At 42.0% G+C, this 144179-nt stretch overlaps 5 protein-coding genes, 1 long non-coding RNA gene and 1 pseudogene across 16 annotated transcripts in view; 3 read left to right on the top strand and 4 right to left on the bottom strand.

Annotated features, from left to right (window-relative positions):
* Positions 1–1564, bottom strand: part of LOC118566074 — a 1980-nt gene extending 416 nt beyond the window's left edge. The window contains exons 1-2 of the long non-coding RNA XR_004932773.1: positions 1045–1564; positions 1–316 (exon numbers count right to left, since the gene is read on the bottom strand). The exon at positions 1–316 is cut by the window's left edge and continues 416 nt beyond it. This is a non-coding gene — a long non-coding RNA (uncharacterized LOC118566074). The remainder of the gene's footprint in view (positions 317–1044) is intronic.
* A 5645-nt stretch (positions 1565–7209) lies between these two features.
* On the bottom strand, positions 7210–16459 carry snx1a (sorting nexin 1a). The gene is made up of 16 exons (XM_036147113.1): positions 16338–16459; positions 16108–16256; positions 12714–13527; positions 12481–12617; positions 12217–12292; positions 12060–12103; positions 11219–11360; positions 10783–10861; positions 10593–10668; positions 10280–10393; positions 9642–9735; positions 8709–8914; positions 8472–8615; positions 8292–8372; positions 8124–8195; positions 7210–7418 (listed from the first exon to the last, which is right to left on the bottom strand). The coding sequence occupies exons 2-16, from the start codon at positions 16234–16236 to the stop codon at positions 7368–7370; spliced, it is 2259 nt and encodes a 752-aa protein (XP_036003006.1). The 5' UTR covers positions 16237–16256; positions 16338–16459; the 3' UTR covers positions 7210–7367.
* Positions 16460–16524: 65 nt separating this feature from the next.
* Positions 16525–26030, top strand: sv2 (synaptic vesicle glycoprotein 2). Its single transcript, XM_012862464.3, is given in 14 exon segments — positions 16525–16755; positions 18044–18111; positions 18113–18143; positions 18499–18660; positions 20459–20621; positions 20938–21059; positions 21279–21442; positions 21531–21611; positions 21691–21789; positions 22381–22469; positions 24241–24371; positions 24672–24767; positions 25508–25667; positions 25827–26030. Coding segments are annotated over 14 exon segments (1644 nt in total). The 5' UTR covers positions 16525–16661; the 3' UTR covers positions 26011–26030.
* A 3556-nt stretch (positions 26031–29586) lies between these two features.
* On the bottom strand, positions 29587–86889 carry LOC105926229 (adaptor related protein complex 3 subunit beta 2). Of its 10 annotated transcripts, none has more exons than XM_036147097.1 (28): positions 86630–86889; positions 65222–65297; positions 62616–62690; positions 62275–62370; positions 60870–61030; positions 60617–60683; positions 60114–60296; positions 57770–57973; positions 56689–56786; positions 52648–52702; positions 52485–52556; positions 52336–52398; positions 52100–52232; positions 51135–51244; positions 50870–51046; positions 50242–50428; positions 48452–48582; positions 42133–42171; positions 41291–41405; positions 40009–40177; positions 39669–39834; positions 38192–38279; positions 37864–37973; positions 37558–37786; positions 37366–37450; positions 34567–34664; positions 33834–33972; positions 29587–32178 (listed from the first exon to the last, which is right to left on the bottom strand). In XM_036147097.1, the coding sequence occupies exons 1-28, from the start codon at positions 86740–86742 to the stop codon at positions 31992–31994; spliced, it is 3426 nt and encodes a 1141-aa protein (XP_036002990.1). In that variant the 5' UTR covers positions 86743–86889; the 3' UTR covers positions 29587–31991. The 10 variants fall into 10 exon arrangements, with proteins under 10 accessions (XP_036002990.1, XP_036002971.1, XP_021172048.2 ...); XM_036147078.1 differs by lacking the exon at positions 86630–86889 and adding an exon at positions 76727–77303; XM_021316373.2 differs by lacking the exon at positions 86630–86889 and adding an exon at positions 76727–77303 and having other exon boundaries at positions 48464–48582.
* A 2150-nt stretch (positions 86890–89039) lies between these two features.
* LOC105926224 (WD repeat-containing protein 78) lies at positions 89040–111144 on the bottom strand. Of its 2 annotated transcripts, none has more exons than XM_012862450.3 (17): positions 110863–111144; positions 110532–110679; positions 107973–108136; positions 106443–106564; positions 106163–106307; positions 105932–106071; positions 105593–105739; positions 103169–103354; positions 102605–102762; positions 102308–102394; positions 102059–102213; positions 101780–101940; positions 99123–99241; positions 98074–98172; positions 89752–89978; positions 89515–89668; positions 89040–89421 (listed from the first exon to the last, which is right to left on the bottom strand). In XM_012862450.3, the coding sequence occupies exons 1-17, from the start codon at positions 110898–110900 to the stop codon at positions 89368–89370; spliced, it is 2304 nt and encodes a 767-aa protein (XP_012717904.2). In that variant the 5' UTR covers positions 110901–111144; the 3' UTR covers positions 89040–89367. The 2 variants fall into 2 exon arrangements, with proteins under 2 accessions (XP_012717904.2, XP_012717905.2); XM_012862451.3 differs by having other exon boundaries at positions 106163–106304.
* A 12771-nt stretch (positions 111145–123915) lies between these two features.
* On the top strand, positions 123916–126649 carry LOC110368541 (annotated as a pseudogene).
* Positions 126650–127316: 667 nt separating this feature from the next.
* On the top strand, positions 127317–133766 carry LOC105924162 (stonustoxin subunit beta-like). Its single transcript, XM_036144908.1, has 4 exons — positions 127317–127369; positions 129231–129404; positions 132174–132220; positions 132370–133766. Exons 1-4 carry the CDS (start codon positions 127317–127319, stop codon positions 132939–132941), a joined length of 846 nt encoding a protein of 281 aa, XP_036000801.1. The 3' UTR covers positions 132942–133766.
* The last annotated feature ends 10413 nt before the right edge of the window (positions 133767–144179 follow it).

Raw genomic sequence — 144179 nt, 5'->3', positions numbered from 1 at the left:
TATGTGGACATTTGCAATCCTCCTTGCTGCAGTTACATCCTCATCCGACAACTGCCCTCCTTTTATGGGTGAATGCTGGTAGAACAAGGTTAAATCTCCTCTCAAACAGCAGATCTCAGATGGTAAAGCCTCTGTCTGCCGTCACTTCATCACCAGGACAAAGGCACTCGAGAAGTCAGTGTTTTCCCTGCCACATGCACTGTTCTTCTCTTCTCCTTGGTGTGATCCTTCGGTGCCTGTAGTATTAGCATCTTTCTGCATAGGTGACTCTGATTATGAGCGGTCGAGTCACCCTCTGCATCACAGCGGCAGTCATCTGTCAAAAACAAGACCGCACAAGACCACAATCAGTTTAGCAAACAGCATAAAACATATCAAGACTACTTAAAACTATGTTAACACCAAGCTAATAGAGCACCACCTGCATCATAACTCATACTCATTCAAATATTCATATCACACATTCCTTCTAGTTTTAACAAACAGTCTATGCGGGGATACCATTGGTAAGGTTACACAGTCAAGATATGACAGCAATAGTTTGGGTTCTATAAGAGGAAAAAATGGGTTTTATACATTTTATAAATGTCACCGTTTCAAACTAAATATTTAATTACACAGCTAAATGTTTAAATTGTAAACTATATATTAAGATGCAAACCAAGCATTTAGTTTTCAAATGAAATATTGAACTCCAAATTAAATGTATAGCTTACAAACTAGACGTTTATTTTGGAGCTAAATATTAAGCTTGCTATTTAAATATTAAACTGGGAACTGTGACTTATTTATAGATTTATGAATAACAAAAATATGAATAATGAACCCTGCCTTTTATGTCATATGACAGGCTAAATATTTTACTGTAAATCTCTCATTGTATAACTTTACAAACGGAACCCCAAAAACCTCGAGCAGAGATGAAAAATATTCAGATAATAATTGACAGACAGAACAAAGCTAAAACACGGCTGTCTTAATGTGAAAGCATATGTTTTATCAAGAGTGACACAAACGTAAACACTGTACACTTCCCAAGCTTACCTGTCTGCTGCCCTCTTGACGTCTCCACAGAGATTTTAATGGAACTTCGTAGCCCGGCCACTTTTCTGGCATCGTGTGGTCTTCTATCGATATTTTGTCCAGGAAATTAAAAGAACAAACATATCATTGTTTCGGTGGTTTCTTCAAATTTACAACTTTTAGCCACAGGCGGAGGGATATCTCATTCTTCGGCTGGGGGTGAAGAAAGTAGGGCGCCTGGTATCTACAGCTCTTGTACGCGGTCGATGATTAAAACACTCCTGCTCCACATAAACCTTTCGTTTACACCCGTTATCATGACAGCCTCTAACCGGACAAACGATCCCGGCCTTCCATGAAATCATAAAGACGAGTAATTTGGTACGAATTAACTGCGCGAGTCGCTGTCCAGCTGACTCGCCAGTAACAGGAAGTGACGTTTCGGACGTCTCGCACGGAAATCCGCCACTCACTGTCTCCGTATTTCCGTTGAAAATAAGGTGATACCAGCGAGCATAAAGTAAAACTTGATCCATTTCCATAAATTTGCCATTGTAGTTCTCGAGTAGATGACGCACATGCTTCTTCTTCGTCTTAAATGAGTCAGACTAAAAGCATACTAGCGCCACCATCAGGATAAGTTATCACGTTTTTACAAGATAATTTTCACGTTTATACAAGATAATTATCACGTTTATACAAGATAATTTTCACGTTTATACAAGATAATTATCACGTTTATACAAGATATTTATCACGTTTATACAAGATAATTATCACGTTTTTACAAGATAATTATCACGTTTATACAAGATAATTATCATGTTTATACAAGATAAGATCACGTTTATACAAGATAATTATCATGTTTATACAAGATAAGCAACAAAAAAATATTTTGTCCAGTGGCAGCAATACGCTTCCGTACCGTTGGCTTTATTTTAATACCGTAAATGAAATCAAGCTGTATGTTTTGTAAAAAGCCGGTTCATTTCAGTGGAAACACAACAAATTTATCTAAGCACGTGAAAAAACATGAAAACGTCGAGCCACAGAAACGGAGAGAGGAGACGAAACTTCTCTCACTGCCCCGACAGACCCACAGACTGATGTCTCTGACTGAGGCGTTTCAGTCCTCCAGGGAACATCCAGGTAGATCAGTGGATGGATGGATGGATGGATGGATGGATGGATGGATGGATGGATGTTACTGGAGCCCACACATAACATGTAATTAAGACCTTGAAAGAACCCAGTACATATATTAAAAAGTGTTATTTAAGATAAGATGACATTAGCTAATCCTTTTTTTATCCCACGACGGGGAAATTAATAGGATTAAAGCAACAGGCAGGTGCACACAACACAGACAAAATTACATAAGGATTGAAATATATAAGAGGTGGATTAGCGAAAAAAACACTGAACATAACATTATTATTATTATTATTATTATTATTATTATTATTATTATTAAATTGTAATAATAAAATAAAAACCACAAAACCCAAAAGGTCAACAGTTTCATGATACATCAAGCTTAGGGACTGGCTAATATACAGCAGGTCAAAAAAGGCCATATTTTGGCTGCAGTGCTTGTTCTCTTATGAAGAAAAGATCAACTAGTGCACTAAATTCAATAGATGGGTTGAAAATATCCAGTATAAAATAAGTGCTACAAATGTTACAACACTTTTGTTCATATGGCAGCAGAACATTAAAATAAAAGTGCTCTTTACACTACTTTTGAATTCATTCTTGGAGTTTGTAAATACAATGCGATTAATCGCGATTAATCAGGGCGATTAATCGCGATTAAATATTTTAATCGTTGCCCAGCCCTAATATATATATATATATATATATATATATATATATATATATATATATATATATATATATATATATATATATATATATACTTGAAGTAATGTTAAGAAATTGTAATAGTTAAAAAACATTTATGTGGCTCTTGTGGCCTTTATGTCAGTTGCCAGGCAGGAAATGGATGAAGAGAGAAAGGAAATGCAGCAAAGCTCTCCATGTCGGGACACATGCCCCTGACAGCCAATCCTCTGTGCATGGGTCGCATTTTTCTGACCCTACGCCACAGCAGCTCCCTAACAAAATGCAAATAAAGCATTTTTTTTTATATTTAGTTATTTGAGTTGACCAGAGTTTAGGAACTCCAGGTAGTAAACCATGGCTTCCTGTTTCTCTGGGATATAAATACGTTGGGACACACAGGCGAGTTTCTCCCAGCTACTACTGAAAATGGGGAAGACAAGAAAACATGACATCCAAAACACGCAGATATGGGCTGATGTTTGTAGGTCGGGGAAAGGTCACAAGAAAATAGCCACACAAATGCCACATCTACAGTCAGAGGAATGATTAAAAAAGTTTCAAATAAATGGAAGAATGGCAAAACTGCTGAATAAGGACCCAACTTTGTCAAGTGAGGATGGTACATGACGCTGGTCTGCAACAAATGTTCTTTTAGTGAGAGAGTGCACAAACTGCAATAAGATAACAGATATTGTATTCCAGAGTTTTTAACCCAAGGTTGTGTATTAGATTGTGTTCTTAGAGATAACCACCATCTTCATGCATTTTATCGTAATGGCTGACGCTTCAGCACAGTAAAGGATTTATCAGCAATGTCAGGCTTGGGACGTCCCTTCATGGGTAGCAACAACTCAGAGCAGTAAAAGCCTTTTCTTTTATTAGTTTCAGCTGATTGTCATAAAATAATAAATGTAGCAGTATTTCAGTAACTTAACACTAAAGTTATGTAAAATCATAATGCTTCACATCGACTGCTGACCTTTTTCTATTCCAGGTGCTTTAACTGAACATTTACAGAATATAACTAGCAGTCCCATGCACGAGGATCTCGTGTTACGCGAACGTTCTCATGGTATTAGGTCAGCAAATAAAATGAAAAGCCTTAAAAAAAAATGTTAAACACCTTCACATTGGGGCTGTGTGCTTGGCTCCCTAACCTTTTTCCTCACGTCTGTTTCTTTCAAATGTTAGCAACGTTAACTTACCTCATGTTGTATAATTTCTGTTTAAATTTTTTTACCCTGTAATTGTGAAAAAACAAGACAGAGATATTCCAAAGTGATGATCCTCTTACTCAGATCTGGCCCCTGTTGTGTTGAGTCAGTTCAGTAATGATTAAACATCCCCCCCCTCATCATAAACACCAGCCAGAAGCTCAGGCACGTTTAAAAGGCGTTTTCAGGACTGAGGTAGTTGCTGTGTTGCCATTTCCAGCTGCTGTTCTGTTTTTTTTCTAAGATGTAGGTGATTAAATAAGTTTACGAAGAAGCGACAGACCAACAGAAAGTAGCTCAATACTTTGGGATTTCTGGTTGCTATGTTACAAAACGTGTTGTTGAAGGGGTGTGAATACTTCGTGACATCCATCCATTGTCTACGCCTGCTTAGCCTTGCGAGAAGCGGGAGACGCTGGAATGTAAGACCCTCAATTGCCAAACGCTTTGGGTCACTTGACTTTTTACATGTAAACTTTAATGACGTCCCATTATTAATGCAAAGGCTTTAAAACAGGCTTAGCACAACCGCTTCCTGGGAAGACTTTCCACAAGGATTGGGAGTCTGTTTATTGACCATTTTCTTCAAGAAGTGCATTCCTGAGGTCAGACACTGATGTTGGATGAGCTGGCATGGCCTGCAGCTTCAGATCTGATTCATCTCAAAGGTGAGATCAGGACTCTAGTCTGACACCGTCTAAACCAGGAGTCACCAGCCTTTGTGAAACAGAGAGCTACTTCACTGGTGTGTGATAGGAAGGGCTGCTAGTACTGACCATTAAACTAGAGGAGTCAGAGTTCACCTTAAACTTATGTAAAATAAACAGGTTTTTCATGCTCTGTTAAACTCATTTTTAAATCTATATAAATGTGAATGTGAATAAACAGTAACGGAATAAAATAAAATTTTAGATGCAGCTCACTGGTGCATTGTGCTTTTTTTTTTTTTTTTTTTTTTTTTTTTTAAGAACAGGTCTGCATCTGCTGACCCTGTTTGGGATTATAGATGACTCACCGCTCTGGTTTAGAATACCACCAACTACTAAATATTTAGTAGGGTGGTAATTTCACAATTTGCATCCCTTCACAGGCCAGGTCTCCCTTGCAAAAGAGATTTTTAATCTCAATGGGTATAACCTGGTTAAATAAAAGGATAAAATAAACAGGTCTACCTCCAAATTCACAAAAAGCCTGAGGGCAACCCGCTCTTTCACAAATGTTTTTAGAAGCAGTCTAGATGCCAAAGTACCAAAAGTTAAACCAATGTGGCGAGGGAAGGTACTTGAACACCTGAATTCAGTGGTTTTGATGGGTGACCCAATACGTTTAGAAATATCATTTATTTAGCGATATTGTGCATCATCCACATCTTTATGAGCATGACATTTAGCTCCAAAGCATCCACCGATTTTTTGCGCTTCTTTAGGACACAGAAGAAATCTCCACGTCTTATCAAGAAGTTTCTGCGGGAAACTGAGCAAAAAACTTGAGTCACTAACAAATGTCCAAGAGTAAACAGTGCAACTTTTATTGATTTGTTTTTAGACGACTCTATGACACAGTGTATGTCCTGACATGACATTAGTGGCAGATTAGGAGGCCGTACGGACCATTTTAGTAATGTGGTGAAAAACACGTACAAAAATATCATGGGTCGGAAGAGAGAAAAAACAAAAACAAATCAAAAGAAATCTCAGAACATGAGAAAACGGTAGCAAAGTCACTTCCAAGGTTAGCCGTTCCTGCCAAGAAACGTGGCAATAAAGCAGGAATCAGGAGGATTGGCCTCGGCACGGCGGCCAGTTAATGCTGCGAACGACTCGTCTGAACATCCTCGTGTGTGAGCTGTTCAGCTGTACCACCGGTTTCACACTTTCTCCATTCTCGTTGGCCAATTTCCTCAAAAACGATTGCCTATTCTTTGTTACGGTGAGCCAAGTGGAAGCGAAATTAATGCCAAGTTGTTCCAAGAAAATTATTTTAACCTTTGGTTCAAGTCCTGCTTCTGTCTACGGAAATCACCCCCTAAAAAAAAAAAAAAAAAGCTACTTATGTGAATTTAGCCATTTTACTAAAAACGTAGCCCTGGAAAACATGCAGAACTCCACCGACGTTGGGACGACGCAAACAGTGATAGAAAAAAAACAAACAAAAAAACACGACCCTCCGTAGCTTCATCTGTAAAAGATGGTGAAACTTTTGGGGATTTTTTTTCTCCACCGGTGAGACGGAACTTGTGAGGAAACACCTACAGGTGAGAGCAGCCCATGAGAGACGGGAAGGACCGCAAACAGGAACGGACCGAGCCGAGATATTTCACCATTGGCAGAGATAAACAAGCTCCCTAAGAAACAGAACCTCCCGCAGAGGCAGAACATCTGGGCGGCTTTCATTTGACACGCTTTCCTGCTTCAAGTCAAAACTTGCCAAGACTCCCCTAACCAACCAACCACTGGCTGTTTGGTGAAGAATCGTGAACTGTGACGTGACACAGTGGAGTGTCAAAACTTTTTTTTCTTCTTTACTAGACGGTGGAAGTGCAACAAAGCCTCCGCCCGACTCATCGGCTTACAAAAATCCTCTAAGACCGGCATCGTCTCCGGGTAAAAAAGGCACAGACACATGGTTTTGCATGACTTAAATCCCACCGTAAACAAGGAACCCAGATAAATGACGCGTGTCCCGTTTCATCCCCCTGCTTTCATCTGCAGAGGGGGAGAAAAAAAACAAAACAAAAAACGAACCGGCTAGAACTCCAGGAAGATAATGCGGCGGCTAGAAGTGCTCAGAAACGTCATCTAATCCCTTTTGAGTCATTGTTACAAGCGAGGCCACCTTCCTGCCGCAGCGTCCCCCGCTGCCTGCTGGAAGGAGCTCCTCGTCACCCGCAGAGGGCGCTAGTGAGAGCGCCCCGCTCCGGGCGAGTCGGCGCCCGGAGCGGTCCCCGACTCTATTCATCTTTACAGGTCACTGTAAAGATGAATAGAACCATTCGGATAAACTTTTCCTCTCGTATCTTTTCATAGGATTTGCTCTAGTAAGAAAATATTGTGAAAGGATAAATGAAAATATACAGTTATTCATACAATACAGGGCTATATGATAAAGATGATTGTGTATTTAAAAAAAAAAAACAAAAGAAACAAAACAAGTTCATTGGATCTCCCTTTTCAATGCACACATTTGTTTTCTTGCTTTAAAGGCAAAAGAGGTAAAGTGTATAAAGAAGGCAGCCTGTTTGTCGTTCAGGGGGTCGGAGGGTGGGGGGGGGGGGGGGGTCCACTAGGCGATGGCTTTTGCTTCAGGCAGGAACGCCTCCCAGTACTTGATCAGCTGCAAAGAAACAGACACAGCAGCGGCAGAACGCGTTACATCACCATTTTATTGTCTGACTTTCTAACAGCGGCAATTTCAACCTGCAGCCTCTGCTGGGTGTTAACCGTTCATCGGGTGCAGCTCCAATCAGAGGTTTGATTAGGGCTGGACGATAATTCAATAACAATATATATATCAATAGAAAAAAAAAAATTGGGACAGTAAAAAGTTCAATAGATGGAACAGTTTTCCTTCCTTTTGCATTCTAGCCTATCATGTAGGTTAATACTAGTCATGACATCCTCCCAGCCAATCACAAGCACAGACCCAGGAACGCTGCGCCCCCTTCAGAGTTCAGAGAGTTCACCTGTTCTCTTTCCCTTTTTTTAAGACTTACAGTTTTGATGAAAATGTTGGTTGAATAAAGGTTGAGTTTGAATTCAGTGTTCTTTATTTAAGAATAGGTCATTAAAATGGCCAGGGCTGCACTTCAAATATATGCTTTTAATGTGTTGATAATTATCGATATCGATCAATATGATTTCCATTTTATCAATATGCTTTTTTTCTATGCCGTCCAGCCCTAGGTTTAATTATTGGCCTTTTCATGATGCCCTTTACCCGGTTTTTTCAGGGCGGGATGTTGATATGATGCGCATATGCGCATATTCAAAATGTGTTCTGATAACCCGACCGGGGGGGGGGGTGTAACCTGAGACTCACCTGCTGCTGAGACTGGAGCAGAGACTCCAGGTATGTGATTATCTGCCTCTTGAAGTTCTTGGTCTTTTCTTTCTGTTAGAAGGATTTTATAAAGAGGGATTATACATCATCCTGGGCATGTTTAACCTACCGAGGCACAGAGCTGAGACGAGACAGAAAGAGACAGACCTCAAAGCGGACGACCTCCTTGCGCACGGTTGCAGAAACTCTGTCGAAGTCTCTCTCGTACTGAGTCACTTTGGCCTCCCACTGTTCACAGGAAGGAAAATAAGAGAGAGAGAGATCAGACGTGGTGGGCGTGTTGTTTCCATAAACCACGTTTTTAAAAAAATAATACCCATGCTGCACCTCGGTGATCTCCTCCTTGGCCAGCTGCAGCTTGTCCGGCTTGTTGGCCCACAGCAGCTTGGCCTCCACCTCTCTCTTCTTCTGCAGCATGGCCTGAGCGTCCTGCCAGCGCTGCCACGCCTTCATCCGCTGATCGAACGTCCCCTGCAGGCGGCAGACACACACACACAAACGTTTCACCTCTGGCAACCCGTTCTTTCCGCACAAGCTGTCGCTGCGAGGATTCGCTGGCCGTACCCGGACCGCTCCCAGCAGGCGGGTGAAATCGGCGATCAGCTCGGCAAAGCCGAAGGTGTCGTTCGCCGCTTGGTCCTGGTGCAGCTGCTCCATCTTGTCCTCCACCTCCGCCAGCTGAGAGAGGGCTCTGGACAGGGCCGTGTTGTCCTCCGCGCTGCCCAGCATGGCCGCGCTCTTGGCAAAACTCGCCGTGTTCAGCGACAACTCTGGAGGGGAGGGGGGGGGGACGCAGCGTGAGGTTAGGGTTCAGTGAGCAGACACACACACACACGGTAGACGATAAAAAAACCCCCAAAAAAACGTCCAAACAAGCAGGAATGGACTTTAAGGATTTATGGTCCGGTAGGGCTGGGCGATATGGATTAAAAAATAAACCTCAGATTTTATCATACCAAATCTGATTAATCCAATTTTTCCTCCTTTTTGTTTCATAAAAAGAAATTAAAGAAATTATTTTAAAACCTTGCTCTTTATGTCAAGCATTTCGTCAGGGAGTTGACCTGATCAAAGTGCAACTAAAAACAAGCTGTGAAACATGCTTGTAAAACAAGATGGCAGCCGTGCCATTATAAACAATGAAAATATAACAAAACATTTGCTGCTAGTTGTATTACACATTGAGCTAAGAACAGGCTTCACTGCACTTGTGAACTTCAAACTAAGTAAAAAAAAAAAAGTAAATACGTAAATGTAAAATTATAGTAAAAAAAAAAAAAAAGTTACCACCTAACAATATTTTGACAATAATTTTGCCTAAACATATATTCAGCATCACATGCTGTTCTCTTCATGGAAACCCAATGAGTGTATTGGCAAAATAAAATCCAGATTTTCCAAAAATGAAATCTTAAAGAATTGTAAATTCGAATTAATCGATTAAATCGATTTATCGCCCAGCCCTATGGTCCGGATGGTGAAAATGCATCGCCGCACCTTTTCTGTGCACGACCAGCGACTCGACCAGAGCGTGGAGCTTCCTGAACTGCTGGTCTGCAGATTCCACCTCCTGCAGTTTCTCCTCAAACCACTGCAAGCAAAAAAAAATAAATAAAAAAATCAGTCAGCATTGCTTCCAGACGGCTGTAAGTCTGTATAGTTCATAGTTTTTTTAATTTTAATCTTAGATGTGGTGTTTTTATTAGCTGCGAGCAGAAATCCCTGTAACAGAAAGTAGGAAGAGAAGACAACATCGGTAAACTGAGTTACTGAAATAAATGAACTTTGCAATAATCGTCTCATATTATTGAGATGCACGTGTAAATCTTCTCTTAGCAGGATGGGAGCATCGCTGCTAAACCCTGTTTTTGGACACTTGTAGGTCACCTGCGTCCGGTGGTAAATGTTTTCTTCAAAGCAACCAGACAGCGGCCCGTTCTTTCTGGTTGGTTAATGTTGCATGACCATATGATGTAAAATCACCTATACTTACAAAGAACCTTTAGATTCAGATACTTTCCCAGTTTCTTTTTTTTCCCTGTACTAGCTGACAAGCACAGCGTGTAGCCAACCAGGACCCGGCTTTAGAGTTCATCGCGTGTTTAGATCTCAACCTCTTCATGAACCAAACTCACCACGTCCGACTCGTTCATCTTGATGGTCATTTTGCTGACGGCGTCCGTCGCTTTGGTGATCATTTTGAGGAATCCGGCCCCGCTCAGCGCCTGGGTGCTGTGAGCTCTGGGCAGCTGGAAACACAGGTTACAATATCGTCAAAGGTCAGGAAGAAAAAAAAAAAAAAAAAAACAACATTCTCAGCTAAACGGGAGGGGAACAATGCACCGTCCTCCGTCTGGTCTTTCAGTTTAAATACGAAGACCAGATGGAAACCGAGACCAGCGATGGAAACTGCAATGGAAACTGCAGAGACCAAACGATGTGGCTCACCTCCTCTTTCTCCAGGAACTCTCTGACATCAGGATCCTGCAGCAGCATTGGGTGATTCACCACCCTCTGGAGGTACCTGTGAAAAGGAGAGGCTCAGTTTCCTGCATGGCAAAGTCGTACTAACAGCAACAACAAAAATCTAATTGAAATGACTACGTCATGTTGCATTAACCCCATCTGTCTCTCATACCTCTCCAGAGCGCCTCTTCTCCTTTCCACAAAGTCTGCTGAAGAGGAATCTTCCTTCCCGACCTTTACCTTTGTCATCCCTGCACCAGAAAACAAGCATTCAAACCTCTTCAATCGTCCCGCTAAAAACCACAAATTGTCCATGTGCTTTATTGGAATTGTATGTGCCACATCGTCAGGCCCCTTTACTTTAAAACCCCCAAACCAAATCAGCTGCATCCTACAGGCAGCAGTCCAGCTGCCACTAACAAGAGACCAGGGTTGAAGAAAAGCCTTTCTAATCGTCACTTTTGTGTCGATTCGCCTCCACTTCAGTTATGAGCTCGGTTAGTCACATACAATCCCAATAAAAATGTAATTGTACAGCAAAGACTGTTAAATGTGTCGTAATACGTGCTCCGAAGCTCAGATTTACGAGACCGGAGGGTCCACCCCACCTAGGAGGCTTTTTTCTGGAGGCGGCGGCACGATCAACCCGTTGGGTCCGTGTTTCTCCGACAGCTTCTCGTAGAGGCCGAGGAAGTCGCTGAAGCGTCGCCTCACCGTGAAGGTTTGGTTGCGGAACATGGACAGGGTGGTCTGAAAAAGGGGAGGGCGTTACTTTTCACAACAGAAACACGTCAACGCAGCCGTCTCTTCCAGTGATGAGACCTAACTAGGGCTGGACGATGTAGAGAAAAAAATTAAAATCGTAGAAATCATATTGGATCGATGTCGATAATTATCAACAAATTGAAAACATATTTTAAGTGCAGACCTGGCCATTTTATGCTGTTGCTTAGCAACCTATTTTTATATACAGAACACCTCTGTATATAAAAATACCTTATGCACTGAATTCAAACTCAACACTTTATTCAACCAACTTTTTACCAAAACTGCAAGTTTTTAAAAAAGAAAAAAAGAACGGATGCTCTCTGAACTCTTTGAAGGGGGCGGAGCTTTGTTCCTGGGTCTGCCTTTGCTATTGGTTAGGAGGATGTAATGATATAATAATAACCTACAGAACTAAAATGCATCAGGAAGGAAAACATTTATTCTATTGAACTTTTTATTCCGCCCAATCAACGATATACATCTATAGATCGATATATATCGTTGTTGAATTATCGTCCAGCCCTAGACCTAACCAACATTTGCCTTTTGCAGATATTTGCGTTTTTACAGCCACTGATTTTCCTTTCTCGTCACACTGTGAGCAGCATTTCCTCAGGTTCAGAGAGGAAACTCCGCTTCAGCCCCTGTAACTGAGCGCTTTTTTCACTTCTCCTTTCATACCTGTGTCGATACTTTATAAGCCATGTAGGCGTTCATCCCGTCCCCTGGAAAACAAGGAGATCACAAACAGCCGCCGTTAAACCAAATACAGCCGGCCCAGCTATTTCTGAGCCCCGATTCCTTTCGCCTGTCGAGAGGAAACGAAAACACGCCTCACCTATTTTTTCAGGGTCCTTGACGGAGACAAAAATGTCGAATTTATCTTTCTGTTCCTCTTCCTCGTCTTCCTCCACCTGAAAGAAATATTAGAAGTAGAGAAGTGTGACGCCGGCTGATTCTGCCTCCAACAGGAAACTCAGCTAACCGACCAGCCACGGCCCCGGTGTGCCGTCGGCTTTAGAGACAGACGGTATGTGGTGGGAAGACAGACGGTGTGCGGTGGGAAGACAGATGAAGACAGACGGGTAAATGCTGAGCGTACCTCTTCCAGAGCAGCCGGCTGGGGCTTGGCCAGGCTGGCGGCTGCTGCTGCTGAGACGGAGGTGGAGGCGGACGCTTTGGTGGCATCTTTCCTTCTCTCGCTCCTCGGACTGTCCAGAGAAAGCTCCACCGTGGCTTCTGATGGACAGCAAGAAAAAAAAAAAACAGCTTTGAAAGTTTGATCTTTACACGTCATCAGGAAACTGAAAATAAAAATAAAAACGGTCAGCCCACCAGCAAATATATCAGGGTCCTCTTCGGAGTGGACCCCGTTGGTTTTGGGGTTGACCGCTCTGGCGTTTCTGGCGTTTGGCACCGCGCCGACTGCCTCCTCGGTGAAGAGGTCTGCGGGGTTTCCACCCGACAGGAGCCCCCCCGCCGGGGCGGACTCCTCCTTCTGCTCCTTCCCGCTGGCTTTCTTTGAGACGGCGCCCAGGGGCTCGCCGAACAGGTCCTCGTCGGCCTCGCCGAAGAGGCTTTTCTGCGGCTGCTTGGCAGATTTGCTGGGCTGGGAGCCGGTGAAAATGTCGCTTCCCTCGTCGTCGAAGAGGTCGACCACGGCCCCGCCGGGCTTCGGGGCGTCGGACGCGGCGCCGGCGGCTGGAGAATCCCCCAGGAGGTCGGCCAGAGGGTCGATGACAGCCGGCCGCCGCGATGAATCCCCGCCGAGGTCCATAACGGGAGCGGAGGAAGCCGCTTCCTGTTCTGCAGCACTTCTCCTTTTTTCACCTCCCAGCAGATCGGTTGCACCACCGCCGCGCGCTTCACCCTCGCCCGCTGCCTCAACGCCAACTTCCTCTCTTTGCGCCGCAGCTTCACTTCCCAGAATGTCAACGAAATCATCCGAGGCCTCGTCCACGGGCTTCCCTGCCGCTCTGGCGCCTTCTGCTGGGGCTTTTATGTCATTGGTTAGGTCCTCAAACAGCTCGGCGGGGGATCTGGAGCCCGTCTGGCTGCCGAGGGGCTCGATCAGAGGATCGCTCATGAGGTCGACGGACTGACTGGCAGCTGAGGGCGTGTTCTCCTGTTTGGCCATGGGAGTATTGGTCTGGAGACAAGGGAGAGGGCATAATTACCATCGCCGTCCAACTTGGCAGCGTAAACCAAACCCTACTGAACCCCGCAGCGCGTTCCACACCATCGACTATTCACTACAGAAACAACCTAAAGCTGTATTCTTGTCACTATTATTTTGAGGCAGACCAACACAAAGCAGCTGAGAAATGGAAGTATGGCTGAACCCCCCCTACAAATAAAAACCCCAAAAAGTGCGACAGGCAATTGTCTTCAGTCCTCTTCACTCGAAGGCCACCGGGCGCCGTTAGAGGTGACCTAATCGGCAAATCTTCTACGTGTAATCAGGAAGAGCAAGGAAGCCAGCAGACGGGTCAGGGAGAACGTCTGACGTCGGCTTGGTGAACAACATCCCAAACTGTGAAGGAGCTCTGAGAGCTGTTCACAGAAGCAGCCAGGAGGCTTGTAGTAACTCTGGAGGAGCTGTAGCCGATCAACTGCTCATGTGGGAGAATATAAATGAGTATCGAGAAAAATAAATGCTGCTGAACGGAAGCCAAAAGTCACGTGTTGCTGTAGTTAACTCCAACTCAACAATCAGATGGAGCTGAGCGTTTGAGACTCTGCTTGTAGTTTTTAAACGTCTCCCTGGTCTGTCTCTTTACCTCGTGGGCTGTTTCCACCAGACCGACACATCTTAGCTGTTCTCAGGACTCAGGAAGAGCCTCCGTCTGTCTGTGAGCTCCGCTGGGACATTCAATCATTTAAAATATCTTCTTTATAAACTGGCTCTAAATTCCAGGGTCCTTGTTCCTTCAGGGCCTTTTATTGCTTATGTTGTCAAACTTGCATTAGTTTTTTTTTTTTATTATACGGTTTTTGTTTTCCCACCTCTACAGCACGTTGGATGCATTTTTGTTTAGCGATTCATAAAGAAATCAGCTAACGAATGAACTAATTAGATTTGTGAAACTTAAAAAAAAAGAAAAAAAAAAAGCACAAAGTAGTTGTACTGCACCGTACGCCATAAATTGTATTTTATATATTTATGTTTGTCTTTAAAATACCAGAGTTTGCACAGATCTTCACATTTTTGTCTTTTATATTATTTAAAAAAATAATGTAATCAATCAGATGTTACGTTCAGCTACCAGAGTAACTGTTTTACCAAATCCTTTTTAACCATTCCTACGGTCATTTCTTGGATGGCTACGTTTTACTCTTATGTAAAATAAAATTAAGCGTTTTGGACCCCGGTACCAATTTGGGGGCTTCCATCTTTCAATCAACCAGTTGCTTCTGTTGCTACCGTTTTCTTTTTATTTTGTTTTTTTTAAATATGGCAGATCTGATTCTAGTTTTGGAGTCGTGCTCGCTCCGCAAACAGTGACCACCCCTTTGCCAGTGAGAGACACTTTGGAGGTGCCGTCTCGGTGCGCTTGGAACCACATGGAAGCGGGGACTAAAAACAGTTTTGGTTCCACGTAGCCGTTACTGGTGGAAAGGCCCAAAAAAATGCAGCACAGACCTAAGCAAAATTTTGGTGCCTTTCAAAAGACATGCGGTTGTGCTGTATTTCGTCGAGGGGTATCAGAGCGTCAGGGGTCCAGACACAAAAGCACGCCACACTTTTCAGTGAAGCCGCAGACGTAAGTGTCTTTAAGAATCTGCGTTAAATAAATGTGGCTTTTTGAGACAAGCTGAGCAATCAGGTGTGAAACCAGATCTGGTTTCTTCGCTCACTTTGATGCTCAGGTTAGTTGAGGAGAGGCCATAAAACTCCAGAGGAACCCCAGTGAGGGCCCCTGGGAACCTGACAGACCCTGACGCATGCTGTGCGTGTGGAGTCACAAACTCTCCTCTTGAGCAACAGCGACTAAATCCTGACTGTAGCCATCTACCCACACAAACAGGATTTCAAGCAGAGCTTCTGCTGAGACATCCACAGAAATGCTGACGGACGTCCTCCCTGCCGCCATGAGTCAAACTCTGTGGAAGGAATAATAATAAAAAAATAAACACATGCAGCAACTTTCCAGTTTCTCCTCTGAACTTTGACGGTGAGAAAACATCCGGGTTCGCGCCATGTGACCGCGGCGTCCTCCTCCTCCTCCTCCTCACTCACATGACAGGAGGAAGAGGGAGCCAGCTCTCTGCCAGATAGATCCCTTCTAATCTGCAGACAGACGCCGAAGAACCGGAGCACCAGCAGCCCACCGGCGGCCCTGCAGCCTGCCGGGCCCGGAGCTCCGGCTAGCCGGGCCCGGGGGCCCCCCTGAGGCCAGCCCCGCTGCTGGTCCCCTGTGCATAACTCTAATTAATAATAATAATAATAATAAAATAAAAACACGCATAGCAGTTACCATAACGTGAACTTTCCTTCATGGCCCGCTGGTGAAATCAGGGACGAAATGAAAGTTTGGTGCAGAAGCTGCAGCTTCTCGCACCGAGTAAACTTCCTAAAGAAGCCGTGAGGAGTTTTTCTTCTTCCTCAGCAGCGGCTCTGATCCCTGAAGCACCGAGCAGCAGCTCAAACTTAACCCACCACCCCCCGCTAGCCTGACGGCAGCTAGCCTCCGCCCCGCGGCCGCCGGCGGCTCCCCGGCGAACCCACCGCGCTGACGAACAGCTCCTCCCCGTCGTCCTCGTCGCTGTCTCGGCCTCGGACCTCCTCGGTGTCCAGGGCGTCTTGGTCCTCGGAGTCCGGGAACGGCGGCGGACTGCGCTCTGAGCTGGTCGCCATCTTCGCGCTTTCTTTCTCTCCTGTTTATTTAAATATAATTTTTTAAACAAAAAAAGGGGGGGAGAAGCGGAGGCAGCGTCACCTCCTCTCGGTCCACAAACCGCTCGCTCTTCGCCGTCAGTTCGCCGCTAGAAAGGCCGCCGCTGGAGCTCCGTCAGCCCGCTGTCTGCCGTCCGACCACACCGAGCAGGAGGAGCAGAGACGCGGCGCTGGGGACGAGTAGACTGCGCTGGCTTTTTACTTCCTGGTCCTCCTACTCCTCCTCCTCCTCCTTCTTCTTCTTCTTCTGTTTGCCAGGCAGGTTAGCTAAGCTAGCTCCGGGGTTAGCCAGTCGCTCGGATCAGCTGTCATGAGACCCACGCAGCGCTGCAGCTAAACCCCGATCCGGCCACGGAGACCGCGGGCTGGCAGGATCCGGACGCAGGATGTCCCGGAGCATCGACGGCCGGGACAAGGAGGCGCGGAGGCCGCTTCTCGGCCGGGACCGCCTGGATCCGACCGAGCTGGACTCGGATGACGGTAAGAGCCGAGGCTCCATCGCTTCTTCACCCTTCGTCAAGGGGAGGATGGGAGGACGATCCGCGGCTTTATGGGGATGTGGATGTGGTGAAGAGAGGAAAGTTTACAGCGGCGGAACTTGTGCTTGAAAAGTTTCTGAGGAGTTCAGATCCGGAGAGAGATGAGGATCTGCGTCTCTGTTATTTACGTTTCAGCGAAGGTTTGCGTACTGGATGGCTGCAGGGGTGCATCCAGAGGGTTTGGTAAAGGGGGGGGGGGGAAGCTAAACAAAAAGTTTTTACAGATCCTAAGCAGTGTTGCTATAACAGAACATGGGCCGAAAACACAGAGATCCTGAAATTCATGTTTCCAGGCACATGATCATGAAAAATTAGCACGATTCTATGTTATTAGTGCAGTTCTCCTGTGTTTTCCATGCGTAAAACCTAAGCACACTGAAATCAGGCAAAGGGGGGATGGCGTTACACCCTTTAGTGAGATACACCGTATCTCACTAAAAGGGACCCGGGTGATGGAAGAAGGAACCAAGCTTTAGGAAACCAAGGTCATCCTGCAAGTATTCAGCTCCTGGCTGAAATACATGCTTCAAAATCTGTTTCCAGAAGATGTCTCCGATGATCAAATAATCAAAATCAGTCACTTATTTTAGAGCCAGCAGTTGATCATTGTAATGCAAAGATTGGTTATAGACACAAAAAAAGTGCAGCGAGTTTAGGATTGTTGCTGTAGCTCTTCTGGGCACAATTGTATTATGTTAGTCCATTTTTGTTATTATTATATAAAGAATTTATTTAATTAAGTTTCTTGTATTTCAACCCGTTACTAATTAACACCAACGAGAGCCGACCACTAGTATCCCTACCAGTCGCACTATTTCAGTGTGTTACTCCACAACCTTTAACCTCGGTTAACTTAAAAGGATTTTTGTGCAGCGGACCCAAACCAAGCCGAACTGTGGAGCGCTTTCACAAAACTTTGTAGAATCTCCCTTTTTGCTGCAGGTGCAGCTGCGAGTGTTTAAGCATTTCTTGGTCTGGACTTTATTCTAACCTCATGATGAAGGTTTGACCATATTTATTTATTCACTATTTTGCTCTCGGGCGTTAGATAAAATCCAAACAACCAAATGTGAAACAGCTCCAAGGCTCGTTAAGAAGGCACCTTGTTTTTTCGCTCCTGATGGTTTCCGCGCTGAGGCGGATCGGTCATCTGAATGGGATGATTTGCAGGTTCCGTCCGCCACAAACCGCCGTCAAAGTAGAAAAGTGCTGCTTTTGCTGCTTCACAGGTGAGGTCATCTTCGACAGGAGGCCGTCCGGCGTCAGTGAGGAGGCCGGAGGGAGCGCCGGGAGGAAGACTCACGTACGAGGAGGCGGTGGAAGAAGCAGGTAATCTGAGATGTTCTTCCATCACAGCCGCCTCTGCTTTGCCCTGTGATCGTGTTTCATATTCACGCTTGTGGAAAATAACAGGTCAGCCTGCTTGTGTTTTGTCAAACGGCACGCTGAGGTTAACAGGAAACCCAGCAGTGAATGTGACAGTGGAGCGTCTGAGGTGTTATTGGAGACGGGAGGTGTTTGGATATCTGAGTCCACGGCCCTCACGTGTAATAAAGACATGTTTGCTGACTCTGTTTCTTTATTTGGACCGGTCTAAAAGTAAAGAAAAGCCTTTTTTACGGCCTCCGGCTGGGCCTTTATTGGCTAACGTCTCTCTTTGCTTGTTCCCTGTTTGCCCTCTCAGGCTTTGGTTTGTTCCACTGGCTCCTGCTGGTGGCGTGCGGCTGGGCCAACGCCAGCGACGCCGTGGAGATCCTCTGCGTGTCCTTCCTGCTGCCCACGGCGCGCTGCGACCTGCTGCTGAGCTCCTCGGACATGGGCCTGCTCACCGCCAGCATCTTCCTCGGTGAAGCACGGAACGAGTCCGGCCGCGTGTTCAGCGGCCCGAGCGCCCGTTTCTCGCTGAGCAAACACACCGAGCTCCGTCTGAAACTGGGCAGGGGCTTTTTCACCGTTCATTTATTGATTTATCACTTGAATTGTGCAACAGATGTTGCAAAACACACAATGCTCTCCCCCAACCTCTGCTCTTGTTTGAGGATTGTTCTTCATTAACTCCAGCAGCTGCTCAGAGTGAGACTGTTTGGACGTCTGGTTTTATTTTTGTACCAAATCCTTTTTTTTTCTTGAGAAACTAAACCAAGTTAGATTATTTTTTCATTGATTAAAAAAAATAAGTCCTTAATGAACGATGCATAGATAAATTATTGTATGATCTGATTTCGCTGTTAAGTTCAGGAAAGTTTTAGTCCTTAATCGAGTGCTAAAACATAATATTAGATGAGAAATGGAGGAAGAAAAGAATAACTTTCTGCTGAGTGCGACGGTCTGAGACTGGATTATAGATGCATTGCACAATACATTCAATTATTGTACAAGATACGTATTGCCACATGCAAGATTTGACGACTGTTTTCAATCAACAAAACTTCCGTTCTGGAAAAATCCTTAGCTTGATTGTTTTAAGTGGTTCAGATCACATCCAGAGGAAAGTCTCAAATCTCAGTTGGAGAAAATGAAAGCAGACAAAATCTAAATTTTCTCCCCCAGCATGCAAACGACAGAGCCTAATCTTCTGCTAACTCAAAAGGCTTCTCTGACCAGCAGACATTAGTTTATATTCCCGTTCCTGATACACAGGAGAGCTTTGCCCGACACGAAGGGCTGGGCAACATATCGAGATTTTAAAGGTATCAAGATTTCTTTAAAGGAGATATAAGATGAGAGTATATCGTTTATATCGAGAGGGTGTAAGTTACGTCATAATTATACTTTTATGTATTCCAGTAGGTCATTTTTCAGCTTCAGTTTGTTCGAAAATGTACCTGTGAGACATTTGGAAAAAAGCTTTGATTCAGAAATAATAATGATGATAATAATAATAATAATGCATTTTATTTATAGGCACCTTTCTCAGCACTCAATGTCACCTTACAGAATCAACAATAAAACACTCAGTCCAATAAACATTGAATCAACAAAGAGCAGGAATAAAATAAAAAAGAACAGGAGAAAGGATGGGATCCTTATAATCAAATTAAATTAAAAAAATTATAAAGAGTATGCCTGTCTAAAAAGATACGTTTTTAAGTGAGATTTAAAAGCAGTTATGGACGTGGAGTGTTGAATGTAGCGGGGCAGAGAGTTCCGAAGATATGCCTTATAATAATGACTTTATAAAAAGAAAAACACATGGAGACAAATATCGTATATCAGCTTTCAGCCTAAAGATATAAAGATGTTATTTTTGCTCCATATCGCCCAGCCCTAGGTGCTCATCAAGTGTGTCACAGGCGCCCATTTGACCCATTCTGCTTCAGACTGCTTCATGGTTGATAGCTTGACCCCTGGTCAACCTCTGTTTATGTTGCAGAGATTATGTAATTATATGATTTAAGCAGGTTATATCTATGAGTTTTAGCAACTACGTTTCAGAAGTTGAACTCCGGCATCTTATCAAAGTGGATCCTGAAAGCCTCTGAGGATGATTCCAGATGCCGAATTAGTTTTAATCCTTTTTAGACTAGACAAAAAGGTTCAAACTTTGGACTCCAGTTTGACTTGGCTTCAAAAAACGGAAATAAAGTCAACAGACCCGTGGTTAGGTTTTTAACTGTACCATCGTAATGTCTTTACGTGTGTAGGAATGATGGTTGGCGGCTACATGTGGGGATACCTCGCTGACCAGAGGGGGCGCCGTAAGGTGCTGGTGGTGTCGCTGAGCGTAAATGGGCTGTTTGGAGGCCTGGCCAGCCTGGCCCCCTGGTTCTGGCTCTTCCTGCTGCTGCGGTTCGTCAGCGGCATCGGGTGAGCGCAGGATTCATGTTGCACACAGATAAAGACTCGTTGATCTTTGTACTCCTGCAGGGTTATTCTTAGAAACACAGAGATCTGCGTCCGCTCGCTGCTCTATGTGTCCTCAAAGAGATTTCCCTTTAACCAACTCGCTCATAGCAAAAATAGCTAACTTCTTCTCTCAGTAACGACAGCCACACCGAAGAGCGCCGGTGTCGCTGAGACCTGTGGCGCGTTCACTGATTTAAAAAACTATTGGATTTTTGTGTTTCTGCCACCCTTAGACTGATTCTGTTTGACGTGATCTCTCGTTTGTTCTGCTCTGCAGGGTCGGCGGGTCCATCCCTGTCATCTTCTCCTACTTCTCAGAGTTCATGCCCCGGCTGAGGAGAGGGGCAATGATCAGCGCTCTGGCCACCTTCTGGATGGCGGGGAACATCTTGGCAGCAGGTGGGAACGACAAGCCGGGTCAGGTTTTCTTCTGTTTTTGTTCTGATGCCTGAAAAAAAAAGGGACTTGTCTGGAGAAATATCGGAATGAGAGCGGTACATTTTCTGGTGTTATCAGTAAAAAAAAAAAAAATCGACAAAAATGTTCAGAAAAATAAAAGGAAATCTGTTTTCTTCCTTTTTCGTCGGTATTTACTATGTATTTTTTTTTTCTCTGCAGGTCTGGCCTGGTTAGTGATTCCAAGAACCTGGGCCCATTTCTCTCTGGGAACCTTAGACTTCCAGAGCTGGAGGCTGTTTGTGGTGCTGTGTTCAGTCCCCAGCATCTCCTCAGCCGTCCTCTTCAAGCTCCTCATGCCCGAGAGCCCCAAGTTCCTCATGGAGGTACCGCAAAGGGCAGAGCGACTTCTGCGTTTCTCCGACGCTGTTCCTCCAGAGAGGTCTCTGACGCTTGCTCCCGTTTCGTTTCCAGGCGGGTCGGGAGGGTGAGGCGATCCGTGTTTTCAGGCTGATGTTTGAGCTGAACACGAGGGGAACGGACAAAGCTTTTCCGGTACGCAGCATTCGGCTTTGTACGGTTCATGACGTCTTTCTGCAAAACTAAAGTTCTGTCTCGGTGCAATCGCTCTAAGGAATTTGCTTTGCACACAAACTCCAAGCAAAGAGGGGAAATCCAAGAGATGGGATCCCAGGATGCAAAGGGAAAACGTCTTGTAACGCTCTTAAAAGAGGTAATGTAAAGAAATCCAACCCGACTTCTTGATCTTTTTTTTTTATAAGCTGAAGCTTTAGATGTAAAGACAAATGTAAAACATGGCAATAAAAGCTTTGCTTCTGTTCAAAAATCCTGTTGTAGTCGTAAGCGTCCTGATGCCTGACACACTTTCTATATTCTGTGGCGTTCCAACAGCAAACCTCAATGTGTTTTACTGGGATTTCTTTTAATAATAGACCAACTCGGTCAACCCAGACTAACTTTCTCGTTCCTGCTGAAGAAAAGCATTCCCACAGCATGATGCTGCCACCACCATGTTCCATAGAGACGACGGTGTGATCAGGGTGATGAACGGTGTTAGTTCACGCAGCTGTGGTTAACCTGAGATTAAATAATAACTGGCTTAGATTTACTAATTCTGAAGGAAACTGATATCATTGGGTTTTAATTGGAGGGAATTAGAGAAAAGGGAGCTGGATTTTCCCCATTATTACAATTATGTACTGGTTTGTGTTGGTTTGTCACATAAAATCCCAATAAAATACACTCAGTTTTTTTTATATATATTTTATTGTTAATAATTACATCATATTAATTGAACTTGCAGGGGCTGCTTCCCATTAAACAGATGTTCAGTGGTCCGACCAAAGCCAGGAGCGTCGTCCTGGTCATCATCTTCTACTGCATCTCATTTGGGTGAGAAACGTCCTCTTGGTGTCTGCAGTGAGTCCACCGTCCCTCTCTGTCCTGGGCTTCCTTCAGTATTTGTTTTTAACGAGGCCCAGAGTCAGTGGTGGTTATAGACCAAATTTACCAGGGGGGCCAAGGTGGGGCCAGTGTTTTTTCAAAGGGGCACAGAACAAAAAAATAAAAAAAACAATAAAATGGCAATATTTAACTGTGTAATAATATTAAGTGAGCCACTTGTGGCTCTGGAACTGCAGGTTTCAGAACCCTGATCTAGAAGTTGAAAACTTTGCCCCCAGCTCAATACGGCTAAAGCTAAACATGGAACATCTTAAGTTTTAAATTCTTTTTAGTGTAAAACTGCATAGGCAAAAAAATAATATTGGTCAAAGGGACCAGTCAGTTATGGTTTCTTTACCATTGGAAATAATTATGAGAAGTGTATTTATTATCATGTCTTCAGTACAGGGGCCATAACAGGGGCCAGGACCATTTCTTTTTTTTTTTTTTTTTTTTTTTTTTTTTCTCCCAGTGTCCTGTCTAGCAATGTGGCAATAAAAATTGATATCTTAATGCCAAATAGAGCTCGACAGATTTTACTTTCACAAGTGGAGCAAACAGCTTTCGCCATAATGCTCCGCTTGATTTGTGCGTGTAAATAGCTTTATTGTGATTCCTGCAGGGAGAATTTCAAATTATATGGACACTACAATGGGAAAGTAGGAGAGTAAAAGAAAAACAAGAAGAGAAAAAAAAAGAGAAAGAAGAGGTGAAAGAAAGAAGAGATAAAAGGAAGAGAATGATAAAACTTCCTCTGTCTGCTCCATCACCTGGAAAGAGACACAAAAAGAACAGCACAACCAACAGACATAAAGCAACAGATACAATCGTGTAACACCTTGATACCATTGCTAAATCATATATATTATTATGTAAGCTGACATGTGTAATGTGATACCTAAAAAAAAAAGTAAAAGAAAGTAAATAAATAGATTATAGCCTTTCTGTATATAAGTGAACATTTAATACCTGGGACCCAGCACCTGTGGGAGATTGTGAGAGTGCACTAGTTTAGGTGAAAATTATCCAGAAGGAAATAGCTTGATAGTGATTGTGGAGAACCGAAGACCCGCCTTCCCAGAGCACAGAGGCAGGGGTCAGGGGAGCCATAACCCCGGACTCCCAAAGGGGCCCCCAAAGCAGTGCGCCCGAGAGGGGCCTTCACAGGAAATCTACAACCCCCCCCTGAGGAAAGAGGAGAGACGACCCCGAGGAAATCCCCCAGCCACCGCAATGCCGACGCCCTCAAGAGCCGCGGGGACGAGCCCGTGGGCTCCGCCGGCAGCCGGCCGCGCTGAAGCGGTCCTGGCCATGGGCCCTGGGGGCCAGAGGCCCCAGGGGCGCCCCGCCCCCGCGGCAGGGGCCCCGGCCGCCCCCCGGGGGGCCAGGCCCCGCGAAGCCACCGCCGGGAATGGGCCGGGACCATTTCTACAGGGGCATGGGCCCCTGTTGGCCCCTGTCTAGAACCGCCCCTGCCCAGAGTGAATGAAACTCAAATGGGAACAACGTACTCCTCTGGAACAGCTGGCTGCTCTACAGCTCCAAACCAGAGCCAGAGATAACACTTGGAAGGGTTTTTTTTTTTTTATCTTCTGCAGCCAGACATGCAACGTAACGGCCAGCGCTGCGCTGAAAGGCGTTCCGTTGCGATCACCAACCGTGACGCGCCCCGGTTTCACTTCTTCCTGCGCAGACTGCTAACGCCTCTGGTTTTGTGCAGCTACTACGGCCTGTGGATGTGGTTCCCCGAGCTTTTCGCCCGCATCGAAAGCAGCGGCGGCTCGCCCTGCGCCAACGTGTCCCTGCCGTCTGCCCTCAGCAACCAGAGCTGTTATCCAGTCAAGACAGCAGGTGGGCTCACAAGACACCATTCTGTCCACCCTGAACCTCTATACCCCTCCGCTCACATGTCCCCCTCCGCTATTTGTTGTGTGCATGTCACCTCTTGACCTGTTCATGTAAGCTGTGGACTTAATCTTAAAATCGGTTCACAGTAGTAGGGTTGTGGGGTATTTTCCAAAAATTAATTTGCAGAAGTGTTTTTATTAAAGTCTTATTTTTCTGGTAATATTTCAGACAGTTTTATCCTTCTCAGTGTTTCCTCGCTCTGTCCTTTCTGATCCTCTGACACGCGTTGTCTGCTCCTGACAGTGTACATGGAGGGCTTCGTCATCGCTGCGTCCAACCTGCCAGGCAACATCTTCACCATCCTCATTATGGACAGCACCGGGGGGAAGATTCTGCTCTGTGAGTCCCTTTGGATTGTGGTTGTTTGTCCTGTATGAGGGAAAACCTGTCCAACCGTTTTTTTTGTTTTTTGTTTGTTTGTTTTGTTTTTTCTGCCATTCTCTGTAACTGTTTGAAGCGGAGCGACCTGCTTCCTGCTTCTGTCCCCTCGCTTCGTAGCCGCTTCCATCAAGGGAAAGATTCAGGAACATTTAATCCAAAACTAACAGACTTAGGAAGCTTATTTCCCTAAACTGTAAGAGCTATCACCCCCTGCTGAAAATGAATAAACCATCAGAGCAGCTCGTATTCTGCTACATGATACAAACACACTACTGGTTACACAGGTTTCTGATCTGATGACAATCATTTCTACTGGCTCTCTGCTAATGTGTATTCACCCAGCTCAATCTATCAGGGACTGTCTGTTTATACATCCATGCAAATTACACAACTCTGCTGCTAAATGTATTGCACAGTATTGTAGACTTCTGTCTTTTTGACTTGGAAATAAGTCCATTAGCTGCTAAAGATGCGCGCTTAAGTTTTGTTGTTGGCTAGTGTGTGTGTATATATATATATATATATATATATATATATATATATATATATATATATATATATATATAAAAATAAATAAAGAATATTGTGTGTTGTTGTGTCTGCATGTTATGTGTAATTTTGTGCATTGTGAGCCTCATCGTCGTTTCATCCTGGTAACACATGATGACTAACTTGATTGTCTCTGCCGCGCCGTCCAGCCTGCAGCCTGGTCGTGTCCAGTCTGAGCGTCTTCCTCATCTACGTGGTTCAGACCAAAGCCCAGAGTCTGGCTCTGTCCTGCATCTTCAGCGGCGTCTCTGTGATCGCCTGGAACGCCCTGGACGTGGTGGGGACTGAGCTCTACCCGACCCAGCTACGGTAACGAGCTCAGAAATGGAAATTCAGTCGATTGCTGAAATATTTGTTGATTTTTAAAATGTTGTTTTTAGTTTACTGTAAACTTTGTTGTGCCTGGAAAGAGTTGAACTTTTCGGAAATCCAGATGGACTGAATAAACAAGGCGTGTTGTTCTCGCAGGTCCTCGGCCCTGGGCTTCTTCACCGGAGTGGGCCGAGTGGCAGCCATCATGGGTAACGTGGTCTTTGGGAAGCTGGTGGACTCCAACTGCACCGTGCCCATCCTGATGGTGTCGGCTCTGCTGCTGACAGGAGGACTGGTGGCTCTCCTGCTCCCACAGACCAGGCAGACGGAGCTCACCTGATTGTTCGCGTCTGTTTTAGGAACTGCCCCGTGGAAGGAGACCGAAAAACCGCTGGCCTTAGTCCTCCAAACACTAATGAATGTGGTGTTTCTGGAGCCTTCAGCTAAGTCTATGTGCCTTTCATCCTGGATCATTTGCCAAAAAAAGCAAGAAAAAGTTTACCGAAAGCGTATCTCTCTGCCGTCCCTGAAGCTTTTCATCTAGGAAGGCAGACGCAGATATTTTGATTGATATGTTGTGAGCTCCTTTGAATAGAAATGCACTGATCAGAGATCTGTGGCCAATTTCCAGTCTTGGGTTATTATTAAGCTATTGCCTGCTGATACAGATTTTATACATTTTAATATAAGAAAATATAAAAGAATACTATTCAAACATTATGTTTGCCTTGCCTTCGTGACATGAGCAGCAATTATCTGCACTCAAAGCAGAGCTGACGTCCGTCTGCGTAAGGGAGAGAGAGCAGTAGCTGTAAAGCAGGGTTCTACTTTTGTTCTAAAACAGACAGAAGGAATATTGAACTAACATCTTTTAAAAAAATTAGCACAGTTAGCACGGCTAGCACTACTAAAACAGCAGTCTGGGTGCATTCCCTACAGCAGTGATCACTGCAATTAAACTAAGTAACAAAAAGCCTCATTGTAAAAGAATATCTATGCTATAATTGCTAAAATAGCTTGAAAAACACAAAAAAAATCATTAAAAAACTTTAAGTGGGTTGATGTTTTCTTATTAAAAGACTTATGCTTGCTTAGTCAACTGACAGTCGGGGTTTACTATTGTTATTTCCTGAGCGGGACACTGAATAGTTTAACTGCTGCCCTGGAGAAAGTGGCTCCTTGCGTTTCCGATTCCAAAACTTGTTTCATAAGAGGCAGGGCTAACAGATTTGGGGTACTGCGCTCAGCCTTCGTGTTGTCTCCTAAAAGTCTCGCTCTCTTTCTTTCGTAGTCTGAATAAACCAAAGACATGTCTTGACATCTCATAGAAGATAGTTTCCCTGTAAACAGCTTCTTGCAGCTGTCTGTGCTTTCTGTGACTTCATTTTAAGCAGCCGATACTGAACATCGCTGACTTTTAGTCCTCTTCACCCGGGAACAACGCCCACACCAGAGAGAGCTGGTGTTACTGCAACAAACCTGTTAGTTCCTAGGTGACTGATGGAAGAACAGGCAGGTCACCGGTCTGTTCCGATCAAGCTGGAAATCAGCCAGTTTCAGTCTCCAGCTGGTTTGCTCCAGATTTTCCATCTAGGAGTGAAAGTACTTTACAAGGATCGTTGGTGATTTTTAAAATTATTCAGGGATTAAATTTCTGTTTGTATTTGTCAAAAACATTTTAAGGAATGTTTGAGTTTACGTATTTTGTTTTAAAATGATTTCACTACGTTGTTATAGAAAATAATCCACATTGACGTTTTATTACAGTTGTCTTAAGTATAGTATATTGGAGCTTGAAGGTTTTGTAAAGCTAATTTAAATATACCTCCCATTAATGTTTAACAAAGGAACCAAAATATCCTGTTATTATTAAAGGATTTTTCCAAGTGCTTTTATTTTATGTATAACTATTTATCTATATATATAGAAATAGAGATATTTATATCTATGCATTAGAAATAAATTCACTAAGTGTCTTTTACTAAATAACTGAACGACAGGATCGGTTCAGCCCAGGGATTTGGCTGCAATGAAATTGGAACAAACTGTCACGGTATGAACACAAAGATGGAAAACAAAAATATAGAAGACGATCTGATTGCTTTTATTCAAAACTGCTGACCAGTCAGCACATATTTTGCTGACTTAAGACTTAACACGGCTAGCCTTGATAAAAGTGAAGGGTGGCATTTCTTTGACTCCCTATGTTTGTGCGAGTGAGCAGAGATTTTCCCAAACAGTTGACTGGGTCTTTTCTGTAAGAGTGCGAGAAGTGCTTTCAGCCAGCTGACCAGTGGTGCACAGCAGCTGTTGTATGCTCCATGGAGAAAACCCTAGTAGCTCTGAAACCTTCTCCGCCATCTTATTTAAAACTTTACACTGGAGGAAGATTGCAGTTTCTAAACCGTAGATTTTTTTTTTTTTTTTAGACATCTTCGGGAAACCTTTATACCTGTCACCGTCCATGCCTAGATCATTCCAGCAGGAAAACCAAACACTGAACTTATCTGATGACGGTCGGTTGTCACTAGTAATCAAATGCTGATCATGTTCCATTCCTACCAGCTGTTTATGTTTGTGTGATGTTTTCATGTTGACTTTTACAAATGTAACCTAATTAGGTACAAATCTAACACTAGCTATTTTTTTTAAGTGTAATACATAGATTGTGACTGTTCTCGTAGAAGATAAAACTGAAGCAGTTTTAACATTTATGTCTGCTTTGGTAGTTTAAACTCCAGCTCCAGAAAGCCGTTTCCCTTCAACATATGACTTTATTGTTCCATTCTTTCCACTGAAGATTAAATAATTTAAGAGATGATCGAAATATTGATTATTTAATTGATCAACATTTTGTTTGAGCTATTAAACCAGATGTACCGGAGGAAGCCGGGCTCAACAAGTTGTCACTGTGATGTAGCATTGAAACACAATGTGAATAAAGTCATGACAATATTCAATGTTCTCCGGCTACAATCCTTTATTAAGCTTCACAAATAAAGGCACACTGACCAAATGTTTGAAAATATTAGCCGTAAAATATCTCCAGTTTGAAGGAGTAAGGCGGGTAGGTGAAATGTTACGGCTTTAAAGAAATGTTTAGGGACCGTGTTTTGGGGGAAGGAGAATAAAAATGAAGAATTAAGAAAGGTCCAAGATGGGAATATGGAAATGAGGTCACAGAGCGGCCTTTCCAGGCTCAGTCTGGTGGGAAACAGAAGCTCGGTGTTGCTAAGCTTCAGCCAATACATTTGGGGAATTAAAAAAAAAAACTGTGAAGATTTCTGAAGTCATGTTTTCCTTTTGGTGTGAAATAATGGAGTCATAAGTGGCTGATTGTTCCTGGGTTCCTGTGTGCTGCAGGTCCTGCCTACCTTACCTGTCAGGCTCTATAAAGGAAATAAAGTAGCTTTGGGTGTTTTTAAAATGTGGATCTTTGAGTTTGTTATCAAACTATTACATGTTGATCTGTATTTCCCCTGCATTTGTTCATTTAGGTTTAATGTTTAAGCAGATCTTGGTTGGTTTGAGGCCCTTTGCTGCAAAATGTAAGAGGCCAAGGTGTATGTTGCCCTCTACTGGAGGGTCCCTGCTGCATAGTTAAGGTCTCAGGCTGTTGCTAGTTGTGCTGCTTATGTTTTTTGTTACACAATATTTTGCAAGCATTTTTTTTTTTCAGATTACAAACTCTGGTTATTTTGGCTTTTTTTTTACAGTGCAAGACAAAAATGTCATTGGTGGTCTGCAGATTTAAGAGATGTTGAAACAAATCACCCTTGAATAAAGAATAAGCAAACGCTTGCCAATAAGTAACTGCTTTTTCCCCCCAACTCATTCTTACGAGTTTACATTTCCTTCAGTGGCCTCTTAGAGAGTTCGTTTAACATGGTGTGATTTACAAGAGAGGAGCACAAACTTTGATCTGCACTTTTATTTGTACAATATATAAACTTGCAATACCTCAAGATTACAATTCACAACTGCACACAGGGTATGATAAACCATACTTTGTATATGTAAAAGCCACTGGAGATGACAGGAAGGACCACGTGGAAATTTGCAGGAGATTGTTTACCCAATGTTTTCTGTGGAAAAAAAAGCTCTTTTTCGTTAGGGTTTTTACATTAAACAAGTATTTATTTATCTGTACATTCCTCATTGTGACTGTGCTGCTATAACAGGAAGTTTTAGGATTACTGGCAACCAAAGCAAAAAAGGGCGGTAACCGAATATGTACTCTGTCCACGACTGCTTAGATTTTATTGTATTACGTTGCCTTTGCTCCTGACTTTGTTTCCCAAGGGCAAAAGTAAATACATCCAACGAATAAAGAATAATGTAATGGACTTCTAAAGCTTCACAAAAAATAAGCTGCATGAACGCTGACCTGAAAATTATTTAGGTAGTAAATTTGTTCTTTGCCACTGAGTTTGAAAACAAAATTTCCCAACGGGGTTTTAATAATACCTTGAAGTACTTGACTATATTTAAGTAAAAACCTTTTAGAAAACTATATTGACCAATAAGCCTTTCGATACATTTGAAATGTCATGTAAAGATTTATTTCTTGCTAGTTTGCTAAAAGTAAGACAGGACTTGTATTTTTCACTCAGCAGAAACACAGCAGACTGTTAGCTTGTTAGCATAGCTTACCAACAAAAGTGGAAAAAAGGGGCAAACTGCTACCTTGAGTCTGTTTAGAGATTACCAGGGCAATCTTTCATTAAAACGAAAGCTCACTCATTTCCATGTAACATTTTGTGTGTTTCTTTTGTGCTGTTAGTTATTTGCTAAGCTAAGCTAACTATTTGTTAGCTTTTAGCTACAGAGGCTAATTAACCTAAAACGAACAAGATGTTAATTTGAAAATGTGCTGGTTATACTTATTATTTTTTTGTTGAAAATATTAACATTGGCTGCCTATATTAATTTGGAGCATTTTATGGAAATGTCGTTTATTTTTCATTTTATTTTTTGGGGTGTTTTTCCAGGAACAAGGTTTTGTTTTTGAGGACAATGCTTTTAGCAAAACAAAATTATTTCCTGCTACTTTTGGTAAATGTCTGACAGATTATTGTGCTGTATCCGTATTTCAAATCTGGTTGTGAAGTTTAATATTGGGGTGATATATTAATTTCAAACAGAAATGTACAACCTCATAGCATACAAATAGTACACACTACAATACAGCCCTTGAACACTCAATTTTAACAATGCCACATCTGTAAAATTTTACATCTGCTTAGCTCTCAGTGACAGGATGACCCATACCTGCTGTAACCAGACTGTTAACTTAAGCAGTTTATATTTTTAAAAACCCAAACTTTATTTTACATACTGTGTTTTACTGCTCGTAGTCAATGATTATAATTTATTCTAGCAAACATGAATGATCCAGGTTTATGTTGATATTTTGCAAGCTAAGCACCCAAAGCCGATAAATCATTTAGCTGTTTTTCATCAAAAACCTAATTAAATTTTTTTACACTTTGTAAAACTTGTCTTCTTAGAAGGAAATGCGGGTTTGATCATATAGTAGTGGGGCATGTGTATTTTATTCAAACATAAGTCATTTGGTTATGTAAAGTTATGGCTAAAGCAGGGCAAGGTTAAAGATTCGTCCTCAACAGCTGCAGCTGTTTACCCCGTCCTCCCAGCAGTTTAATGGAAACAAAGTCAGGACAAAGCAAGCCATATGTAAGGGGAAAACAAGCAACAGAAATATGGCTCCACTGTTATTTCTAGAACAGAAAGCAATACTTTGCCAATTGGACTTCTAAATCATTATTTCTACTTATCTCCGGATGACCAGTTCACACGAATACACCGCAAACAGAGTAAAAAAAATCTTCACTTTTTGGAAGCATTTTTAAAATCTCACCAAAAAATTGAATGTGCATGTGGACTATGGGTACAAACACAGCAGAAAATCTCCAAACATTCATTTCCATTTTGCTACATTGTTCATCCTGGAAACGAGTTAAAAGAATAAGCCCATGAAACAAGTTTTATTCCTTAGTTCATCTTATTTAACAATACTTGGGATTTAGGATAATTAAACAGCTAAATTTGTTATGCTACAATTTGATTTGATTGAATATATAGTTGTCTTCTCTGAAAATAGGTTTCAAATGCAGCATAGAGTATTTGCCAGATTCTTTTTAAATACTAAGGGCTTGTGATCTTTTCCCACTCCCGAAGCTTTCTCTCCATCGTGGCTTGCTGGAGAACACAGAACATGGAGCAGTTGCCGGTCCTAAACAGAATTTACGAGGCGGCCGGAGTGAGGGAGCACAAGTCAAGCCGGATCTCTGCTTGCCGTCACTGCGTTAGAGCGAGGAGGATGTCTTTAACCAGCATTGTGCCAATCAGCATTTTCTCACAGTTGACCATCAGCTGAGCCGCGCCCTCTTCCCTGGATGCCACAGTGACCAGCACCAAACTGCCACTGGTCACCGTTCTGCCAGCAAACCTGTAGACAGGATGTTCAGGAGGAGGAACAAGAGGACTGGGGTCAAAGCAGCAAAGGTCAGAAGTAAAGTTGAAAACACAAGACAAGAGTGAAATGATATCCATTACCAGGATGAAGACTTGGAGGGCAAAAATGATATGAATACATCTGACATTGATCTTTGTCAGATGTAAAAAGCAAACCGACCGAAGGTTTTGCGGACAGTGCTTTTGAGTTTTTGCCTTTGCAACCAGGTCTGAACTTGAAACTGATACATTTTTAGATTAATCCTAATACCCTAATTTAGAAATATTAGCTGTAACACAGCAAGAGCTTACACAGCCTATTCTTTGTCAGTACCAAAACTCCTTAAAATCTTGCCATCTATGGCTTTGTGGGCAATCAAAGAGCATTTTCTACAAAAACCAGAGGGTTTCATCAGCCACAACAACAACAGAGAACTGTAAAGTATACAAAACAAACAGATGTGTTCCTCCTTACAGAAACCTCACTAACGGATGGAGTGAGCACCATCCTTTTCACACAGACCCAGCTACGCTACGCAGGAAAGGTTTCTAGAAAATGAAAAGATCAGATTTTGTCCTCACCGCAACAAAAACAGAGGAGCTACCGAGCAGACAGTGTTCTGGTGTCTATAATTAGAAGACAGGGGAGTGCTGATGCTCTCTGGTGACCATCACAGTAACAATGCCGGTTAGAACCAGATCAGAAATTACCTGAACGCACCCGTACTCTTCTTTCATTTTGTTTTACAAGTGCAGACTGGGCTGCCACTGAGCACTTTTAGTTGGGATAGGGTGCATATCCATTAGTCCTTTCAAGGTACAGACTCTCATAAAACATACTTTTCTTGATCTTCCTTGCCTTTGGTATGAGCTTACATTCAGCCTGGACGCCTGACTGTCACTTCCTGCGTCATGAGCAGCCGTTATGGGTACATACTGGTGGTGGGTTGTACGTTTTTAAGGCGTTCTTTATAGAGTTCAAGTACGGACAAGACAATTAATAGTACTATAATAACACGACCCTGAAAATAATTTAAATGTAAATTATGTCAAAGCTATGGGGCCTAGACATTAAACATCTGTGTAGAAAGGGCACAGTGCTGTGGGGATGTGCCTTTCAGTCTTTTCTTGAATTAACCTTTTAAAATCTAATAACACTTTGAATTGAAATGAAATATGACTAAACCCTAGCTGAACAGCAGGAAAGACTGATCACCAGTGTTCGTTGTTTGGTTGAGTCAGAGCCGGCTCACTAGTCGAAATCAAAAAAACTTGACAGGGCTCTTTACTTACTTGTTGTTAGTATGATTTGGTTAAAATCTTTTTTCCAATCCTAGTACTAGAAGCAAAATTAATGGTTCAGCGTTAAATATGTAGGGGGAATCTAAAGGCAGTTGCGACAGATTCCTTTTTTCAAAATCTTTGAAAAAACTTTTAAAAAGGTTGCTGAAAATGCAAACCTCCTATTCTGGAGCTATCAGACGGGGTTGTCAGATTTGGATCTTGTACAGTACACAATTTAAGCTTCATGGAAAGTTAAATATAACACTCCACCTGGTATTTATCTACTATTATTACATACTGAACAATCTGTGGAGTTTTTAAAATCTGGGATTTGAAAATGAATGATCGTTTCATTCATTTTCTTTTGACAATTACTGCGCAGTATGGCATTAATCCTCCTACCTGCACTCTTTGTCTGACCCACAGGGGACTCGGCTGAGGTTGGCGGCCGTGGTCACTCTCTGGACGATGGCGTGCTCGTTCCGACACTTGGCGTCTAGGGTTAGCTTCTCTGCAATCTCATTCATTCCCATCAGCTGACCTGGAAGAGTGTAAGCAGAGCAGCGATCAAAAAAGAAACCCTCGAAAGTTGATCTTTTAGTCATTTATAATGTTTCATAATTGAAAAAGAAAATCATTTAAATGATATATAACAGGAATGTATAACAAAAAAAAAAATGTTCCAGATGTCTACCAGCTTCAGACATACATATACTGTATATGTACAGTCCAACAAGTCGGTTACTACCATTCTATCCCGTGTATATTTAAATTTTAGTTATATTCAGTAAATCAGGAGAAATGAATACGGCACAAACTGGAATGCAGTGATGCGACACAGTAGGGGCCTGACGGTAGACCTGTCAGCTTTAAATGTAGCTCCCAATTCAACAAAATCAAGCTTTTCTTCCTACCCAGGAACAGCCTATAAGAGCCAACCTACCTATAGTCTGTAAAAGGCTTCTCTATAAGGGATCGTATGAAGAGGGAGGTACTATGGATATAACACATTTACTGCATTTTTGTTGCAGTTGTTCAGGCTAGAAAATGTTTCATGCAGCCAAACTTCAAGAGTCACTTCACCTTCAAAGTAGTTTTCTTTATTCCTAACCAGAGGCCAGAGACCATTGCTCACCTTGCTCTTTTTTAAACTCGTTCTCTGTGAGGAAGACCGGCCTCATCAGCTCTCCGACCGGCGGCTGGATGGACACGAAGAATTTCCTGGTGTGCGTGCTGCAAAGCAACAACACTAGATTTATTGGTTTTTGATCACTGTTGTTTTATTTCACACAGAAAATGGATCCAGGCCCGGCGTCAGAACTAAAATACATCCTATCAACGTCAACGTGCATCTTCAGATCTGCAGTAAAGAAATAAAACTCACAGGTGCAATTTCAGGCTGCCTGCGACGTAGAAAAATTATTCTTAATTTTCTGGCAAAGTATACAACTCTCCACAATTACTGACACCATGAAACAGTCCTGCAAAGTAAATTTCTGTAATTCATACTTTAGATTTTGGAGCTAAAAGATGTCTAGGAACCTTTAAATAGCAATCTAAGAGGTTCCCTGGGGTGCAAATGTTATGCAACACACTGCTATGAAGTCCAGCAAAGCCGGGCATCTTATAGATCGCCAAACGTCCATAACTTCTAGATGCTATAGACCAGCCAGCCAGATGTTAGGCAGGCGTGTCAGGATAAAGCTCTACTTTCCCACCATCACAGACGTGAACATGTGGAGTTAACTGGAACTGTGTGCTTCAGTCAGATGAAACTGCTTGTGACTCTTTGTGTAAAAAAAAATGACAATACATATAAATGAACATTAACAGGTAAATCTACAAGGTTATAGCCAGGGCTAATTTCCATCGTAAATCCCTTGACCAACACAAATGCCAGTCACATAAAACACTATACATACCATAATACAAAGAAGACAGTGAAAAGTGAACAATCAAGTCATTATTAATTTAAAACAAGGTCCTGAGATTTGTCTTTTCAGCAACAGACACTTCGTCTGAAACAACAGATGAAGACTTGGAAAGGCACCTCACACCAGGTGTTAAGTACGGTGGGGGACTCGTGATGCTGCGGGTTGCTAAAGAAATTATGGGAATACTTAAACAACACAATGTAACTCCAAGTCAATCACACTTCTGTGAAATCACTTCTATTGCTTCTTAAGTTGCCACTTAAGAAGCAACACTGACTGATAATAAGTTTCACCTTCTGTTGTGCAGATGGAATAGACACCAGATGGAAACTAGAGGCAAATAGCAAGACCCCCAATAAAGGAGTGGTTCTGCAGGTGGTGACTACAGACCACTTCTCAGTCCCTCTGCTTTCTGCCTGATGTTTTGGTCACTTTTGAATGCTGGTGTTTTCACTCTAGTGGTAGCAGGAGACAGAGTCTACAACCCACACAAGTGGCTCAGGTAGTGCAGCTCATCCAGGATGGCACATCAATGTGAGCTATAAGGTTTGCTTTGTCTGTCAGCGTAGTGTCCAGAGCACGAAGGAGCTATCAGGAGACAGGCCAGTACATCAGGTACAACGTGGAAGAGGACATAGGAGGGCAATAACCCTGCAGCAGGACCGCTACCTCTGCCTTTGTGCAAGGAGGAACAGGAGGAGCACTGCCAGAGTCCTGCAAAATGACCTCCAGCAGTCAACAAATGTGCCTGTGTCTGCTCAAATGATCAGAAACAGACTCCATGAGGGTGGTATGAGGGTCCAGATGTCCACATGTGGGGATTATGCTTACACCCCAACAACAGGACGTTTGCCATTTGACAGAGAACACCAAGATTGGCTAATTCGCCACTGGTGCCCTTTGCTCTTCACAGATGAAAGCAGGTTCACTCTGAGGACATGTGACAGATGTGACAGAGTCTAGAGACGCTGTGGAGAACGTTCTGCTGCCTGCAACATCCTCCAGCATGACTGGTTTGGCAGTGGGTCAGTCATGGTGAAGGGTGGCATTTCCTTGGCGGGCCACACAGCCCTCCATGTGCTCACCAGAGTTAGTCTGACTGCCATTAGGTACAGAGATGAGATCCTCAGTTCCCATTGTGAGACCATGTGCTGGTGTAGTTGGCGCTGGGTCCCTGCTAATGTGAGACAATGCTAGACCTCATGTGGCTGGAGTGTGTCAGCAGTTCCTGCATGACGAAGGCTTTGATACTGGGGACTGGCCCGCCCGTTCCCCAGACCTGAATCCAGTTCAGCACATCTGGGACATCATGTGTCGCTCCATCCACCAACATCACGATGCACCACAGATTGTCCAGGAGTTGGCCACCACTGCCACGTCATCAGGAGCATGCCCAGGCGTTGTAGGGAGGTCATGCAGGCCACACTACTGAGCCTCACTTTGACTTGTTTTTAGGAGATTACATCAAAGTTGGAGCCACCTGTTTGTGTGTGATTTTGTTGTCAGCACAGTCAACTGTGTAACAAACAAAGTATTTAATAAGAATATTTCATTCATTCAGATCTAGGATGTTATTGTAGTGTTCATTCAGCTTCCAGTTGGAGTGGCATGATCTTTGTATATTGAGTATAGCTGGGCTTCAGTGTGCAGAAAAAAACAAATCGAGTGTAATTTTAGCAGATGGCAAACCGCATGCCACTGTGTAAATGCTCTCACTGATTATAATCCGGGGTATTTAATATGAAGTTTGCACCAGAGATGAGACAGACGCTGTGTAAATGAAGGGTTAGTGCTGTCCCATAGTAGCAGGGCATAAATGTGGTGCCTAACATTGTGTGTTTTTTAGTGTGAGAGGATGCTTCCACAATACAATTGTGTTAGTTTAAGGCTTTTAAAACGTCTGTAACGGGGGTGGCAACAACCGTAGAAGGCCTTTTGTATTCATGATGGCAAAGGATCACTCAAACCATGGAAACTCTGATGCTGACGCATCCGCTCACCACAGCTGGAAGTTGGCAGCTTGTGTTGAGTCACAGAAGTCAATGCCCATCACTGCCGTGGCCTTCTCACCGGCTGGCAGCAACTCTGTCAACACACAAAGTAAATGACGTTTATTGAAATGAAAGGAAAATGGAAGTGATATGTAATTTTCACAGAGATGTTTTCTGTTGCCGTTTCAGGACCCAGGATACCTATCTCTGGGAAGTCCTTGACCCTCATCCCCGACTGGAGCTTCACGTCCTCCATGTGCAGGTTCTTGGTGTCGGACGTGGAGTTGTTGGTGAAGTGCATCTGGACCGCCACCATGTTTGCGTCGGGGCTGAACGGCTGCCGGCTGAAGCAGTACTCCACCGACAGACCCTCGCCCGTGATGCGGTGCAGCAGCTCGTAGCTCTTCAGAGCGCTGGAGGGAGCGATGGTCTGTGGAAAGATCTCGTAAGTCTCCCGTGTGTTTTTCCTCCCCCGTAACGTAGGGAGACAGAAACGTTTGTACTTACCGCTGGTGACAGGACGGCGTCGGAAAGCGAAAGGCCCTCCAGGTCGGTGACAAGGCTGTTGGACAGCAAGTTGTTGACGGGCGTGACTTGAGGCGAAGGAGTCGGCTCAACTGAGAAGAAGAGAGAGCAGGTCAACGTTCAGCCTGATGCTGGGCCAGAAAGAAATCTGGTTCACTGTTAGTCAATCAGGGAAAAAAACAGACCATTCACTTCACTTTTAGAAAGTGTTTTATAAGCACAGGCTTGTGCAGTGACTTTGACTAACATCAATGCATCTGCTTTCTCTGCAGAAATATGGAACGTCGCTGAGGAGAAAATAAACACTCACAATCATCAAGGTCAAGAAGAGACATTTCTTTCTTCTCTTTCTTGGTGTCTTTCTTGACGGGTTTGGAAGGAGGTTTAGATTCAGCTGCCTGTAGGAAGTTGAAGTAAAGCTGTCAGGAATACCTGCCAACGTTCAAGGATCTGTTGCTTCGGGTAAGAAGATAAATAAACAGCGCTTTGCAGAAGTTTTCACGCTCATCAACCTTTCTTTCTATTTTTTTATTTTTTTTATTTTTTTAAATGTTGTCACACTACTGCCATAGACTTTACTGTATTTTATTGGGATTATATGACAAGAAAAACTACTACATGCGCTGAAGGGAATTTTTATTTTCATAGTAAGCCAATAAAAGCTTTATAGATAAAACGGTGCAGCACGCATATTTTCACCTTTGCCTCTGTTACCCCTAATTAACATCCAGTGCAACCAATTGTCTTTAGAGGCCACTTGACTAGTAAACCTGCATGTAATTTCATCTCATTCTAAATCCAGAGCTGCTCTCTGAGGATCCCCAGTATTGTTAGAGAACATCGATAAACAAACAACAACATGAAGGCTGACAGACACAGCAGACATGTCAGGGAGGAAGTTGTGGAGGGTTAGGTCATAAAACAATATCCCAAACTTTGAACATTTCAGAATGCACTGTTCAGGACATTATCTCAAAATGGAAAGAGTACAGGACAACTATTGGTCGTGCACTCCATAAATTTGGCCTCTTCTCCCGTTTGCTGTTTAATGCAAGCCATGCAGGGGACACTGCAAACAAAGTCTTTAGCTGACATCCGGAACGCCATGAGCGGAGGCAAAGTAACATAGCGCATCACCCTTTATTCACCAACCGCAGTGAACCATGGTGGTGAAGGTGTCATGCTGTGGGGGTGCTATTCTTTTTTTATTGTGGCAATTATTTGTAAGTGGAAAGAAAAGAAATAGGGTTGAGAGAGAGAGAGAGAGAGAGAGAGAGAGAGAGAGAGAGGGAGGGGAAGACATGCGGACATGCAGGTCCCGTGGACCTTTGCCGCATGACACTGCCTCTGCGCCACCGCCGCACCCTGAGGTGGTGCTATTCCTCAGCAAGAACAGGGATGTTGGTTAAAGCTTTAGGGGGGATGGATGGAAGAAAGCATATAAGATGCTGCAAAAGATTTGATACTGGGGTGGAGGTTGCAGTTTCATCCAACAAGAGGTGCAATAGCATATTTTTTTGTGAAACCATATTCATGTGTTAGAATAAAGGACCCAGTCAAAGGCCACTTCAAATCTTTCCCTACAATCTGAGGTCCAACTCTTGTCCTCTGGCTCCAGGCTCATTAGAAACGAGTTTATTCCCACAGCCATCCCTTTCAAAAGTCATTTATCCCTTCAAATGTTTATTTTAAGGAGATAAATGTAAAATAACAAAAGCTGATGAGGATGTGAATACTTTTGCAGGACACCGTGTCTACTTCTCAACACGAGGACATGCTTAGAGTACCTTCTTTTTCTTTTTGATTTCAGCCTCAGATTCTGAGTCCTCGGACTCTGATTGGCTGCTGTCAGACTCGCTGTCCTCCTCCTCGTCAGATTCCGACTCTGATTCGCTCTTCCGCTGTTTACTCTTCCTCTCACGCTTCCTGTCTTCCTCTTCGCTGCTCTGCTCACTGAAAACAGAAAGGAGCTAGTTATTAAACGAACAAGACACACACTCTTCCCTTGGTTTTCTTAAAGAGCAGTGAAGGAGGTAACCTTCTAAACTTTGGTCGCCATGAAACACAAAACAGCAGAGCATCCACCAGAAACCAAAAAGGATTAAATGCTATAAATGAGTTAGTTACCTTTCGCTTTCCTGCACTGGCTTCTTTGATTCCCTCTTCTTGGTTTTCTTTTCCTCCTCCTCATCTTCCTCCTCAGACACAGAGGCCTCCTCACTCTCTTCGCTCTCCGAACCCGTCCCGCTCCCCTCGCTGCCGCTGCCGCTCTCCGAGCCGCTGGCAGAGTCCGACTCTGGGAGGGAAAAAGGTTCGGTCGGAGGAAAAGTATTTCAGAAAAACGTACAAAGAAAACTCACTGGATCTGCCTTCCCCGACGTTTCGTTGCCAAAAAGAAAAGTTCAAATGAAATTTAACAGAGCTTTTCTTGATCCGTGTCATCGTCAAAGCTTATTTGCAAGTGAACAATAGTCATTTTGAGGGACAGGTTGCTCATAAGGATATGGCAGCCCTGTTGACTGGCTCTAAAATTTTGTCTTAGGCTCACATAAAGGAAAAAAACAACTTAAAGACTGAATGGAAGATTAACGTATCACGATGGAACGTAACGCTGCGTAAACATTTTTAGCATCAGCCGAATACTTTTTAAAAGTATTCAGATGATGCTAAAAATGTTAAAGGTTTACAACGCAGCTCGAGCTCAGTCAGATCATATGGAGCGTCTGTGAACAAATCAATGATCAGATCTTGCCAGAGCATCTCATTAGGATTAAGGTCTGGACTTTGACTGGGCCGTTCTAACACGAATGTGTTTCGATCAAAACAACGTTCCTGTATGCTTAGGCTTCTGAAGAAAGGCATCCCCACAGCATGATGCTGCCACCATGGTGAGCTTGGTGTACTCAGGGAGATATGCAGTGCTTCCACCACACAGATAGGCTTTGCATTTTGGTCAAAAACTACAATTTTCATCTCATCTGACCAGTACACCGTCTTCCCCATATCTGCCGTGTCCACTACGGGGATTGTGGCAAACTGGTCTGCTTTTTGGCTTTTCTTCAAACATGACTCTATTCTTGTAACTCTTCCATAACGGCCAGATTTGTGGATCCTTTGACTTCTAGGCGTCCTGTCAAAATATTCTTCCACATGAGCACCGCATCTCTGCAGTGCCTCAGAGTTACCATCTCTGATTAATGCTCTTCTTACCCACCTTCTCTGCGTAGGTGGTCTGTCTATACCTTGGTAGATCTGAGGTTGTCCTATACTTTGTGCATGTCCACACGATGGACTGAACAGAGCTCTGTGAGATGTTCAAAACTCGGGATATTGCTTTATAACTTAACCCTACAACTTTGACATTAGTTCTGACAAAACATGTCACGGCGGTGCCAAAGCTCCATGTTACCGCTATCAGCAGACTCCGTTGGCCCAGACTCGCCCTCTGAGTCAGAGTAGAACGGCTTCTCGACTTTCTTCTCCTTCCTCTTCTCCCGGCTGCTGCATTTGGTCCATTCAGGCACCTGATGGACGGAAACAGAGTACGATAAACTTTCAGTCCAGACACAGATGGTGGGGGGAAAAGAACAACCCTCAGCAAAAAGCACAAACGTGGGCAGAGTACAGTAGCATGGTCATGAATGCCTCTGCCTGGGCGTGATGCAGCCAAATGAAGCCATCCATCGCTGCTGCAAGATCTGCTTTTACATCTCCCAGGGAGAGAACAAAAAAAGAAAAAAGAAAATAGATCTATTCAGATGCTGCTTTGCACAGAATGAGATGAGCACCAGGTGTTGCCTTCATGACCAGTTGCGTAAATGGTTTCCTTTCGAAACAGGGAGCGGTGTCATTAACAGAAGTGATTTCTTAGAGGAGCAATGGCTTATCCTCCCACACTTTTCTAAAGAGGCAATCTGCTCTTTCCGTGACCAGACTCGTTAACCAGAGCTGTTTGGTAATGAGAGGGGACATCTCCCCAGTTCCAATTAAATATCACACTCCTGCTAATGCGTCTCGACATGTCCGAGGAGCGCACGTCCTGCTGAAAGAATCACTTCTGTGACGGTGAGGACAGAGGAGGGGTGGTGGTGGGGGGGGGGAGCTGTGTTTCGGGTGGCTTCGGCTCAGCTAAGCACAGAACAGCTACTACATAAGGCGGGGTGTTTAAAAGCACGCTGGGTTTATCTTTTTTCGCGGCTACGTGGGTTTCGGGCTGAGGGACTTGTGGCTCTTCGCCGCTAACTGACTCACGCTCGTCAACGTTGTGACTCTTTCGAGCAGCGCAAAAACCTGGCAGATGTAGAAAAGAACAACAAAAAGAGTAGGGATGGAGATGAGGAAGAAGGAAGGAAATGTTTCTTTTTAGTCAGGAAAGCAAGAGAAAGTGGCACAAGAAGGCTTCGGGGATGCCAACAATTTTTTCTTAAACAGGTTGGTAAGTCAGAGACAGATAGTAAACCGCAAATTTCATCAGTGCACACAAAATGATTACAATATCTGGCTAATGTGGTGAAAAAAAGGTAAACCGACTGAATAAAATAGCGCTTTTCTTGTAATACTGACCTCTAAGGCACTCTATACTAGAGTTCACCCAATCGCACTCACCAACACACGCACACACATTCAGACAACCATAAGCAGCTCAGTAGGCAGCTTGGGGTCAAGTGCCCTGCCCAGGGGCACCGTGACATGTGACAGTGGGAAGCTGGAGTCAAACCCACAACCGTTCAGTTGCAGGAGTTCTACTCTGCCCACAGAGCTGCGGCGAAATGGTCAGAGGACAACTGTAATTACACACTCCAATATAACGTTGTGTTAGTGTGGCACCCTGCATACACATTGGCACCCCTGCTAAAGATGTGCAATAGTCCTGAAATAAAATCTGATTTTATTGCTTTTTTAATGAAAAGCCCACAATTATATCACCGGTTCAACAGAAAATGCAACAGTTCCTGCAAAATACACGACACTGTAGTACTTCTTTGAGTTTACTCCAGGATCCAGGAATCAATGACTTCCTGTTTTACTGGAGTAAATATAACCTGACACAAAGGTCTTCTTCTTTTGGTCACTACCCAAATTGGTGAAGACAAGAAGACATTGAAGTATGATGAATGCCTGTTGATCTCTCTGAGTCAGGAAGGCTGGACGAAGGCCCATCTTTATTATTCCTCCTCTCGGAGTGAGCAGAACGCTAAGGAGGTGAAGGAAAATCGCCAAACCTCATTGTAGAACTTCAGCAAAAAGCGCTATTTTTTTCTTTTTGTTCAACGAATCTAAATAACTAATTCTATCTACATGTCGACCACTTGTTATGCAGTGATTCCAGGAAAAAGTAGTTTCAGTCCCATCATCACAAACATGGCGTTGGCTAAACTCTGCTGGGGCTTTAACTGGAACGTTTGCTTTGCGTTGGTGGGACTAGGATGGAGGTTCCCCTCCTATGTACCCTGCTGTGACGCTGTGGGCCTTTCTTTAAAAAAAAAAAAAAAACAGCACAGGAATAGTTCACCAGGTACAAAACACAGCTTAGTTCAAGGCCATCTGTGTTCCCGGGCCCTAATCCTGTAGTAAACCTGTGGGGCGAGCTGCTGGGAGGAGAGCGTATGATAGGAGCCAGGACTCTGGATCATAGATTCCTCTCTCCGTATTTTCCCCATCTTATGAAATGTGAACATAAATGGCTTTTCCTTACTGAACCCAAATCAAAAGTTAGCTTTTTCTAGTTCATGCTCCAGCAATAAAAGATGATTTGATTCTTAGGCTTTTCACACATCTTTACCAGGAGGGCCCATAATTGTGAAGGGTGCCGTGTTCATGCACACGTACTTGTGACCGAGCCATCAACAACAAGACAGAACATGGAAATGGAAGATGAAAGTCACGGCAATGATGAGAGGCACAGGTGCAACGACAAGAGGAAGGCCAGCGGGAGATCACATCAAACAACGTCACGCAAAAAAACCCACAACAACAACGTTGTGTCACAACGCTGAAGGAAAACCAGTTAGGTGCAGCAGAGGGAGCAGGTGGATCAGGTGAGGACCCTGTGCGTCTGAAAGGCTACATCCCAGAAATGAATGTGTCGTGTTGAAGAATATGTTGCTTAGAGAACTAAATGACCTTTGTTCTTGTTCTTGATTTTGTCAAAGTAATATTCTCTCACTGTAGCAGCTTGCAGCCAACAGAGAGAGGAAACGTCCCAACTGAATGCAGAATCTACTATAAATGAATTCATCCTCAGCATCATATTTTCATATTATCACACCACCATGTCTGGATTTTTGTTACAACTCAGAACTTTCAACCTATTTCTATTTGTTCCCTAATGGTTTCAGATTGGGATCAGTGATTTTCAGAATATTCAGTACGTGCTAAAGAAGTTCAGATTCACTTGAAGATCAGAGTAAATCAGGATTGCTATTATTCCCAGTTTGTCAGCAGTACTTTAGTTTACTTTGATGCAATACTGCTAAAGCATTCTAAACTATTTCAGTCTTTTGTCAAGGTTAAGATTAAAATGTTGGGATTCAAAATGTTCAATTATAAAAAAGTCCAACAATTATTCTGTAAGAATATAAAAAGTGAATCATGGACAAACTTCTGTGTAGCTCTAAATTGCAGGTTTGCAAACGTTCAGTAAAGAAACAAGGCAAGAATGAGATCTGAAGGAAAAGAGAGAGCGGCAATCAGAGCCTAAAATCCACTGCACTCTCAAACTTTGCAGGCAGGGCACCTCTCGCCAGTCTCCCAGCAGGCCGATGCGCCCCTCTCCGGTGGTTATCACTTCCTCTGTCTGAGGACGCGTGCAGAGGGAGAGAGAGCCGGTCAGAGCCCAGCCTTCAGAGGGCCCAGCCCAAAAGTGTGATGAGGGTGTGTGATGATGTCTAATATTTCACTTCTTTACAATGTGCTCATTTTCTGAGACACTGAACTTGGGGTTTTCATTGTCTGTAAGCCCGAACCATCAAAGTTACAAGAAATAAGGGCTATAAATATTTCACTCTATGTGTAATAAATCTATAGAATATAGGAGTGTCCATTCTGTCCATTGACAGAAACCATTGAACTTTGAACTACCTGGATCTACGGGATCAGATCCATACGCCACTACTAATATTTGGCCCCTCAGAAAGTTGCATCTCGACCACTTCCTGGATAATTGACTACTCCTCAAAGCAGAAATGGCCCAAACCATCTGAATACGGCTGGGCTCTGTGCCATTCCAGAAGCTGAGAGAGCCTGGCGTTATCCATACCAGAACCAGCTCCGATGTGTGTTTGGGAGCAGCAGCTCGTTAGAGCGCTCAGCTGTTCCGAGGGGAGGCGGTAAAATTTAGAAGTAATCCTCCTTCGTTATTCTATCCGCCTCATGCCGCAGAAGAGAAAATACCCTTAGCATGATGCTGCCACCACCATGCTGCACAGTTATACCAGCGTTCTTAGGTTTGAAAGACTCTCCTCCTCTCTTCTTCTTCTTCTTGTCTTGTCATTATGGCCAAATAGCTCTATTTCTAGCTCATGTCACCCTAGGAGTTTTCCAGAAGACCTTTAGCTTGTCCATGAGGGGAAATGCAAATTTCAGCCCACGTGCGTAGATGTTAAGTTGACTCTGGAGCAGCGTTTTTGGAAATCTCTCTCTAAGTCATGGATCTTAAACGTCTGTCCTTAAGAGCTGCTGTCTCACAACTTCCTGTTCCGACACACCTGAATCAAACCAAAAGCCCAAACCAGGTTTCTGCAGAACCTGAAGGCAAGCTGAGGATTCAGGTTTGTAGCTGAAAGGATGCTTTTAAATGTGGCAGGAATGTGGCCCTTCAGGACTGCAGCTGGAGACCCTGCTCTGTTGTTCAGGAAACGTCCACTTCATGGTAGGCCTGAGCCTGGCTGGTTGCTAAAACATCCTAATAAAACTCCTTTTCTAACTGGGGTTGACAGCTGGGGTCAGACACGGAACCTGGACACATCTGGACGCTCCAGCGGAGCAGTGATCCCAAACCCAAACATGCATCAGAGCTGGTTTAGGAATGGATACATCAGGATAACGTTGTTTCTAGAATGGCCCAAACACTAACCCTGTTGAAAATGGACATGCTAAGGTTAAAAGGCTAAAAAAAATAGAAACCAACCAATTTAAATTAGCTCTTTCAATTCTGAATCATTCTGAATAAATGAATAGAAGATCAGCATTAACTTGACTTCTCATGTTGAACAGTATATTTAAATTTCTGAAACACAATAGACTTAAAACTAAACACGATACAATCGGCCAAGGTTCCTGATTGCATTATTCTGGGAGAAAAAGAGAGCGTTTGTTTAGCTGGACATAGATAGGACTGGTGTTGATTTGTGAGCTGTTGTGTAATCCATGTGAAGAGGCTTTTGACTTCCCCCTGTTGCTGTAGCAATGTTAGGAATATAAGGTTTCCTAAAGGTTCCAGCTGCTGTTCCCTTTTATTTCTGTGAGGGCAAATCTGAAAATGAGAAGATCTATGTAATTAGAGAAAACACTAAATGCATTATAATGCCAAAGCACCAATGTTGATGTAAAACTTTCCTACAGGTTTAAGTTGTAATTATTTGCACACATGGCCTCATCAATGACAGGTTCTAGGTTTTACTACTGAACAAAAACTCCACATGGGACAATAGAATCAAGCCTTAAGATCACTGAACTCATTTTGTGACTTGATTTTATGTCCATTTAAAACACATCGTGGCACCAACGGTACATGCAGGGAATGGGATGGAGAAGAAGAGGAGAGACTTTGGTGGGACTAGATAAGAGCAGACTGTTTTCTAAAAAAAAACAGTTTATTTAGCAGTTTACGTAAAAAACGCTGGCGATTAATTTAGTGCATAGCTGCATCTAATTTAGAATTAAATGCAATGTTCACAAGTTCTTTGTATCTAGGAATGGGCTGGTTACCTGGACCAGAGTATGTCAATGCTAGGTTTAAAAACGGCGAACGTTTCCCTTCCCACAGTTTGTTTGTATTTTAATATGGATATTTTATTTGTTTATTTTATTTGTATTTTAGTTTAATGTTTGTATTATGGGATGCCAGAGAAAGCACCACAATGACAGGTGATATGGAGTGCCGAGCAGCCCCTCCCCTGCATGTTGCTGTGCACTGCCAGCCAGCTGGCTAAAAGAAACATACTACACTTTTCACATGCTTACTAAAAAAAAGTCAAATTAAACTGTATTTCCTGTCAGGAAAACAACCGACAGTCAGGGAGCAGAAACTATGGGAAAGCCACGGGTGAAGGTCATTCTTGCCCGTTCGCTGCTTCATAGCTCTGCTTCCTGCTGGACTTTTTACAGTGCAAAATGGTGGTGGCGTTCACCCAACGCAGCATCTGTACCTGTTTTGGAGACATTCCTTACATGTTATGATAACAGACGATTTAAAGTGATTTTGTATAATCTCCTCAGTCTACAGTAAGGATATGCAGCCATTTAACTTTGATAAATGACACCAGCAGAAAGTCACTTTGGCATTGTAAGTGGCCCAAATGCTGATTAGAAGCAAAAGATTGGGAATAAAGTGTAAGTTTTAAGGGAGAAAATGGCAATGTGCAGCTGTGAAACAGGATTATAAATTGTTTAAGTAGGAAAACGACCCACAGTTGAACAGCGCCCATCCAACTCGGTCAGCTAACCCTGTTTTAAAACTACAGCTGGCTGGCGCCCTGCAAAGGCTACTCTAATAAACTAATAGCAGCTTATAGCAGATACTCGACACGGAACAAATGGACTAATACTCAGGGCAACAAATGTTAAAAACTACTATTAAATTTAGGAAGTGCGTATTCTCTATTTTTACTTACGTTACGTTTCAAAATCAAAATATTAAGCTTTATTATAACTAATAATGAATGCATCATAATATTTTAGCAGCAGTGATTATCAGTGTTGTTTTTCTGACGCCGTCCTACGTTGGTATTTTTACTCATACCAGCCCATGCCTCTCTGTGACAACAGTTTGCAGTGATAGTAAAACGACGATGTGTGAATCAGCACAACGACGGCGCTCTTAGGTCAGAACCAAAGTCCGCTCCCCTCCGTGTCACATGTGCTTCAAACAGCTGTGAGAAATGATGCGTGGACGGGGCGAGGAGCTGCTGCCCAACAGAAGCCAGTGCAGCAGAGAAGATGAGAGGAGCTCGCCATCGCAGGCTGGTTTACAGATAGTCCTCATGTGGAAGATTTTCATTACAAAATCTTTTGTCATCAACGAGAGAAAAGAATCGTCTTTTCTCTGTGTGACTCGCTCTCCTCTACGGAGGGAAAGCTGTTAAGCATCCATCCATCTGGGTAGTAAATGGAGACCAAAGGGATGTGTTGATGGTAAGGGGCTGTGAATGAATGAGCGATGGTCAGTAATAGAGGAATCCATGATATATTGGAGTTTGAGTCGTTTTGGATGTAAAGCTCGGGTGTCCAGCCCCTCTGAGGCACTGCTCTGGCAGAGGAGCAGCCCTCGCTCCCCTCCGTCTGCCGGGGGCACCCGGAGAACCCGGAGGGCCCCTGTGTCTCTGTATGTTACTGTTCCCACTGCACGCACAGACTCCTTCACCTCCACGTTGCGCACGGAGGGGTCGGGGGCGGTTTCGGGCCAGTCGGGCAGCTCCTGGTAGCCCCCAGCCTTGGCATTCAGCAGGTGGGAAAGGGAACCCAGCTGGAAGTGGTCTCTGTCTGCAAAAACACAACGTGGCAAGGATGAGTGAAATAAATCTGCAGTAATATACGCACGTTACTTTCTTATTTTCGCCATTGGAATAAAAAAAACTATACCTAATGTAGAACAAAAGTAGCACACAGAAATACATTTATTCAAAGGCAACCCAAAGCTCATCTCTATTGGATGGGAAAAAGTTTTCACGCCCATGTTAATGAGCAAGGTTTCGGAGATGTCAAAAGAAAAAAATAAATCACAGATGGATTAATAATGTTAAAGCCTTCTCCATCTTTAATCTGACAAACTGTACCCTGTAAAACAAATGTGTATTAACCTACATGTATCAGCTTGCACACCCTTAAACTAAAACCTTGATGGAGCGACTTTGATGTCATCACAACTGTCAGTCCTCAGTCGTGTTACCTTGTTTTGGCAATTTTTGCCAAATCCCCTAATCTCTCAGATTGGGAGAACATCTCCTCTCCACTGTCCCTTTGAAGGGACTCCACATGTTTTCTGTCAGACTTAGTTCAAATTCGTCTCAATTGAAGCCATCCTGTTGTGGATTTGGATGTAAACTTGGATTCACTGTGATGCTGAAAAATAAACTCCCTCTCCACCTTCAGCTCGACTGCAAACACCTGAAAACGGACTGGCTTTTGGAACCGTTGAGGGTTTGATCCCCCCCCTCACGATAAAACCCAGTTCCACCTTTGACTCCGCTGTCAAGTGCTCAGAGTGTACTGACATTAAGTATATAAGTAAGTAAAATTTATTTATGTAGCACTTTTCTCAGATAAAAATCACAAAGTGCTTCACAGTAAAATACAAATACAAAAAACAGTATAAACTATAAACTTTGGTTGGAATAAATAAAAAATAAAAGGAACATGTACCTGTATGCTAAGATATTTTTATCCAAAATGAAAAAAAAAGCCAGGTTGTGGCACTGCAAAAATGCTCATTTTGTTTCACAGCGGTGTAGCTGACTGCTCATCGTGTTGATCAGGGAGACAGCCTGGCAGTGAAAACTGTCTCTGTGGCGGCTGGTTCTTACAAATAGTTCAATAGTCCAAACAGTTTGTGTCCAGGATGTGTGGGGTCTGCAGAGACGTTAGCTGCCCTTTTCCTGACCCTGGACCCCTACAGGTTCTGGATGGAGGGTCGGCCAGACCCGATGATCTTCTCTGTAGACCGAGTTGTTTGGTGTAGAATGGACCTGTCCTGTTTAGTGAACAGGCCATGGACAAACACAAGACAGACTGAATGGTGCCAGTGTAGAAGATGAGCAGCAGCTCCAGTGGCAGGTTGTACTTCTTGAGCTGCAGCAGGTCGTACGGTCTCTGCCTTCTTTGAAATGTGTCTCAGGTCCCATGAAAGAAGTGATTTACAGCAAAATGTTCAGGGTCGGCTTCATCAGACCTTAACCCGTTCTGACAGTCAGGATGGATTTTATTTTTAAACCAGATTTTGTGGAAGCAGTTTGCTTTGTTTATTTGATGAGTCATGAACAACAACTGAGTTAAAGCCCCTCCAAATGTTTCAAAGAGCCTCAGATATAACAAAAAAAAAATCCATCTTAGAGAAAAACATGAGTCTTTTTCTCATGTCAAAAATATAGCATGCCTGGGTGTGTAGCTTTCACCTTGACCTAGTACGCAGACTGGCTACTGTACCTTTAAATGGAGACTCGAGGACAGGTGCGGGTTTCAGCGCGAGGAAGAGCTTCTTGGCGTACTTGCTGAGGGCTCCGCTCTTTTCAGTGGGCACAATGAGCTGCCGAATGAAGCGCGCCCGATCGCGGATGTCATAGTTCTGGTCGTACTTGGCCAAGTTGAGAACATACTGCGTCAGCAATTTAGTCTGCAGGAAGAAGGAAGCAGAGGATGAGGATGAGGATGAGGAGAGTTAGCTGGGGAGGTATTTGTAGGAGAGAAAATCAGGAGTCCACTGATAACACATCCCAAGTGTGTTTCTTTAAGACTTAAGCTTTAGATATGGTACTGGCAAAAAAACAGGATAGGGATAAATGAGTGATGGATGGATGGATGGATGGAAGGATGGATGGACTTGGAAAGGATGGATTCATAATTGTCAGATAAAGAAAAAGTGTGACTTTTTTCCCCATAAGTCTTTGCTTTTTTGCATATTTATTCAGAACTGGAAAGAATTTCTGTCGTTTTCCATACTATGAAGGAGCCTTGCATGTTAAAAGTGGATCTATGTGGATCCTGATGCTTCCAGCTGCACATGGGTGGAGTATTTATGACTCTATGCTGATGAAGAAAACTCTGAAATGTGTACCTGCTTGGAATTGGTGAGGTAGAGCTTCGCGGCCAGATTTAGGATCTGGAGCTTGACGATGTCCTCCTCGTTGGTGAACGACTTGGCCATCTTCCTCAAGACATCTGGAGCAATCTTTGGCACATGCTCACAGTATTCTCCGATCAGCCACAGGATACTGGCCCGCGCCATCGGTACCTGTTTACCGTAAAGAGGTCAGATCTACTCGTTTGGGACATGTGCAGAACTCTTAGCTGAAGGCCAACGCAGAGGCAGAGAGACTCGCCTGGATGTTGTCCGTCAGCTTCGCCATGTGCTTGATGATGTCACTGTGCTTTTCTGGCTGCATCTGCAGCAGCTTCTTGATGACCACCACCGACTCAGCTACCACCAGCTCTTTACACACGATGAGCCAAACGTTAGCATCAGTTAGTCAAAACGGGACACAGAATGTTACAACTCATCCGCATGCTTTATCCGTATAAAGTTCAGATTTACATGAGGGCTGCAAGACATTAGGAAAACATGCAAGACATTGGGAAGAGCTGCGATAACGACTTGTGATATTTAATCAAATAGTTAAAATGTGTTACTGTCTTTCTGCTTTGGGTTCAAACCAAACAGACCTCAGATAATGAGTGGTCTAACCATCTACTGGGGAAAACACGTAAAAATCAGTGTTTCCATATCAAAAACAGCGCTGTGTTGAAAAAGTTGCTTTTGGCAACGCCTGCTGTCGGCACTGAAACAACTCAGTTATAGTTTCTTGGTTTTTGGGAATGACTTCCCCACCTTATTAGTGTTAACTTAAAAAAAAACGCTTTATTATTACATTTGTAATGCTAAATTAAATGTCTGTGCAAATTTTGATGAAAAACATTTTAACTTAAAGGTTTTCCAATCACAGCTAAAGAAGTTGAGTATAAAAAAAAACAAGAGAAAAAAAAACTTTATGTTGCACTAAACAATGTTAGCAGATATACGACAGGCACACAGAGCCTGAATGCGCGGTACTTAAACAATAAGCTACATTTACTGCAGTTCTTTGCGATATACACAATTTATACACTGTTGCTGCAATAAGCATACATTAGCGATGTATAGTGCAGCCCTAATTAAAATCAAAAATTATAATTTACAAATGTTCATGAAAAGAGTGGACTAAAGTGAAACATAATTTAGTGCTACTGTCCCGTTTACTACAGAACATTCAGCACTGTGGAAGCCGTTTGCGGATCACTCAACTCTTACCGTCTCGATTGGACAGCAGCTGCACCAGGCCGTTCAAACACGTGTCTCTCACCTCGCCGATGTTGGTAGCGCAACGACCGATAGCCTGAATCGTTGCCGCCACAAAATCTTTATCCATACTTTTAATGTACGTCTGTCGGAGACACACACAACGAGGACATTGCTGGTTCACAGAACAGGTCGGCAGAATTGTGTGATCGTTATAAAGTGTGCTGAAGGATTTCTTTTCACATTACCTGAAATTCCCTGAGAATAGTGGAAATGTTGGTCTCATTGGCCAGATTGGTGAGAACCTCCAGCTGTGAAGAGCAAAATATAAAATGAGTTCTCAGGCAAATTCTCAGACACCTTCTGGGTTTACAGGGTGAAGAGAACAGAGAGAAACCTTAAGGATTTTGATCTGAGTTGGGTCCGTGGAGCGGATATAGAAGCTCTTCAGGTATGGTTCGAACATGCCCTGCAACACACACCCACAGCGTTTAGCTTTATTTAGAATTTAAAACGCAACACAAACGCAAAGCAAGTTCGGACCGACAGCTGTGACTTACCCGCCTTTTAATGGTCATGGTTGCCACGTTCTGAAGAACAACGTACTGGACTTCACTGATGGGGGAAAGAAAAGAGATACAGGAGGAACCGGTGGATAAAGTTTGGAGTACAAGGCAAAACCGCTCAAAATCAAGAAAGTGAATGAAAAACTGCCAACTTATTGGCAATCAATATAAAATCATGACATGATAGTAGGATCTAAATAGCTTGTTGTTACGTTTAAATATGAAAAATGGAATACAGTTCACAAGCTTTTATCAAATGTGTTAAAAACACGTCTACTTTAGTCTGCATCTCCTTGCCATTTGGTTAGTCTCTGCTGATTTTTATCTGGGCATCAGTAAAAGAGCTTAAATCGGGCTTACTTTTGGAATAGGCCACATAGGTGGTTGCCCTTTGCAGAGCATACAAAAGTGATTGCTGTTCTTCCTAACAGGTTCCTGAAATTATACCCATTAACTGGTTCTGTTGTTGTTACAAAAATAGCCCATGATGTGCAGCGTCTGACATTGCTGTTTCACTCTTGGTGTTTATTTGCTGTGAACTGATGTTAAAACAGCCTCATGGAAGTTTACCTGCAGAATGGCTGCGTGAGTAGACCGAAGCAAAAACAGATTAAAAAAATAATAAATACCTAAAAGATATCTTTTTAATCCATAACAGGCCCATTAATATTTACATTTTGCATCTTCTTGATACCCAAACTGGCAAAAAATTGTTTAAATGGTGACTTGTGTGGACTGTTCAGTGTGAAGACTCAATCAAGGCATTTTTAAATGATCCGTAACATAATCATTGACAAAATTCAACTATTGATACTTGCTGTTTGTGTAAAGTGCAATTGTGTGCAGTTAGGGTAGGAAATTGGCAAACTATTCAAATTTAGAGCGTGTTTACGTATTTTATTTCACCCCCCTTTCAATAGTTTTATCACTTAATTTCATCACATGGAAACTCAACAGTTAAGAATGACCACAAAAGCAACTCAATGTTGCTCTCTCTCATTTAGTTGCTTAAGTGAATCAGCATAATATTTTGCTAAATATTCGGTGACTCCTTGCCTACCCCTGACTATTCGACCCCAGATCTCATTGCTCATCACTGGTAATGTCTGTGACTTTAGCTGCCGCTGCACGTCAGGCAGTCAGACTCCATCTCTTGCTGCTTTAAAACTTGTTTAAATCTTTACGCTTTGTTTCTACGTATTCTCCTTTTAATTTTCTATACCTCCTATGTGTAAATGTATAGCTTTTTTATTGTTTTATTCTGGTTCTCCATCTTACATTCTTTTAATAAACACCACTTTGGTCAGCTGGTATGTTTTTTTAATTTTTTTTAGGTGCTTTATAATTAAAGTGGCCGCTACAACACCGAGCCATGTGGTCGGAACGGGCAGAGCAAACCATTTGGCTCAGCCTGCAAAACTTAGACAACTCCATTCTAGGCTTTGTTGCTCTATCAAATCTGGGTTTAGATTAAAAAAATCAAAGGATTTTCGCCCTTTAGAATGACAGTAATGGGTGAGAAATGCTGTCTGTCTGAGTAATGTGACCTTCTGATTTCCCCACACAGCTCTTAGTGAAGCAGAAAGAGCTGTGCCGGTAGTAACTAGCAGTTAGATTTCATGACATTCAAAATAAACCTAAAAAGTCTGCCACAAGCACAAGAATAGCTTTTTTTTCTGCTTTCAGTTTATTCCACACTCACTTTACTGAAAATGCACTTAATTGTATTTCTATTCAAATTATCAAAACGGAGATCAAACATGCTAAGTTAGCCTAGCATTTTGGCCAAGAGCTCCATTGACAAGAGCAAGGTGTGAGTTTATTGAAGACTGTAGCTGTCAGAGTGAAGTCAGATACATCTATACTAACAAGGCTGTCCTGTAGAAAGTTGGTAGAAAATATCTCCCACTGTTAAGAAAAATGTAAATGCCAGCATCCGAATCGTTGTTGGTAACTAAGTTAAAACTGATTAAATATACTGTGCTATTAAAATGTACTACAGAGCCTATGAGTTTTCAAGCATCTGCACTGCATTGACTTTGATGAGGTGTTGGACTCCTGTATTAGTTTCCATCCTTAAATGACTCAATTCTGTATGAGGGACAAACACATCCCTACAAATCATAAAATAAACCTGTAAGAGTTGTTTTCAGTACTGAGCAGAGCATCGTGACTATTCACCCTGTCATTGGAATTTTGAATCAAGGATGTGTATTTTTGTCGCTTTTCTGTAAAGAAACTTCTGTTTAATCACTCAAGGTTACAATGAAATTTGTAACACAACACACTCTGCGGGATTGAGTTTAATGAAACCCGTTGCCCTGTTCAGTGACTGTCTGACACGCGGAGGGCTGCAGCTGTTTGAATCTTGGTGAATGATGATGCCATTAAAGCCAGAACCACTTGTTCAATAGGAGGCTTGACAGTCCTCAGGACTTACAGCCCGGAGACCGCCTATGTGCTGTCATCGCTCTGCATGCTTTATGCTTTTCTGTTTACTTCAGCTTCACCAGGCCCCTTGTTTAATATCCGTTTTCTGCTTTAGGGCCTTACAGATTTATTCTTCCTCCCTCTCTTTGTCCTTTTGCTGTTGTTTACTGCTTTGCAGGGTTTTGGGGGTTATTAAAGCTTTATTTCCTCTCATTGAGCTGTTCGCTGTGTTCATTAGGATTCCTGTGTTTTACAGTGACTTGCAAAAGCATTCTTCGCCTCAAGGTTTTCACAGAAATAAAAAAGAAACAGTATGCAATACTCTTCACGGTAAACCAGAAAAACTGTGAAACCATTTGTGTTCAGCCTCCTTTACGCCATAACCTAAATAACTTCCAGAGCAACCAATCTCCTAAAAATAAAATCATAAAAGCAGGTCAGAGATGAATGTAAAGACATTTAAAGTAGGGTTAGGTATGACGCAACACCCCAATCTATGAACATCTTAAAAAAATGTCACTAATTCAAACCTGACAAGACATGGCCCGTCTGACTGACAGACCTGACAAGCTAATAGGAGGCCCCAGTAACTCTGGAGGAGCCGCAGAGATCAAGTTAGACAATCTGTCGACACTAGACATTGCATTCAACTGATCTGGCTTTATGGAAGAGAGGCCAGAGGAAAGCCATTGTTCAAGGAAAACCATAAGAAATGTAAATTTAAAAGTTGCCACAAGCTGTTTAAGGGATACAGCAAAAAAAAAAGGTGAATTGGTCAGTGGAAACCAAAACTGAACTTTCTGTCTGGCCTTTATGCAAAACAGCATGTGTTGGTGACTAACTAAAACAGCATTTATCACCGTGGACACACCACTCCCACAGGGAAACATGGTCATGGCAGCACCACGCTACGGAGATGTTTTCATTCAGAAAGGGCAGGGAAGCTGGTCAGGGCTAATGGGAAGGTAGATGGAGCTAAACGCATGGCAATCCCAGGAAAAAAAAGGCAACAAGTAGAGGCTCAAAGGGGTTCAGACTGAGGTGGAAGTTTATGCTCAAGCAACATGAGGATACAACCAGGGTAGAGAATGAATGGTTTAGATCAAAGCATATTTATGTGCTAGAACGGTCCGTTTAACGTCCAGATGTAAATGTAATTCAAAATCTGAGGCCAGGTTTTAAATGGACCGATGTGCACAGAAGCTTTCCATCAAAGCTGACTGAGCTGGAGCAATTTTGTCAAGAACGGACAACAATTTTAGGCGTGCCCCAGAAAGGTTGCAGCTGCACTTGTAGAAATAAATCGGGGTTTATAAAGTCTTGACTCAAGACAGCTCAATTCAAATGCAGAGAATATTTGAAAGGATTATACTTAAAAAAAAAAAAAAAGAAAAAAAAGTACAATTTTCATTGAACCTTAAAATTCCGCTTTGTTTTGGGATGGTCTGTCAACTAAAACCCCAACAAAATACATTGAAGTTTTTGGCTGCAACGTGACCAAAGATCACTTTGGCGGGATTCTGTCTGTTCAGCAAACAAAACGACTATAAAGGAGCAGCTAGATTATTTTTAAAATGTTTGAATGAAGAAATATAGAAAGCTCACCTGTGGCTCCTTAGCAGACGGACCAGCGCTTTGGCAATCACACCGACTTCTGCTTTGGGGGCCAGGTGGAAATACAACTGAGCCACAGCCATCACCACCTGCAATGTGCATACTCGTCACCTGGGTTATCACTCAGCACGAAAAATAACAAGGATAACAATCAAATGTGGAATGATGTGGAATGTGTTTGGGTTCACAAAGCAAATGTGTTAAATATGCACGAAAGAGCAGAGGGCGGAGGTCTTGTTCCCTGTATACGGCTCTCAGGCTACAGAGCAGAAACAAATAATGTGCCAGTGCATTTGTTAAAAACACTGACGTTTCTTTGTGGTTGTGTTTTAACACAATACAGTCAATCGGCATGCTGGGAACAATTTGAATCTACGTTACTGCGGTCATAAGGTCCATGCAACCCAACATGGGTCATACCTTTATTAAATGTGTACTTTTGGGATTTTGCTGCTTCTTAAATGTTAACGCCTGTCTGTCTTAGAGGTTAATGAGCTAGTCCCTGATATCATTGCTCATTTGGATCTGGGGAGCGTTTCTCATACAGGGCAGCCCATCCAATGAGTTCTGGATTGGGCCCAAAGCCTGCTCTCAGTGGGAGAGGAGCCCAGGAAGCATGTTGATCAGATGCCCGACCCACCTCGACTGACTCTGCTCCCAGTTCTGGTTTTAAACCCACCATATGTAAAACAATGTGATAATTCAGAGTTTTAAGGAGAGCCTAAACTACACAAAAGGTTAAGCAAACATGCCATAATAATGGGTGCTTTTTTTTAAAAAAGGAATGAAAAGGGTCATCCAGGCTGACCGCAGGAGCATTATTCCTGCAGGAGGGACTGTTATTCATTTCCTCTGGGATATTTAACTTGCTCACATATTTGAGTAAAGATCCTCTCAGATTGAACGACCTGCTCCCGGGCCCTTGCTGCTGCGATAAATAATTGATAACGTGACAGATCGGAGACCATCATGGTTTGTACCATGACTCTAGAGCAATGCTTAAAGGCCTGCCCAGCTCTCCGCTAGCGTGCCGTGCGTTCACAGAGAGTGTGCAGAGGTGCGGCGGTCTCACAGCAGCGTTCCGACTCTGCAGCAGCGGCTTGGTGTTCCTCAGCAGCAGCCGGTGGTCGGGGTCCATAACGTAGGGCTTCCTCTTGGCCATGGCGGCCGCCTCCACTTTCTTCTCCTTCTCCTTCTCCTCGTCGTCCTCGTCCTCGTCTTCGTCTGAGCCGTAGAAGGTTTTCTCCCCGCCACCTCCCTCCTCCAGCAGAGACTCCTGCAGTCAGCGGGGAGCACAAGTGGTCACCGATCAGAGATTATTGCTTAGCTACGTTCTGTAAAATAACAGGGAACAGCTGATTTGGCTACAGATTCCTTCTGTCTTTTTGCTCCTTTGTCACACCGAAATACAAAATGAAATCTTTAAATGATGGGTTCGTTTACTAAGGGGGAAAAAGCCACGCAAACCAGCCAGAGCTTATGCAAAAAAAAAAAAGTAATTGGCCCCTAAACCTAATGAGTGATTGTGGCACCCGTTCGTGCCAACAACTCTCACCAAGCCTTTCCAACATCTGACAATCAGTCTTTTATATAACTATATATACAAGAATATACACAAAGAAGCAAACACAATTAGCATCAAACTAAAAAGTGCACTCATTCTATGTAGTTTTCCTGCTTGTCCAATCTTTCTCCACAAAGTAACCATAATGCTCCCAACAGTTCACACACCTTCAACAATGTCCGGTCTGTGTCGTCTTATATATTGTAACCATCCATTCCAAATATTATTACATTCCTCAACCTCCCGTCTTACTGACAGTTAATATCTTCATATTATAAATATTTAACAAGACATAAATCCATTTTTCCACTTTAAGCACCAGATCACTTCGCCATCTTCTGGATATTTGCACGCTTTCTGTGCATCAGCTTTAGAAAAGGCTTCTGCCTCACTACACGTTCAACCTCTGCAGCAATGCTGGCAGCATTCACGCATCTAGTTTTAAAAGACCTCTGGCTACGACGCTGAACAAATGCGGTCGACGTCTTTCATCGACCGTGGAGGCCTGTTTAGAGTGCATCCTGTCCTTTTAAACCGCTGCATGGTCTTGGTCACCATTCTGCAGCTCAGTTTCAGTGTTGAATGTTTGCCTGCAGCCTCTGCCACGTTTATGTAGAGCATAAATTCTTTTTTTTAGATCCTCAGAGAGATCTTTGCTATGAGGGGCCACGTCCAACTTCCACTTTCCAGTATGAGAGAGTGTGAGAGCAATAACCGTGGTTTAGACATTAATGGCTGTGTTATTTTGAGGGGAGAGCAAATTTATAGAGTCCCACTAGCTGAACACTGACTACTTTACATTGTATCAAAGTGTCTTTAGAGTTGACTCGTGAAAAAATATGGTAAATTATTTACAAAAAATGTGAGGGGTGAACTCACTTTTGTGAGATAATGTATATAGTATTTTTTGTTATTGTTGCAATAATAATATTGTGATAAAATTTTAAGTCCATATTTCCCATTTCTACTTAAATGTTGTCGTTTCTGACCTCCTGGAGTAACTTTGGTAGCGTAGCCACTCCTGGGAAGGTTCTCCACTGTTTCCATGTTTTCTACTTTTTTTAAATCACTGCTCTCACTGTGGTTCACTGGAGTTACAAAGTGTTATAAAGGACATAGGAACTTCTTCAGGTCTGATCATCTTGTTTTTCCAAATTCTTTACAATTGTTTTTTTTTATTTGGTTAACCAACTTCATGCAAACTCATATACATATATTCATATATGTAGTATATTTTTTATTATACAGGTCTGGCAGAAATCATGTCTGGTTGTGGGAAGTAAAACTGAATTTAGCGTATTCATAGTTTAACAAGAGGGCAGTTATCTTGTTGTAAAGGTCCAGGTTTGTTTGGGAAATGTTTTTGTCTTATTTTATCTTTTGAAATCTCCCTTTTCCATTTTTTGGTTATAGTTGCCTTGTCAGAAACGTTTTTGACAATCTAAAACATTTAAGAGTGGAAGAAAAATCTAACTGAGTTGGTATTATTAAACATAAATGAAATATTTCTATTAGTTGCAGAGATTGCATTTAGTTTTGGACTTTTAGTTTGTGTTGCCTCCTGCAAAGCGGTTCATGCTAAATATTTCTGTAACTGTCAAATATTTATTCATCACTATTCAAACTAAGACCTAAAAAATGTTTTAACATTCCTCCAAATCCAGTAAACTAAAATAACACTTTACTCATATTTCTTCCTTGGCTTTTCATCATGGTTCTGATCATATATATTAGGACCAAACAATATGATAAACTTAGAAGCAGTTATTAAATATTGGTCAAATACACTTTTTCTTTACATTACAGCCTAAAGAAGAAGCAATGAAACGTGAAAGTGTGTTTCATCACTCACGTTGATGTTGGGGTTGAGGAACTGGGTCCTTGCGTAGCGGGTCAACATGTTGATGATGACGACCTGCCCCCACTCCTCCACGTCGATCAGCAGGTTGCACAGCTTCCTGTAGTTCTTGTGGATCAGATCGATGCGCTCCGGGCACACCTCTTCAAAGGCCATGACAACGCTTCCCGCCACCAGCTGCGGCACATTTAAATCACTATTACATTCCTAAACACCTCCTGCCAGCAGAGCACGTATTAATAATAATAATAAGAAGAACTAAACATTATCCATGCAGGGAAGTCAGACAACTAAAACCTATAACCAAATATGCTTCTTAGGAAACAGGAAGAAGAAATAAGTAGAGACTGGTCAAATAATTGATGAGCACAGAGAGCAGTCGGGTGTTTGTTGGCGCCGGCTGGCTGAGATGTTTCTTTCTGTTTTTATTTGTACAAGCAGAGCAAAAACGTCCAGGAGGCATAACCATATAAATAAGGTAAATAGCAACAACTTACAGTGGTTTTGTCTGCCAGCAGTTTCTCTATGACCTCGATCAGCTGGTCTTTTTGTTCAGGATCCAAACTGATATGAGGGAAAAAAAACAAAAAAAATGGCGGTCATTGTTAATGAGAGACTTCACACGTTGATCAAATCTGGCTGAGGTGTAAAAAGCACATGTGGGTTTCTGAGGGAGCATTTTCACACCGACGGCATATTGCACCAGGATTTGAGCGCTGATCTTTCTCCGAGCTGGAGGTGGAGCAGTACCTGTAGAGTTTGGGGATAGCGTGGGCAGCCGTCTTCCTGACGTACGGAGACATATCTGACGCAGCTTCTTTGATGGCCAGCATCATTATGGGGACGATGATTGTAACTCGAATGCTGGACAGGACTCGCAGGGCACTGGCTCTGATGAGCTGGTTGGGATCCTGCCGGTAAAAAGTGGATAATTCAATCAAAATTTTAAAAAGCATAAACCCGTGCATATATATTTAATATAGCTCAGGTATCATAGGTACTAATGACTTTGCAACGTTAACAATCCAACCTGACTAAGGTTTTCTGATTATATGAAAAACTATTCTTTAGCTGTTTCTCCATTTAGCTGTGGGGTACATCAAGACTCCACCGTAGGACCCATGCTCGTCTCGTTATGCGTGTTTTAGCTTTTAAACATTATATTGCAATGGCCCTTCATGGTTAGGCCGAAAAACTACATGTCTGTGCACTTATCATACTTTTAATGTGTCTATTAAGGCTTTTCTTAACCATTTTAGTAAAAAGAAAATTCATGGACAGGGAAGAACTTGCTTAATCGAATCCAAAACAACAACAAAAATGAGTTTGGACCACACAGTTTCTCAGAGACTACAAACTGGAGGCAAGTGAGGAAGACATAGCAGTGAGTGGGTTGCAGTCTCTGTAGGGCTGAAACAATTGAGAGATGATTAGAGTATCTTTATTTAAAAAAATCCCTATAGGCAAATTGTCTGATTCAAAGTGTGGTTATTTGTCGCTCTGCCTTCCTTTAATGATAACCTATGCTGCTGACATGTGGATGCAAAGGGTGGTTATCCGCTACAGAGGGAGATGGTAAGGAGCAAAAAGATGCCCAGAGAAAACTGACAGAATGGATCAAGGTTGCAGGATTTTAAACTTAACAGGAAAGAAAACAGTGCAGTGCTTGTACTGCTAAACTATAATTGCACGTCCTCGATGCTGCAACACCTGAGCAGGTAACCCGTTGATGTTAGAACCTCTATTTCTAGCTGCATATGCATCTTTTGTTGCAAATGTGTCCACTGAAGACATCCAATGTTATTTCATCTAAAGCAGTAAATTGTTTTTGTATATTTTTATCTTTTTAGTGTATTTCTATTACGGTACCCAGAAAATACAAATAAGTTGTTAAATGAAATATCTGCTCAATATGTCATGTTTTTATCCAATACTCGATTAATTGCCATAATAATCAATGGAATACTCAATTACTAAAATAATTGGTAGCCGCAGCCCTAATCTCTGTCTAATCTCTTGAAGATTTATTCTAAAATTGTTGGTTCATTAGATGTTGTATTTAAACCTTGCATGCTGAGCTTCGACAGTGACTGTAAACCTGATAAATGCCTTGACTGGTAACATGCAGGCAACATGAGAGAAACTTCAAATGTACCTTTAAGCCACGCTGGAACGTAGAAATTGAGAGCAGGGCGAGATCTTGCTGCTCCTCAGCGTAACGCACCAAGTAAACATAGACCAGCTTCTTCACCTGGAATAAGAAGGGGTAAGATGGAAACAATCTGTACAAGCAAACGTGTAAAGAAAAGTGGCGAAATGATTTGGCTGAGGTCAGATCAAAGCCTTTGGGGCGTTTTTAAAACACGATGACGCAGGAATTGAAAAGTCTAGAAAATTAAAGATAGAAAATGAGTTCCAACCAGCTTCTTTTTCTGTTTTCGCCAACAACACAATCCAGAAGAAATAGAGGCCATGGCACAATAAACTGTAACTAACCTCAATGTTTTTGCACGCCACGTTTTTCACCACTGCTGGGAAGAGGTCTGATGCGTTTTTGCCGCGGGCAATCATCTGCAGAAAAAAAAACAGGAATCTGATGAAAGGGGGATTTCCAAGAGATTTCACCCTTTTTTAGGAAAAGAGTGCAAAGTACAGTATACCTAAAAAACTGCTGGGCCATTTCTTTTAACAGCTAGGGTTATGCCATTGGCACATTGGGAGGTTTTAACAAAACACTGGATAACAAAAGATGACCCACTTTGTACGGGCTTCAGCCAATGACAGACGAGGATCTGGATCTGGATTGAAATGATTGGTTATTACGTGAGCTTCTCTTGTAGCACCATTAAACTATTTGGGAAGGCCTAGATGAAGATCAGGATGTCATGGCTTTTCACAATAAAGTTTGTCACAATAGTTCACAATGTTTGAGCTACATAGAGGCTCATTGATGGATGCCAATCACAACTGTTTGCTTGTATAATGTCAATTAAAAAAATCTAAACAAGTCGTCCAAGATATCAGGGACTTGGTGGACCTGCAGCCTGATTCCTCCTTAGGTCCAATTTCCAGATGTCTGAAGGAGCCATGCTCATTTGTTCAATCTGTTCCACACAAGTATAAACTAAGATGAGAAACAAACTAAATCCACAAAGAACACAACACAAGAAATACTTAAGAAACTCGACACAGTGAAATGAACTGAGTATGGCAAGACATAAATAATAATAATAATGATGAAAACCCCAAAAATGATCAGAACACGAACACAAGTGAAAACTCAAACACTAGCAGATCATGACAGGTAGTTAAAGCTTGGTTTCTCCAAATGACCCTGAGCATACAGCCAAATACGTGGTAAAGTGGCTTAAGGACGGCAAAGTCAGTATTTTCAAACCCTGATTTTAGTACCGCAGAAAATGTGTGGGCAGAGCAGAAAAGGTCTACTCTGTTCGGCCGCTCTCTACTCTATTCTACTCGTGTTGGTTTTCCAGACCCCGTATAGCCAGAAGGTGAACGCCTCCTGGGTTCTGGCTTTAGCCCCACCTCCAGCTGTCAGTGTTGGGTCCTCTGCTGCTATTAAGCATCACTTTGGGACATTAACACTTGACAGAAATATGTGAGAGATGGGAAAAGAATAAGGTAATAATTGCCTAGAAATAAAACAAAATGATATAAATAATGTTTTGATTATTGGATATGCAAGAATGTCTTGAGTATTTTTTAATGATAAAATAATCAACTGGGATAAATATCTGGATTACAGATCAGCCTGAACTAACAAACAAGACCGGGGGGCAGAAGTGGAGAGGAGAGACGAGACTGTCTAAGCCACAGTGAGATCAACAAGAGGGACTTTAAAGTGCAAAACTGCTGACTTTTGACCGTAGTGTAATTATTTTTAAAGGTTGGATATTGCATATTTGCGCGGCCCTGATTCAGCGGAGTATTTTTTGGCAGAGGAGCGGAGCGGGCAGCTCTGCCTTCCCCCGCTGGGGAAGAGGGGAAGGCAGAGAGCTCCCGCCCACGCAGTGGTTCGCTCAGGTGCCGTGGAGAAATTTTGGAACCAAACACTCTTTGGAGACAAAACTTAACAGCTTTCATTGTGTGTAAAATGAGAGAAAGCGTCGCTAAATCCACGGCTCTGATTTAAGTTATCAAATACAGTGCATCCGTCTGCGTATAAAGAGCTGATGTCTCCTTTATCTGTTCTTTTCTTTCCTCCAGACATGGAATAAAGTTTGTCAATAGTAAAATGATATTTCTTTTGGACCCATTCTGTTCATGGTAGTCCTTCTTATTAATGTTGTCGCTTTTCAGTTTTTATTTTTCCCTGGATATCCTTGGAGAAAACCTTCTTGTTTCTGACCAATCAGTGAACAGCAGTCTGTTCATGTCTCTTCTCGACTCTTGGCTTCACTCTGATAGACCAGAAAAGGCAGGCCAGGGTAGAAAAAACATTGCATTTGAAATGCTCACAAAGCGGGTGGAGCTGAGTAGAGCCGGGCCAACCGGAGCCAGTGTGAAAGGGGCTTCAGCTACAGTAGAGATACACAAGGGCTGATTTACTGTGTGGTGCTTCTTGCATGTGTCCCTTACTTGATTCTAAAAAATGTGGCAGTCCTACTTTAGCCGTCTTTTTGGGTAGAGTCCATAACCTAGAAAACCCAACCCTGTGTGTGAAATCAACCCGGCCCTGGATCAGCCCACATCAGACCCAGAACCGGGTTAGCGACATGACAAATTTCGGTTTGTTTTTAACCCAGAAGTTTTAAGTGTATTACGTCTCTTTTGACGCTTTTTTCCTTTGCTGCAGAGGTAATGAATGAAAGATGGGCGTGGCGTTTCAGATTAAGAAATCTGACCCAGATCATGAATTATTAACAGCCGGCTGCACAGTTTGGACCTGTTAACATCTTGGTTACATCATGCAAAGACGACCTGTGTCTTCCTGCTTCCAAAGACTGAGACGATTTTAAGTCAGAGCAAACTGGCAGAGTAAAAACTGATGCGTGTTGTTGATGGCGCTCCCTCTCCTCTCGCAGCACACACCCGGACTTGCCGATCAGTAAAATCCCAAAGTAAACCTTATTCACACTCACTGCCACAATCCGCTTCATTGCCTCCAGCTTCAGGGAGTCTTTGTTGCTGTCCAGCATCTCCTTCAAGTCGTCGTGCCTGTCAGGAGAAGACATGCAGGATTAGCTCGCAGCACAGTTTCATATTAGAGGAGCAGGAAAAACGCAGAACCTCACTGACGGCGTCAGGAAATTAAGGCCTGTTTTTAAGTTTAGATTCACCGCTCAGAATGTTTCACAGTGTGCAAGTGTGACCCAGAAAGGTTCTCCTTTGAAGTGGGAAATTTGGTTTGCAAAGTATATAAACCTGTGATACTGCAGCGCAGAAGAGGCAGGCGATAGGAGAGCAGCATAATCCCCCCCAAAAAGCTTGACTTTTTGTCGACTCTTGAGGTTTTAGTTAGAAGAAAACACGTTCTTTAATAAATCCGAAGGATTTGGCACTAGTGGTGAGGACAGCACAGGGGATTGCGGGACGCCATCGACAAAATCTGGACACGGTTTATGCTGCGTGAGTCCAGAAAAAGGGCCAGACGCATTGCCACAGATCCCACCCAGATAACGCACTGTTTGACCCACTTCCATCAGGTAAACGCTTCAAAAACATTCAATCAAAAACTAATAAACTCAAAAACAAACATTTTTCCAAAAGCTGTAAAGACTATTGCCCGCTGCTGTCAGGTTTGTGGTTGGACACATGTTACAATCACACCACTGGTAATGCCTATTTGCACACTGTAGTTTCTCAGGGAATGTCTGGTTGCACCGTTCTGCAAATGAAGGCTTAAAATTGTTGCACAGTTTTCACTGCAGGCATGAGTGGATCTTTGAGGGAACGTTGAGAGATTAAGTCCTGCAACGGCACAATAATTCATATTGTTCACAAAGGGACTGATATCTGACTCTTTGGACTCTGTACTAGTCTTAGCGGACAATAAAGAGTGTCTTTGCACCCTTTAAGCTTCTCGGGAAGCATGTTGGTCAGTGCAATCAGCTGATTTCATTTATTAAAAAAATAACTGTGTGGACATATTATGTTTTGTTGTGTTTGCGTGTTATATGTAATCTGTGTGCCTCCTGGGCCGTGTCTGTCTCAAAACATGTCTCCATGGTAACACATGGTGACAATAAAGACTCTAGATGTGTCGTTCCAGATTAACAAATAGTCGTGGGGATTGAAGCCCAGCTGTCAAGTGTGTGGTTATTAGCAACAAACAGCTCTGATGTGAAACTTTGCATATGCATGTTTACTACAGCTATGGTAATTTCTATGTTTTATTGTACTAGAATAGAATCACTGCGTCTATAATATGACTTGGGCTGAACCCTCAGCTTAGACTTAAAGGTATAGTGGACGATCTTGTGTTGACTTTGAGTTCTAGGGGGATCACCTTATCTATTGGTTGCCCCACATGTCAATCATTGTGAGGCGCTCAGTGTGCATGAACGTTCTTTGTTAGTTTGTTTTTTCTGCACATGCGCACCTCTAGTGTTTGTGTATCTGGTTAGCTTCAGTGTTAGCCGTTCATTGTTGCGCTGCTGCTCTCACTGTATACGTTGAACATGGCTGAGAGTCGCAAGACGCAAACAGTCTCACAAGCTTATGAGAAGAAGAGGAAGGCCTCAGAAGAAAGGAACAAGAACAGATTGTATTTGGAAGATTTTTCATGTAATTCCCCTGAGAAGCGGAAGAGCAGCTAAGATGCGCATGCATAGTTATTCAAAAAGGGACTTGGGAGTTTCTTACTTAAATTTACGGAAAAATCTTCCACTCTACCTTTAATTTACATTGTTGGTGAGAAATTTGCACACATACAGGATGTAGTTATAATGCAGATAAGTATTTTATTTATTTAGGGCTTTTAATGATAGATTTAAACTGTTCCTCTTACAGAGTGGACTGATACTGAAACCATACAACTTCTTTGAGTCCTAAACTCAAGGACTGGCCTAAAAAGTTTTCATTGTAGTGGCAGATTTGTCTGTAAGCCACAAGGAATCAGAATGATTCATACAGGCTCAATTATAGGTATTCAAAGTTACTTTTTGAATAAATGTTACTTAGCAAGTTGCAAAGAAGCCGCATGCTGCCCTTGTGCCAAGGTCAAGCAATGTGCTGGTATAATCCTGGCAGGACATTTCAAAACTTTATTTTTCTTCAGAATTGTTAAAGTTCATTTAAATTCATTTGTGACTTGGCACTGACACCCCATTTCTGCACAGTTCACAAATTATCTGTGGGGTTAGAGGCAGAGCCTTTACAGAAACCTAATATTAACCTTCTTTAATCATCGAAATCCCGTTTTAATCAATGTTTGACGATCCAACACCCGACTAAGTCCGAGATTCAACCATCTAGACGTCACAATTTGAGGTCAGGTTGAAGAACGTGAAGAAGTTGTTCCCAATCTTTATTACACCACCCACTTAGTCCCTTAGGATAATACTACCACCACCATGCTTTACTGTTGGTAAAGTGTTAGGTTTAAAAAACATTTTTTTTTCTTGCATGATTTAAATTTTTTCTCCAGAAGGATGGCCGTGTGAGCGGCTGTAATTTCCTGCTGAGCTTGATGGTGTCCATTTAGGAGCAGAGGCTCCCTCCTTGGTTGGAAACCCTTAGGTTTGTGTTAATGTTAAACTAGCCTCACTGCAGACAATAACACTAGTTTTTTTAACATCCTAGCTGATTGTGTTTTTAAAATAAGGCAAATCGAGTTGATACGTAGGAGACATCTGGATCTTCCAACCAAACAACATAAAACATCAGAAATGTTTTTTTTTAATTGATATAACAGACCAACATTAATGTTTTTGACGTAAAATTACTGGACCAAGTTAGCAGCCAATTTAAAAATTGTTAGCAGCCAATTGTTAGCAGCCAATTTAAAAAAGTGACTAGAATAAGGGTAGCCAAGGAGAAAAAAAGGAGGAAATAATAGATTTGGCTTAGAAATAAAACATTTAGCTAGAAATATGTGGGAGGATTCCTGATCGTCAACCAACCATCAAAGTTGGTTGTTTGATGATCATCCATAACTCGGAAAAAAGAACTGTTCAAACACCCCAAATAATTATCATGCTCATGTTGAGCGCAGGAGATTCTTTCAAGCATAAATCTACTTAAATTTTTTTCACTCACTGAAGACAGGATGATACATCTACATAAATACGTGCTCACTGGACCAGCTGTCATAACACTGAGAAGCGGGCTTTGATTTACAGCAACTGCAACCTTGGAGAAGATCATGAAACAATCCCCACACCCCCTCTCTACAGCAAACAACAGATTTCTGCTAGGGAAAACAAGCCAAATCTATTATTTCCTCCTTAAAGAACAACAAAGAAAATTTGTTTAAATCAGCATAACAGAAGTCAAAAGATGAAACTAGTGAGAATGAAAGTTAGACGCCCACCATCTAGGAAAATTCTAACTAAAAGCAAGAGTTGATTTTGTATTAAGGTTGCTTTTTGATATCTTAGTGCAAAGGAAGTTAAAGGAGCAATTTACTACATAATCAACCTAAATCATTCTTATTTGTCACCTGGATGGAAGTAACAATACCTAGAAACAATTGGTCCTCTCCATCAACATTGTCTTAGTCAAGATTTTCTCCTTTGAAACTAGAGGTACAGTCTGGAACGACTTCATTTCATAGTGTAGCCGTGTTTACTTCCTGGTTTCTGGGCCAATCATTTGAAAGTTCCCAGGGTTCTCAAAACAGAGTGCAGCTTTTGGTATTCTATCTTGGCAAAAGAGCAAACATGTATGCCAGTAAGAGAAGCAGACCAGAAATAGAACAGAATACAACATCATATACCTATCCTGTGGAAGTAAAGATTCAGTGAAGTCACAACAGTTCACAACAGCAACAAACCGTTGAGAAATGGCTGTTCTCTGTGAAAGTGTTGGGTATGTGGTGCTCTGATTTTCAAGACTAGGTGTCAGTATTAGTTATTGCTCTTTTAAATATAGAAAAGAAATTTCCATTTTCTTCCTCATCTTTTCCAGTCCAGGTCAAATTATCTTGCATCATGAGCTGAGAGCATTGCTGGCTAGAGAAAAGCCATTCCAGTGAAAACAGAACTACCTAGTTGTTGGGAAACAACAATTACGGCCACCATGTGGCAATGATAGCTCTGGATTTTAAGGAATAAAACAAATTACATGTCACTAATCAGAACAACTGTTCTATATCAATTAAATAATTAAGACCGACTAAATAGGTAAACTACAGGCCCCCAAAGGCCACTCAGCTTGAATTAGAAAAGTTGCAGTTTCTTTATTAAACATTTGTTAAATATTGTACAGCAAAGGACCAGAGGGTATTCATAATGTTGACCTACTGGGATTACTTTGCCATTTTTTGGTCCATTTCTCAGCACCGTATCCAATGTATTTTAATTTTTTTTGTTGTTGTTGTTGTTGTTGCTCTGTGTTCGTTTAAAAAATAAAACACTCAGTTTTTGCAATTAGTGCAAATTAGAACAGGTCGTCAGGGCAACACAGAGACAAACAGGACAAACAACCATTCACGCACACACTCACACCTAAGGACAATTTAGCGAGGCCAATTAACCTAACATTCATGTTTTTATGGGATAGGCCAAAACAAAGTAATCCATCACTTTGAACCTCTCTCTGTCCCTGCTGAAAACGAAAGCATTCATAGAGCATGATGCTGCCACTACCGTGTCATACCTTAGGGATCACGTGTTCTGGGTTGTGTGCCGTTCTCCTTCACGCACAGCACTCTGCGTGAAGGCAAAGATGTTTGACCTTGTTCTCATTATGCTGGCTGTGCCCCTAATATCTGTAAACTTGCTGTACGCTACAGACTAGATTTATTATGGCTTTCTTTCTACCATTCTAGCTACTTGATGTTAAAACTATAAGTTAATGATAACCCATGAATGAGCGTTTACAGAATGTACAACACCTAAAGGCTAATGACAGCTCCACCAACATTATATCTATTTTCAAGATGCCATTTTTTTAATTGAAATGTAAATAAGAACAAAAACAGCTGACATGGTTTCATCAATTCTTTATAGATGCCTGTCTCATTTCCTTTCAGAAACAATCTTTAAAGAAAACTCTTAAAAAAAATCTTTAAAGAAAACAAGTTAAATCCCCCTGAGGAGTGAATAATTTATCTTAACTGTATTTCTATAATCATGTTCAATAATTTATTGGTTTTACTCTTTTTTTTACTTATATGTTCAATATAAGATAATAAATGTAAATCTAAAACACACCCTGTATAAAGGAAGGATTTGAGGAGTGAATAATTTATTGTGGTCCTGTCAGCAAATGCTGCTACCTGACAGTTCCCCGTCAGATGCTCAAACCCTGGTACATTGTCTTCTAACCTAACCGTGTATTTATTAAGCTTCCCCACACGTTTGTCACCGACGCTCTCTGACAAACCTCAGCAGCACTGATAGGACAGCTGGATTTATACAGCGGCTAAATTACAAGCTTCACCTGCTGATGAAGGCGATTACTCGTCCTCTGTTTTATTTAGCGGTTTCAGATTATGTGTGTGTAGGTGGTGGTAGGGGGGGGGGGGCTGATTAGATATCGACAACAAATACCTCTCACATCTCTGTTTGTAAATCGTGTTTTTTTTTGTTTGTTCTAATTTCAACAGGTTTTATGTCAACACCCGCAGGATTTTCAGTCATTTCAATCATCTATTGTTCCTTTCAGGCATAACAGTACCCCCCCCCCCCCTTTAATGCTTCTGCGGCCAGATCCTTCCCTGAGCGAGTGGATCTAGGCTGAGCGTCTGCTCCGCCCTGTTGCCATACGAACTACGACAAACATCTCTGGCGGTTTCATGCCAAACCTGCTGGGTGGAAAAGGCAAACAGTGGTCAGACAAAGGCCGCCGCCTGCTGACAGCGTCCCTGCTGCAGCTGCAGAGGACAAACACACCAGAGTCACTGAATGAGGGGAACATAAACCGACGACACTGTCAAAGAGTTCGTCTGCCTCTCATTCCTGATGTCGGGCGAACCGATAAGCATTCACACGGTTCATACGCCGGACCTTCCAGGAGAAAACTTTCAGGAGGTTCCGGTGATCAGAAAACACTGATCTGTTCAGTTGCTGCAGAGTCCCACCCACTACCCTCCCCTCCCTCCATCCCTCCATCCCTCCCCATACCCGGTTTCCAAGGTAACGAAAGATGCAATAAAATGTGGTTAAGTGATTTTCTGCCTCCCTGCAGAGAAAGCCGCCTCAGTGTCTACAGGACAGGGAATTGCAGCTTTGATTCATGCTGCTCGCTCGGTTATAGAGCAGGTGCCAGATGGAGGATCCATCCCTCACACCAATGTAAATATTTGTGTTTATGCAAAACGCTTATTTATGACCCATTAATCCAGGCAGCGCGTGGGACTTTTATCAAATCTAAAATGTTGCACATATAAGAGGAAAAACCCAGTATATGTAAGCCTTCTGTACTTTTGTGTTCATAGATAAAGCTAAAGCAGGTCTCCGCTCCTGTGTGTGTTAGAATTACTCGTCGAATCAATTGATCTTGACTTTACATTTCTTTTACTCCTTAAGAGAGTAAATGTGTGTGTGCGTGTGTGCATACGTGTGTGTCGGGGTGGGCTGATGGGTTATTCAATAGTGCCCATCTGTTTCAGTCCTGTGACATCAGCAAGTGGAAACCTGTGAGGACGTGGCCACTGCAGATCATCACCTCTTTACACTGAGGCTGAGGTGCAAATGCGTGCTAAGGATCTGTTGCTTTAATATCTCTCCGGCATCGCAGCGTTATAATTATATATAGTTGTTCGTTCTGTCACGCACTTCAAACACTAACCCCTTTGAAACTCCCCAAATAAAAAACCTGACACGGAGGAGTATTTTTAGATGAGAGACGGTGAACTGAGGCTGGTACAAAAAAGTGGCTAAATTCCAGGCAAAAAAAAAAAAAAAAAGAACATCTTCAATGTATCATGACAGATTTAAGTAGCCCAAAGCATTGCAGGGGCAGACATGGAAACTGGCGAATCTAATCCTGGTTTGCAGGAAACATCCTCTGCCCACGGCTCCTGTACCGGATTAATAATTGGTTCTGTTCAGCCAGTTCTGAAACGGTTCGCCGCCTGCATCGTCAGCGAAGTATTTCTAGGAAGTGACAACGTTGTACCAAAACAAAGGTGTTAGCAGCTTATTTTGGATCAGGTTCCTTGCAGATGATCTGAGCCTACAGCTCAACTCAAAACATCAGATGGGGTCCGAGGAGCTAACTGAATGTTTTAAAAAATATTAAATGCTAAGGGCAATGCTCAACTGCCTCGGGGGGGGGGAAATAGATATTTATGTACAACGGATACAAGACCATCTTTTTCTCACTGTCAGGCATTAATCAAGCGAGACCAGGAGTCAGCAGCCTTTGCAGCCCTATGAGCCGCTTTTACCTTCGGTCCAGCTAAGCAAAATTTGTTTAGAGCCACAAAAGCAACATGTAAAAAACATCCTTAGAAATAACATAGTTTGTTTTTGTAATACAGTTTTAAATTAGTTTTTAGTTTATATTTTCTGTGTGGGACAATCATTTTATTTCATAGAAAAATACATGAAAATCCCACATAGTTTTCATCCCATTGACCAATAAAATAAGATTAAAAAATAATATTCCTTAAACTATTAGTGCCGCACTAATAGTGTGGAAATCTTATGCATACATTGCATGAAAAGGCAAGGTAAAAACTGCTGAAGTTAGTATTTTTCAATGACTTTTTGTTTTAAATTGCTCAATCCTTTAACATTTTTGGCAAAAGCTTTTAAGAGCCACAGTGGTGGGTTTAAAGAGACACATGTGGCTGCAGAGCTGCAGGTTGCACACCCCTGGGCCAGACCTTTACTGTTTTAGATCATTTAGGATTACTAATATATTCATCTGCCAGAATAATGAGCACGCTGGGATTCCGTTCTCAGGTTTGCAAGGTTCGCCTTTTTTTCCCTCTAAACGTAACAATGGTCTTTATGGCCATAAACATAATTTGCAGTTTAGTCTGACCACAGGAATGAGGATCATTGTCCCTGTTTGCATGTGGCCTTTGGAGTATTGGCTTCTTCCTCGCTGAGTGTCCTATTAGCCCAGGTCTCTACCGGACGCAAGCCAGCATCTTCATAAGGTCTTTTTCTTTTGTTCTAAGGTTTAAGGCTGGTTACCATCACCTACACCTTCTGTTTAAAGACATCGTAATCTCACTGAATGTAAACTTCTGATTTTGAATGAATGTAAATTTCTGATTTTGAATGAAGTAATAAACCTTCACATAATAAAGTTCTCTATTGCTAACATTTAGCAAATACAATTAAAACTGTTAATCCTAAATTCATCCAGGACAGGTAAAGTTTATTCCGATATAATGTCAGACAATGAGAAAAAAAATGCTGAGTCTTCTTATACAGCGTATGTAAATGTCCGGTTTCAAATGAAGCAGCCATCTTTAGCAGGGTTAGGCTTAGGGTCACGTTAAATCTAACTGTTGGAAATAAGTCACATTTTTAAGCAGGGATGAAAACTGGGTAAAGCCAAGAATATGGTTTAGATTGTTTACATTTTTTAGATTTCTATCACATCAGGGTCCTGTTCAAAGGGTTTTTCAGATGATAAATATTAAATTCTGTAACTGTGAAGCCATAAATGGCGAAACCAGCTGCGAATCTGGGTTTTTCAGAGTCAATCTAAATCATTTTCATCCCCAACATGAGCTTGACTGGGTCATGTGACGACTTCAAGAGAGAGTCATACGTGGAAGACCGCCACACAGAGAGCAGCTGAAACACTTGACATTACATTTTATAACCTTCAAAGCAATGGGCCCAGCTGGACAAGTAGCTCCTGATGGAGCAAAACATCAGAAAAATGGAAACTGCAAGCTTTATAATTGCACTGCCTTTAAAGTAATATCTGCCGGGGACTTGATATTGGAAAATTCCTCTTCTTAGATGATTCAGATCAGTATCTAAGACGGAAATGTCCTGATTAGAACCTCCCAATGAAAGCCATTAGTAAAGAAAGGAAAAAAAAACAAACAAACAGGAAATCATTAAAGTTATCATGAACACCCGACTGGAATCATAAACATCTACGGCAACAATTTGACCAGCAACACAAAAATCTCATAACGCAACTTATGAGTTAGACACCAAGTTGAGAAGATCGTCCCAAAATTAAAGATCCTTTAACGTTTTTGTATCCCATGTTGGAATTGGGGAGGAGGCTGGAAAGCTTAATTTGTTTAACAGCTTAGGCTGATAAAGCGGCATAATCAGCCTCTCTAATTAATAATGTGGCAGGGATTCATGTGGCTTGCGATGGCAAACAAGCTCATGAAAGTCTAATTAAAATTAAACCTGGAATTGTTTGATAAAGCACTTGTGGTCTGATTAGGAGCGAGAAGCTGTCGCGGTGGAACTGTCGGACAAATTAAACATGCATCTAGGAGAAAACCAGTGACTGGTTAGGACCTGACGGAGATGACCGGCGGCAGACACGTAGAACCACACAGTGAGGACCTTTAAACGCGCTGCATGGAGGACGCTGGGATGTCTTTTATTTCGTTTTACAAACTGTTTTCCATCCCCGAGTTAAAATAAAAGCCTCTCACCGACGAGCGGCATGGAAAGCAACCCAAATCCCCGAGGGGCCCTCAGAAACTCTACACCAGAGCCACTTCTCCAATTTCCCTGCATTTTTGCAGCGCCCTGCCCAGTGACAGCTGAATTTACAACACCTGTGAATTATTTAACCTGCCGCGGCCCAGCGGCGCACACAGCCGCTCTGGTTACCCAGAACAGAAGCCAAGAGATCAGCTGGAAAGCATCCATGAAAGTAAGGCAGTACTCACATCAGATGCGGTGTCGGCTTGCTTCCCGGCAAGCGACAGCAGCAGCAGCAGCAGCGACGTAAAGAGCGGACGATATGAGAGGGAATTTATTTGAATCAGCCTTAAGTGAGCGATTGAGGAGCTGCAGCTTTACGTTTCTAAAGGGGCACAAACAATCCTGGCTTTTCCAGTGTGACAGATAGAGGCCGGCTCCGAAGACGATGCTCTGATTGAATTCAACTTAAAAAAAGTGATTCAAGGTTGGGGCGATGAACACAAAAACTGACACTTCATTATATACCTATGATTCTGAGAGCTAAGTCTTTGCTTTCCATTGTAGATGTCTATAGCTGGTTTAATAAAGAACAGCAACCTTGGCTTTTCAAAAACAGCCCTATTGAAGAAGTCCATTGCTTTCTCCTCCAAAGATCGGTCGTAGCTTTTATGTGGTTTTACCTGATTTTAAGTTTTCTGTATGTTTCATGGTCACCTACATGCTTTCTGAGTAGAAAAGGCTGTTTTGGGGCACTTTTTAGGGCATCCGTTTTTTTTTTTTTGTGATTTTTGTGAATGAAGCCACCTTGAGCTACAAGAAATCTTTGGCTTAAGAGCAACATGGGCTGAAACAGCTTGACGGGTAAACAAATAAGCAGATATTTTTTTTACATTCAAGCTCATCCACATGATGCATTTTATGTTAGGCACTTTCTCTCCACAAGCAGATCATTTTCTTCTTCTTTTTAATAAGAAAAGACAACGCTAAATGAAGCACCCAGCAGCCCATGTGGTTGGTTTCTGCATTTAACACTTTAGAGACATGGCTCTCAGACTGAGGTACAAATGTCACTGCTTGCACCTGCAGTGGTAGTTGGAACAAATCTTGGCCTCGACCATTTACATGTAGATTCAAAGCTAATCTGTCAGAGAGCAGCCAAACGGATCTGGTCAAGCAAATTGATCTTTGCTTTGAACAGAAGCTACTAAAGGTGCAGTGGAGAACATTTCAAAAACTGAACTGGACTGCAGTGAACCAAAAACAAGGCTTCAGGTTTCTCACTGAAGTCAAAAGGTGGACAGGGTAATGGCACCCATTGCTCAGCGACAAGCTAACAATTATTTTAGCACCCATCCATTGTCTACACACGTTTATCTGTGCATTGTTGTGGGGAGGCTGGTGCCTAGAGCCAGGGATCATTGGGCAAAAGGCAGGACAGGTCACCAGTCCATCACAGGGCAGCACACACTGTCAGTATTAGCAATTTGAGCTGATAACTGTGCATTAACTGCGTATTAAATGGAATAGGAGTTTCCAAAAGGAGTTTCAAAGGTAGATAAGGTATGAAAGAATATTTCAGATCTCCTGAAATTGTAACCGTAAGGTTTGGCAAACCTTGACAGCTACAACTGGCCGATGCCTGGTTACCATTTACCCAATCGGTACAAACATTTTGAGGAGCTCTGCTTTAGAGAGGCATGGGGTGAGAAAAGAACCAGGGTTAGTGAAAAGAAATGTTCTGACAGATCAATGAAAATGTCTTGTAGAAAAAAAAAAAGGTGCAACTAACGGTACCAGCAGCTCCTAACCGTTCTAAGTGGTATATGGTTGCATTCATACGGGGCAGCTGGCACTTCTTGGCCACACCTGAAGAGGTGAGCCGGGCTTTCCTACCGTAGGGGCTGACTTTGGAAGCTGCCTCCACCGCTGCCACCTCCACCGCCGTCCTCCTGGAAGCCTCGTTCCTCCTGGTCTCCTCCACCGCCTCCGCCACCCCCGGTGCCCCCGGATCGGAGGTGGCGCAGCTCGTCCGGCTGCAGGGCACTGTACCAAGTCTGCTGCCCGTTGTCAGGGCTCAGCACGGGGCTCTTGTCCTCCTCCTGCCCCTGGACCTGACTCTGCACCGTCTTCACCATGTTCACGGCGTTGACGGGCAGCTGCAGCAACCTTTGCATAGTGGTCATCTTTAAAACACCAGTTTGAACCTGTAGAATCCCAGAGAATGGGTGCAGTGCTTTACGGGGAGTTGGTCAAAATCCTCTTGATGCTCCTTGAACAGTGTCTCTGGGGTCAGGCACATCCAGCGTTCCTTAGAAGGTTGGCACAGAAATCCTCACAAAACGGCCCACATGTGACCGATGAGACCGCGCTTCCTCAGCATCCCACGATCCAAATCCAGCAGAGCTCCCCAGCACTTAGTGCTTTTTCATTCCCTTCTGCTGCTGCTGAGTCTGAGCGCCTCCAGTGAAGCAGCAGACATCAGCTGCACTGTAAATGGATGCTCGGCAGGGAGGGGCGTGGAGTTTTATTTGCCATGACGCGACTCCTCCCTGCTCAGGAGGATCCTGTTGCAGCAGCGGACTCTTCATGCATACGCAAGGCACGCATACACCAAGCCCTCCAATGGTTCAGTCTCTCATGTTGATTTAGCCACGTTGTCACCCACCTACCCCCCCACACGCTTGTCACATTTGTCCCACCTCTTCACAGTTAAAAGATTTGCTATTTCTCACTGTGCTGCAGCTTTCTTTCTTTACATGAAAACATTTCCTGTTAATTATTCCTGATTTATTATATATATATATATATATATATATATATATATATATATATATATATATATATATATATATATATATATATATATATATATATCTTGCACAGCCCCGATTTCTTTTCCTTAGCTTACATGACTCAGCTTTCTTGGCGGTGTCGTGATGAAAAGGTCCCTCTCTCGCTCCCTCCTTCTCTCTCTCCCACTCATTTCCTCCTGGCTTGAATGAAAATAGCTGCCTGGAAGCACAGTTCACATATGCTCGCTCTGTGATCTGTGAACAGATCAGCTGGGATGTGTTGACTCTTATTTTTTTCTTTAACCCCTGATACCAACAAAAGATACCCCCAGAGGCTGCGGCTGCCGTTACGATGAATTAACGCCGACAGTTCTGGCTCAAAGAGCTTTAAGGTAGGAGCCAGACTTTTCAGTGAAATCACTCAAACTCACTTTAGTGATGGTTTGTCTCTTTTTCATGTCATGGTTTGCTTTTTTAAACAGCTGTTTAAGGAGCAAAAACAAGCTTCCAAGTTAACATGCCCCTGATGTAATATTATAAGGCATAGCACACCTGATTAGAGTTCTTTCGAGTTTGCATATTTGCATTTTTCTTGTTGCATTTGTTTGGTTTTAATCAAATTCTCGATTCAAAGATGCTTACTTAAATTGCCCGGATTTCTGGAGATTTGGCAACAATAAAACACATGACATTGATTTGTAGAGAGGACCGGGGTAGAGGGGCATGGTCCGATTTCCCAATCAAAGACCTTCAGTGATCATTTCCAGGCGAACAAAAAGAAAACAAAAGCATCAGGTCTGGTTTGTGTATTCCAATAAGATCCAAAAAGTGAGCCAGATTCCAGCCGCATCATCCTCTACTTCCACTGAAAATGATCTAAAGGCAGATGGACTTAAAATGGTCCCAATCCTAGAAGTTAGCCCAACAATGTATGCGCCTGCAGGGCAGCCCACCATTGCACCACTCCAGTCCAGCATTTAGGAAGAGAGAAGTTGTTTAGTAAAAGTGTTGTCTATTTAAGGAGATGCTATCAAAATACAGCTTCAGCTTAGCCATCCACTGCAGGCTGAGATCCTTGCAACTCAAAGGCAAGACCAATACTTGTAAGTAAAATCTTCTTGAAGTTAGTGCATTTGTCCTTGATTTGAGCAAGTAAATAATATTATCTGTCGATTGAAGGAGTATTTTGACCCCTAAAATAAGATAATTAGAAATATTTCCCTTGAAATAATATGATGGAGGGGAGTTGTTCCTATTTTAAATGCAAAACTCTTATTCCATTGGCAGATCCTTTAAACTTGCCTGCTCAAATCAAGGATGAATACATTAATTTCAAGAAGATTTTACTTACTTTTATTTGTCATTTTGCTGCGCGTAAAAAGAAGGTTGCTTGAATTTATCAATGTATTCTGATCAACTCGTGCCGAGGTACACACAAGACAGAACATGCTTTTTTAACATCATTTCACCATCATTTCACAGATCAGCAAGAAGAGAGCATGGCAAAGCTTCGGAGGAGGAATCTGAAAAGAAGAGTCTCTGATTCCAGCTCGAACTCGAACTTTCCTCTGATTTTATCAAAACAGGGATCTTTAAATTTTGATTGCAGTGCAGTGGTATCAAATCTACATGAAACATGGCGGAGCCATCTCCAAATAAAACATACTTCAAAAAGGCTTCCATGAATTATTAAAGTGCTGTATGTCCAGAAGCTGGATAATTAATATCCGTCTCCTGCTCGCTTCTTAGCGAAGACAAGCCTGCTAGTCACACCGTTTTCTCTGGAGTTCGATGTGAAGATTAATTTCCCACTGATGGACACGATGGACTGCTATTGCCAGCAGCGGCTGTCTTGGCCGAGCACAATAAGAAGGGAAGCAGCTAACCACGTGTCTGTTTAAGATAGGATACACACAAGCCAACATGTACGCTGCTAAGTAACATGTTTCTGAACTAAGACTGATGGTAATGGTTTCACCTTTTTAAGTTTACTTTACACAGGAAAAAATAGAATTAATGATTTCTATCACCTTTTTTTCATCAAGCTTTGATATAAATGTACATACAGTTTGGGTCAGATATTTACAAACACTCACCATTCGTACAACTATGGGAATTTTGATATTTTAGTGTTGGAGCTGAACTGTAATTTTTCCAGGGTGGAGTGATTACACGGCATCTGATTTGTGTGATTTTTTAAACACAAGCATTAAAAGTGTCAAACGTATTTTGGGATGTTCTTCAGTCTGCACAGAATTTAGTATACTATGTATCCTCTCTTATCAAGGTGTGGACATATCAAACCATGTGCTTTTTTGCTTTCATCAGAAACTTCGGGCCTAATTCTAGTTGAATATTTGGTCACTTTTCTCAGCAGAATTGGTTGAATCCATCAAAACAGGTTCACTTGACATTCAGAACTGATTGTCATCAGTAAACAGCCCTACAGACTGACGCTGCCCCCACCATTGTTGTTATCATGGCCAGATAGCAACATTTTTCTCTTATCCAACCATAATTGTTTTTTCTCCAGAACACTGCAGTCATGTCCACATGGGATGCCGCCAACTGCAAGTAAAGCATGAAGACGTCTTCATCTCTGAGCATCTCCTACTTGGTTGGCACACTCTCACTCCATGTAGATCTAAAACTCTCTTCACTGTGAAGAGAGAAACTGGTGATGCAGTCGATTCCAGTTCAAGACAGGCTTACATCTTGGTGGCTTTTTTGACATGACTGGGCATTTTAATGGGCCAAGGATCCCAAACACACATCAAAACTGGTTTTGGAATGGATAAAACTGGCTAACAGTCTGGCTTTCTGAGACCTCAATCTCAAACAAATTAATGGATTGTGCTGAAAAGCTCAGCCCATGTAAAAAAAACAAAAAACATTTTAAAAAAACTGTAAAATTACTGCCAAGAGAAGTGATCAAATATTCCGCCTCAATTGCACTAAACGTTTGTTATTGACTACAAACTGTTTGTGGCAGAAGTACAGCTCACAAAGAAACCATAAACCAAATACGAATGGGGGGTGGATAAATTTGAGCCCGTGTTTATAAATTAAACTACGTGTGGATAAGGCATCATCGATGAATTCAAACTTGTTGTATATTCAGTCCCTCCTCCAAATTGTATGTTTTGATTAAGTCATTAAAAGCCAAACATTAATTCAAGATTTAATCTTGTAGTGAGTTTATGTAAACTTGGTATACACACTTATGGTACGCTAAAAAACCTGAAGACCTGACTTCCTGTTGTTGAACTGGAGTCCAGGCACTTCTAATTTTATTTTTTACACCGATACAGAGGAGAGTAGTGAAGGATCAAGATATGCTGTCCTGAAAGTCTTCTTACATAATCATTTTCCCCCCATTTTTGTAAAACAAACAAACAAAAGTTCCAGAGGAGCTCTTTTCTTGCAATATACAGGTAAGCTGGCCTTGTTTGGTTTGGATAATCACCTTTGCTCTGCAATGTAGGCAACACTGCCACCTTCTGATGACAATTCTTACTTTTGATGCAAACCAGGAAATTCAAAACTAACTTATACATCATTTCTTGTCACGGGTATGTAAAAGCATTGTTTCAGATTCTCTTAGCATACATAGACTCACCCAGCTCACAGTGCTGGCCTCCACCTGTTAGTGGATCACCAGGCTGAATGACAAGTCTGGATAAGGATATGTGGTGTATTGCATTATCTGGTCTACTGGTGCAGTCAGAACCACCTGGGGCTTCAGCCACCAACACTGAAGAGATGACAGTGGACTTCTAGGTACACCCCCCCCCCCCCCACACACACCCACATTGCCTCCTCTCACCTTCCTCAACAACACTGTGTCTGCTGTGGATCACTACCAGGTTTCCCAGTACCTGAGTTCCTGTGGTAGCTCAAGAAGTACAACTTTCCACAGGAGCCTCAGGTTATCGTCTTCTCTCCCATTATTCGGTCTACCCTGTGCTTATCCATGCCTGTGGGGTTTGGCTCATCCACAAAACAGGAGAGGTCCAGACTGTAACAAACAATTTGGTCTGTGGTGAGGATCATCAGGGCTGACCTTGCCTTCATCGATCAGCTGTACACGTCTCAGGTCAGAAGAAGGTCAGCTAACATCTCAACAGACCCCAGAAATTTTTCAAACAAGCTGTTTAGTCTTTCACGTTTAGCTCGGCACTACAACGTGCTATTTGCTAAAACCAGCATCCACAGAGACAGCGTCTTCCCCCTAGAATGTCTCTCTGATCAACTCTTCACAGTCAGAGTACCCAGATTAGTACCACGCCTATTTGCATCAATCCCGTACACTTTTGTCAAAATGCAGATAGTTATATTTACAATAAAAAAATTTCTCTTTACCCTTTGTTGTATATTGTATTAAAATATCTTCAGTGAGGGAAAAATGCAACCGAGATCAAATCCCTTGTTGCATGAAGCCACTTGGCAATAAAAACGGGTTCTGACCCTAACACTGCCACTGAGACCTTGCGAGGATCACCAGTGAAATTACAGCAGCTCCACCAGCAACATTACTTTCTCTTTTCAGTACGAACTTCCTTATTTTATACCAAAAGTTCAAAATCACTTTTCAGCCAAAGAATGTTAATCTTAAGTATGGAAACATCATGCAGTAGAGCTACAAAATGTTTTCTAAAGAAATTTCCATTCACTTTCCATCCCTCCATCCATCATCTATAGCTACTTGATGTTACAGAGGACCAATGGGCCCGTCAGTGGGCAGGTTAAGAGGCAGGCTAACCCTCACCCTAACCCGAGGCAACACACACACACACACACACACACACACACACACACACACACACACACACACACACACACACACACACACACACACACACACACACACACACACACACACACTAAAGGCAAATCAACCTAACAGGAAGCTGGAGTGCCTGTACAGAACTCATACATGCAGATATACCCTAGGACCGTACACTAACTACAAAGCAAAAATATTATTCAAACGGCATAAGGCTTTTGGGTCAGATAAACCCCAAAAGCTTTATGCTCATTTATGATCATTTAAAACTGGACACCATGATTTTTGTGAGTTTTAGATTATATATTACATTTCTAAGATCAGCATTATGTTTTTAAAGGAAAAACAAGAAATGATCAGTAATAAATTCGCAGTACTATAGGTGTTGATATGATTGTTTTCAACAAACCTAAATATATTTTGATATGCTAAATGATTTGATATGATATGTGGCACATTAAAACACTATATAGCATTGATATTAACTAAAGTAAATAGCAACACGGTGCCTTGGAGCAATAAGGTCCTGAGATAGAATCCCAGGTTGGTGTCTTTCTGCACAGAGTTTGCCTGTTCTCCTTGTGCATGTGTGTGTGTATTCTCCTGATTCTCTGGCTTCCTCCCACAGTCCAATAACATGTTTACAGGTTAATTGGTCTTTCCAAATTGCCCTTAGTGCATGTGCTTTGGTTTTGTGTGTGTGTGTGTCTGTTTTGCTTTTGTTTTTTTGTCCTGTGTGTCTCTGTATTGCCCGGTGATGGACTGCAACCTGTCCAGGGTGTACCCTGCCTCTTTCCCAATGACCACTAGAGATAAGCACGAGCACCCCGATGACCCTGATGACCCTGCACGGATAAGCAGGTATAGACAATGGATGGATTAACGCAATAAGAATTATTTTATCTTTGTTTCACAGTTAAAAGAACTGCACAATAGCTTTCAAACATTTCTAAGGTTTGATTACCAGACCCAGCAAACTACCAGAAACTTCAATGTGCACTCAAAGAGCTTCCTCTGCTGGTAAATAGCGGTAAAGCACAAGCTCATTGCCAGCTTTGGATGGCTTTGATTGGAAATAACACACACAAATACATATATCTATATCTACTCAAATAAACCTGCACACACACACACACACACACACACACACACACACACACACACACACACACACACACACACACACACACATATATATATATATATATATATATATATATATATATATATATATATATATATATATATATAGTACTGCAGGTATGAAAAATTCTGTAAACTAGGAATGCTTTCAGCAATGCAGGTGAAGAACAGAAGAGAGATCTACAGTGAATCAACTCAGTGTTTGCTCTGACCACCCTTTGGCTTCAGGACAGCACCAATTCATTTAGGTACACTTGCAAACAGTTTTGAAGGAAGTCGGCTCATAGGTCGTTCAAAGTATCTTGGAGAACTAACCACCGATCTTCTGTGGATGTAGGCTTCATCAAAATCCATCTGTCTTATGGATGTGATCTAAGACACATTTGATGATGTTGATTGAGATCATGGCTCTGTGGAGGCCATACTATCCCTGAATATTGCTTATTGAAATTAGCTGCATGTTTGGGGTCGTTGTCCTGCAGCAGAATACATTTTTTTGCCCAATCTTCTGTCTCCCTGATGTTATTGAATGATGTATAAGTATGTGCCCGTATTTATCAGCATTGAGGACCCCATTAATCCTGACCAAATCTCCTTCCCTATTTGCAGAAATGCAGCTTCAAACTTGCAAAGCACCATCACTGCTGCCTGCTGACAACCATTATTGTACTGCTCTCCAGCACTTCGTTGAACACATTGCTTGCTACAAGAGCTAAACAAATTTTGACTCATCAGTCCAGAGTTTTTCCTGGTCCTCGGTTCATATGTTTTTGAGCACAGATGAGTCACTTGGCCTTGTCTCCTTGTCGGAAACATGGCTTTTAGGTTGCTTGAAGACAACTTCTGGCCAGAATTCTCTGGACAGTAGATGGGTGTACCTGGGTCCCACAGATTTCTGCCAGGTGTGAGCTGATGACAGTGCTGGACATTTTCTGATTTAAATGGGAATAAGCTTAAAGTGTTTTTCATCTGCTACTGTAAGTTTACTTGACTGACCACTGTGGCTATGATCCTCAATGTTGGCCGTTTTCTTTGTGCTTCTTCAAAAGAACCTGAGCAGCATATCTTCGAAATATTTGTCTGGGACACACCTTGCTGATGCAATATGTTTAGCTACCTTGTGTGTTGTTACTGTGCTCATTTATGCTACACTGTATATGACCTGTGACATGAAACTGTCGCAGAGTTTTGTCGTTCATTGCCCAGTTTTAAGCTATAAAGTCCAAAACTACTCTGTGTATGACTAATAGGTATCCTGACAAAACCCTCCAAGCTTCACTGTAGATCTCTGCAGCTCCTCCAGATAAATGGATTTCTTACTTGCTTTCTCTGATTAATGCTCTCTTTACTTATTCTGTCCATTTAGGTGGATGGTCAATGCCTTGGTATGAAATATGGTTTCTGAAAGATGTACTGAGCAGTGCTTCATGAGGTATATATAATATCCCACCACGCGTATCATTAACCTAAGTCTGCTTTTCCTCACCATCCCTTGCCTCTCTTGTTTTTTTTATTGATGATATTTTAAAATGAAGAAAACATAAACACACAATAGCCCAGACCAAACTTAGGGATGTTACAGAAATTTACAAATACTAAATATAATTATTTAGTCAGTAAAACTAAGAATATCAAATATTAAATATCTGGGAGGTCAGCTCAGGACCTATATACTTGAGGTATGGGTCTCAGACTAAATTTAAAGTGTCCGTTGAAGAGTTAAGAGGACATGTAATATATTAATTAGGCATACATTCCTGTATGATATTGTGCCATAATCTTAGTGAGGGGGCAGAATCTTTAATCCAATGATCTTCCTAGCAGTGAAAGTCAATCTGTTATAAGGCTTCTTGTGTTTGGGCTTAATCAGAGGATCCGGAAGGCCCAGGATAAGAACTTTGGGTTAAGCTGTATAGTGGTGTTGAAAATGTAAAGTAATGTAATTCCTGAACCACAGCGGACCAATAATTCAACATCTTTGTGCAAGACCACATACAATAAAAATAATCACCAATTACAGTTTATCATTCCCAACGAGATGATTTAGGATCCATCCTATTTTCAAGGACAGGCGTTATTCATGTCCAATGTAAAATCTAATCAGTTCTAAACTGAACTGATTTTGTTCTTTTGCAAGTGAAATATTTACAGGCTCGTCCCTTATATCCAACAATAACCAGGTTCCAATAAAGGTGCCACGGCCTGTTTTGCAGCCCCTGAAGCAGATGAAGTCAGCTGGGTTTCCTGATCTTCCTGATGCTGTTTGTTCGCTAATGTTCTGTAGCTAACCTGAGGTTTTCACAGACCAGCGGGATTTATACCGAGATTACATTACATACAGGCGGACTGTGTTTACTAATTACTTGATTTCTGAAGGTAATTGGTTGCACTTGTTTTTTTCTGTAGTCTCAAAATATATAGGTGCTGATAAGTCAATGCCCCACTTTTTATACCTTTATTTTGAAACTCATTTGTTCCACTTGAGACTTTCTTTGTCTTGATCTGAGCTAAAATTGAAAAATACATTAAACCCGGAGAGTGTGCAAGAGGAAAGGCCTTGTAGCTATATTTTAAAGCTCCAGGATGTTGAAGGGTTTTGTGTTTTCAGATTTCTGCAGCCTCGCTGCCAGGGGTCGTATGTGCTGCTGTCGCTGTCCAGCAGGGGTGGTGCTGAAAAGCTGAGGCCTGATCCCACATCCCCTCAGACGAGCCTCTAGCATCACAACTCATAACACTTTAAATAACCACGTTAAATTAAACCATGCCGACGCGTTTGCATTAGAGGCAGGAAGGTGAACAAATATTTAAAGTGAACGCCGGGAAATAAGCCACCAAAGCCGCCTGAGCGCCTCAAATCACGGTCACATTCAGCACCACTACCCGCAGACGCCGCTCGCTGCTACGGGCCTCTGAGCTTTAAAACTTCCGCCTGCGGTTTCCTGCTGTGAAACCCCGTTGTCTGAACCGACACATGGACACACTGACCGTGACTGTGCCCACGTCGCACTCCCCCCCGCCGTCATCTGAAAGCTAGACAGCCGCTACGGTAAACCGCATCAAGCCGAGGCTACCTACCGCTTGTAGTCCGAGGAGAAGATCCCGCCGCTCGCCGGATCGTGACCATATTCAGGCTCCCCGACGCTGGAGGAGCCCCCCTTCTCGTCGTTGAAAGCAGAGCTGGAGGACATTTCCGTGGTTTTTCTGCTGCTTGTTTTCTGTCGGCCTCACGGAGCAGCGATGGAGAATCAGAACGCGGGGGGGGGGAAGCAGGATATGCGTCTCTTAAAGGCGCCCAGACACCGCCGCTGTCTCCGTGCTGCAGAGGGGGATTATGGGAGGCAGAGGAGGGGGGGAGTGATGAGGCAATGGTCACGTGGTTCCCACAGATTGTTCCTATGGATGTAAACATCGCATGCCCCTCTGCCACCACGGCCCAAGTATGGAGCACACATTGCAATTAAGAAAAGTAAATGTTTTTCCCAATAACCTGGGATTTCTTTGAAGATTCCCTACATACATGAGCAACCAGGGATGTCCCAAGTGCAGCACAGGGGCCTTGGTTTTGAGATGCCCCTGATGACATTTCAAGAACATTTTACATTTAGCCTGCCAGCACAGATGCAGACACCTTCAAAACAGACGTAAGGTGGGATTTTCACTGATGCCAGATCTTTCAAAAAAGATTTGATTTAAAATGGATAAATAATGGACGAATACTATGAGCTGCACAGGAACAAAAGGACTTGGGTATATTCATTTAATAAACTTCAGCTACATAAAGCAAGTGCTTTCAATAACAAAACATTGCCTATATCCTGTTCTAGTTGTTAGAGTACACAATACACAAAGAAACAAATGTTAACAAAAAAAGAGAGAGAAAATCATCAAGTGAAAAAGTTGACCCATTTTTGATAAAACTGCTAGACCCGTTTTAGCTTTGGGCTCTAAAATGACTTATTTTCTTTCTCTTGAAAGTAATACTTGATTAAATATTGTGTTTAATTTAATGTTTTCTTTAAATTTCTCCTGGAAAGCAAATTTGCTCAATATTCTTCTGTCCAGTTCTCCTCAGTACATCCTGCATAATTTCAACCCATCCTTCAAACATGTCTTAGACAGAAATATTATTTTTCACATTTTGTGAGGATACACACGCCACTTATGTGCAAATTATCTGTGATTTACCCACACAAGACTGTAGAGTTAAAGGAAAGGGCTGCACGTATTTTGTATAGATGCCGTTTTTATTGGCACAAACCCAATGCTCTTTTCTTAGAATACATGTATTCATATTTTCATCCATCCATTTTCTATACCCCTTATCTGTGCAGGGTGGAGGGCTGATGCCTATCTCTAGCAGTCAATGGGTGAGAGGCAGGGTACACCCTGGACAGATTGCCAGTCTATCAAAGGACAACATAGAGACATACAACCATGCACACACACTCACACCCAAGGGCAATTTACCGTAACTAATTAACCTAACAGTCATGTTTTTGGACTGTGGGAGGAAGCCAGGAAAGAACCCACACATGCACAGGGAGAACATGCAAATCCCATGCAGGAAGACCCAGGGTCGAACCCAGGACAGCAGTGCTATCAGGACGACGGTTAGCCTAGAAAGCCTCACTCAAAGACTTAAATCTAAATGAGAATGTCTGGCAAGACTGGTAAAGAGTCTCCATCCAGTCTGACTGAGTTTGACCTATTTTATGAAGCTAACGGCAGCAAAATGCTGTTGCTTCCACAGTTGAGCATGTTGTGTTGGTCCATCACGTAAATCCACTATAAAATCCAAGTTTTTGGTTGCAACATGAAAGATTCAGGAAATGTTTGTGGGTATGAATACTTTAATGAGGCGTAATGCACACGCCGAGCCATACCCACCTGCTGCTGATATTGAGCAAGCTCTGCAGTGGCGGCAGCTTGATCTCAGGGAGCACAAAATGTGTGACTAAGGCCTTAATTCCACAGGTCTGCAAAAGATTTCAGCTATATGAGCTTTCCTCAAAGGAGTCTGTGATGTCTGACCCAACGCTGACATTGCTGCTAAAACGTTTGTCCATGGCCGTAGATAGATGAGTGCCTTTACTTCATATTTCTCAAGTAAAAGCAGCACTTGTACATTTTAGAAGAACCTATTACAAGGGCAGATAAATTAACCTTTGAATTATAATTTCAACTTCAAAAAGATTACTGATAAATTATAATAGAGAACAAAGATTTATATGGCAGCCTTTGTTAACTTGTGAATATCTAACCAATCTAAAATTGCTCACAAAATGGAAGTTTGTCCAAGTACAATATTTTACAATATTTCCAAGAAAGGTAGAAATACTTTACAGTGGACAGACTGCCTCAACCACAGGTTGCTACCCGATTGTCTGACGTCACACCTCGGCTGAGACTTCTGTCTCCCTTACGCAGGGAATTTATTTCACACTTTCTTCTGTGAAGAATTTTGCTACATCAAACACAATATAAATGTCCATTCATTTTCCACTTTTAATGCCACCACAGCCCTTAGCTGTTGTGAATTGCCTTTTTAATCCCTGTATCACAGAAACAGAGCAGCCTTTTTAGACTTAAACTGATGCAACAAATTCTTAAATTATTCTCACTTGCAAATAAAAACATACAACACTTCATGGAACAGTAGACAACACTGCTATTTTCTGCCTTTTGGTATTTAATTCAAGAACAAATTTAATTTAATAAAACAACAAATACGTTTTAACAAAGACCATCTTAAATCCCTTACTTTCTGTAAAAACAATGACAATTCTTCTATGAACCCATTTGAAGCCAGTTCTTCAGTCGTTAAGGGACCCGGGGACAGCTTGCATGATGTCGTCCAGGTTGTTTACCTGAAACAGAGAACTCCAGTATTCCTTATATATTCTTAATTAAGCATTTTTGGTCCAAACTAGACAGCATGTTTTACATTAGAATAACTTTACCTGCTTTTGTTTCCCAGCTCTGAAGTTTTTGAGCTTGTACACCGTCACCCGACCCCCACTGTCCCCGACCAAAACACAATCTGACCCTTTGGCAAGCAGCACAGATCCCAGGGTTACGCCAGGCTCAGCGTGGTGCACGGCGGTCGGGAGAAGACTGAATTAAAAGGTTCGTGTTAATGACGGTTCAGTTTAAAACAGAATCTAAATCACAGTCTAAAGAATGTCACACTGACTCACATGCTCGAACTCAGGTCCCAGACCTCCATACGCTGTCTGTAAACAGCTGCAAATACCATGGAGCAGTTCGGGGACCACTTAATGCTATCCACTGGGCTCTGTACAGACGTGAAGCTCATCTTGGGTGTCATAGTGTCCAGCTGCCACAGCTGGATGGTCCAGTCTGCGGAGCAGCTCAGGAAAACATCTGGATAGAAGCGTGACCATTCAACCTGGGTCACAGGAGACTGGGACAGAGGAACAAGAGATGTTTAGATTTTTCATTGTGTGTGTATATATATATATATATATATATATATATATATATATATATACAGAGAGCTCAAGTATTCCTTATATATTCTTAATTAAGCATTTGTGGTCCTAACCAGCTAGGAAGGAGCATCTACAAGCCTCGAAATACAATAGTTTGTCTACAAAATATCCTTTAATTCAATTCCATACAGAAATACTTTATTAATCCCAAACCAAAATTTCATTTTTAAATTAACAATCCTAAAGCTGCATTTTCCTTCTAGGCTATTTTACTCCAGGAAAATCTTTTTAAAGAGCAACAAGTTGTATAAACTTGGAACGCTTATTGGATTCATGCAATATGTATTAGTTTAATGAATTAATGCGTGTCCTAGAGAGAGATTAATATCTCTTAATTAATATTACTAGGCACTTTGTATTTCTCTATCACAATTGGCCAAAGAGAGATTTAGCTTCCTTTAATAAGTCAAAATTTGCAAAGTCTTGCAGAGGGATGTGGCAATCTTGAAATTTCCAGGGTATTGTTGTGTGATCAAGGAACCATCAAATTGTTTGTTGCAAATAATCGACAGGGTTCAAATATGCAAATGAATTGTCAAAGATTTGAAAAGAATAAAATATGGAGCTACCAGGAACCCATTCTTCTCCAGTGCAGCTGGACCACATGACTAAAAGTTTTATCACAATATAATTACAATATCGATATAAACAAAATAAAAGCCTCAGAAAGACTGCAACAATGCCCACAACAGATGCCAGTAAAAACTTATGACAATGATTTTGCCATGTTTATAAAATCCCTTCAGTTTAACATATTTGCCTTAAAAAAAATCAAATACATAAAGCGACATAAAACCCAGAACGTCAGTCAGTGACAAATGCTGTAATCACAGACTGTAATATATATTGAAATATCGAAAATGTCATGTTATCATTATTGTAACATTTTAAGTAAGTACAACATTTTAGACTTTGAACACCATCAGATATTTTTGCATGCGTGTCTTGTTTTTAAAGCTTTAAAGGGACTTGTTCCTCCCCCTCTAACAGATTTTATAAAAAAATAAAACATTACTAGAATAAACACCAGAGGAGACTGTAATGCTCAGCGGCGAAGGACCAAATTTGGCCAAATGGCTGCGTCCATCAGAGAAGCACAGTTATGGAACACACTGCCAGCTCATGTCAGGGGCTGTGCAACCTACAGAAGATTCAAAGTCTCCTTGACACTGTCATGATTTTGTTTACCGATGAACTTCAGGACACACACACGGGACTAAAAGTTTGAGAGTCTTTATTGCAAGGTTGATGGGTGGAGGTCTGATGAGGAGCTGGTTGCACAGAAACTGAGTGAAGGTGATGGCAGGAGCTGACGGCCCGGAGACAGAGAGTCCACACTTGCTAAGAGCTGCTCGGCTAGCAGGCCTCATAGCACTCAGGTTAGCAGTTCATAGAAGACACCAGGGCACAGAGCTGAGCTTCACCAGGGCGGCTAGTCAGGTTAGCAGAACTAGAGAGACACCGAGGCTCAGAGCTGAGCTTCTCCAGGGCGGCTAGTCAGGTTAGCAGAACTAGAGAGACACCGAGGCTCAGAGCTGAGCTTCTCCAGGAACAAACAGTGAACGAACAGTCTTTAGAGTAACTGGCAGGACTAACCTTAACAACATGAGCAAAACAAAGCTTCCAAGGCAAAACGGGGACTGGCATGGAGAGGTGTGGAATGATGACGGCCCAGTGCTGAACTGAAGGCAGAGGGAGGTTTAAATAGAGCACTTCACAGGTGGAACAAGGGTCTGGCTAATTGGCTGGTAAATGATTATCAGGTGTGACTGACTGCTGAGGAGGTGAAGTGAAAATTGACAGAAAATAACTGATGACTGAAAACTAACAATAAATAAAGTCAAACCTAACCCAAAAGAGATGAAAAAATTAAAGTAACAGAAAAACAAAGCCAAACCAAAACTCAACCATGACATTACCCCCCCCTCAAGGCCGGACTCCGGACGGCCTAAAATCAAACAAAACAAACTACAAAGTGACCGAACCAGGGTGGGTGGAGGGAAGGCAGGATGGCGGGCAAGAGTCATAACCAAGCTGATCTAACCTGGGTGGGTGGAGGGAAGGTAGGATGGAGGGCTAAAATCAAACCAAAACTACCCACTAGGGCGAGCTAAAAAGGATGTCTAACAGATGCTTGTAGGCAAAACAAAAGGCGTCTAACCGACGTTGACAGACGAACATCGCCACCAGGCAAAAACGGGCATGACAGGCGAACATCAACGCCAGAGGGAAGAACAGGCGTACGACAACGCCAGAGGGAAGAACAGGCGTACGACAACGCCAGAGGAAAGAACAGGCGTACGACAACGCCAGAGGGAAGAACAGGCGTACGACAACGCCAGAGGGAAGAACAGGCGTACGACAACGCCAGAGGGAAGAACAGGCGTACGACAACGCCAGAGGGAAGAACAGGCGTACGACAACGCCAGAGGGAAGAACAGGCGTACGACAACGCCAGAGGGAAGAACAGGCGTACGACAACGCCAGAGGGAAGAACAGGCGTACGACAACGCCAGAGGGAAGAACGGGCGTACGACAACGCCAGAGGGAAGAACGGGCGTACGACAACGCCAGAGGGAAGAACGGGCGCACGACAACGCCAGAGGGAAGAACGGGCGCACAACAGCGCCAAAGGGAAGGAATGGGCGCACGATAGCGCCAAAGGGAAGGAACGGGCGCACGACAGCGCCAAAGGGAAGGAATGGGCGCACGATAGCGCCAAAGGGAAACCTGCCGGGGCGTGAGGGAAGCGCCGGGGCTTGGGGAAGAGAACGTCGGGATGTGAGGAAAGCAGGAACATCTAAACGCCTAGGAACAAGAACGGAGGGCGTACTTACACGCCGGGGAACCGAGAACAGAGGGCGTCCTAACACGCCGGGGAACCAAGAGTCAGAGAGCGTCCTAACACGCCGGGGAACCAAGAGTCAGAGAGCGTCCTAACACGCCGGGGAACCAAGAACAAAGGGCGTCCTAACACGCCGGGGAACCGAGAACAAAGGGCGTCCTAACACGCCGGGGAACCGAGAACAGAGCGCGTCCTAACACGCCGGGGAACCAAGAACAAAGGGCGTCCTAACACGCCGGGGAACCGAGAACAAAGGGCGTCCTAACACGCCGGGGAACCGAGAACAGAGCGCGTCCTAACACGCCGGGGAACCGAGAACAGAGCGCGTCTAAACACGCCGGGAACACTAAATCTAAACGCCAGGAATCTAAACACCAGGGAAACAGGAACAAAGGGCATCCTAATACGCCAGGAAACAAGAGCGGAGGGCGTCCTAAAACGCCAGGAGACAAAGGGCGTTCTAACACGCCGGAAAAACACGAAATCTACAGGGGTCAGAGGGCGTCCTAACACGCCAGGAAACAAAAATACCAGGAACTAAGGGCGTCTAAATTCTGGAGAACGGAGGGCGTCAAACACGCCGAGGATCCAAGGGGTCTAAATTTGAGAAGGCCGAGGAACAAGAAGGCCAAAAACTTAACTAAGCCAAACCGAAGGAGCGTGAAACAGCTCATATCAGGGGTCAGAAGCCTAAGCAAGCGATAGGAACTTAGGAGCACTGGGAGAGCGCAGGACAAAATAAAGAATTTAAACTAAGAATTAAAAAATAAAGGCAAGACTAGAACAGGGATAGCACCACAAAAGAAAAAACTAAAGCTAACCCTTGAATCAAAACAAAAACACTAAGCAGAAAACTAAAACGATACCAGAAAATTAAAACTAAACAGAGAAACTAGGACCCGAACTGGTAAACTACTGTAAAAACTAGATAGCTAAAGTAACACAAAGCTGAAGCTGAAAAACTAAGGTAAAAAAAACAATACTTAAGCAAAATTAGGAGACTAAGGCTAAACTAGAAATTAAGGCAAAACAAGAAAACTAGAACATGAATAAGTAAACTAACGAGAAAACCAGAGAACTAAGGCTACAAATGAGGAAATAAAGCAAAGCTTGGAAACTAAGGCAAAATCTAGAATCCTAAAACGGAGCAGGAAAAACAAAAGCAAAACAGAGACTAAGAACTCTAAGAAAACAAGAACCCCTAAATAACTCTAAAACCCCAAAAATCCTAAGTAAATCAAAAACTGAAATCGAGCCCAAAACAAACAACAAGGCACTGGCCTTAAGGGCTCAGGCAAAAACGGCTGCTAAGCAAAAAAAAGAAAAAGTCTTCGTGGAGGTCGTCCTGGACGAGGCAGGCGGCGGAGCAGCATCGCCCGATTAAACCCTCGAGGAGGGCGGCCCCGACGAGGCAGAGTCAAGCGGCCCGGAGACCACGGTCGGCGGCTCCGGCCGAACAGGAAAGTCAGAGACGGGCGCCGTGGTGGACGGCCCCGACGAGGAAGAGTCGAGCGGCTCGAAGTCCGCAGTCTGCGGCTCCGGCCGAACAGAGGAGTCAGAGGCGGGCGCCGTGGTGGACGGCCCCGACGAGGCAGAGTCAAGCGGCTCGAAGTCCGCAGTCTGCGGCTCCGGCCAAACAGAAGAGTCAGAGGCAGGCGCCGTGGTGGACGGCCCCGACGAGGCAGAGTCGAGCGGCTCGAAGTCCGCAATCTGCGGCTCCGGCCAAACAGATCAGTCGGAGGCGGCACCAAGCTACAGGTCTCGGCGGAAACCGAGGCCAGAGGCGGATCCTCCTGGACCTCCTCACGAGGCTTGGGCGGAGGCAGGTCCTCCTGGACCTCCTCACGGGACTTGGGCGGGGGCAGGTCCTCCTGGACCTCCTCACGGGACTTGAACAGAGGCAAAGCGGCTCCCTCGGAGGCCTCGGGCTGAGGCAAAGCGGCTCCCTCGGAGGCCTCGGCTTGAGGCAAAGCGGCTCCCTCGGAGGCCTCGGCTTGAGGCAAAGCGGCTCCCTCGGAGGCCTCGGCTTGAGGCAAAGCGGCTCCCTCGGAGGCCTCGGCTTGAGGCGGAACAGCTCCCTCGGAGGCCTCGGCTTGAGGCGGAACAGCTCCCTCGTCGGCCTCGGCTTGAGGCGAAACAACTCCCTCGTCGGCCTCGGCTTGAGGCGAAACAACTACCTCGTCGGCCGACGGGTCTGTTTTAGGCAGCTCGAAGCTTTCGGGCGGAGACTGAACCAACTCTTCGGCTACTTCGGGCTGTGACGGGCTACAGGCTTCGGAGAGCGGCGCCGGGCTACAGGCTTCGGAGATCGGCGAGGTTGGAGGCGGATCCTCCTCTTGAACCTTGACGGACCCTCCGCGCCGGTGGTTACGCCGTCTTCGCCGGGAGGGGACAGATGAGGAATCTGAGGCAATCTCGGGGGTGGCAGCTGGCCAACAGGGCAGAAGGTCGTCTCGGTCTCCGTAGTAGAACTCCCACAGCTGGCTCTCCTCGACGCGTGGGGGTCTGCTAGGTGGAACGATGTGCCTTACTCGAGGGGCCAGCTGTGAGTCATGGAGATGATGACCGAGACGACGAGAGGCTGAGCGGCTTCCTTTCCCGGGTTCCGGGGTAGCCGTAACAACGCCCACGTAAACCACCTGGGGAGTGGAGTCAGTCCGGACGGGTGGCGCAGGGTCCCGGGCGGAAGCCATCTTGGCATACCTCTCCCTCATCTGGCGTTCGCACATCTCCAAATATGCGAGGATCTCCGGGTCGTCAACTCCAGCAGGTAAGCCCCGCATGGCGCCTGAGTTCACCTTTTGACTGGGCCGTACTGTCATGATTTTGTTTACCGATGAACTTCAGGACACACACACGGGACTAAAAGTTTGAGAGTCTTTATTGCAAGGTTGATGGGTGGAGGTCTGATGAGGAGCTGGTTGCACAGAAACTGAGTGAAGGTGATGGCAGGAGCTGACGGCCCGGAGACAGAGAGTCCACACTTGCTAAGAGCTGCTCGGCTAGCAGGCCTCATAGCACTCAGGTTAGCAGTTCATAGAAGACACCAGGGCACAGAGCTGAGCTTCACCAGGGCGGCTAGTCAGGTTAGCAGAACTAGAGAGACACCGAGGCTCAGAGCTGAGCTTCTCCAGGGCGGCTAGTCAGGTTAGCAGAACTAGAGAGACACCGAGGCTCAGAGCTGAGCTTCTCCAGGAACAAACAGTGAACGAACAGTCTTTAGAGTAACTGGCAGGACTAACCTTAACAACAGGAGCAAAACAAAGCTTCCAAGGCAAAACGGGGACTGGCATGGAGAGGTGTGGAATGATGACGGCCCAGTGCTGAACTGAAGGCAGAGGGAGGTTTAAATAGAGCACTTCACAGGTGGAACAAGGGTCTGGCTAATTGGCTGGTAAATGATTATCAGGTGTGACTGACTGCTGAGGAGGTGAAGTGAAAATTGACAGAAAATAACTGATGACTGAAAACTAACAATAAATAAAGTCAAACCTAACCCAAAAGAGATGAAAAAATTAAAGTAACAGAAAAACAAAGCCAAACCAAAACTCAACCATGACAGACACATTGGTTGAAAACTAACCAGACATGTGTTCACAGGTGAATTGATCTGTTTCCTTAGGCCTGTTAACCTAATTTTATTGTGATTTTATGTTATTGGCATCTTATCTGTTTGTGTTCACTCTGTTCTCTCCCTTAGTGTCTTGTTTAATGTTCACTGTTCTTTCCTGCCTTAGGACAGCCGATGCAAATTAGCCGTTGTGCTAAGTCTGGCATATTAACATTGATGCTTTAAGCTGACATGTTGATGAATGTGCATTGTCCTAATTCAAATAAATAAATAAAATATCGTTGTTACTGAATTAAGATATATTGCGATATATATTGATATTGAATTATGGTCCACCCGTACCTACAACTAACCTACTTTAAGCGGCCTGATATTATTAAAGATGGACTGAAGATGGACTCCAAATCTACTCCCTAACTTACTGTCAGTTTTTAAAGCAAGTTTTTTTCCAAACAGCGGTTCAAGAATAAAGTCTGCATTTCTGACCATGCAGAACAATTCTCCATCGCATAGATTGAAATAACTCCACTGTGCGGCTAGCCAGGAAAGGCCTTAAAGATGTAAATATGTTTATTAGTCTGACTAACAAGATAGGAGCATTTCCATTTATTATTTAGTTGTGCACAGAAATCTATTTTCCAAAAGGACAAAGCCTTACTTACATATCCAGGTCTGAGGTTATTTATGTCCCAGACTGAATAAGAGCAAAGCAGCTGTTCTCTAATAAAAAAAAGTATAACTTGCTTTAAAAATGTGCACTAGAGCTGCACTATGAGACGTTAAGATATCGTTATCGCAACATTAGCATGCCCAGTAACAATACTATAAGAGCTGTTTTGAGTGCAAAGATTGCTGTCTAGTACATTCCTAGTGTCATTAATACATATTTTGCATTCAAATAAGAGGATGAATGGATTCTCATGGCAGTAGATGCTCAAAGTGTTCATGATGCTGAAACTCCCAGAGATTAAAAGAAAGACAGGACAGGATTAAAATCGCAATTATTCCCTAGCTACATCACTACTGCATGTTTTTTGTATAGTGCAGCCTTAATGTGGACACTGTATAAATCACAATCAGCCTTTTCTTTGTTTCAGAAGTAGAAGTAATTTTTAAAAGTACTGTTCTGGCAAAAAGGCCCTTTGTAGGCCCTCTTCTTTAAAATAGAAAGTGCTTATTCCTAGGGTCTGCCTGAGGTGTCCCTGGGTCGTCTCTTGGTCATGAGCTGTTGGCAGGGTGCTCACCGTGTGTGCTTCTATGTGTCTTAGTTCACCCGGGCTGCCCCCACATGGAGAGCTGGCCCCCCTGCTGGGGCTGCCCTGTGGTCGCACTGGGGTTTCCCACCCATGTAAAGGGTGGTTCGGACAGAGGCGAGGGCTTAGTGGGGCACATGAGGACATTTACCTGTGACTATCCCTCTTTCTCTGCCCCTTTGGTTGCTGTGTTTTGTTCTTTGTCTCATGCTTACCTATTAGCTATTATGTCTATACTTCTATACTGCTGTTCCCTCCAGCTGAAGCTATTAAGAAATACTGTTGCACTACTATGACATATCGATACTTAAGCTTTAAAGTCAGTAAAAAGGACTTACAAAGTGTTTATTGTATGTGTCCAGAAAATGCGCACTGTTGGAAAAAGAGCACTTGTGCATGCGAGCGTCCCACGTTCCAATCACGTAGATCCCGGCGTCCTGCAAAATAACGTGGAAAAATGATATGTTTAAGATCGTTTCATCATCAAAGTAGGTGAAAGAGAAATTTATAATAACAACAAACACAATATTCATTTGGCTCATTAAAAAGAGATGGAGCCTATCAACTGGATGAACTGGATGAAGATAAAAATCTTGCTTAAGCCAATGAAAGTAAAAGATATTCTTTATATTGTCCCAACATTAAAATGATTTGTCCTCACAAGATAAAAACAAGTATAGAAAAATCTAAAAGGCCACAGTTCAATAAATAACTATGTAATTAACTAGTAAAATTTTAAACAAATAAAAAATAATCAAACAATGTATTAAATCCCTTCAGAATGGGCTCCCTTCTGGGAACCCATGAATATAAAGCGCTCAGTTTCCAAGATTTTGATGTCAAAGAAAGCAGGAATTAGAAACAAATACAATTATTACTGATGAAGATTGGACTCAGGCATGTAAAAATGTACTTAAAACGTCAAATAGTCAAATTTGGAAAGAATTTAACTGGAAGGTCATGATACATTTTTTTAAAACTCCCTCTTTAACATCTAGATTTGATGAAACTGAATCAAATCTATGTTGGTGGAATTGTAACCTCGTGGGAGACTATACTCGTATTTTTTGGGATTGATAAAAAAAAATAATGCATTAAATATATAGTTCTTAAACATTAATTCATTCATGTTATTAAGTTATTTAATCATTTTTGCAGTTTTTTGCAGCAGAGGTCCTGAATTTATTAAGACATTTCATATTTCCATGCTGATCATGTATACTGATAACAATTGTGGACAAATGTTTTAATTTACTTACAATAAAATACAACTTTACATATCTATCAGATTGTGGCACTTTAGGCCCTTAATAACGCTACAGAAGCACAATAGTTCCTAATTTTCTACGTAAATGAGATTGTTACTCAATTTGTTGAGCCAACTTACTGTTGGATGGAAGTCAACACAAAGAACTGGAGTCACTGGCAGCAGAACATTTTCAATCTTCTCCTGGTTTCCTTTAGGTTTCTCTTTACGATCCTGAATCCTTTTCACTACCATCAGGTCTTAGAAAACATGCAGGTTTCAAAGAAAAAGAAAGAAAAACATGAAAGCTGAGATCACCGCATTAAAGCAAAGATTCTTCAGTAAACCTAAAAGAGTGAGATAAGTTTTATTCTACCGACGGCTTTTAACAATGACATTCCATAAGATTTTCACTTTTGCATGTTTTCACATAAAGGCGGGTGACTGTGGTGTGCTTTGCCCTGCAGGATTTATGCTATCCATTCTTAAATCTCCAATGTCTTTAGCTTCTTTCAAAAAACATTTCCGTCAGAAATCGGCAAAAAGAGCAGCCTCTCAGCTCATGTATAATCGTGAGTGGAGACTTTGACATCCTGCACAGCCAGTGATTACCTCGCATGGTGCATCTAAGAGAGGTGGGCGTACTTCAACCCACCTCACCACATTGCTCCATTTGCAAAGCACACAGAGACAGAAAAAAGCGACTGAAGTGTTTAATGAAGGAGACTTTTCTGTGAAATGACATGTTCTGTGCTCATCCCCATGATCCTCCTCCGTCATACTTTTTTTACTTGTCTACAGTGACCCCTAGAGGACGAAAGCTGAACTTCTGGGTCCATTTTGTAACTTGACTGTCATTTACACCGTGCTTGTTATAAACGCTTAAATACCTATTGTAAAGAACTGCTGCCTAATCTAAGAAAACAAAACTTGTTTTTATTCCCCTTTTTGTCCTGTTTGTGCAATAAATAAAAAGGTTATTTGTAGATATGTATAGACGTGTTTTCTTTGTTGTTAGGTACATTTTGTTTTCATTCTAAGGCGGGGATGTTTTATTTGCTGTGTTAAATTAAGCAGTCCCTGAGGCATATTTCCAGTCTGTTAAAAAGAAAAGATGAAAAAGTGCGGGAAAATAAAGATCTTAAAGGCTTATCCGTCTCCTTATTTCAACATCTACTCTTCTGTTTCCAGCTCTAAATCAACACCTCTCTCTCCTCCAATTACTTCAAGTTAATTTGAAATTAATCATAAAGTCCTAGTTTTTACCATAAAAACAAAAATATTATTTTATTTTCCAGACTGTGACTGGATGAAAGAGGTTTCAATCATCCAAGGCAATAGCCAATATATTTGAATTACAGCTTTGTTTGACGGTGAAACCTCATTTGTAGAACCATTTTGTTTCAATGGGAAAATGTTCCGGCATCTTGATCAAATATCAAATTTATGATCAAATTAATACTGATATAATTAATGACGCATAACTGAATCTGTTTGGTATGTGAGAAAGATCAAATGGAACATATGGTGCCAAGAGGTGCCCAGATGAAAGCGGTAGTTCTCATCTCTTGGCTTTCACAGTCCTTATAGGTCTGAAGATATATCACATTTTGTTCTTGGGTTAGTCATTTTTGACAAGAGGGAGGAAAAAAAAAAACTTCACATTTTCATACGTAGTCCCTGGGCAACTGATGTTATAACACGTAAAAGAAACAAATTACATGTATTTGGGTATTAATGTTTGCTTAGACGTCTACTAAATGAGTATTTTTATTGTATTTTTTGGACTATAAGGCACACTTAAAATCTTTAAATCTTCTCAAAAAGTGATGGCGCGCCTTATAATCCGGTGCGCCCTATATATGACTACCGTACTTGTGATCACTGACCTATTTTATGTGGTACAATGCGCTCAAAAATCTGTTAAAATGTGTAAGTAGGACTTTGGTTAGCAACGAAGCCGCTCCGCTCAATGGATATTCAGAGCATTACGGTACTCTGTGTCACTACCTGATCGGCACCCTGAGCTGTCTACAACACTGCCTGACTGTAATGTTGAAACTAGAAGTGCATTCATGTAAGGCAACCCTCCCTTGGAGTAAGTTAATTCAATATAAAAGTTCAGTTTATTTTGGCCTTACGTTAGAAACAGGGCAGTGTAGTCCATCTACTCTGTCCTCCCGAAACAGACAGACAGAGTACTGTGTACGTGAAGGGGCGGAGGGATATTACACTTGGGCAGAATATTTAGTGCGCCTGTGTATAATCGGGGGTCCGATTATCCGGTGTATAATCGGACCCCCCCCCCCCCCCCCCTCTAAAGGGCCACCACCAGAAACAAAAAGCTTTTCTGCTTGACAGCCATGATTCCATCCAAAGAAGAACTTATTCTTAGAAGTGAAATTGTATATTTAGATAAAACTGCGTGGTGGTGACCACAACATATGCCTTTAAATTTTAAAAACGCTGCACTGATTCAGTTTAGCTAAGACAGTTTACACTTTTAAATAAAAACACAGCTTGCCATCTTGTTAAAACAGTAATGAAGTGTCCAAAAAAAAATTATGCTTAACCATATTTCTCTGCCACCTCTGATTAAATCAGAACTATACTGACCTGTCAATAGTTATGCAGATTTTGATTAAAAAATTAGAGCAACTGTGGCCACTTTCAAGGCCGATGGTTCTAAACTTGGATTACACAATACGTTCCAGGTCCATGATTTACCCAAATAGAAACGCTGTCACCCCGTGTTAACTGTGACCCTTTGAAACTGTGGCCTGCGTGGGGGTTGTTACCTATACAGTTGAAACCATCGCTCAGCATGAGCCACTTGGTAATCCTCCCATCTCCTGACACGGACACAAGGACTTCGTCTCGTTCTTCCCCCGACAATTGTAGCTGTTGTTTGGTCCAGATGACCTGCCACACCGGTTGCTGGTGTCTTTTAGAAGTGTCACTGTGAAACAAAATATTAAGAACGCTCAAAAAAAAAGATCATCTCCTTACTTTTCATTTGAAAATGTTCTCTAAGATTCAGTTTCAATGCCCCTCCAGGCACACAGTGTTGTTCGCACCGACTGTTGGCGATACACGCCACTTGGTTTTTGGCCTGGATGTTGTAGATGGCCACAGAGCCATCGTACATTCCTACGGCCAGCTGGCCGGGGTTGTTGGCTGAGAAATCCAGGCATGTCACACTGCTATGGCAGGGAAAGATTCGCTCCGACCACTGCGCAGAAGATGCAAATTTAAACAACTGATTGTTTTTCTATAAAAACTTTTAAGCAAAGGCAAAAAAAAAAACAACAAACGTTTGAACACACCATTAGATTTTTTAGAGACCAGCAGCAAACGAGACCTGGTTTTGGGCTGCCTGAGGACCAGTCACCGTAGCCCACTGCCAGGATATCCTTATAGAGATTCAGGGCAAAACAAACAGTGTCAAAAAAGTGTAAAACGTAACTATATCACTTTAAAAACTCTACTCCTAAACATTAACTTGGTTGGAGCTTGATGAATAAGTACAAAACCAAACAATCTACATCCTGAAATAATACAAAATTTAAAGAAACAGCTGTCGGTGATTTCATTTTTGGTTCTTAAATGTGTTTTTTTGTTACTGGGTTCCTCTTATTCCATGTCATGCTGGTGATGTTTCGTCCTATGCTGAGAGGGCAGGCAAAGGCCCAAAGGCGTTCCAGGGTTGGAGTTAAAAACCAGTCTTTGTCCTCGGTACTCTGTTCCATAGCGACAGGCTTCTTCTCTGTGCTGTACGGGTCTGAAATAGTCAACATAATTACATTTCACACTGCACCATGCAACACTGTGCCCCACTAAATACACACTGAGATGTTCCAGAAAATGTTCATAGAAAAACAAATTTAATGACTTGCAAATAGGTGAACATTTGAAAGAAAAGGAAAAACGTTTATTTTAATCGATATTCCTATCTGGAATGTCTCTAAAAAGAGATTATACAGCTTCTTTTAAAAGACAGACTAAAGGCTCCAACATAGAAATTAAACGCTGCGCGTACCTGTCCTGTCTGCGCAAATATGTGGGAGCCTTTAGGAAAGCAGCCACTTGGAACATGAACCAGCAAAGTGTCCCCCCCCCCCCCCCCACCCTCACCCCCCCCCCCCCCCCCCACACACACACACACACACGAGACAGACTGGTCTTACCTTTCAGGACTGGCAGCCCTCTGAAAGCAGCCAGCATAGGCTGGAAAATGTTTAGCACTACGACCCTCTCCATTACCAACAAGCTGTTCTGGAATGATTCCGATAACACGATCTTATCTTGGTCTGACTCGGCTGTTAAACTGTCCACACATGTTTCCATCTCCACCACAAAGGTGAGCGTACTGCCTGTGGGAAAAGACATGAAAACCAGTCTCACACGCCTGACAAGGGGTTTACGTCAAATGCAACCTAAAGGATGTCGATTTAACAATTTGCATATGTTCTTTATTGCTATTTTAATATTTTTTCCTCAATAAAAGGGGAGAAAACGATTCATGGTTTTTAATTTTTGGTTTTCACCAACTAAAGCCTGAAAGGTAGTGTGAATTGGTAGTCGACCCCGCTGAGTCACCCCTTTTGGGGTTTAGCAAATCTGCGGACTGGCATTTTTTTTCCATCTCACTTTGCAGAGCTCAAGTTCACTATGAGTGTTTGTGAACTACATTTTCAAGTCCAGATTTAGGCTCCACAGAACCAGAAGAAAGTGCGATTCAATCACTGTGGCAGAGGTCCTAAGGTAGATAAAAAGCTACCTTACAGCAAGGCGCCAGGAGTTGGCTCATCTTTCTGAAGGCTCTGAACGTTGTAGGGCTGTTTTGATTGACGCGCCTCTTCAATGTCACATGGAGGACTGCAGCACTACCACTGGAGTGGCACACTGTGTCCCGATTTTTAAGAAAGAAGAGCGTGTTCCAATTATGGAGGGATCACAGTTCTTAGACTCACTGGGAAAGCTTACTGTGGGGTGTTCAGAGGAGGCTCCGCCATACTGTTGAACATCAGATCCAGAAAAGCAATGTGGTTTACGTCCTGGCCGTGAAACGGTGGCCCAGATCTCTACCCTCACGGATTTGCTAAGGGGTCATGGGAGTATCCGTCTTCGGTCTAAAAGGACTACAACCGGGTACCCCAAGGTATTTGGTAGGGGATGCTGCTGGAGTATGAGGTACCTGGGTGGCTTTTAAGGCCGTGCAGTTCTTGTATGCCCAAAGCAGGAGCTGTTACCTCATTCCTGATACAAAGTCGAGCCTGTTCCCAGTGCCCATCTTGTCACCAGTCCTGTTTGTGGTGCTCATGGACAGGATATCAAGGCAGAGTTATGGAGACAGGAGGGTGTCTGGTTTGGGAAACTCAAGCTTTCATCTTTCGTTTTTGCTGACATGGTTCTGCTGGCTTCTTCAAGCCATGACCTCCAGTGTGCACAGGAGCGGTAGTGTGAAGCAGCCAGGATGACAGTCAGCTCCTTTAAACCTGTGCCCATGGTCCTCTGCAGGAAAAAGAATGACTGCGCCCTCAAGGTCGGGGACTAGTCTTTGCCTCAAGCCGAGGCAGTTTAGCTATCTTGGTGTTTTGTTCACTAGTGATGGTAACGATGGACAGACAGAAATAGCGGAGCCAAAAAGCAAAGCTTTTAATTTACCAGCCAGCTACCTACTTGCTGACATTCACCTATGGTCCTGAAGTATATTTTTTTTATCTCAGAAATATTTATTGGAACATTTATAATTCTTGATTAAACAAGTAAAACTAAAAAACTGAAATGGAAGATTTAGCTTTTTTCATTTAGTTTGCACAATAACCATGCACATATGAGTGTTCTCTTAGAAAGCCACAACCTCACTTTGACTTAATCATGCCTGTTTGAGGTTCATTAACATTTTGATTTCACCCACAGCTCTGTAGTTGGTAACGAATAGGAATAATCCTCAAAAATAAGACTCGCCTAATCATTGTGAACAACAGTGTATGTTTTAACACGTTTTTTTACAGGAGACCCGCTATTTCATATGATAACGAATGAAATCAGTTAGAGTAAAATAAAGTGAAAGCAATCAGCAGATGACAAAGACAAACGTGTAACTTTGTGTTTCTAATAGCAAAATAATTTTTGAGGCAGTAAATATGAAATTATACGTTAACAATTACATTTTTTTCTTGAGCTTGACAACTTTAAAACCATTAAATGCTTGGATCATATGCTTGGATCGTGATCAGCCAGTTTGCAATGACTTTTTATGTGTCAGTGTCTGTTAGACAACTGACATGACGGCAGTCTTCTCGATGACTGTGTGGGCCACAACATAACATTTGTATTAAAAATCCTTTTTATTGGTCTTACGCCATACTTTCACTCTCTGAGAAACAGATTTTCTTTTCATTCGCTGTAATCCATCATCAAAATGAAGACGAATAATACCTTGAAATATAGCACCCTGTGTGTGATGAATATATTCTGGAGTTTAAAGTTTTGAATTAAAACAAACAAGCCTTTTAATGACATTTACATTTTTTAGATGAAAATCTAATTGCCTTGATGGTGGCATGACAAGAACAAGTAATCCTCATTTTTACTGATACCGTTACCTGTGTCCCCACTCAAGCTCCCTTCTGCTTTGTCTTTCTCTTTTTTGGTGCTCACAAAATAATCCTCTTGGTCAGCTTCCTGGGTTTCCCCAGCGTCGACAGGCTTACAGAGAGAGTCATACATGTCCCAGCTGGTAGCGGTTGTGCCTGTGAGCGTGACAGAAGTACATTTTCACTTAGTAAATTTTTATAACCCTGCACCAAAGACATCGCTTTGATATTCCAATAAATAATTAGTTTGAAAAAACCCAAAAAACAGCCTCTCCTTAAATCCTGTTATTTTCCTTTTTCTGTTATTTTCCCCCCCGACACTGACAGCAGGAGCAAACGTTAACTCACTTTTATTGACGCTGCTGTTCTTGTTGGTCTGGACGTGCTTGGTTTTAGGCTCCCCGACAAATGCCTGAGTTGATCGCTCCGAATAATTATCATTAGCCATTCTGCTCTTGCAAAACTCAGCATAGTGGATGTTTCTCTGTCTGTAACGAGAGGGCACAAAAGATTTCGCCTCATCGGCTTCACGTCTTCTATGAGCTAAGTTATTTAATGTCTTGGTTAAGATGCACTTACTTAACCGCTTCTGCACCCTCAGCATCCTCTGAGATAATGGTGGGAGATATGTCCAGCAGCGAAAAGGTGTCTGTCTCAGTAAGGGTGACATCAAACCCCTGATCAGGATTTTCCTCTGGCAGACCCTTCCTTTCCAATGGGACTGCTGAAAATAAGAGAATTTAAACAAGTCTACTTGTCTCAAGGGAAATGTTTGTGGAGTTTATCTGTATATTCCGGAACTAAGCCAGACAATCCTGGGCATCCATACAGAGTGTAATACAAACAAAACAATAGTAACCACTGTGAACAGGAGGGGGAGGAGTAACGTCCTGCAGAGGAAAGCTATCTTCGGTTTTACAGCTCCTAGAGAGTAAACCAGATTCCATCGTAGACATGCTGGAAAATGAGCTGCAAAACAATCTGCAAGTCACACAAAGAAAAGAGAGTAGAAATATTGAAATATTTTGGCAAATACATTTTTATTTTGTTCCTGAATATGTTTCACCTCGAACACATTTGTTGGTAAAGATGAGTGAAAGCTTAAAGCAGAACTGAGTAATTTTCGAGAGACGCTCCCCCAAAGGACATTTTGAAAATACCACTGTCGTAAACACTGCCCACCGCGTGCCGAGGGCCACCAGCTACAGCGCACCATAGACATAAGACATAATTATATATCTTATATAATGTCTATGCAGCGCACTGTCACTCTCAAAGCAGCTGGAAGATGCATATCAGGGAGCAAACGTCTTGCCCACATTCACTCTTGCACAGTCCCTGTCCTGATCCGATTCTCATTTTCTCCTTTCCTCTATAGACAAAGGGTTTCTCTGAATTTTTTTTTGGTGGCTCCACCATTTCATAAACCTCCAAAATCCAAACGTGTTCTATGATCACCCATGAGAAGCACAGTGAGGGGCGTGTTGCTATTGATGCTTACATTGGGCTGCCATAAAGCTGTTCGTCTTACCGCGAGAACGAGAACAGGCACGAGACTGCCACCGGGTTGTGGCTTAGAAAATTGCAAATGTGATTTTCCATCCAGAGACTGTAAGGGTAGATGAAAGACCCCTCAATCGTATCATAAACACTTAGATTACCATCACAGGGACTTAGAAAAGTATACATTAAGGTAAAAATGTTATGTTGTGCTGTTTTAACGACTTATTTTTCTGTTGCAATAACTTAATCTCACAATAAAATTTTAAGCAAAAGTCAAACCTTGATTTGAGCACATTTAAATGGGCAAAAACTCCATTGTTAAAGGAGCAATAAGTAATACTGACACCCTGTGGCACAAATCGGTACAACAACTTGCCAATCACAACAATGTAATATGCCGTTTTTTAAACGGTGTGAAACCCTTCTGAATTTTTACTAACACAGGATAGGTATATGATGTATTCTGTTCTATTTCTGGTCTGATCATCTATCCCAATGTTAAATATGGCAGACAACCTGTGATTCTGTGGGTCTCTCCTTATATTTTTCATGATGAACATTGTTGGAGTGCATGCAATCATGAACCCTTTGTTCCACAACATTTCAAATACGAGGTGCCTTCTGTCTGAACTAAAACTTGGGGCCTAATTTACACACTAATGGTTAATTAGTTGCAAAAATCAAAGAGGGTCGTGCAACAGCAGGGATGCCAATTACTGTTGCAACAATGCTTAAAGTTTTTTTTAGTTATTGTTGATTCCTTTCCCACCAAATATTTGTACTAAAATAAAAGACAGCGACATTAACGCATCTTTACCAGGCGTGCCAATGAATCTGAACGACATAAGATGTACAACTTGTGTGCTTGAATTTTGCCATTTGATACCTGGAAGAAGCCACATCGGCGACTGAAGAGGACTTGAAAATATTTGCTCCTGTATTGAAAAAGAGATCATCCAGAGATAATGGTTTCTTTTTGGACTGTGGGTCTTCCAGATGTGTAGGACCCAGGGCCAGAGGAGTAACATCTCTCCTTTGAGCATCCAACACCTGTAGAGGAAGGTGTATAGCAAAAACACACTTCTATGTGATACTATATATACTATACAGCTTTCTTCTAAAAGGTTTGGGACACAGACTGTATAATGGGGTCATTAGTATAGCTAGGTTCTTTGGGTTAATCTAATTTTCTGTAATTCAAGTAGTTCAAGGCTTTTAAAGGCTCATACAAGCTTTTCTGTAAATCCCAGACTGCTTTTAACATAATTCTATCTGTAGCTTTTAATCTCACCAGCCACTTTTTAGGTACGCTCCGGAACCAGGCTTTGCCCCTTTTGGCTGCAGCTTCTTCAAACCAGCATAGATTCAACTGTCCTTAAAGATGCCGGTCCTAATTGAAATGGCAGCATCACCCAGTTGCTGCAGAGCTCCCGAGGAGCCTGAACCGCTGACGCAGGATGGATCCATGCTTTAATGTTTACAGCAAATTCAGATCCTACCATCTAAATGTCAAAGTTAAAATCTAGACTAGGGGTCTGCAACCTTTACAATCCAAAGAGCCATGTCCTTTAGAAAAGACAACTTGTAAATTTGGATAAATATTCACGTTCAATAAACTCTAATTCAATAAACTTGTTTGTCAGATTAAAAGTACCTTTTGATAATACAAACCATTAACAAGCTATTAAACATTCTTTTCATTAAACCCACATGTCTCTAATAGGAATGTGTTTTTATTGATCTGATGTAAAAATTCTGATCTGAAATGCTATGTTTTTATTAGCTTTGATAAAGTCAGCAGACAGGCTTTTGGTGATTTGCGACAATCAGAGCAAACTGTATTTTTATAGATTTAAAAATGACCATAGAGCCGTTTACTTGTTGAGAACATGCGGCATTGAGTGTTAATGCTTATAATAATCCAGTTCACGTCTGCGCGCGAGTGGACGTTCACTGCTCCTGACTCCATGGGAGTTTTTACTGCAGCGACTCCGCGCGTTCTCCCTCCTGGGGGGAGTGTGAGCATACCTGCATATGTGAACCCAGGTGATTGAGCTCAAAATAGAAGGGATAACACATAAGACCCCCGCACTTCTGGGCTCACCGTGTGCAAAATGTGGGCCGCATGGACTGTCCGCAGACGTTTTACTATTGATAGTTGAGCGCACATATTGTCTTAATTTCTTATGACAAATTCCTACATCTCCCGCAGCAGGCACCCATCGATTGGTTAAATCTAAACATTGTGTTCTTCATTATTTCATAAGACCATGTGAACCTTTTAAGATCTGGTGTAGACACAGATGAGCAACAGACTTTTTAGGGGAGTATTAAAGAGATAAAATTACTAATATGAAAAAAAGTCATAGGAGAATAAAGTAAAAAGAAAAAAAGACAAAAGTGGTAATATTATGAGAAAAACGTCATATTATGAGAATTAAGGGGAACATTTCCAGAATAGTCACAGTTTGCAGAACTATTTTAGTCCTAGAGTAATAGGGCCAGGTTAGATTCTTATAATTATTTTTATTCTTTACGAGTATAAAGTCAGGAGAATGAAGCCAAAGGGATACGAAAATAAACTCGTTATATCACAAAAATAAAAATATTACGAATATAAAGTATATTCTGGGATTAAAGTCCCTCTGATACTGTTTAGGTCAGCAGATTTGCCACATTGAACATGGCGGGCGCTCTGACGCATCCGCAGCATAGGCAGAACCCGCCCAACAACGCGTCTACGTATATGATGTCTATGGGCAGAGTGACGCTGCAAGCGCTTGAGAGCCGCGACTGCCTTGGAGCAGCCCGATGATTCAGCTTTGTGTCACATAGAAAACAGTTCGATGTCAAGACTTCTTCCCACCAAGCAGTTTACAGTGTGACGCCAAGTAAGCGCTTGTGGAATGTTAGGGGGAACACTGGGCGTACCTAAAAAAGCGTATGGTGAGCGTGATGCTTTAATTTATAGAAATTTGTTCACTTCAATGTGCAGCTATGCAAAACTGGACAGCTATGATTATTTTTATTAGTAGCAATAGTAGCAGTATTATAAAAATATAGTATTTTCAAGTCAAATTAAAATGTAATGTCAAACTCTGCAACATGTACATGACACACACAGGGCAATAAACATCTACAAAACATTTATCATTAAATAGAGGTGTGGTACTGGACCAATTTCTAAAATGTAAAAAGATTAAAATGAATAAAAGGTGTGCCAAGGGTCCCTGACATTGGCATCGAGATTAAAGTGACACGTGCAACCATATCTATGTGTAGGGCAGACGTAAAATGTGAATTAAAATGGCATATATGCAGTAGCATAACATTAAGGAGTATAACAAGCTCAGGCATAAACATAAGTGCATATATAACAATTACAATATTTATTTGAGTGGATAACGATGAAGAAAAAAGTGAAAAGTTAGATTGTGTAACTTACCTTAATTGCTTTTTTGTGAGGTACAGAATTACTGCTTTTGTCACTATTGTTGTTGTGGTTTAGAGAAGCTGCAAACTTAATTTTTTGGTTTGAACGACGGCTGACTTTGAACTCTCCTGATCCTGAGCTGTTCGTCGTTCCAGTAAATCTAAAAGAAAGCAAAACCAACACAAATTTAGGCTTCCTAAGTGTTCTATCCTAAGACACGACTTTGTTAGCTTAGCTAACGTCGTTAGCTAATTATCTACTCTTAGCTTTGGGTTTTACCAAAGAAACCATTAATAACAGTATCTAATAATAGATGTACAGTAAACTCATATTTTAAACTTACGAATTAGACAGTAAAGTTGGGGTCATCTCTTTTTCCATCTCTGCAGATGTGTAACTGCGAGCACCTCTGGAGCTGGAAACCTGTTTGAAGCGAAAGTTTGCCTCTCACTCTTCAGCTTCCGGTTTTGCACTCAGGTAGAGGAGGGCTGTTTCCGTTTTTACAAATTGCGATCTTGTTAAGCCAACTTCTCTGGACTATGTTTGGCCGACTGTAGCTCCAAATCTGAAATAAGATACATCTAAAAATGCTCAAATCTGGAGTGAGTTAGTTTTAACAGACAGACTCAAATCTGTACAGAAGTCTAAATCTCCATAGCAACGCAGAATCCTCCCGCTAATCTGGCAGTTAACCCTTTAACTGACTGACTCGGCTTCAAGGAAGTCTGCTTTACAAGTAAAGACGTTTCTCCAAGTGTGTTACTTAAAATATATGTATTTTATATAAAAAATATCCCCCTTCTATTTTCCACTCAGCAATTTAAATATAAATTGTATGGAAGTTTCAATTGTCTCTAGGATTTTTGAAAAGACTACACTGCACATCAGAATCTGCACAACCAAATTGACTATCTCTAATAATAAGACTAAAAAATTGCTAACATTAAATTAGCAATTTTTTATTTATTTATTTTGGCAACAAAACGGAAGTTATCATTCAACCTAAAGAGGAACAAACTAGAGTTAGCACGCAGCTTCAGTTATTACAACTACAAACTAGTGATCAGGCCTAAAATGACACATAAAGTCAGTTTCAAAGTCAGCCTTTTATCACCTGAAGGACATTTCCAAGATTAAAGGACTGATGTCCCAACGCGATCGTTAGTCTTTAGCCACATTGATTACTACAACAGTACCTTCACCAGTCTATCCAAAAATCAGACAGCTGCAGCTGATCCAGAACACTGCTGCTCGTGTTCTTACTAAGACCAGGAAGATAGAGCACATCACCCCAGTTCTAAAGTCCTTATACTGGCTCCCTGTATTTACAATACTCATGTTAGTCTATAAATCACTGAATGGTGTAGCAACAAAATACATTAAAGACCTGTTGTTGCTGTATCAACCCTGCAGACCACTCAGATCTTCTGCTTCTTGTCTACTCTGCATATCCAGAACCAGAACCAAACATGGAGAAGCAGCATTTAGTTTCTATGCTCCTCAAATCTGGAACAAACTTCCAGAAAACTCCAAAACAGCCGAAACACTGAGTTCCTTTAAATGAAGACTGAAAACCACCTGTTTAAAGTTTCTTTCGGCCCATAATAACAGGAGCATTGACCAACATATCTGATGTGTGTAGATGTTTTCACCTGATACAATTTAACATTTGTTACTGCTCTCACAACCAGTGACCGTTTCAACATGTTTATGATGTTTTTATGACGTAAAGCATTTGAACTGCCTTGCTGCTGAAATGTGCTATACAAATAAACTTTACTTCAAATTTGGTGGCTTTTGAGAGCTACTAGTAATGAAAATAATACACAGTTTCCTTTCATGACATCGTTTCAAAATTTAAAAGAAATTTGCCAAGATATCAAGAAGAGAATTGGAGAGTTATACAAATCTGGTTCATCCTTGGATACATTTTTTGAATGCCTGGAGGAGCCCCCTTCATCTGTTTCAACGATTACATGCAAGTATAAACACAATGGAAATGTCTGGCTATCATCCGTTTGAGGAGACTGGTTTTGTCTCTCAAAGATGAAAATGTTTTGCTGTGAAATGTGATGTGCGTATTGACCCTAGCTAAAGCTGGTTAGAGTGTCAATATTCACCTTGAGCTGTACCAACATCGTCAGGGGCTAAATGCTGTTCTGCTGCACCATGCTTTTCCTCACTCTTAAGATGTTAAACAAAGACTACCTTCATCATACATACTAATGGTTATCATGTTGTAGATGAGTAATGATCTACCACAAAATTTTGCCCATAAAATGTTACAGTAGCTCATTATGCAAGAGATCCAAGAGCCAATGAATGTAGGATTTGCAGTTATGCATACCGCCTGTAGTTAGTAATGCACATGTATTTTTAACCCACATACCTTTGTTAGCTGTGAGAACTCAGAGCTATTTGAAGAAGTGGATTTAACACTTATTACCTCCACCATCTTAGTGTTTAATGATCACTCCACCTGTTTCAGAAGTGTCCAAAGTGTTATTAGTTTAGTCTTTATCTTTTAACTAGTTTTAAACATGAAAAGGCAACTTTCAAAGATATACAGCAAAAACAACAACAACAACAACAAAAAAAAAAAAAAAAAAACGGCAACCTTTGTATTTGGGTTATACAGATGACATCATGTTTTTGGCAAATGCAGCTGTTTCGCTGTCACTGTTTCCTAAGTGCTTCCTTCAAACTGAAAATGAACTTGAAAAAACAAACAGTAGTAAAGGTTTTAAATCAGATCTTGTGTAATAACTAACATTTGAATGTTACTGTCTGCCAATGTTCTTGCCATCTTGTAAGTGCATAGACCCCAATGAGTAACTTGACCTCTGACTTACTTTAAACATCCTGAATGTTGCACTCATCCCGTTCTTCTTCATACCAGCTGCTGTTAGGCTTCATAATCTCTGCTGCTCAAAACAGCGTTTAGAAACATGCTGGTGGTCTAAGCGCGGCTTCTTGGTGTGATTGATAATCATTTATTTCGTCACCCAGACGCTAATGGACATTTACACACACGTTAGCGACCCTGGGTTGTTTGCTTGCACGATGATGGTGCATATATCACGTTTTCTCACATGGTATTGTAAATCAGCTGTTGTCTTAACTTGAACCTTGTGCAGTATTTTTATTTTTTTCCCCCTTTTTTGATAAGTTCATTCTTTTTGCTATAGAATTTTAAATTGGTTGTCTGTTCATATTACCTAGTCTAGTGTAGCAGACCGACCTGGCCCATCTGGCATCAAGCTGGCACATCAGGCAATCGTCTGGCATGGCAAATGGGATGTCAGCCTGACGCGGGCCAGTTCTGGCAGTGATGGCATGCTTCACATGCGGCCTGCCACATGTGGGCCAGTGATGGCATAGCTTGCTGTGGGCCAGTACTGTTCATGCCAAATGCGGGCCAGTTGTGGAAGTAGTCATGTCACCCATGTGATATGGGCAACAAATGATTTTCTGTGCTGCGCAGGTCTGACCGAGTGCTTGTGTGTGTGTGTATGTGTGTGTTATTAATGGAGGTGTGGTCATTCTAGAGCAGTGGGTTCACAAGTTATCCATAACTTAATTATTATTCCAATACATTGTCTGTCATTTCCATCCATCCATTTTCTCTACCCGCTTATCCGTGCAGGGTTGAGCGGAAGCGGGTGCGTATCTCCAGCGGTCAGTGGGGGAGAGGTGGGATGGGGTGAGCAGACCTATTTATGTTATTATTTTTCTTTTGAACAGTTCTTATCATGATTACCACCCTTTAAAAACTGGAGGGAGGTTTCAGTCAAAAGGGCTGGAGAAGTTCTGCTCAGCTGTCGCATTTGACATGACCACGTCAGATACACAAATCAGTAGAATAATGATAAACAGGGATCATAATAATCTGATTTCTCAGCTGTAATATTCTCTTATTAAAGTGAGACATAAAATAAACGCTTTTTTCTTCTGTTTTGCAGAATGTCTACTAACAAAACAATATTCTTTTCCTCATTTTAAAGAATAATATCTATTGTCTCTAAGACAACGTTTAATAGCAGAAATTCTCCATTAATTAAAAACGGTTTTGTGCGTTCTGGGTGTCTGGAGTGCTTACGTGACGAACTTAAGTTTCCTCTTTCTTTGACAGCAGCTCCTAAACCGACAGCAGTAGACAGTTTACTCATTTTAATGGGGCCGGCCATATCTGTGTTGTACTTCTTATCCACTTGAGACACAATCGTTGATGATCAGGTGCAACACATCCACTGCTCTCACAGTTCAACGCAATTTAGCAGTCCTTATTTGGAATCTTTGAAAATCATGCCCTTTGTCATTAAATATAGATAAAGTATGGGCATCAATAGGCATCAATGAAACTACTGTCTTAAACAGTCATTTGCTGTAAAATGTTCATAATTATCTTGGCTGATCTTAATCTTGATCTCTGTCCATGTTTCTCACTGGTTTCTTCCTTTATCTCTACATGTCCTTGCAGTAAGGTGGAGGCCTCTCAGCTGTTGATGCTATGGGCTTCAGCAACTTCCTGTGTGTGATTCCCTGAAGTGGGTTTATAAACCAGCTTATGAAAGAATGAATAAAGGAGTTCAACCTCCAGGATATTTGACTTAAAACATTCCCATTCATTTCCTTCAACTTTTCTCTGTCAGTGTATAAGCAGACACAAATACATTTTTGTGCATGTTGCAGCTGCCTCCCACATTGCTTTCCTCTAGTTGCACTTGTCTCTTCTTTTTCACTCCTCCCCCTATCCGTCTTTCCCTCTGATACTGCAGCCTATACTTTCAGTCTCTCTCTTTGTTACCCTCCCATTTGACTCCTCTCTCTCTGTGTCTCTATTTTTTGTTGAGATAAAATCAGACAGGGACAAAAACAGGCCAAACAGGAATGTCTGTGCAGTAGATCTGCCTGCGGCTGAACAGCGGTTGAACAACTTTTACACCAGCTGCATTTTTGTCTGAGGACATGATACACAGGCAGCCTTTAACTCGAACGTCATTACGTGACGGAAATGTACATGTATGATGCAAGTCAAATCTGGGCCTACAACTTACCAAAAATGAAATACAAAGTGTGCTGTTAGGCTCAGAACAGGTGGACCCAGAATTCAAGGAAGACAAACAGAAGCAGTTTAACAGTTTATTAACCTCAGAAACAGAGCGGGTGGCGTTGACATCTACAGTGGGACCCTCTGCAGGAGAAGACAACAGGTTAGTGACTATGTTAAGCTTGAGGTGCTTGAGCACAAACATGTGGGTCACTAACCTGGTCTTAATGTTCAATTCTGGTTCAGGAGTTGACGTAGATCCCAGCTGGCAGGTAGCCAACCCGGTGTAGCGGTGGCCACTCAGAGTGTCCCAGATGTAGGTGTATCAGAGGTTGGAGGACAGGCAGATGGGCAGAACCGTGAAGACAAACGTGAGCAGGATGAACTGTAGAATGAAGCCAAAGATGAGGTCGGAGCCAGGAGATCAGAGAGCCGGTGAGGTGCCAAAGGACAATCCAGGATGGAGTCGGGTCACAGTTCCAGGTTCGATACACAGAGCAGCAGACAGGTTGGATGAGGGCAGTCACGCTTGGTAGTTAGGACACAAATCCAGTCGGTACACAACGGGTAGAGATCAGGCAGGTAGTCAGATCAGGCAGAAGTCGGAAGACAGGTCAGGCAATCAGAATCAGATGGGGGCAAACAGGCTCAGCAGTCAAGAGGCAGACATGTCAGGATCAGAAAGTCAGAACAATGAACGCTGGAATAGATCTCACCAATGGCATGAAATAATTTGGCACTGATGTCTGGTCTGAAGGTTGGTTAAATACTGACAGGAGCAGACGGATCAGATGAGTGGTAATGAGAAATGGGCGGAGCTAAACAGGTGTGTGACATGAGTAATCAGACCAGGCATCAGTGCCGAGATCATGAGATGTGCACTCTCTTCTCTCCAGACATTAGGATTAGGACAGGAAAGTATCGACCAATCGCAGCTCTGAGAAGACAGCACAACACCTAAACCACACCCCGTCACTAAATATTTCTTCCTCCTTCCTTATAGTCACTCTCAGCAGCTATCTGCATCACTCTTACACAACTCCTTGGTAGGAACTTTAAGGTTGTTAGGAGCCCTCTGAGGACTGAAAATCTTGTTCTTCAGCACTTCAGGCCGTTTGAACAAACTGTAAGTTTGCTGTGTTTCATACTTGAACTTTATCTCGAAGAACCTTCTGCTCTCTGAAATTTGGAGAACATATTAATTTCTTAATTCAGCACAAAGTTTAATTTCTGTTGTTTCAAGACAAATACACAGGAGAAAATGTTTAATGTGTCTTGATCAGAGTTATTAAGGTACAATAATCAAAAATGTTTGTTGTTTGTATTCTGTTAAATAAGATATTTTTATTTCCTGGTTCTAAACTGTTGTTTGTGTCTCTGGAGCTTCGTCAGTCTTTCCAGTCAAACTGGAATCGCTTCATTCCTTCAACAACATCCTTTAGTTTCTGTTCTCAAGCGTTTTGTATATCTCCAGATTTTATATTTGATTTAGTTTAAGTTTGTTTTTCATGCTAATAAAAGGAGAACAAATATTTTAATCTTCTTAAACTCCTTCCAGCAGATGAGAGCTGATGAGCTAACATGTGTCTCTGTTTGTCCTCTTCTGAAGTCCTTTTAAAACTAACCAGCAATACCACTAACCAGTAATCTGCTGCATTATCTATAATCTGAAATGGTTTCACAGGTTTAATTGAGTCAATGTGATGGACTGAAGCTTATAGTCAGTGTTAATCAGTGGATGAAAACTGTTTCTCCATGACTCTTTCTAGTGGACTGATAGTAGAAGTACAGTAGCTGATGACCTTTTCCTCAGCCTCACTCTGCTGTCTGACTGTATTTTACTGACACTGACATGAAGCAGAGAAGAGCCAATTAGAAGAGGAGCAGCACTCTTTCCAGCACAAATGGTGTAAAATATGATCAGCGTTGATGTGCTGATGGATGAGCTGATGCCAGCAGAACCATCTCTGGTTAAAAGCAGGGAAAGTAAAGAAAGTGGTGGTGAACATTGGCAGGCAGAGATCCACCCTAAGGTCAGGGTCAAATTTATTAATGTAGCACATTTCTAATATCTCTAGCTGCACAAAATGCTTTACAAGCAAAACAGCTCTTAAACAGTGTCTGAGTAAAAAAAAAAAATCATACAAAAAAGAAAACATAAAAACAACTATCTAAAAAAAACCATAACATCCAGGGAACTGATATTGAGACCGTGGCGTCTTATAAGTACCTGGGTGTTCACCTGAATAATAAACTGGACTGGAGTCACAGCACGGATGCTCTTTACAGGAAGGGTCAGAGAGACTGAGGTCTTTTGGAGTGCACGGGGAGATCCTGAGGACCTTTAACTCTGTGGTGGCATCAGCCATCTTCTATGTTGTGGTTTGTTGGAGCAGCAGCTTATTTGTAGCTGAGAGGAAGCTGCTGGATGAATTCATAACATAAGGAGGACCAGCCCTTTCCTGGGATGCCCCCTGGACCCAGTGCAGGTGGTGGGAAACAAAAGGAGCATAAAAAAAACACATCACTGATGGACAATGTCTTCCACCCCATGCATTGAGCTGTTGCAGAGCTGGAGAGCCATTTCACTGACAGACTCCTACATCTTAGATGCCCAAAGGACATTCATCTCAGGTCATTCCAGCTGCTGTTAGACTTTATAATCTCTGCTGTTCACAACAGACACAATAAGTGTCAAATATGCTAACGGTCACACGGTTTCTGATCAGAACTCATTTACACGCTCTCTAAGATGCTAATGTCCATCTGCACACGCTTTAGCTTCTGAGTTAAGTTAATTTGTTACTGCTTTAGCCTTTTTTAATCCATATTTATGTAGTGTGTAACTCTGGTGTCTCCTGTCTACCTGTTTTTTGCTACAGTCACGCCTGAATTTTTTCCATTGTGGGACAATAAAGGTATTTCTATTCTATTTGTGTTTTCTGTTCAGGTGAAGGTAGTAAGTGTGTGTGAGCTGATGTGGACGTGTATTCAGCAGCATGGATCAGTGTGAGGACAGAGAGGAGGGAGTCCCTCCCTCTAAAACCACTCTGTGTGGGGAACATGAGAACCAGGGTGAAGCTCAGAGGTGAGATCACCATCTCGATCTGTCCATAGTCCTTTTCACACAGCATTCTCACTATATCAGGCTAGAAAAGACGTGGCCCTCAAGCTGCTGCTGTTCTTTGGTGCTTCATCCAGAGGCAGCTCAGCATACTGTCAGTGTGTTCTTACTAACAGCAGGTTAGTTTGTAAGTGACACCAACATCTCGAAAAACTCACCAACTTCCTTCACATTTCCAGGATCTTTATCAACATGTGTTCAACATTATTCCTCGTAAAAAGGAGGATGGCTGATAAGACATTTAGAGAATATTCTTTGTATTTATTGTTTGTCTAAATACAATTCAGATCAACAGAGTCAGCTTGTCTCTCTATGTAGGTACTGATAGCAGAACCTCTGTTATCCATATAATATTTAAATTTATTTTCTGTCCAAATACAACAGGTCTACAGAACCAGCTGGTCCTTCTATGTAGGTAGTGAGTCTCAAATAATTCACATGCAGCAGAACCTCTGTTACCCATATAGGTCCCAGATTTTGCCCAGAGTTGTTCTCCAAACGTAAATAGACAATTAACAGAGCCGTTATTTAACTTGTAGACAATCACATCTTGTGATGATTATGAAACTGAACCCGATATTTAGCCAGACACAGGAGAAACGTTCAGGAAGTTTATTAAAGGAACAAGTGAGGGTTGAGGTGAAAACAAAAATAGTCTTCGAGAAAGTCCAGAAGGGAAACAGACAGGCAAGGGTGGGTTCACGGCCAGACAATCCAGGTCAGAACAAAGAAGAAGTCCAGCAACAGATCAGGTCTAAATCCCAGGCAGGCAAACAGAGTCCAGACAGGGGTCAGGCAGGCTCAGTACCAGGAAACAGACACAGGTCAGAAACACAAGCAGGCAGGACAAGAAATTGCTGGAAGTTCGCACCGAGGAGGATAGAGACGTTCTGGCAGGGAAGTGGCAGAGGAGGCAGGCTTAAATAGGCAGGAAAACAAAGGTGAGCAGAGTGAGCTAATTAGCCTGAACAGGCGGAGGTAATCAGGGGAAGGGAAGTGGCTGAAGGAGGAAACAAGCTGACAGAAAATAAGTGGAAGGGGACAGAAACTAAACTAAACCAACCCAAAACATAAATAACCACAAAGACCAAACCTAAGATAGAAACCCAAACTAAGACTAAAACTATCACACATCTGGGTCCCATTTTTCAGCCCAGTTCCTGCCAACGTACCATACCATACCCATTTTATTTATTAAGCACTTTAAACACCAACAGGACCAAAGACCAAATGCTGTACACATCAGAAAATACAAATGATACCTCATAAAACAATAGGCAAAATGGTATATAATCCCATGAGGGATTAAGCGGTTTGGAAAATGGATGGATGGATGGATGGTATATAAAAATAGTAATAAAATTAAGGAAAATAAAATGCACTAAAACAAAGTCAAAATCTCACATTGTGTTAAAAGCCAAGAAAAATAGATGGGTCTTAAGAAGGGATTTAAAATCAGAAAGGAAAGAGGCTGTCTAATGCCCAAGGTAAGGTCATTCCACAGCTTGGGAGCTGCTACAGAAAACGCACAGCCCCCTCTGAGCTTACACTTAGTCTTTGTCACCCTCAGTAACAACTGGTCAGCTGATTTAAGGGAAGGGGAGGGTGTGTAGGGATGTAGCAGCTCAGATAGGTAAGGTGGGGCAAGGCCATTAAGACCTTTAAAAGCAAATAAATCCTAAAATGTACTGGCAGCCAATGTAGCGAGGCTAAAACAGAGGAAATATTCTCAAATTTTCTTGTACCTGTTAAAAGATGTGCATCAGCAATTTGTGCCCTCTGAAGCTGGGAAATGCACAAACACTGGCTCCCTTATGAGGTGCATTACAGTAATCTAGCCGAGTAGTTACAAAAGCATGGATTACTGTTTCAAAATGCTGATTAGAAAGAATGGGCTGTACTTTCGTAAGCTGCCTCAAGTGAAAAAATATGGATTTTTTATGACAGCTCTAATGTGGGCTTTCAACTTAAGTTCAGAATCTATCTTTATCCCTGAATTTGTAATAATAGGCCTGACGTATTGGGCCAAGGAGCCAACATCAGTCAGGGAGTCTTTACTAGAACTACCAAAAATCACGACCTTTGTCTTTTCTTCATTTAGTTTTAAGAAGTTTAGGGCCATCCATGCTTTCAAGTCTTCCAAACATAAAAACAGAGACCAGAGAGGTGAAGTCAGTTTTCTTTGGTGGGATCCATAATGTAAATGTTGGAGCTGGTATGCAAACAGAACCTCATAGAATGTGTTTTGATCATAATGTTTCTTTCAGGACCCTTAACAGACCCAGACCAGAACCAGAACCCAGCTGTGTGTCCTTTAAGAGCGACAGGTCAATGGAAGAGATTGTTAACCTCAAATCTTCAGGACCTTCATCCCCAGAGAGGTGAGCTGTATCTAACTGCTGTAACTGTGCAAATTGCTTCAGTCTGAAATGTTTTATTCCAACATGATTTTAATGTGAGCTCAGCTCTTTTCCCCACATTTCTATGTTCATATGTGAAGCGGTGTGTGCTGGATGTTGTCCAGAACCACAGCAGTGAGAGTGGAAAGAATGGATGTTGTTGGAGGCGTCCTGAATGATGCTGCATCATGTTTACCATTTCTGATCTGTTGAATTTGGGCCTCATTGATTAGTCGCCATCATTAAACACTTTTCTCCCTTTAAAGTGAAATATTTAGTTTGTAGTGGAGCTCACTCTGATTGGTTCTCTGTTGCATGTTAATGAGCTAACTGGATGGGTTAGTCCCTCTTTCATATTCATAGGGATTGACTTTTACCCAAAAACTTTCTTTCTTTGTTCCTGGACCGTTTTGTCATCGTATCAGAAAGTCCTCCTCAGTTTTAGTGACTGAAGAGTTTCAGTTCTTCTCAGCAATAGCTGGAAAAATCACATGTATCTCAACCAGAGACTTGGTGTTAATCCCTCACAGGAGTTTAGAGCTGCAGCTGTTCTTCAGCTCCTAAATATCTCACTGGATTTAATGCATTTCAGCTGTGCTTCAGATACGTTCTAATAAGTTTGCAGAACTGCACCAACTTATGAAAATGTGTTCAGAAATACTCTGGTCTAAATGGTTCTCTAGATCTTTTCTTGAACAGCTTTATTTTTACATTGGGAATCAAATAGAATCCTGATTTGACTGCAAGGAATCATAACATTTCACCCACCCCTCATATGGACCGGTCTTCTCAGTCTAGGATCTGGGGTTTTGGAAATTACCCATTACATTTCTGTCAGAACCAACAAAAGAAATTCAGTTGCTCCCAGTGAGCTCTCAGATGTTCCCAGTTATATTTCCCGACAGAGCTTTGATCCGTTATCTCCAGAAATCAGCTGCCTGTTCTAATGAAAACACCGTCATGACTTCAGTTCTGATGCTGATGATGATGTTCTGCTGCTTCCTGAGTCCATGTCAAACTAACAGTGGATCACATCTCCACGACCCAGTGGGAATAACGGGTAAAGCAAGTCTGACCCATTAAAGCTTGGTTCCTGTGTGCAGCTCAGAAGGGAAGGAAAGCTTCATGTGGTTGGAGAGATCTGCTGGGACCAAGCTGAGGTGAAGTGGACCATCAGTAGTTCTGCTGGTTCTTAGTGGGATCAGCAGGAACATTAAACCTTTACAACTACCTGTATTATCTGATTCACTGCTCATATACAGTTATCCTATAGGGACCTTTACCTTCTGATTGTCTCTGTGTGAACAGATACAATATGAGCTCACTGGATTCCAGTGGCCTACAAGATCCATTTTAAAATACTCACCATGGTGAACAGAACCAGCTGGTCGCTCTGTGTAGGTACTGATTGGGTCTCAAATAGTTCAAATGTAGCAGAACCTCTGTTGCCCATATAAGTCCCAGTTTTTATCCAGAGTTGCTGCATCAAACCTAAATAGACAATTGATAGTCGTTATTTAACTTGTAGACAATCACATCTGGGTCCCATTTTCCAGCTTAGTCCCTACCCACATGGATCCATTATATAAATGTTGGGGCTGGTATGTAAAAAGAACCTTATAGAATGTGTTTTGATCATAATGTTTCTTTCAGGACCCTTAACAGACCCAGACCAGAACCAGAACCCAGCTGTGTGTCCTTTAATAGCGACAGGTCAATGGAAGAGATTGTTAACCTCAAATCTTCAGGACCTCCATCCTCAGAGAGGTGAGCTGCATCTAACTGCTGTAACTGTGCAAATTGCTTCAGTCTGAAATGTTTTATTCCAACATGATTTTAATGTGAGCTCAGCTCTTTTCCCCACATTTCTATGTTCATATGTGAAGCGGTGTGTGCTGGATGTTGTCCAGAACCACAGCAGTGAGAGTGGAAAGAATGGATGTTGTTGGAGGCGTCCTGAATGATGCTGCATCATGTTTACCATTTCTGATCTGTTTGATTTTGGGCCTCATTGATTAGTCGCCATGATTAAACACTTTTCTCCCTTTAAAGTGAAATATTTAGTTTGTACTGGAGCTCAATCTGATTGGTTCTCTGTTGCATGTTAATGAGCTAACTGGATGGGTTAGTCCCTCTTTCATATTCATAGGGATTGAATCAAATTTAACACTGAACCAACTGGACTTTCTTTCTACTTTCCTGAACAGTTTTGTCATCATATCTGAAAGTCCTCCTCAGTTTTAGTGACTGAAGAGTTTCAGTTCTTCTCAGCTATAGCTGGAACAATAACTCGTATCTCAACCAGAGGCTTCTGACTGTCTTTACTTTCTGACTGTCTCTGTGTGGACAGATGTGTGGACAATATGAACTCACTGTCTTCCAGTGACCAACAGGTTCCATTTCAAATATTTTACTATATATACTACTATATATTTACCCCACAGGGACACACACCCATACATCTCAGACCTCCTCTCTGTCCTAAACAACCTCAGATGTATTCATCAGAATCTGCTGTATGTCTCACTCACTCACTGTCCTGAAGACCTGTGTGGACAGAAACCTCACTTCCACTCTCGCCGCTAGCATCTGATACGCTGATGGTGTGGACAGTTTTAGGTCCCAGTTGAAGACATTTTCTAAATGTCTAATTGATGTTTCTGGTGTTCATCTTCTTATTTCATCTTTCTCTTTTTAACTTATCTGTATTGTGTTCTTTTGATGTGCTGTTTTAGGACTTTTTCTATGAAGCTCTTGGTGATTTAATCTGTTGAAACTGCTAGATTAATATTTGCTTCATTTTTACATTGTTCCTGGTTCCTCTACAGAGGGGACCTGCAGGACTTAGAGGGACCCTGTAGTCCATCTGCCCAGCAGAATCAAGCACAGCTGGACTCCATATTTATGGTCTGTACAACAACTAGTTTTCCATCAGTTTTGTTAACATCCTTATCATCTCCATGCTGCACTTTGTCAGATGTTTGACTCCATGATGCTTCATTCATATGTTATTCTGTTCCAGATGCTGGAGGACAACATTGTCACTTTTGTGAGGAAGGAACTTAAGAAGATCCAAAAGGTTCTGAGTCCAGATGACCCAGAGTGTTTAGGGAGTCCGGTAGATGATTGTGAGGTGTGTGAAGGTGAAGATGAAGAGCAGAGGAGGAGCAGCAGCAGAGAGGCACTGATGAAGATCACACTGAACTTCCTGAGGATGATGAAGCAGAAGGAGCTGGCTGACCGTCTGCAGAGCAGTAAGAGGATTTAACCTGATGGATAAATCACACATTTACTGATGTCTGAAGAGATGGAATCACAGTTATTCAAATAATCTTCAGAAGATTAATTTGTTTCCTTCCTTGTTTTACTTTTTGTGTTAACTTAGATCAGCCTGCTGCAGTCTGCCAACATAAACTTAAATCTGGCCTGAAGAAGAGGTTCCAGTGTGTGTTTGAGGGGATCGCTAAACAAGGAAGTCAAACTCTTCTCAAAGAGATCTACACAGAGGTCTACATCACAGAGGGAGGGACTGGAGAGGTCAATAATGAACATGAGGTCAGACAGATTGAAACAGCATCCAGGAAATCACACAGACCAGGAACAACCATCAGACAGAAAGACATATTTAAAGTCCCACCTGGAAGGGATCAACCAATCAGAACAGTGATGACAAAGGGTGTGGCTGGCACTGGAAAAACAGTCTTAACACAGAAGTTCATTCTGGACTGGGCTGAAGACAAAGCCCACCAGAACATCCAGTTTATATTTCCTTTTACCTTTAAAGAGCTAAATGTGCTGAAAGAGAAGAAGTTCAGCTTGTTGGACCTTGTTCATCACTTCTTTACTGAAACCAAAGAACTCTGCAAATTCGAACACTTCCAGGTTCTGTTCATCTTTGATGGTCTGGATGAGAGTCGACTTACTTTGGACTTCCAGAACCAGGAGATCCTGACTGATGTTACACAGTCCACCTCAGTGGATGTTCTGGTAACAAACCTCATCAGGGGGAAACTGCTTCCCTCCGCTCGCCTCTGGATCACCTCACGACCTGCAGCAGCCAATCAGATCCCTCCTGAGTATGTCAGCATGGTGACAGAGGTCAGAGGGTTCACTGATCCACAGAAAGAGGAGTACTTCAGGAAGAGATTCAGAGATATGAAAAAGGCCAAGACAATCATCTCCCACGTGAAGACATCAAGAAGCCTCCACATCATGTGCCACATCCCAGTCTTCTGCTGGATCACTGCTACGGTTCTGGAGGATGTGTTGGAAAACAAAAAAAGAAAAAAGATGCCCACCACTTTAACTGAGCTGTACATCCACTTCCTGGTGGTTCAGACCAAAATGAAGAAGGCCAAGTATGATGGAGGAACTGAAACAGAACCACACTGGAGTCCAGAGAGCAAAGAGATGATTGAGTCTCTGGGAAAACTGGCTTTTAATGGACTGGAGAAAGGAAACCTGATCTTCTATGAATCAGACCTGACAGAGTCTGGCATCGACATCAGAGCAGCCTCAGTGAACACAGGAGTGTTCACAGAGATCTTTAAAGAGGAGAGAGGGCTGTACCAGGACAAGATGTTCTGCTTTGTCCATTTGAGTGTTCAGGAGTTTCTGGCTGCTCTTCATGTTCATCAAGCCGTCGTCACTTCTGGTGTCAACCTGATGGAAGAAAAACAAACATCTAAGAAGTCTAATCTAAAGTCTCTTCATCAGAGTGCTGTTGATCAGGCCTTACAAGAGTCCAAATGGACACCTGGACTTGTTCCTCCGCTTTCTTCTGGGACTTTCCCTGCCGACCAATCAGAGACTCCTACAAGGTCTACTGACACAGACAGGAAGTAGCCCACAGACCAATCAGGGCACAGTTAATTACATCAAAGAGAAGATCAGTGATAATTTGTCTGCAGATAAAAGCATCAATCTGTTCCACTGTCTGAATGAACTGAATGATCGTTCTCTAGTGGAGGAGATCCAACAGTCTCTGAGATCAGGATGTCTCTCCAGGAGCGAACTGTCTCCTGCTCAGTGGTCAGCTTTGGGTTTCATCTTACTGTCATCAGGAGAAGATCTGGATGAGTTTCATCTGAAGAAATACTCTGCTTCAGAAGATGCTCTTCTGAGGATGATGCCAGTGGTTAAAGCCTCCAACAAAGCTCTGTAAGCACACTGAGTGTTTCAATTTATTTCTAATGCAACAGTTCACAACAAAAGGCATCATAAAAACATGTAAAATACGAGAATCTTTCCAAGGAGAACATTGGTGACAGTAAAAAAAGTAATATTTTTGATGAATAGTATAATAACAGATATTTCTCACTGTCTCCTCAGACTGAGTGGCTGTAACCTCTCAGAGGGAAGTTGTGAAGCTCTGTCCTCAGTTCTCAGCTCCAAGTCCTCCAATCTCAGAGAACTGGACCTGAGTAACAACAACCTGAGGGATTCAGGAGTGAAGCTACTCTGTGCTGGACTGGAGAACCCAAACTGTGAACTGGAAACTCTCAGGTACATTGTTCTCAATCCTGTTGAAAACAGATATCTGTTCATCACCTGCTAACAAAGATGATGAAAATGTTATTCCATCCATCCATCCATCCATCCATCCATCCATCCATCCATCCATTCATCCATCCATCCATCCATCCATCCATCCATCCATCATCTTCCGCTTATCCAGGGTTGGGTCATGGGGGTAGCAGCTTCAGTAGAGAGGCCCAGGCGTCCCTCTCCCCTGCCACTTGGGCCAGCTCCTCCATTAGATGGAATTATAAAATCTGCGATGATGAAATCTAGCACAATTCAATAATTGTCACTAAATATCAACATCTTTCAACACACCTTATATACATCCTCACCATTATTTTGATTTGCTTGATATATTTACTTCCCAGTAATTGTATTATTTTAACTGTCTTATAACTAATGTACACTCACCTGTCAGCATGATATTGTGATTGCCTGCTTGTATAAAGTGCTTTGTATTTGTCGAAACCACTCACATTTCAAAGATTATCGCCTGTCTGTGGTTCTCCTGATCCTTTGCCCTGGAGAAGTGGTTTTCTTTTATTAATGACTTCTTTAGTAAAAAAAAATGACTATTGAAACAGAAACTATAATTTAACACGTTTAATCCAAACAAGCCAGAGAAATTGTACAGCTTAGTACTGGGCTCTTATATTGACCATGATGCAGGAAAAACCTAAAGTGAACAAGAGCCCCGCATAATGGTTACATTCCCTGAAATACAGATCAGCAAGGACAAGCCCCTGCAGGAGCGGTACACCCTCACATGTTGTCTGTAGGAGACGTGTCACTGTTAGAATGTGAAACAGCATAGACTCCAAGGTTTATCCACATGTACAAGCTGCCCTGAGATAACTGGCTGTTTATGTATGCCACATCTGTGACGTCCACAGTGTCAGTGAGTTATGTTATTTCCAAGTAGCTGCTCTCCGCAGCTCTAGCAATCTTGTAGTTTCTTATAATATCTAATGGACATAAAATGGAGAAAAAAAGGTGGAGAAAACCAAACTGGATAGTGTAGACACACCTCTGCTCGTACAACTCTGGGAGAGTTGTGCTGAAAGGTAAATTCATCCTGGGATTACGGGGCAGAGAGACAGACTTTGAAACACATTGTCACACAGATCAATGTATCTTTTTCTCTGCGTGTCTTTTACGCACCACCCTGGAAAGTGAGAAGCACTTCGTGCAGTGATCAAAAGAGAGGAGAAGGCTTTACACAAGCGAAATTCATACGACCATATAGGCTACTTACATCCTCACGTGCAATACAGAAACTTTTTTCTCACCTCTTTTACATCTTTCCTCTATTGCATGTAGTATATTATTGAACTTCTAGGGTGTGTGGTTATATATATATGTTTCTGAGACTCTTTCCATTTCTTCTAAAGTGTTTATTCAGATTATTTTAAAATATTTAAATAATATAAAAATTATCTGTACTATATTCTTTTACAATTCTACAATTTCTATTCATAATTATTTAATATTTTATCATTTATTCATCCTCAATAAAATGACATTTCTAGAGCTGCACATTTAAACTGTCAAGCAGCTGAAACGAATTAATTTCCTTCTATGCAGATGATAAAGTTTATCTTATCTGCATGTCAGCAACTGTATGAGTGTTAAATACGTTTGTCCTCCACTGTTTAGATGATGGATCAGCCAATCAGCTCTCTCTGTTTCCTCCATCTTCCCTGCTAAAGACACTATAGGCTTGATTAGGTCCTCCTCACTATTCCTAAAAATGTTTCACTTTAGGAACTCTCTAGAGGGCTAGGGTGGTTTGTGAATAACTTTTCAGATTTTTCCTGAAAGGATGTCACTAAGAGCTAATCTTAGTTTTAGGATTCTTTGTGATCATGGGCACAATTTGTTTTTGGCGTACGGCATCTTTGGCTTTTGGTCATATGCAAACTTTTACCTTGGATCCTACATAGTTTTATTAAGATGACCAATGGTCAGTTCAGTAGTATTGAATTTTATTTATATAGCGCCAGTTCATGATACACATCATCTCAATGCACTTTCCAAAGCCAAAGTCAATAGAGGTGGTTGTTAATCACTGTCGGCTGTGTTGGTGTTAATGACATTAACAACAGGGGCACTAAAGTGGCAACAATGAGCCAACCTCAAAAACAGGAACAGTTTTGCAGGTGGATGCCATAGTAATTTTTCCCTCCTTCTTTCTTTTCCCTGCTTTTCAGTAGTTTTGCATTTGCCCCGGTTCAGTGTCTTTACTGGTACCATTAGGTGATACATGGACCCTCCAGAAGATATTTAAACAAATCAGACTAACCTGCTGCATCAGTTTTTCAGTCTCATTTTCTCAGTGACTACGGATTAAGCCTTCTGTGGGTTGATAATTTTAATTTTCATCAAATGATGTAACATCCTTTTGTTCCTAACATATTATCTATGCCATATCAGTATGGATATCCAGCAGGATATTTTGCCAATTATTTATCTGATGTGTTTTCAAAGTCTTTCTTTAATTTTTTTGAGCTGTGTATGTTAAAGTTAAGCACCAATTTCTTGACTTTTTTTCCCTGCTGAAAAAAACTGGATCAGAATTTGGGTTCCACCTCATGTATTGAATTGTGTGTCTGCAGTTTATCAGGCTGTCTGATCTCAGAGGATGGCTGTGCTTCTTTGGCTTCAGCTCTGAGCTCCAACCCCTCCCATCTGAAAGAGTTGGACCTGACTTACAATCATCCTGGAGACAAAGGAGTGAAGCTGCTGTCAGCTAGACAGAAAGATCCACTCTGCAAACTGGAAGATCTCAGGTATGGAGGAACTTGCTGCAGTTGCAGAGAAGGTCCGATTAGAGGGGGAGTGACAAATGTCTTCTCTGGGTCCTGGATGGGGGCGGAGTGTGCCTCCTTTAGATTCAAAGAGACAGCACCAAAACCAGTTGTTCTCAGACGCACAAAGGTAGACAACCTTTTGCTTATTAGGTTTGCCGAATGTTTCAGTGCCATGTGTTTTGCTGCATGTATGCTGGAGCCAAAACAGGGGTGCGGTCCATTTTCTCTGATATGCATATTTCTCAATAGATATATCAAAATGCATATAAATGCAGGTGTTTTGCTTAAATCTTTACTTTTCCATGGGCAACGACAGCCATGTTCTTTTTACGCTGGGGGAAAGTTGATAGTCACGTGACCTGGTCGCAAGCCAATGAATAGGCCAAAGAAAATATAGGACTGAAATGTATTGAGGTATTGTGACAACACTACTATTCCCTCTGTAGACCAACATGTTTTTTAGTGAGACTGGGTTGCAACAGAACTATTGGCCATATCAGAATAATCATCTAAAGGCAGGGAGGTCAGCAATCAATGCTTTTATTCTAGTTGATTAAAAAACTGCAGGAATCTTCCACATGGTGCTGAATGGACCTGGGAAATAAACCCATCCACTATTAGCATCAAGACATGGTAGTATTAGCAGCAGGGGGGCAAATATAACTCCTTGAGGAGCTTAGGGTTCAGAGAACGAGACTCTGAAACTGTTTTCCATTTGAGTTTTGTTAGTTTGTTCTTTTGTCTTTACTTCATGTTGTAAGCTCTTGTTCTAACCAGTAGACAGAAAGATCTCTGCTTTTAACTTGACATCCTCTATTAATGTTGGTACTCTTATTTTAGAGCGAGACAGATTGCTGTTGCTAACAGATGGTTGAAGCATAACAAAGTTCAGCTGCCAGGCTGGCTGACACAAAGAGCTCCTTGTTGCTGTTTTATACCAGGGGTGCCCAACTTCAGCTCTCCAGTAGGACTATCCTGCAATTTTTAGCTTTCCTTTTCCAACACACCTAAATAAAATGACCCAATCTCCTCATCAGCATTCAGCTCTGAAGAGGCGTGGTATTGAGCCATTTATTTAGTTCAGGTGTGTTTGAGAAAGGATGTTGGATAGCAGTTCTGGAGGACTGGACCTAGGCATCTCCGTTTTATAGCCTAACAGAGTTCTTATAGAGATCTAAAACTATGGTTTCATCCAAAATGTTGTAATTATAGCTCCTAGCTCCTCTTCCTAGCACTTGTTCCTTGACCTTTCATGGGGTAAACTGTATTAACTCTATCGCGGGGAGGAAAGGAGCTTTGGACTGCTGTGCAGATTTTGGACAGCCTGTTAACTCCATCATTACGCAGTGGAAACGCACACGGTTGATTCTAGTCAAATCCGTGCAAACAGCCTTCTAAAAAAGAATTACAAAATGTGCCGTCTCTTTTCTTCAGAGATTGTCTTTATGTTCCGTCATGTCACACAAAAGGATTATGGGATTCCTTATAGCTCCTCAGTGCTGGTAAGGGACATCACAAAGTTCCTATGCTAAAGGAGCTGTGAGAGGAAGCATAGAGGCTCCTTTTCCTGCCTCCTTCCTTACTGACAACACTTTTCATGGTCACCACTAATGCACTTCCACTTTGGCTGAAGAGTCCTTAACAATTAGACATTTTTGGATGCAGTCCAAATCTTTGATTCTTGTTGAACTCTTTGTTGTATGCAATGCAGCTATCTTTTTTAATGTTTGTATTTTTGGAAATTACTGTGGGGCCACAGCAGATTTCCACAGAGCTGTTTATTTTTTATTTCTTTATCTGTGTCTGCTTGTGGTGTAAAAGTTTTCGTGAGTATTTAGATGTATTGTGTTTTATGGGGATTATTAAATTCCCATAATTTTCAGCTTTCAGAAAGGGAGTTAGTTTCCTGATGTTCTTTTAGCCTTCAACGTGTTCCATTGGGTTGTCACTGAGGAATTTTCTTTTTGTTGGAGGTTTTCCTTTGTTTGCTGACATGTGTTGCGCTCCAGCAGCACCAAATGTTCTTACTACATTCACTGTGGAGGAAATGTTTCCATCATCACTTATCAGAGCCCAGGTGTCTGTTTGCTCTCCGCTGTCCATCTAAACCTAGAGGAGAAAAGATAATCTTTTGAGGGCCAAAATGTTCACATTTTGGACAAAGAAGACAGATGGTTTGAAAGGGGGTAAAAAAAGCCATTTATGTTAAGAGAGAAAAAACAACCTTAAACAGAGGAGGTCGCAGGTTTAAACTTTCAAAAACTTTCAACACAGCAATAGGTTTGATTCCTCCCAATTTTCATCTCAATCCTCACCTCCATTCAGGTGATCACAACATCTCCCCTGTAAGCCAGGCCAGCAATGACCCTAATGACTCCCCATAACAAAGGGATGGACCTGTTTTGGTTTAATTTGCATGTTATCTAAGCAGTACAAGGCATTTTTTGGGCAATAGTATAAAAACTTGGAACTCCGCACTACTCCAGACATTTGAAATGAGAAAGGTTCTTGGATGGGAAGCGAAATGTCTTCAAACGGAAAAAAGTCAATTATTTTTGTTTTTTAACCTTTTTTTTAACTGTTTGCTCTCAGTTCTTCTTTCTTTCTTTGAATTTTTACAAAAAGTTCCAAATGTATTTACTGTGCCTTATAATTTGGCTTATGTGGCTTATGATTTGAAATATATGGTATATAATATTGATGTTTGCCTGCTGAGAGACTGATGGTCTGACCCCCTCTTCCTTTCAGGGTAAAGCCTGCTGGAGCCCGATGGTTGACACTAGGTCTAAAAAAGTGTAAGTGTGTTTTTCCTTGGATTCATGACAACAGTGAAGCTCACATTTAACCATCATGAAGCTGTCCTTTCACTCATTCAGGTGTCATCATCAAAGTTTCAATAGACAATCAATAACTACAGCTTAATTGTGTTTGTTCTCTCCATCAGATTTCTGTCAACTCACAATTGACACAAACACAGTCAGCAAAGAGCTCAAAATGTCTGAAAACAACAAGAAGGTGACAAATGGGGAGGGGTTGCAGTGTTATCCTTCTCATTCAGAGAGATTTGATGTTCCTCAGCTGCTGTGTAGAACTGGTCTGACTGGTCGCTGTTACTGGGAGGTCGAGTGGAAAGGAAAAGTTAATGTATCAGTGAGTTACAGAAGAATCCGGAGGAAAGGAGATGGTGAAGCCTGTTCGTTTGGATGGAATGATCAGTCCTGGAGTCTTATATGCTCTCTCGATGGTTACTATATAATGCATAATAACACACGAACCTTCATCTCCTCCTCCTCCTCCTCCTCCTCCTCCTCCTCCTCCTCCTCCTCCTCTGGCAGAGTAGCAGTCTATGTGGATTGTCCTGCTGGCATTCTGTCCTTCTACAGAGTCTCCTCTGACTCACTGATCCACCTCTACACCTTCAACACCACATTCAACTATCCTCTTTTTCCTGGGTTTGGGTTTTGGAGGTCCAGTTCTGGTTCCTCAGTGGTTTTGTGCAGAACTGAGTCTAAATAGTTGCCTCCTGTCAGGTAACCCCTCTCACTATTCAACAGATAGTTCCGTCTGTACATGCCTGTCTATTTCACCCAGAAACATGTTTTCAGATTCATGGATTCAAAACCGTTGTTATTTGACGAGGTATTACAAATACTGTTGTAAAATCAGCCATGGAGGATAAAATCAGACTGTGAGTTTAAAGCCACTGAATTGTGAGACTTTTACAGGCCTCCAGGTGACTGCCCATCACAGCTTTAAGGAATGTAACTCTGTTGGTACTTTGTAAGGATGGAGGACTAAAGGGAAGAGCAATTTGGATGGATAAATTTAATGGCAAACGAGTGCATTGCTTGCTAACTAATGATAGCCTCGTTAAGGGAGTTGTGACAGGGATCCCAGTGAATGTGTCAGTTGATGAATTCAAAGCAAACATTACAAATGCAAAAGTAAAGGATGTCAACCATATGAAACCTTCCAGCAATGGGGTCTATTGAGACAGCTTGTCATTGCCGATTACGTTTGAGGAAAATAGACTCCCAGATTTATGTTGAATACATGTGCTATGATGTCAGATTGAATATTCCTCAACCACATTGAAAGCTTTACATGTCAAAGACTTGGACATGTTGCTGCAGCTTGTAAGGGTAAGCAGAGGTGTGGAAAATGTAGTGGAGAACATAAGTATGGAAAATGTGAGGAAGGGGCGAAGTTGAAATGTAACTGTAGCGGTGAACACAGTTCAACATCTAGAGGATGTGAAGTCAGTAAAAGGGCAGCAGAAATCCAGAGAGTTAACGTTACTCAAGGAATCAGTTATGCAGAGGCCATAAAGAAGGTACAAAAGACCTCAGAGGTTATGGGACAAGTAAATGGACTTGCCCCTGGCCAAGGAACCAGTTTCACCCTGGAGTTATTCACTGCAACCAGATGCCCCATCACCACAACCAAGCAGAGGTTTGGCAGAGAAATAAACTGGGAAAGTTTAGAATGGCTTACTTTTAATGTTTTTTTTTTCTGTTTTGTTTAAGGTTTGACCGAGTAAGAGACCGGGAGCTAGCAGGCTAAGCCGCCCACTAGCATTCTTAAAACAAAACTTTGCTGATGTGTTTGAGTGCGTTTTTATGACCATAACAAACTTTATTTCTATATGGGTTTTATACATCGATGGGACATTACTGTTTGTGTTTTCCGGTCCGCTGATTATGACCAAGTCTTGTTAAATTAGCACCAAATGTCTGCTTGCATAGCGCTAATAGTCTCAAAGATCACCAACTGCTACCACCCTAGTTAAACATAAATGCGGTTTGTTTAAACCATGTTTGTCTCGTTTAGCTAGTTGAGTCTTATTATTTCTTGGAGAAATAACAACCTTGATAAAATCAAGGCTATGGACTTTTACTGAACAAATCATTATTTAAACTTTTAGTTCCTCAAATAATGATTTATATAAATTTCAGATTTGCATTGTGAATAGGTTGAATATATCAAATGTTGTTCTCAATTAGTTAAGCTAATTTGATCTCATTCCATATTCTTTACAATGAACTTTGGTTCTCCAACTTAAAATGTTTATCATATGTGATGATTATTGCAAAGAAGCTCATTCTCCAATTTTGGAAGGGCAAAGATATCCCTGTATTAAAGATGTGGCTCACAGATCTTACGCATTCACTCCATCTTGAAAAAATAAGATATGGTATCACTGGCAAGCTGAATATCCGTAGAAATCTGGCAACCACTTCTCTTATACTGGAAATATCTAAAATAACAGTCAGGGTATTTTTTTCGTAATCTTTATGAATATGACTATTTGATTTGTTATTTCATCCTTTAAGATGTCTGAAATACAAATATGGTGAATAGGTTCTGAATAGGATGTATGTATACTAATTTTGTCATATGCTTCAGATAAAAAAACCCCATTTGAAACAAATGTTGCAGTTTTTTCCCAATGATCAGACATTATCCGTTTCTGCAGTCATACTTCATATGATTAATTTTTCAATAAACAGATTTTCTCCTTCTGGATTTGATCCATTTGTTGCTCTATTTATTCTGTTACTCTTTTCATATTTCGATATTTCAATAAAACTGACACTTGTTTCAAACTGATTTTTTTCTGTGACAACATTGACTAATTTACAGTGAAACATTTCCAACTTTCTTCATATTTTCCAAATCCAAGCTGTATAAACTTGAATGCTAATTGAATTTAAGCAAATCAGCTGATGTGTATTTGTGAAGGAGGGTGGGGGTTAAGGAGATCAACACCCTATCTCAAGGTGTACATAATTATTAGGCAGCTTCTTTTCCTCAGGCAAAATAGGCCATAAAAGCGATCTAATTGACCCTGAAAAGTTCAAAATTATAAAAAAGACTTTCAGAGGAATGCAGCACTCTTACAATTACCAAGATATTGGGGTGTGATCACAGAACCGCCAAACGTTTTGCAGCAAATAGTCAACAGGGTTGCAGGAAACGTGTTGAGAAAAAAAATGCAAGTCAACTGCCACAGATTTGAGAAGAATTAAACGTGAAGCTACCAGGAACCCATTATCCTCCAGGGTTTTCTTTTCTATTGATTCTCCCACATGCCAATCACATAATGCCAATGTGTGCACGTTCCTCGCTAGTTTACTTTTGCTGCGCACTTCTAGTGCTTCCATGTCAAACCTCCCTTTTATCAGTAAGATTATTGAAAAAGCTGTGTTTCAACAATTAAAACACTTTCTTAATAAACCAGTCAATTTGATGTTTTCCAGTCAGGTTTCTGTCCTCACTACAGTACAGAGACCGCCCTTGTCAAGATGTTTAATGACATCCATAATGCAGACTGTGTAAGAACCACAGTGCTGGTTCTATTGGACCTCAGTACAGCATTTGATACTGTCGATCACTCCAATCTGTTAGAGCGCCTAGAAAACTGGTTCAGCCTTTCTGGTACAGCTCTCATCTGGTTTAAATCCTACTTAAAGGACAGGTACTTTTTTGTGTCAGTAGGTAACTTTACATTAGAGATGACAAAAATCACATGTGGGCACCCCCAAGGGTCCATCCTGGGTCCTTTCCTGTTCAATAACTACATGCTCCCTCTAGCTCAGATCATAAAAAACAACATCAGCTACCATAACTATGCAGACGACACACAGCTCTTCATCACCATGTCACCAGGTGAGTATGAATCAGTTCAATGAGTAATGTTGTGATATTATCGCCATGATCATCAAAATGGTTGAGGTCAGATTGAATTCTGATGACACAGCCACAGAGGAGACAGAGCCAGCGGGGACGGCCCCTCTCTCTCTCAGCAGGGGTTCCCTCTTGCTATAAAAGTTTTCCCCCCACAGACAAAAAGTCTTTTCTCCTCACACTCCTCTAAATCCTCAGACGACCAGCACTCCTCTGGGGCTCCCAGGGAGGGGGGTCTCCTTCCACAGCAGCCATGTGACTGAAGACCCAAAAGCCACATGCTCCCCAGAACAGCTGTTCTGTGGAACTCACCTCCCTGGACCTTCCTTACTGCCGAGACAAAGGAGAAGGCCTGAACAATGAGCAAATACAGAGCTAACCTTTACAGGGAAGCGAACCCCAGTGGGAGCTGACAAGCCGACACAGTTGGGCCTGCTTTCGAATGTGAGTAGAATCTGCTTAATTCGGGCTGCATCCAAGCCAGAGAACGTGGCAGAGACCAGGCCTCCGGTCCCGACCACACATGCCTGTTTCTGCTAGGCCGCAGAACCCCAAGCTGCCCATCCGCGCTGTGGGTTAGCTCATAGCTGCAGAGCTAGACACCTTGCCCGCTGCTGAACAAACCAACAACATTCCTGCTTTCAACGCTCCTTCCTTGGAATGGCCAAAGTGGACAAAACTCACACGAGGCAAAACACAGGTTTGGGCAGAGAGAGCTGTGGGAGAAGTTAAAAGGTTTATTGGGAAATGTCTTTTAAATCGTTGTACACATGGTGTCTTTAGAACAAAGGGCTAACGGAGGTAGCCCACGCGAGCCTTCCGTTTATGGTATTGCTAATATCATTTGAGTGTGTTTTTATGGTTATAACAAAAGGTTATCTCCACGAGGGTTTCATACATTGATGGGACATTAATGTTTATGTTATCCAGCCCACTCATTATGACTAAAAATAAAGCTAAAGCTTTGATTTGATAAATGCCAAATGCCTGCTAGTCAAAATGCTATTAGCCTTGCTAACATCCGGTTCCGGACATTTCAAAAGGAGTTTGTTAAAACATAAAGCCTAACCGTTCTGCTCGGCCATCCTTCGATGGTGCTATGAGCCTTATTCATTCCCACATTAATATCGAATATTAATGTCGGTTTAAAGGCAATTTTGATAAAGATCGGCCATAAGGTTTAAATTATTTTACTGAGCAAATTAGTCTTCAGATTATTATTTACTCAAAATAATGTTCAGGTTAACTTGGGCTTTGCATTCTGAATGGATTGAAACACATGCCAAATGTTTTTAACTCCATTCCATGCTTTTGGAATCAGATCTGTAGTGAACAAGGATTCACTGAATTATTCTGATTATGATCAACCACTTTTGTTTGTCTTTTTTTCCATGTAAATAGTTCCTTAGCTTAGCTTCTTTTATCTTAATTTTGCTTAGTAGTTTAGTTAAGTTTCACTAGCCTAGTAGAGAGGATTTACTGATTGAAAAAATGTGTTAATTCAGATAAACAACATTACATAGTGATGTTCTCTGGATGTTCATTTTATTTCTGTTATTAAATTCTTGAAATTGAAAAGAAGTTGTCACTCCTTTATTCTATGTGTGTGCAGGGTTTGCTGTTAAAAGACCGCTAGTGCTCGAATTCATCCCTTTCAACCATTGTCTTGATATCACCTTAAGAGCTGATCATCACCAGACAATACTTAACAGAGAGTTATTTAATAAACATTAAATAACTTTAAACAGTGTATAATTGCACAACAGTAAATTCCTTGAAGAAATCAATGCATGGATGTGCCAAAATTTTCTTCAATGGAATAAAAACAAAACTGAAGTAATATTTTTTGGACAAATAGAGGAGAGATCAAAAGTTAGCATACAGCTTCAGCTGCATCAGCTAGGAACCACTGATCAGGCCCGAAATCTGGGTGTAGTGATGGACTCAGACCTGAACCTCCAAAAGCATCTAAATACAATTTCAATGTTGACCTATCACCTGAAGAACATTTCCAGGACTAAAGGACTAATGTTTAAGTAGGATCTGGAAAAACTAATCCATGCTTTTATGTTTAGTCGAATTGATCACTGCAACGGTGTTTTCATGGGTCTGCCTAAAAAGTCGATCAGAACGCTGCTGCCCATGTCCTCACTAAGAAAGTAGAGCACATCACCCCAGTTCTAAAATCCTTACACTGGCTCCCTGTATCTCAGAGAATAGACTTTAAAATACTTGTTAGTCTCTAAATCCCTGGATGGCTTAGCACCTAAATACATCAGTGTATCAACCCCCCAGACCACTAAAGTCTGCTGGCTCCAGAACGAAAAACAAACACGCAGAAGAAGCATTGAGTTGTTATGCTCCACTTGTAACGTTCTGTTGTGGTTCAGGTTATTTTCTCAGTTTAGCCACTTTTCTGTTTTAGGATTTATTTCTGTTTCTTGTTTTGTATTGGATTTATGTTTAGCCTGTTTTAGTTGGCTGGTCTTTGTTATTAGTTTTTATTTGAGCTCGTGTTTGTTTAGTCTTTGTCTTGTTTTCTACCTTAGGTTTAATTAGTCCCACCTTGCTCTCCTGTTCCGTTCGCCTATTTAAGCCCGCCTTAGTTTTCTGTTTGTTGCCAGGATGTCTTGCTTTGCCTCTACTTACTCCGTCAGTGGTAAGAGTCCTCCGGCGCCTGTTTATCAGTCTGTTTACCTGTCTGTTTCCCGTTCTGATCTGTTTCTGTTTTTGAGTCTGCCCAAGCTTTTTGTGTCAACTTGGATGCCAGCTCCGTACCTTTGTGCTTTTGTTTTTGCCTGGATTACCCACCTTCTCCTTTAATAAATCTCTTTGCATCAGCTCCGTGTCTGGCTCATATAGGATTCCTCCTAATTCATTAGACCACTTATCTGGAACAAACTTTCAGAAGACTGTAAAAGTGCTGAAACAGTTATTTTAAATAAAAATTAAAAACACATTTGTTTAGGATTGCATTTTGTCTGTTCTCGTTAAATTGTTTTACTGGAACATTAGTTCCTGTTTTATATTGTTAAATTTTTTCTACATTTTATTCCAACTTGCTTTTATTCTATTTTTATTTTCCTATATTTTAATCATGTAAAGCACTTTGTGTTGTTTTTGTATTGAAATGTGCTATACAAATAAATTTGCCTTGCCTAGTGTTTATGTATCCAGTTAGCTTCGGTGTTAGTAGCTCCGCTGCTTTCACCGTATACTTTGAAAATGGCTGAAAGTCACAGGAAGCAAACATCGTCCATGTTTCTAAAAAGAAGAGGAAAGCCTTAGTAGAAAGAAATAAGTGAATTTGGGGGAAAAAAAATTCACACGATCCCCCTAAGGAACGTAAGGGCGAGGGTAAGATGGTCTTACACATGCGCAGTTATTAAAAAAGGGACTTGAGCATTTCTTACCCACATTTCCAGAAAAATTGTCAACTCTGTTTTTAAGATATATGTTTAGTATCAGGATCCCCAAGTCTTTGATGATTTTTAAGTTCCTGGGTATTGTGCAGTTCTTTGTGCTTTCACTTTAGTATTGTTTATTTGTCAGTCTGTTAGATTTTGTTCCTATTGTTAGTTTTCTGTTTATTGTGATTTAAGTAGTTTATTCTCATTCTGTTAGATCCTTGTTTTCCTACCTGCCTGTACTTAGTTCTGTTTGTGAGTTCATTTGGTCATATCTTTTCATTCACAATGGTTCTGTTAGATTCTGCTCTCCTCCTGTCTGCCACATTATTCCTCTCTCCCAACTTAATTACCATCACACCTTTCACCTGTGCTAATTGCTTCACCTGACTACCATTCTGTCTCCTCCCCTATTTATTCAGCTAGTACTCATACTCATTGTTAATCATATTACTGACACCTGAAGGAGGTGTCTGATCTATTCATTGTTATGTATTCAAAAATTGCAGGCAGAAATTTGGAAATTGCATCTTTTAAAATTGTAATGATATTGCAAATGCGATTAATTGTCTAGCCCTACACATAATCAGCCTCAGTGCAGTACCTGGGTAATAACTTTAGGTTTTTAACTTAAAATCTAACGTTTTAGTTGCCACGTACTGGTTTAGTTGACACAATGACCCTCTGACATCGACAGGGCAAGTAGTCAAATCATAATGAAAAACACTGAACATGAAATGTTTGGTAAAAACCATCAAGTAAATCATTACATAGCACACAATATGAAATGGGAGTGACAAGGTAACAAGGTTATAAGCCACATACATTTATTGGCATGGACATAGAAAGGGACACAATACTAAAATTCACATTTTAGTCAAATGTAACAAATGTGCAAAATCAAGATAAAGAAAAATGGCGTCAGATACTCACGCTTCCTTTAAGAACGCAAAAAATGCCAAAGTCAAACAAAATCTGAAAATACAAATAAATCAAACAAAGATTCATCCCCTGCTCTGTCACTCTCTGCAGGCTCTCACTGACAGTCAGTACTGCTGCCTGATCTCTGCCCTGACTCATGGCCTTCACCCTGAACTACTACAATACAGATTACAAATATTTTTGAGTGTGAATTATAGTTACTCTGAAATGTTTGTTAGAATCCTCACAAATATTTGAGTGTGTGTGTGTGTGTGTGTGTGTGTGTGTGTGGGGGTGGGGGATTGAGTTCTTGAATACTCGGTCCTGGTTCCCTGATGGCAGAAGAGGAACTTGATCCAGAAGGAGTTAAAGCAGAGCAGAGTGTCAGGAGGTGAGTTTGGTAGGGGCACAGTGGAGGATGGGCGGGTCACGATCATAGGAGTGGATGAGGTAAAGGAAACCAGGAAGCTGCCAGCCAGGAATGCACACCAGAACAGAATCTTGTGTGATGCAGATGGTCCAAAAACAGGTCAAGGAACAGGAGAGGAATCCAGAGCAAAGGGTCAAACCTGAGGGAAAACACAGTTAAGTCTTACAGGGAAACAGGATGCTAAACTGAGCAACAGCGGTCTAGAGTCATACCACATAGGTAAACACTCAGACATTGAAGGGCTAGCAGCAGTCTTCTTAAATACTCCACTCCTAATGATGCATTTGGAAACACCTGTTGCTCCACCCAACCACCATGCTCCCTGACGCCATCTAGAGGAGTAGAAGAATGAAGCAGAAAGCAAAAAAAAAGGAGACAAAGTATCCCAGACAGTTATATATCTGGATATATATATATATATATATATATATATATATATATATATATATATATATATATATATATATATATATATATATATATATATATATATATATAGCCCGGGAAATACTTAGCCTCACAGGACACAATAACCGGGGTTCTTAATGCGCAATATATTTTATTTTCAGTTGAGACAGATTAAACAAAGTTGTCTTGTTTCTTACTTTTGTTCAAAAATCAGAACATATGTGTACCAAACATTGGGTAACTACTGGTGAAATGTGGCTATCTCCAAAATGACAGAGAAAATGCCCAAAAAACGAAAATACAATATATAAAAGACAAGAAAAAGAAATACAGCAGTGGCCTCTGGCTGCACAAACAAAATACAAGGCAAGACAAATTTATTTATATAGCACATTTCAGTACAGAGACAATACAAAGTGCTTTACATGCTCCCTGTTTTAGAAAAATAGAACAATAAAAGCAAGCAGGAATAAAATGCAGAAACAAAATAGAACATGGGAAAATAAAAATTAAAAGCAAACAAGTAAAACCAGTTGGAATACAAAGTAAACTAATTATATTTCAGTAATACAGTTCAATTAGATCAGTCAAAGGCAATCCTAAACAAATGTGTTTTTAATCTTGATTTAAAAGAACTCAGGCTTTCTGCACTTCTGCACAGTTTTCTGGAAGTTTGTTCCAGATAAGTGGAGCATAGGAACTAAATGCTGCTTCTTCTTGTTTAGTTCTGGTTCTAGGTATGCAGAGAAGGCTGGAGCCAGAAGACCTTAGTGGTCTGGATGGTTGATACACTGATAACAAGTCTGTGATGTATTTAGGTGCTAAGCCATTCAGGGATTTATAAACTAACAGAAGTATTTTAAAATCTATTCTCTGAGATACAGGGAGCCAGTGTAAGGACTTTAGAACTGGGGTGATGTGCTCTACTTTCTTAGTCTTAGTGAGGACGCGGGCAGCAGCGTTCTGGATCAGCTGCAGCTGTCTGACCCACTTTTTAGGCAGGCCTGTGAAAACACCGTTGTAGTAATCTATTCTACTAAATATAAACGCATGGATTAGTTTTTCCAGATCCTTCTAAGACATTAGTCTTTTAATTGTGGAAATGTTCTTTAGGTGATAGAAAGCCGGCCTTGTAATTGTCTTTAGATGCTTTTGAAGGTTCTGAGTCCATCACTACAACCAGATTTCGGGCCTGATAGGTGGTTTCTAGCTGAAGCAGCTGAAGCTGTGTGCTAACTTTTGATCTCTCCTCTATTGGTCCAAATATTATTACTTCAATTTTGCTTTTATTCAATTGAAGAAAATTTTGGCACATCCAGGCATTGATTTCTTCTAGGCATTTACATAGTGCTTGAACTGAGAGCTGCATTACACCACACTGATTTAGAGCACATGAAATTGCGATATGACTTATTTTATCAACACTTACATTCCGCAGTTACATCTCAGTTCCCTCTTAATACTGGAGCACACCAATAATCAGACATCTTATTGTCACGTGCAGGAAATGGCCGCCCTGCACCGCACATACAAGTTCATTGAACCATCCGTTTCAGAAATACACCATCTTATTAAAATACTGACTGCTTATCAATTAAATGAGAATGTACCGAAATATTTCAATAAGTGATGTATATATTTACCGATTTTCTGCCAAAACTATCTCCTGCAGATAAAACACGTACAGTTCACCTCCAAGTTCAGCACATAGCATAGCAACACAGGAAGAGAACAAGATGCATTTACCTTCCCACAGACATATATACGTAGACGCGTCATAAGGCGCAGGTTCGCACGTCAACGTCACCGCCATATTGTATGTGGTAGAAAAAAGTTGCCTCATACAACTTGCTGAAAAAAGTTATATTATTGTGAACGTGGATCAGAGAAGATGCCTCATTCCTGTGCTGCATGGAAATGTATTCTGGCTGATTTCACTACTTGTATCTGCCTTTTATAAAGGCTTCACCATGTTGCAAAACTGGACACACTAAAGCTGCAGAGTGGTAACACAGGCTATATATATATATATATATATATATATATATATATATATATATATATATATATATATATGTGTGTGTGTGTGTGTGTGTGTGTGTGTGTGTTATGAATATAAGGATCAATTTGTTTGTGTATGTGTTATGAATATAAGGATCAATTTGTTAAATCTAAACATTGTGGTCTTCATTATTTCATAGAACTGTGTCACATGTGAACCTTTAGGAACAGAGTTTTTGGGTGAGTATTAAAGAGGTAAAATTAATAATATGAGGAAAAAAGTCCTAGGTCAATAAAGTAAAAATAGACAAACAAACACAAAAGTGATAATGTCATGATAAAAACGTCATATTATGAGAATTAAGGGGGGACATTTCCAGAGTAATCACAGTTTGCAGAATTATTTCACTCCTGGAGTAATAAAGCCAGGTTAGATTATTTTAAATACTTTTATTCTTTAGGAGAATAAATTCAGGAGAATGAAGCTAAAGGGATACGAAAATAAACTTGTAATATTACAAAAAAAATACTACGAATACAAAGTATATTCAGAGATTAAAGTCCCTCTGATACTGTTTAAGTGACTGAGTAACTGCAGATTTGCCACATTTAAGATGGCGGACGCTCTGACGCATCGCAGCATAGGCAGAACCCACCACGCGTCTACTCTTATATTATGTCTACGTACCTTCCCGTCTTGGGAAACAATAATCACCTTGAAACACTGCTCTCTGGTGGTCAAAATGTGCAACGCATGAGACCGACTACCTGAACATATTTAAATGTGAAAAAAAATGACAATTACAATTACATAACTGAACCAAAATAATTCAATAGCATTGCTACCGTAATAAAAAAGAAGACCCCACATTTTTGACCACTTCTTCTGGCTTCTGCTAT

The sequence above is a fragment of the Fundulus heteroclitus genome, chromosome 2 (genome assembly GCF_011125445.2).
Source record: "Fundulus heteroclitus isolate FHET01 chromosome 2, MU-UCD_Fhet_4.1, whole genome shotgun sequence".
NCBI lineage: Eukaryota > Metazoa > Chordata > Actinopteri > Cyprinodontiformes > Fundulidae > Fundulus > Fundulus heteroclitus.
Note: the sequence above shows the minus strand (reverse complement) of the source record. Positions and strands in the feature narration are given on the sequence as shown.

Excerpts from the sequence above, each read along its gene's own strand:
- LOC105924162 (XM_036144908.1), top strand. The coding sequence starts at position 127,317 with ATGGTTACATTCCCTGAAATACAGATCAGCAAGGACAAGCCCCTGCAG. Across the intron at positions 127,370-129,230 it reads GACAAGCCCCTGCAGGAGCG|TTTATCAGGCTGTCTGATCT; the intron begins GTACACCCTCAC and ends GTGTGTCTGCAG. Across the intron at positions 132,221-132,369 it reads GACACTAGGTCTAAAAAAGT|ATTTCTGTCAACTCACAATT; the intron begins GTAAGTGTGTTT and ends TCTCTCCATCAG.
- snx1a (XM_036147113.1), bottom strand. The coding sequence starts at position 16,236 with ATGGCGACCAGCTCAGAGCGCAGTCCGCCGCCGTTCCCGGACTCCGAG. Across the intron at positions 8,915-9,641 it reads GCTGGTCGTGCACAGAAAAG|AGTTGTCGCTGAACACGGCG; the intron begins GTGCGGCGATGC and ends CCTCCCCTCCAG. Across the intron at positions 8,373-8,471 it reads CCAAGGAGGAGATCACCGAG|TGGGAGGCCAAAGTGACTCA; the intron begins GTGCAGCATGGG and ends TCCTGTGAACAG.
- LOC105926224 (XM_012862450.3), bottom strand. The coding sequence starts at position 110,900 with ATGGAAAAAGAGATGACCCCAACTTTACTGTCTAATTC. Across the intron at positions 105,740-105,931 it reads GAACAGCAGCGTCAATAAAA|GCACAACCGCTACCAGCTGG; the intron begins GTGAGTTAACGT and ends TCACGCTCACAG. Across the intron at positions 102,763-103,168 it reads AGGGCTGCCAGTCCTGAAAG|ACCCGTACAGCACAGAGAAG; the intron begins GTAAGACCAGTC and ends TGACTATTTCAG.
- LOC105926229 (XM_036147078.1), bottom strand. The coding sequence starts at position 77,016 with ATGACCACTATGCAAAGGTTGCTGCAGCTGCCCGTCAACGCCGTGAAC. Across the intron at positions 51,245-52,099 it reads GCTGCTGTCCAATCGAGACG|AGCTGGTGGTAGCTGAGTCG; the intron begins GTAAGAGTTGAG and ends TCGTGTGTAAAG. Across the intron at positions 37,451-37,557 it reads CAAGGACTTCCCAGAGATAG|AGTTGCTGCCAGCCGGTGAG; the intron begins GTATCCTGGGTC and ends GTGTGTTGACAG.